Raw genomic sequence first — 144179 nt, 5'->3', positions numbered from 1 at the left:
TAACTAAGCCTGGGCGCCACAACTACTGAGCCTCGAACCACAACTACTGAAGCCCACGCACCTAGAGCCCATGCTCCACAACAAGAGAAGCCACTGCAATGAGAAGCCTGTGCACCTCAACCAAGAGTAGCCCCTGCTCGCCGCAACTATAGAAATCCTGTGCACAGCAATGAAGACCCGAGACAGCCAAAAATAAATAAATTTTAAAAAAATTAATGAAAAAGAAAAAAGAATCTATAGTAAGAGTGGGATTATGAGGTCAGGGTACAGAAAAACCAAAAAGCAAATCTTTGAGGCAAACTGGAAACCACTGCTATTGGTTAAATACGCCCACATTTTGAGTTAAATTTTCACTTTCCCCCAAAACATTATCTTGACAACAATATAGTCCCAGGAAGTATTAGGGAAAGCAGTAATGAAACTGTGGCAGATCTTGTACCTTTGTAATGTTTGCCTTGCTTGTGACCTTTGTGCATGAATGCTTCTGCCCACGTGGCCAGTCAAAAAATGATCTGGTTGAATTGTTTTTCTGAAAGACCTTTGTCCGAATCTTTGATGGACAAACAGAGAATCATGTTTTCAAGAAGGAACTACTTACAAATAAATTTCTATATTGTCATACTTTTAAAGTAAGACATGTGGACCAAAGTTGAGCAAACAAAAAGCAGTAGTGAGGGGCTGAGTTGAACTTTTAACTTTTAGAGGAGACTTACCCTATTAGAAACTTAACATTGAGTTACTTTTCTTTGAATTAATGTCATGAAAAGTTAGAATGCACTCATTCATTCAACATGTATTTATTGAGCACTTACCATAAGTGCCAAACACTGGTATCTTATTCTTTAATACATAACTACAAATGTTGAAGAGATAGAGAAGAAAAATGGAAGAGTGCTAAGAAAGCATGGAACACAGAGACCTAATTCAGGGTAGAGAGGGAAGGCTCTATGAGGAAGTAGTATCTTTAAGCAGAGACCTGAAGGATGAGTAAAAAATGGTCTGGTGAAAAAGACTGAGGGGAAGAGATTTCCAGGCAGGACAAGCAGCATGGGACAGAGTATATTTTGACTTTAATAAATTTCATATTGTGAAAAATCCAAAGTCCAAAATAGAAATTCAGCATCCCGTGACATGAGAAAATCTCATAACTTTACTTTAGACTGGCCAGAAATGTGTCAGGCAGAAAACTTCAAAGAGGTAGATTTCATCTCTCTGGCTGGTAAACAAAATGCTCAGAACACTTCCCCAGCACTTGAGGTCAGTTTGTAATTACTCTTTTCCATCATCCCAGATGAATTCCCAGACTTTAGTAACCTAGTAAAACTTTTTTTCTGCCTTTGTAAATAGAGACACCACTACGAAATCTGGCTCAAAAGATAAACCAAAGGGCAACTCAGGTCTTCAAAACATCATGTAAATATGACTTACTCCCAAACAGTCATTAAAAACAAAAAGAAAAAAATCAATTCACCAATGGCATGCTAGTGTGAGGTAGTAAAATGAAGCAACTCAGACCAGATGCTATAATTCACAAACAGGGCTGTCATCTGGGAGAAGGGTGAAGGGTGCAGTGGCCAAAGAAATTAACAAGCAGTCATGCTGTCTGTCCTTTCTTTTTCCATTTTTGCCCTATTCAACTAACTTTATCCATCTGGGTTATTTAGCTGTGGCTATAAATTATATATGTGTATATATACACCCATGATTGATGCCAAAGTCACCTGCTTAACAATACAAAGACTTCTTGCTAACCTGGGATTATGAATAGTCCTTTACTTTGCCAGACTTATGGAAAGGGTGTGTCCTCGAGCCCGTGGGGAGTGGGTAAGATGGTGACAGTGTCTGCATGTACTCACCTCACCCCACTGCTGCATCTCAAATCATGGGTCGCACTGCTGGTTAGTCAGCACGTTTTTGGAGATGGAAGAAAGCACACCTGTTCTTATTCAGAATCTCATCTTTAAAAGGGACCTCAGAGAACACCTAATCCAAATCCTTATCTAATGCAGTGCCGTATTCCCCTAAAGTGCATGTATAAATTGACTAAGTGTCATTCCCCACCTCCCTGCTATTCCAGCCCAGAATGGCAGTTCACTGTTTCATGAGGCAGCTAATTCCCTTTCTGACAGCTGCCATCTTTAAAGGTTCTTCCTAATATCAAGATAAAGGCCATTTTCCTTTAACTTCCACAAAGAGCAGTAATAATGCTATCTCTTGAGTACTTCTATGTAGAAGAACTGAACCAAGGAGCTTCACATGCATTGTTTCCAGGTCTCCCAACAATAGTGTCAGGAAGGGATCATCATGCACATTTTACAGGTGGGGAAACTGGTGCAAGGTCACACAGCTAAGAGGGGTGGATCCAGTCTGGCTAACTCCAACACCTAGGCTCCTTCCTCAACACCATGCATAAGTCTGTTTCATATTTGTGTGTTTTAAGGCATCTCAAACTCTTTTTCTTAGTTTCCTCATTCATATCTTATATGCATGCTCTCAGGATAAACTGTGACTGCATCTTTACAAAAGGTATAAATAGATCAAAAAAGTTATTGATCCCCAGAAAAATGCACACAGTACTCCAATAGAAATGTGAGCATTGCAAAGAGACTTCTTTGAGTCTTTTATTAGTGGAATTTATTTTTCAACAATAACAGTAGCATATTAGTTAAGGCATGGATTTAGGTATGTTTAACTCCTGGTTTTGACACTGATAAGCTGTTGGACTCTGGAAATTTTATTTCCCAAATTATTAGTTTTCTCACCTATAACATTGAGATTATGATAATGATGCTGCTGATGATAGTGCCCACTTTTTTTAGAATTGTTGTGAGAATTGATATAATACATGTAAAGAACTTAGCATGATGCCTATTACTATGTTCAGTAAATATTAGTATTATTATTTCTTTATTTGCAGTAAAGCAAAATCCCTATGACTGTTGTCAAGCCAGGCTTCCCCTGTACCATGATTGTAAATTTATATTATAGATACACATATATAATTTTATAAATTCATGTTAACTTTCATCTAGCCAATAGTTCCACCTAGAATCTTATTCCTGTCATTTGACATGTTAGTAATACTTCCTAGTTTTGTGTCACCTGAAAATTGGCAAACATATTTTCAGTATTTCCTCCAAGTTGTTGCTAAGAGGGATTGCACAATGAAATCTATGTTTGTTTCCATTTAGTTAACTTAAGCTGTTCTATATTTGTTCCCATTTACTTATCAATACACTGGTCTCGGGATTTTGTGCTTGTTCTACAGCTACATATGAAATTTTCTCTGTGCTTTTCTGTCTGTACCATATACTTACTTGTTCTATCCCTTAGTGATCCCTGAGTTTTAAGCTGCCTCTGACCTATGATGCTGTAGATCTCCTGATATTGACATAGCTGAATCTATTAACTAGGATGGAGACTGGGACACTTGGGGCCTAGCACTAGCCCCTCCCCATACATGTACTTCAAACTCTCTGTAGCTCCATCTGTATACTTGTCAAACTGAGAAAATATTTGCCCTTTCCTTCGTTTCAGTGCTATGATGAAGAAGAAATAAAAAATGATAAAAGAACATCGTGTCCTTTAAAAAATTGGGACCATACCATTTACAGAGAAATTCCTCATCTAGTTGCTATCAAATCAGCTAAACAAGTAAACATTAGCAAGATAAGTATCTGAGCAGCAATGTAGATGACACCAAGTCTGTGTTTATCACCTGAATTTTATTCATAGACCTATACACACTTATAGCCTCATTATACACATACATCTAATAAGCTTGTTTCTTTCATTTCCTAGTCCATAGCCAAGTAGAGGAGGCAAGTAAATTAAAAGTAGTGAAGTAGGTAAATTGAAAGTACCCAAAGGAGGCAAATTGAAAATAGTGAGAAAGAAATAATCATTTTAAAAGAAAAAGAGAGATAAAAGAATTATAAAAATTAGAACTCCCAGAAGTATAGAAGTCTGAGACCATTAAGTGAAGGGGAAAAGTAACCTTGAACAGATGACTAGGTCCCAAGAACATCACTGGATTATAAACTGGTACTATAATTGATGTTCAAAATGATCACTAATTCTTGTGTTGGACCTCTGTGTTTTCAGGTGTCCAGCTTTCATTCTGCTCTCTTTTGGAAGCAGCACTGTGAGTTTCCTTTGGAAAACTACCCTTCCCAAGTTGTATTCAGTTCCAGTGGAACCATCACTTAAAGTATCCTCTCCTCTCCTGGATAAGGTTGAGCATATCACCCAAGCCAGGTCAGTTGAGCTGTTTTCTTGCAGGAATATGGGTGTTGAGCAGAGTGACTCAAAGCTAGTGGAGCTGCTTTATCCTGGTGGTGGTACCCTGAAGAAATGCTTCATTCTTCCCTTCTACTTAGACCACAGCTTACTGCATGGTCCCTGATCTCTTTAAGGTTGGTCGTCCAGTTTTCCTTTAATTTGGGGTACTACTCTAAAACACCCCAATAAAATACTTTGCTTGTTTAAGGTAGCCAAAGGTATTTTTTGGCTGTTCACAATTTGTGATCTGCGATCGACTCAGATTCATTAAAGGAAAGGCTCAATTTTGTTCTGTATGCCACAGTATTTGTAATAAAAATTTTAAATATTTCCATTCAACTTTGTTAAAATAAAATTTAAACATTTTTAGCATTAAAGAGATATTTCCATTTTAAAGGATTTACTAATTTCCTAACCATGTCACATAAATGAATTGTTATTGCATACAAATCCAACAAATAATTACATTTTATGTTATTATTATTATTTTTTTTTTGTGGTACTCAGGCTTCTCACTGTTGTGGCCTCTCCTGCTGCGGAGCACAGGCTCCGGACGCACAGGCTCAGCAGCCATGGCTCACGGGCCCAGCCGCTCCGCGGCATGTGGGATCTTCCCAGACTGGGGCTCGAACCCGCGTCCCCTGCATCGGCAGGCAGACTCTCAACCACTGTGCCACCAGGGAAGCCCTACATTTTATTTTTATAGCTTGAGTGTATCTTGGTTAACCCCTTTTCTTAGCATGGCTCTGGTTAGCACCTTACTTAAATGATGACTGATGTCATAGAATGACTTTAGGACACATCTAAAATGGACACCTTTTTGTTGTGGTCAAAATACTTTGAGCACTCAGCAAATATCTGTATCTATTTTGTGTGCTGTGCTAAGTTCTGGGATAAAGCAGTGAACAAGGTGGACACAGTCCCAGCACTTGTGGAAGCTTCTGGTCTAATAGCCCAGCAGTGTATATGGAATGAAAGGAAGAGTGCCTTTGCTCATGATCAGCTCATTGCCCATGTCTTTGGCCTTGCATTTCTCCTGCCTAGAAAATCCAATATCTGACCTTTAACCACATCTTTTACCCATCCTTATCCCATTCTTTTTTCAAGGTCTGGGTCAAATAGCTTATTCTCCATTAAGCCTCATACACTAATAACAACAGTGATGGTAGCTAAACATTTATCGAGCAGGATGCCAACCTCTTCACTTGAATTACATCATTTATTTGTCACAGTGCACTATGAGGTATTTATGTATGACTCTTTAGAAAACTAATTGATGTGAATATTAGGAAGATTTAAATTATCTAACTCGATGCTTTGTGACAACCTAGAGGGATGGGATAGGGAGAGTGGGAGGGAGGCTCAAGAGGGAGGGGATATGGGGATATATGTATACATATAGCTGATTCACTTTGTTGTACAGCAGAAACTAACACAACATTGTAAAGCACTTATACTCCAATAAAGATGTGGGAAAAAAATAAAATATTGAATTCAGTATGCTCAGAATTACTGAGATCTTTATTTAGAATTACCTAAAATATAAAATATAGGGTGGGAAGGAAACAGTTTTATATCTGACTGTGCCATCAGAATTGCCTTGGGGGACCTTTTAAAAAATAGAGATTCCTGACATTCTCAAAAATTCCCGTTAATTAAAAACACACAAGCACACAGACGTAGAATACAGCACACAAAAAATAACCCCAAATCCCATCTTTTTAAGATAATCACAAAGAGCACTTGGTATGTTTCCATTAGGTTTTTGTTTTTTGTAGCTATAAACTTTTAAACATAACTTTAGGGTAAATGTTACCTTATCCTTGAGGTCTTCCCTGAGCACCTTATTTAAAACTATAACCTACTTCCATTCCCTTCCCCATTATGCTTAAGTTTTTTTCATAGACTTTCTTACCTGTTACTTATTAATGACATTTTAATTCATTTATTTTTCTCCCCCAGAGTATCTTATTTCCTCCTGCCCTTTCCACCCTTGCCACTAGAATGTCAGCTCCAAAAGGGCAGAGAGTTTTTGTCCTCTTTGTTCATTGCAGTATTTACAGCCTCTAGAAGAGTGCTTGGCACGGAAAGAGGGCTTAATACATCTTTGTCGAATGATGGATAAATGGATGAATGAAATTGCCAAATTGTTCTTCAGAAACGCTGCACTATTTCCACTCCTACAAGAAGTGTAAGACAGTGTCCACATTAGAGAAATAGTTTTGCTCGGTAGGACTCTGAGGCCTTGCTTGAATGCTTCCTAGGATCTCTGTGGAGGGCATCAGGAGTCAGGAGCCCTGTGGTACTAAAGCAGTGGGCGGTGCCCGGGGCCACTTGGCTGACAGCAGGGGCCACGCACGGGGCAATGCCATGCCGAAGATCACCCGCCCTCAAACGAGTTCAATAGGAATATTTTTAAAAACATGCCCAGCCAGTTATTGGTTTCAGCATTTGAGAACATAACTTGTCCACATTATAAATTTTGGGACTTGCTCAGGACTATGCCCTGGTTCCTTTAGTTCACTTCTTTCTACCACCCAGATTGACTAATTTTTGAACTTTGATGAGTAGAGCACTGCTTTCTGTGCTATTTAGTCATTTCCCACCACTCTCTGTCCCTTTAGAATAGCTTTTAAAGTCACTTGGGCCATTTCAGTAGAGTACATTGGATGACTATTTTTGTGCAACTAAATAAATGGAAGGCTTCTTGGTATTAGTAATGTTCAAAACATGCAACCCACACTCATATTATTCAACTGGAGGCTGTTTTGAAGGCATTCTTTAATTACAGAATTTCCAAATCAGGACCTATATCTGAAAATAGAAATTTGGAACTAATTACACAGAAAATCATGAAGGGCTTTTTTATAAAAATTAAGAGGGGTAGCAGAGTTTAGTGGAAAAGCAGCAGGGCTAGGACTCAGGAGATCTGAGTTCCACAGGCATCTCTGCCCATTATTCATCCTGCAAGTCCCCCCATTTGGTTGGGAAATGGGGCTGCTCATCCTAACTTGTGAGCTTTGTTGTGGGGAACTTTATAGTTCCCCATACATGTATTTATATATGTGAAACACAATGAAAGCTGTAAAATTATATTACATCTGAAAGGCTGTGCAAATTTTCTTAAACACTGGAGAATGATGGTAGGATGGTAGAAAGAGGAATTTTGAAGGGTGTTAGAGTTCATTTTCTCAAACTGCTTTGCATGGCACACTACTTTAGTGAGATGTGTTCAGTCAGTTTTGCTGACTGCCAGCCTCAATATCACAGTGGCTTATCCTCCATGCACATTTATTTTCATGCTTATGGTCGGCAGTTCAACAACAGTTAGGCTGATCTAGACTGGGCTCCATCGGGAGGCTCTACTTCAGAGTTCTGGTCACCAAGGCGTCATTCCAAGCTACTGACTGGTTGGGTTCTGATCTTCTCTGTGTATCTGTCATCATTCTGGACAAGTGGCTAACCAGGACAGGTTCTCAGGGCAAAGGGAGAAGTGCAAGGGAGAAACTGATCTATGCAAGAACCATCTAAGGTCTCTGTTCTAATCATATCCCTAACATTGTATTGACCAAAGCAAGTCACATTTCCAAGCCCAACATCAATGGGTTTGGAAAGTATACTTTAGCTACAGTAGATGCAGAGGGAGTGACTGTTTGCTAAATATTAATCCAAACTTTCACAGATGTCCTTTGAAAAAAAAATGGGAGCGTGTTTAAAAGAGCTTGGGAATTTCTTAAATATTCCCAGTATACAATGGCATATTAAGTTTCTGAGGATTCCTGGTCTAAATAAACTTGTTTGCTTTTGCTTTGCGTAGTACTTCCCAAATTTATGTGACCATAGTATCTTTCACCTGTACTTCACAAAGCCCATTTATATTTCATGGACTAGATGTTTGCTGAATCACTTTGGGAAATGCTTTCCCCAAGTATGCAATTAAACAATTATCAAGTAAGCTAACTTTGGATCAACTAGACCTTCCTTTGACTCCTGGCTCTGAAATTATTTCAAGTATCTGGAATTCTTGCAGTAGACAGTAGGTTGTAGTAGAGTTGAGGGGTTTGTTTTTGTTTTTGTTTTGGAGCAGAAAAGGTTTATTGCAGGGTTATGCAAGGAGAAAGGGTAGCTTGTGCTCAAAAATCCCCAAATGTGGGCTTCCCTGGTGGCACAGTGGTTGAGAGTCCGCCTGCTGATGCAGGGGACACGGGTTCGTGCCCCAGTCTGGGAAGATCCCACATGCCACGGAGCGGCTGGGCCCATGAGCCATGGCCACTGAGCCTGCACATCTGGAGCCTGTGCTCTGAAACGGGAGAGGCCACAACGGGAGAGGCCCGCGTACCGCAAAAAAAAAAAAAAAAAAAAAAAAAAATCCGCAAATGCTTTCAGTAAAACAATTTTAAAGGCAAGGTGAGGGAGTAGAATTGACTTTTGATTCTGGGAAGTGAAGATGGCTGTGTAACCTGTGCTAAAGCAATGGAAAAAAAAAGGAGCGAGCTCTGGTAGTTCAGACCAGTGTTCTCATGATAGGTTCTGCACAAACCTAGTAAAAAATACTCTGACACCATAGGGTTAGGTCCTGGCTTAGGTAATATGGAGGATAAAGCCTCATCTTGGTAGGAGAAATTATATATGTGTAATTTATAAGATTATTTTGACCTCTTTCCATTCCCAAATTTCTTTCACACATATTTACTGATGCCTGAGATTCCTTTGCCAGGAAGACAAAGCTCTAGATAGTATAGTGAATAAGAAAAATTTGATTTCATAGTACGACTAAAACATTCATACTATATACTAAAATATAATTAGTCAATGAATTAATTGGTACAGGAACTAGCTCAATTTGGAGAAGAAAGAGTAGTGAGATGATAAGGAAAAGGACCCAGGAATTTGAAATGGAAGGTGCTATGAGATAAATGTTTATGTGCCCTTGAAATTCATAAGTTGAAACCCTATGCCTCCAGTGTGATGGTATTATGGGGGCGGGACCTAGGTAGGTAATTAGGATTTGCTGAGATCACGAGGGTGGAAACCTCATGAATGGGTTCAGTGTCCTTATAAGAGTCAGGAGAGAGCTTGATTCCCCTCTCTGCTCTCCTCCATGTAAGGATACAAGGAGAAGTTGACAGTCTGTCATCCAGAAGAGGGCACTTAACCAGAACCTGACTGTGCTGGCACCTGATCTCATACTTCCAGCCTCCAGAACTGTGAGAAATAAATTTCTGTTGTTTAAAAGCCACCCAGTTTATGTTATCTTGTTATAGTGCCCCAAGCTGACTAAGACAGAGGGAAAGAACCTCAGAGAGGAGATAAGGAAGAAGTTGAAAAAGAAAGACATACTGCAAAAGCATCATATGTTTGATCAGGGCCACTTGAAGACAAATAGAACTTTGTATTAAAGTACTTGTCCCAGGCCCAGTTCTGCTTCGTGGGATTTAAAGACAAGTTTGTTGAATACAGACTTCTTATAAAGGATCTCCGTTCCCAGAGGATGCATGAAACTAAGCATTGCTATAGCTTCCACAGAATCTCAGTATGTCAGAGTAGGCAGGATTTTGAAGATTATGCATCCCAACACCATAATTTTACAAATGAGAAAATTAAGGCACAGAGATGAAAATAAAGCTCAAAATAATAAGGTACAAACTTCCATTTATAAGATAAACAAGTACTAGGGATGTAATGTGCAACCTGACAAATGTAAGTATAATAAAGTATAATAACTTTAGACACATCTTTCAGGTATTTACTGCTACAAAAATACCCAAACAAACAGAAGGAAATAAACTAACAAGAAAAAGGGGAATGTAAGCATTAGCAGGAAAGAGGGAAATTTTAATTATGAGGAATTTATAATTGGTACAGAATACAAATTCATTACTAAAATTGGCTACAAGTTTAGATAAGTTGTTGGATAAAAATTAATACACAGAAATCTGTTGTATTTCTGTACAATAGCAACAAAAACTTAGAAAAGGAGTTGAAATTAAAAGGTACGATTCTATTTGCAATAACAATTTTACACACAAACATATCCCTGGGAACTTTATTTTAAACAACAAAATGCTTACAACATTTAATTCCTTTCATAATATGTAAGAATTGATACAAGATTATTTGTGTCATAAAATGACCTGGGCTGCAAAAAATCACACTCACACACTGTTGTGGCAAATGTTGTGTGTTATATGTTATAGTAATGTGTAACTGCATGGGTATGCATGTATATAGTTCATACACACACATATATATATAGTTCATACATATATATGTTATGTTATAGTAATGTGTAACTGCGCTAGATATGTATGTATAGTTCATGCACACATATATGTAGTTCATACATATATATGTTATGTTATAGTAATGTGTAACTGAGCTAGATACATATGTATATAGTTCATACATATATATATAGTTCATACACATATATATAGTTCATACATATATATGCTATGATATGGTAATGTGTAACTGCGCTAGATATGTATGTATATAGTTCATACACACACATATATATAGTTCATACATATATATGCTATATTATAGTAATGTGTAACTGTGCTATATAGGTATGTATATAGTTCATACACACACATATATATAGTTCATACATATATATGTTATGTTACGGTAATGTGTAACTGCGCTATATATGTATGTAGATAGCTCATACACATACATATATATAGTTCATACATATATATCACATGTATTTGTGTGTGTGTATCAGGCAATCAATTACATAATTAGTATTCTGTATTTCTACAGATCAATGAGAGAAAGACAAAACCATGAAAATGTACTCAAACTCATTAGTAATCTTGGGAATACAAATTAAAACCACAATAAGATACTATTTCAAGCAGAAGCCTGGTGTTAAAGATGCCAGGCAGAGAGAATACGCTTGATGTGGAGCTGTATTCAGTAGTTAGAAACTAGTCGACTTTAGACTCCTGGTTTAAAACTTCTTGGGTTGAAATTCCAGTTCTGTCACTCCCCATCTGACTTTGAACAATTTACTGAACACCTCTAAGTCTCAATTTTCTTATCTCTAAAATAGAATAGAGCAATAAGAAAATGTAGGCAAAGCAGTCAGCACATTGCCCTGCACATAAAAAGAACACTCACTGCATGTTCACTATTATGTAAATTTTGTAACTAGAGTATGTTGAGTGCTTGCTATGGACCAGGCACTGCACTGGGCTAAGTGCCATAGATGTATTATTCTCTTTTAGTCATCTGTGATGTAATTATATCCATTCTACAGATGAGGAAACAGGCATAGAGTAGAGAAGAGGGAGCCAGGACTCAAACCCACATCTGGTGGCTCCGAAATTTGCATGTAAAAATCTTGGCTTTTTGTGCCTTCCACTGTTGCCATAGAGAGCATTGCATCTTAGGGGTTACAGATGATCTCCAAGGTTGCTTACGTAAATCCTTTATTACCATCACATGCACGCGCGTGCACACACACACAGCCTATTTCCCTTTCTGGTTAGAAGTTGTGTCATTTTTCAGTATTGTTCTAAAAACAGATTACTGACAATAGATCCTATAGTGCTTCTATTACCAATTTGTACAGTCAGCCTACAGCATTACTCATAAAAATGTTGTTTTGGAGCCACTGTGGGTCTCTTTGAGCATATCTGCAATGCCGTCTGTACAGAGAGTACATCTGAGAAGAATGAGGATAGGGAATAACATAATTAAGCCTGTTGGGAAGCCCTCTCTCTGAGGTAAACTGGAGGTTCAGATGTGGGTATTATGATTCTGAACTCCGTTCCCTGATGCTCCATTTTGGAATTTTAGAGTTATAAGGGACTTTAGCAAGTATCTTAGTTCAACTTTTCTCCTCTGCCAGAATCACTTTGACAATATTTCTGATAGTTATCACCACTTGTGATAGCTGGGGAGGGAGGTGCAATCTCATGGGATTTTTCATTTCATTTCTGGACTCCACTGATGGTTAGATAGTTCATTCTTCTATCTTCATTTTTATAACTCTCACTCTCTGATGAGTTTTGCCTTCTAAAGCAGCATAGAATAAATATGTATTTTATACATGACAAACCTTTAAAATTTGAAGACAGCAATCAGGTTTTGATCGTGAGGCAGGTTTCCTATGTGAGAAAGTTGGGTCTCATTTTGTGCTCCATTATAACCACAGCAACTAGAACAGTGTGGGAAATAAAGTAGGTAGGTACTCATGAAATTTCTTGATGAATGACTGAATGAGTTTTCTCTTTTCTACTCTAACAGCCTCAGAGTCTTGAACAATTCTTCATGAGATATGGCCTCTAAATTTCTCATGGACTTAGTGATTCATTTATGAACATGGTCTACTTTCTTGAAATCTATTTCTTTGAATGTGAAACATGAAATATGACCATTAATATATGTCATTAATATGACATAGAGCTCTTAAATGTGAGCTCTATGTGGTGAGGGAACAGGTGAATGAGTGGTTGAATGAATAAATGCTTAAGGGCTGTTCTAGGCAGTTATTGGATAACTTTTAACCCTGCCATGCTTGGCCACAACTGATTGAGATAATGGTAAATATCTAATTTTGTTTGGGCCAATTAGATTCCTTTCCTGGGAATTTGGAATAAAGACATATCTCTAAGGAGAGGACCTGAAAGGTCTAGCATTGAGGCTGAAGTAGAGACATGACTAGTTACAGCCTCATGGAGCAGAACCAAGAGCAACAGTGCAGTTCGACAGGGAGAAACACAGGAGAGACATAGCCCTATTGAGAAAAGACCACATAGCTGCCTACAGACCACGTGGCTCGCCAGTGCCTGGCTCCAGTTTCCATGAGGGTCAGCTCTCTCCACTTTGTGAGATCTCTGAACTCTTACAGTAATCACTGTCCCACTCTGACAGAGGGATACACACACACACACACACACACATACACACACACACAAACATACATTTATTAAAGGTTGCTTAGGTTAGTTCTATTCCTTCCAAACTATCATGGAACAGTTTATTCAACCTAATATAACATGAATTCTTTAAAAAAATTTTTTTACTGGAGTATAGTTGATTTACAATGTTGTGTTAGTTTCAGGTGTACAGCAAAGTGATTCAGTTATACATATACATATGTCCACTCTTTTTTAGATTCTTTTCCCATATAGCCCACTGCAGAGTATTGAGTAGAGTTCCCTGTGCTATACAGTAGGTCCTTATTAGTTATCTGTTTTACATATAGTTGTGTGTACATGTAAATCCCAATCTCCCAATTTATCTCTCCCCTTCCTTTCCCCCCTGGTAAACATAAGTTTGTACAACACTAATTCTTGATTCATATTCTGCACACAGATAACTAAAAGGCCCAGGTTTTATCACATGAATTGCTGCTAAAAAGATTGTGTATTTGATTTTTTGGGAAAGTTTGCTCATTCACCCATTCTTTCAGCAACAGTATATTAAGCTACTATTTACTATATGCGAATGTACTCTTTATAGTTTAGCTATTTGCCTGTCAATTGTCACTTTTTGCCGCTGACAAGGACTGTTGCCTCTAATAATCTTCCCTTTCTATTAACTTCTTATTGGCAGTGGAAAAACAAACAGGTTACCAAATACCGAGGTTGTGAGCAGTAACGAGTAGGATAAGAGCTCTTAGTGTGGGCGCGTGCAGGGATGACACAGTGCTCAAAGTACATGAAGTTTACTCTATTTATTTTGGGTGCTAAGAGAATATTTGGCCTACTTCCTGTTTTCCTTTTAGATTTTGGACTGTTGAAAGTGTAGTAAATCAATAGTGGATAACTGGAGTGTTATGTGAGATTTTATACATACATATATATATACACATATTTCATATAAATTTCTACCTAAATACATACACATAGTTAGGGAAAAACTGAGTAAGGTTTCTACCAGAATCCAACAGTGAGGAAGCTTCAATCACATTTAAATAAATTAAATTGGTTACATTTATGGACCAGCAGATGTACTTGGGACTTTTCCTCTTTGATTATGCATCTTGAATAAAACTGAAGATTAAACTTGGCCCTCCATACCATTCTTTACTTCAGTCGAATTAATCAACATTGAAACACCCATTTCCAAGCTGCTTTTCAGCAATTCCAATTTGTATGGGACCCTCCTGGCCCCCATCACTTGTAGGTTCAGTTTTAGGGGTGAGAGGGACATGAGGAAGAAGGCTTTTTTTTTTGTAGCCAAAATGGCAGTGCAGTAGTCAAGCTTGCACTTGGTCCATGCTTCATTTTCATAGCAATGAAAACAGTACCATGCTGGGATAAGAGATGAATCCTAGCTCTGCTACCTCTTAGCCAGACAACCCTTCTGCAGTTCTTTTAATTTCTTTGCATTTCAGTTTCTTTATATCTAAAATGAGGTTAACACTACCAACTTATAGGAATTGCTATGAGGGTTAAAAGACTTAATGTTTATAAAACACTTAACATACTGCCTGGCACCAGGAAGTGTTCAATAGATGGTGAGAGTCCGCTGTCAGTGCCCCCAAAGATAAATATAGAAAACACCATGTGAGGTAGAGGACTAAGAGAAGCATTTTATAAGAGGATAGTGCATTTTCTGATAGTTCTGATGTTAGTTTAGAAAATCTTAAAAACTTGTCAGTGGTAATACAATTTATTTAGAGGCCCGTCCTAGGGATAATATGAATTCTCTTACGAGGACTATCCCAGGCTTCTTCTTCTGTGAGAACAAATTCCCTTGTGCTTCTTAAATTTCTGTTTTTTAGTAGAGAGTCTGTTTTCCCTAATGCACCATGGGTTTTCTCAGTGTTTCTCTTTTCGATCTTAATAGTTTTCAGTCTGCACTGTGGCAAGAATGATATTTAGAGGAAAGAGAAGAAATAACAGTTCTTTACCATGAACACTGTCTTAAGACCCCACATCATTTTCTACTAATCTTTCATCCCTTCTTAGACATTTTGCAGAAAATGGCCTATCCTGTGTATTTTTAATCCTTGGATCTAAGAAAAAGTTCTTACCAGCTAATTGCTGTGCATTTCAAGGCTGAAGTGCTTGTATTTAGGTTTGCACCCTCTTGGATGACTTGTGGAAGTATCTTCCAACCTCCTGACCGAGTGAGTTTCCTCAGACTTAAACTAAGAATCAGAAAGGACTGTGATGATGTAGTTGATTTCAGAAGTGTAAATAATTGATCAAGTTCTTGGAATATTGGACCAAACTTGTAGGGGAGGCTGAGGAATCTGGATGTCCCTCGACTTTTAATAATAGGATGGAACACTATTTGGAACGCAGGGGATTGGATAGACCAGATGACTACAAAGTTACCACTCCAAGATAAAAACTGTTGGTTGAGCAATATACAATCACATATATGGGTGTATCATGTGCTTCTGTTCCCTTACTCCAAATAAGTCCTTGCTGCTGGCAGGGAGATCAGCCTGGTCATCAAAATTTGCTGCTGCTAGTTCAGATGTGAAATGGTTAATATTTGTTATGCACTTAAAATCTCTTTATGGTAAATGGTACAGGGAATTAATTTCCTATATACACAGAATGTATCAAGGAGATCAAAGAACTTCAGAAGAGGTCCTATATCCAGCTAACAGATCTGTATCTGTTTGTGCTTAGATTGTAAAACTTCAGAAAAACCTCAAATTTCTCATGTTACTCTGAAGCAAGAAATGTGATTTCTTGGTGAATATCTCACTAAGTAACTCACTTTTGCTAAATAACAGACTCTTAAGATAACCTTTACCTGTCCTTTAGTTTAAGACTTCAAAGAGAAGTGTCGTCAGATTTATCAATGTGATTCATTCTCTAACATTTTCTCTGCTAGGAGAGAGCCCCATTCTCCTCTGACTGACTGCCGAGGGGAATCTCTGGTATAAAGAGCAAACATCCTTTTTAGCAAATAGCCAGATATGACGGTACTGAGTATGTAGATCATCTTGCTTATTTTGTCATCCATCAGTGCAGAGATGGAAACATTGTGAGCTGGGAACGTTGAGTTTCGTTTTTACCGGTATTCTTGCCTTTTAGAAGGTATCTGTTAGGAGTAGTTAAAGTAAAATGGATTGCTTCTAAAATTGTGAGATGAGCTATAGGGCAGCATTTCTATTTAATTAGCTTTTTTTCTTTTTGTATTTTCTGCTGAGAAAAATGGAGTGGGACCTAAGCTATCTATTCATTGAAGCATCCAGGTTGCTTAGAATCCTTTTAGGTTAAAAGGTTAGGTTCTTAAGTCAGCTAGGAACACTGTTTATGGGCACTCTAAAAAGTGTAGCTAGACAATTTGTAAATTCAATTTCATGTCAATTATAATCTACTTTTATGCTTCTTTCTGTGCTGTAGGTATTTACCAAGCTCAACCAGAGTTTCTACCTCTAATGCGAAAGAATAGAGGTAAAAAAATTTTTCTACCCACAGGTGGGGATGGAAGACAGCATCTTTTCCCTTCCTTCTCAAAGCATTCAAGCTCCTGATTTTTTATTTATATTTATTTATTTATTTATTTATTTTTGGCTGCCTTGGGTCTTTGTTGCTGTGTACGAGCTTTCTTTAGTTGTGGTGAGCAGGGGTTACTCTTTGTTGCTCTGTCTTCTCATTGTGGTGGCTTCTCTTGTTGTGGAGCACGGACCTTAGGTGCACGGGCTTCAGTAGTTGTGTCACGTGGACTCAGTAGTTGTGGCTCGCGGGCTGTAGAGCACAGGCTCAGTAGTTGTGGCACACGGGTTTAGTTGCTCTGCGGCATGTGGGATCTTCCTGGACCAGGGTTCGAACCCATGTCCCCTGCACTGGCAGGCAGATTCTTAACCACTGCACCACCTGGGAAGTCCCCAGGCTCCTAATTTCAAAACCATATATTCTTTCTCTACTTCTAATCTAATATTAGATTACATTGATTTTGTCAATATTTTTTTCTATTTGTTCCCCACTTTCCATTGCTATTGTCATTATCTTAGCCCAAGCCCTCTTACTTCATTCATTAAATGTGTACGCTGCATTAATTTATTCATTCAACAAGTATTTATTATTTACATACTATGTACTAGGGATTAGCAGCTGGAAATAACAGCAATAATCAAGATGAAACCTCATATCAGGTACAATCTTCTTAACTGAGTCACTGCAAAATCCTTCAGATAGGTCTTTTATGTAGTCTCTCTCCCTACATTACATTAAAAACACTACTGCCAGTTTAATTTTGTGTAATGCTTCATTCTGGCTTGCAGGACCAAGAGTGTGTGCCCCTAGTCTTCTTTCCAGGGTTATCTCACATTATTCTCTTAATTTTCCTACATTTTGGGTAAATTCATCTGCTAGGTATGCCACCATAATCTGTGGCCTTTCCTGGTTTCAGCGGTTATGTTGTTCATTTTTTTTTTTTTTTTTTCGGTACACGGGCCTCTCACTGTTGTAGCCTTTCCCGTTGCGGAGCACAGGCTCTGGACGCGCAGGCTCAGCAGCCATGGCTCACGGGCCCAGCCGCTCTGCGGCATGTGGGATCTTCCCGGACTGGGGCACGAACCTGTGTCCCCTGCATCAGCAGGCAGACTCTCAACCACTACGCCACCAGGGAAGCCCGGTTATGTTGTTCTTTTCATATGGATTTCCCCTCCCACATCCCATATGACAAAATCCAACCACTTTTAAAGTTCACTTTAATGATCACTTTCTTCAGGAAGATTTTCCTGATCTCCCTCCTCCTTCCTCTTTGGCAGATCCTTGGGATTTGTTTTCCAGCATTGGTTTTTATTATCTAGCTACCTAAACTCTGTCCCGACACATTCTGAATTGCTTACGTAACAACCTAGAAAGGAAGCTAAACTAGCCCTAAGCAGTTGTCAGCAACTGCCCCAGCAGTTTTTCTCTTATTTCTGGAACACTCTTGTTCTCTGCCAGTTCTTCTCGGACTTTGCCAGTTCTTTGCCCATCTCTGCCCTCTTTTCTCTGCACCTCCACACCAAACCTGGTTTTGAGGTATTTCTACTTGTTCTCTAGGCATTTGATAGTTGATTCCCCATACTGGATTTTGAACTAGTTTGTGTGTCATTTTTTTCTTAAAGTGGATATTCTTGGGTAAGATCCTGCTTGTATTCCAATCTCTTCAAATTCCAATCTTCCTTGGAGCCAAACCAATCCAACTTTCCCCTCTGTATTCCCCCAAGGTGGGGAGGTGGTCAATCATCTTTTTATCACACTCTTTTCCCTTTTTTAAAATCAAAAAAATTAATTGTGGGAAAATGCATGTAACATAAAGTTTGCCATCTTTATCATTTTTAAGTGTACAGTTCAGCAGTGTTAAGTACACTAATATTGTTGTGCAACCAAGGTCCAGAACTCTTTTCATCTTGCAAACTTTCTTTGTATTTTTAAACAGCTATTTATTTGCTTGCTTTACCTCGCTTATTAGACTGGACATTTCTTGAGGACAAGGCTGTGTTACTGACTTTTGTATCCCTTATCAAACTGCCTGTTATAATCAATGAATAACTGCTTCATAAAGTTGAATTGACCCAAGCTTCCCCTGTGTTCTCATCTAATGTGCTCTCCACAGGAACGTTGCTTTGCTAACAGACCCAGATTCTGCCATCAGTGAAATAGAGTGCATCTTGAAAACATTTCCACTTATGTAAGAAAGGGAGATGAACGTCAACAGAGTTAGAAGTTGGCCTAAGCGGTATTGCCTCTGCTTATGAGGTTTTGCTTTTTGGCTTAACTGTTACATGGCGCTGTTGTGTTTGTTCTGGGAGATGGGAAAGCTGTTTTATTTATTTTAAGAAGGCAGAAAGCCAGGAACACATAATTGAAAGGAAGTTTCTGTGCTGACATATTATTATTGTAACTAAGATGGTTACAAATAAATTGAAACTTCCTTTTGTTTGAAGTGGTTGATGTGAACTGGAGTTTAATATTTTACACTCGTGAAGTTGCCAAGTGACAAATACTTTCATGATTCCTGTTTTTTAAAAAAGCCTCTAAATTTACACTCTACTAGTAATGTGTTTCTTTACATAACAGCCTCACAGAATTATACTGTACATGTCACCCCTGTTCTCCAGACTTAGGGGAAACTCATTATCTCCCTGCTCCCTGTCCATATTTTTGAAGGTACTCAGAGGGCTTATGTCTCATATAGTCACCTCTAGTTCCATATTCCTGCTTCTGGAATTCTTATTTTATTTATTTATTTTTATTTATTTTTGCTTGCATTGGGTCTTCGTTGTTGGATCTTCATTGCTGCGTGAGGGCTTTCTCTAGTTGCGGTGAGCGGGGGCTACTCTTGTTTTGTTTTGCGGTACGCGGGCCTCTCACCGCTACGGCCTCTCCTGCCGCGGAGCGCAGGCTCCGGACGCGCAGGCCCAGCGGCCATGGCTTACGGGCCCAGCCGCCCCGCAGCATGTGGGATCCCCCCGGACCAGGGCACGAACCCACGCCCCCGACACCGGCAGGTGGACTCCCAACCACTGCGCCACCAGGGAAGCCCAGGGGGCTACTCTTTGTTGCAGTGTGCGGGCTTCTCATTGCTTTGCCTTCTCTTGCTGCAGAGCTCGGGCTCTAGGTGCACAGGCTTCACTAGTTGTGGCACACGAACTCAGTAGTTGTGGCTCCTGGGCTTAGTTTCTCCACGGCATGTGGGATCTTCCCAGACCAGGGCTCGAACCCGTGTCCCCTGCATTGTCAGGTGGATTCTAAACTACTGTGCCACCAGGGAAGTCCCTGGAATTCTTTTTCTTGTCTGCATTTTGTCTCTTGTGGCTTTGTTCTCTTTCCTCTACCCAAAATGTGTCCCAAAGCATCCCATTTTCCTTGATTTCTCAAAAATACCAGGCAGCTGTCTAGAAGAGGTATTTAAATGGAGAAAGAGGTAGCACAGAGGTGGAGGTTACCTTACATAATAATGGTGCAAAACATTTTAAAATCAGATTTTAGGCACACTGTTCTTAAAATTCCTTAACCATTTTTACCACTGGAAATATTTTGGGGACTGACTTCACTCTTCAATTTCCAGGGTCTCTTGAAATATCACTGATTTCTTTCCACTTCCTTTTTTGCTCACCTCTGGGCCCCTAATCTCCTTCTGCAAGTTAGTTCTTGGAATATCACTCCCTCCAAATTTTGTCCTCTGTTTATCTTGCCCAAATTTCTATCTATCATGCCCTGGGACTATCATTCCATAATTATAATGTCAAATACTTTTTGTTTGTTTTTACTAAAAAGATAATTATCTTCCTGGAAGGAATTTAGTTTTAAAAAACTTTTGTTTTAGAACAGTTTTAGATCTAAAGAAAAATTGCAAAGATAGTACAGAGAGTTTCTGTGTACCTTGCACCCAGTTTCCCTTATTATTAAGATCTTACATTAATATGGTTCCTTTGTCACAATTGATGTGCTGCTATTGATACATGATTGTAACTTAAGTCCACACTTTATTCAGATTTCCTTAATATTTTCCTAATGTCCCCTTTCTGTTCCAGTGTGCCATCCAGGATACCACATTACATTTAATTGTCACATGTACTTAGACTCTTCACAGCTATGATAGTTTCTAAAACTTTATTTTTGATCACCTTGACAGTTTTGAGAAGTACTGGTCAAGTATTTTGTAGAATGTCCCTCAACTGAGATTGTGTGATGTTTTTCCTCATGATTACACTGGAGATATGTGTTTTTTGGGGGAAGACCACAAAGGTAAAATGTGATTTTCATTAACGTGACTTATCAGTATGGATGTTGACCTTGATTACTTGGCTGAGGTAGTGTTTATCGGGTTTCTCCACAGTAAATGTACTCTTTTTTCCCCCTTTTCATATTGTACTCTTTGGAAGGAAGTCACTATGTGTAGCCTACACTTAAGAAGTGGGGAATTATGTCCCACCTCTACATAAATTATTTAGAGTCCTTCTGCATGGTAGATTTGTCTCTTCTCCCTCATTAATTTATTTATTCATTCATTTATTTATATCATTTGGACTCATGGGTATTTATTTTATGCTCTGGGTTATAATCCAATGCTACTTTACTTATTTTGTTGGTTAAGTTGTTCCATTTTTAGCCATTGGGAGATTTTTCCATTGACTCCTGGGATCCTGGTTCTCTTTGACATGTTCCTATCATTGTGGGGTTTTAGGTATTTTTATTTGTTTTAGGACTTTCTTACTTTCTGGTATTATAAGATGTTCTGGTACATCTTGTACATTTCCTGCTCCAGCTACAGAATCATTCATTTCTCTAAGGATTCTTGGTTCCTTTTATTGGATAATAGTGTTAGAAACCTAGATCTAGGTGCTAGGTGAGTTCATTGCTACTGGGTTGTCATGGCTTCTAGGCCCTTTCAGCTGACAGAGCAAGGAAATATATGTGTGTATACTAATACTGGTGTATCCTTATATCTATAAATATTTATGTTTGTATCAACCTATATCTGTATTAAGCTAAACATGAGTTCATACTGATGTCTCCAGCTCTAATCCTTTACCACATGGATCATTCTAGTCTTCTCCTCCCACTCTGATGGTGAGAAACCTGGCTCTTGCCATCTGCTGTACATTTACTTAATTGTTCATGTATAGTAGTTTCAGAATTGTTAACCCGTTCTCCCATGGAATGCAACTTTATTAGCTAGAGTGCAATGTTTATGTTCAATTTCTTTTGCCTTTAGTATTAAGCCTCCTCTCACTTCCAAAGATACTTAAGGCTGCACCTTTCTCCCTAACTCCCTTCAGTGAGGTTGTTTCATATATTTGTAATATAGTTAGATTGTTTTTTCACATTCTGAATTCCTTTCTGAGATTCCCTAAATAATTTTCTAAAATTTGCACACATAAAAGTTCACTCATCATGCTTAAATTTCCATGGATTTTGACAAATGCATAATCCAAATGATATCCATAAGTACTATCAAAAAGGATAATTTTAATGTCCTAAAAAGGTCCTTGTGTTTCACCTATCCATTTCTTGTCCCCTGCCTCTGAACCCTAGGAACCACTGATTTTTTTACCATTTTATACTTTTGCCTTTTCCAGATGTCATATAATTGGTATATAGTATATAAAATTTTCAGACTGACTTTTTTTACTGAGAAATATACATTTGATATTAATCTATGTTTTTTTCATGACTTGATAACTCATTTCTTTTTACTGTTGAGTAGTATTCCATTGAATGAGTGTACGTGTATCATTTCCCTTTTCCCCTGAAGAACTTGTTATAATATTTCTTGCATCTCTAGTCCTGCTGGAGATGAATTCATTCAGTTTTGTCCATTTGAAGTCTTTATTTCTCCTTCACTTTTGAAGTATAATTCCACTGGATATAGAATTATAGGTTTTTGGTTTTTTTCTTTCAACACTGAAATATTTCATTCCACTTTTTTCTTGGTTGCATGATTTCTGATGAGAAGTCCTTTGTAATTCTTAACCTTGTTTCTCTATATAGGTATATTGTTTTTTCTCTTTTGGCTTTTTAAAGATTTTGTCTTTGTCTTTGCTTCTCTGTAGTTTGAATATGATATGCTTATTTTTTTAAAAAATGTTTTCTTCTTGATGCACTCTGAGCTTCCTATGTTTTGGTCTGATGACTTTCATTACTTTTGGAAAATTTTTATCCTTTAGTAATTTGTTCTGTTCCATTATCTCTTTCTTCTCTCTCTGCCATTACAATTTCACAAATATTACCCTTTTGAAATGTCCCATACATCTCAAATGTTCTGTTCTGGTTTTTCATTCTTTTTCCTCTTTGAATTTCAGTTTAGGGAGTTTCTATTGACCTGTATTCAAGCTCATTCTTTTCCTGGCTGTGTTAAGTCTGTTTATATGCCCTTTGAAGGCATTCTTCATTTCTATTACAGTGTTTTTGATTTCTAGACTTTAAAAAATTCTTTCTTAGAGTTTCCGTCTCTCTACTTATATTACCGACCTTTGCATGTTGTCTGCTTCTCTTTTTCCCATTATAGCTCTTAATATATTGTTCATAGTTGTTTTAAATTAATGGTCTGATAATTTTAACATTTGTGTCATATTTGAGTCTATTCCTGGTAATTGTTTTCTCTCTTTAGACTGTGTTTTTCTTGCTATTTGTCATGTCTTGTAATTTTTTGTCAAAAGCTGGACATGTCATATTGGGCAATAGGAACTGAAATAAATAGGTCTTCAGTGTGAGGATTTATATTAACCTGGCTAAGATTAGGGCTGTTTTTAATATTTGCCATAGCAACATGTACCAGAAACTTCGAATTCCTCTAGTATTCTTGTTTTTGTCTCCATACTTGATTTAGGGCTTCCCTAACTGCTGCTTCTCATAAAGAGTGTGTTGTGCAGCCATGCCTCTGGGAGACCAATCAGAGACTTGAAGGCAAGTTGATTATATTGTACTTCTTTCATCCTGGAAGGAGAGCAATTACATATTTACTGCAATTGACACATAGTCCAGGTATTGTTCTGTCTTTCCTACCTATAGTGTGTCAGCCAGCACCACTCCATGAGGGCTTAGAGAGTTTTTAATACACTGACATAGCAGCTAATAAAATACTGCATTGGATTAATGGACGCACTTTACAGCAAAGAAGAGGTGGCAGTGGGCACACGACCATGGGACCATTGGCTCTTTCATATTCTGTACCATTCAGAAGCTGCTGGCCTGATGGAGTGTTGCAATGACCTTTGAAGGGGCAGCTGTGGTGACAGCTTAGAGATGATACCTTGCAAAGATGGAGTGTTATCCTCCAGGATATCCTGTATATACTCCAAAGTTCACTGATACACACCCTGTACTAATTATTATTCTATAGTGTTGTACTCTCAGTCAGTAGAATACGTGAGAAGCAAGGGGTAGAAGTAGGAATTTCCCTGTTTACCATCACTCCCAGTAATCCATTTGGTAAATTTATGCTTTTACAGGGCTAGAGTTCCTGGAGGTCACACAGGGAACAATTTCTCAGCAAGTCCCTTTAAATGTTATGCTTCAGTTAACTCTGGCCGCTTTAGGTTTCTCATACCAGGAGACAAGCAGCAAAAAAGAGACACCATCCTGGTAGGGATGATTAACTCCTTGAAGTGGTAGGACTGTTAATGGTGACATCAGGGAAAAATAAATTTAGCATCCAGATAAACCAGTAGGTTTCCTCTTGATACTCTCCTGCCTAAGTTGATAGTAAATGTACAAGTGAAATAGCCATGGCCTGAGAAGGAGGTCGTGGTAATCAGTGGCTCAGACATATTAAGAATGCAAGTCTGGGTCACCCACGAGTTAAGCTACCTAGACTAACAGAGATGCTAGCTGAGTAGAGGGAATTTAGAATGAGAAGTAGAGAAGGGTAATGATAAGAATCAACTGTGGTCCAGAGACCACCTGCAGTAGTGGAAGCTAGAGTCTGTCTCACAACCCTTCATCTTGAAAGTTTTTCCAAGAGAAAAGACTAACCAGAATTCTGGAAGAGCTCTTCCCAGGTCAGGTAAATTTATTACATGAAGCAAATGGATTCAAGCAGCACAAGATGTGGATTGTAGCAGATGCTGTGTTATGTTGTGCAGATTATACCCTGAGCAACGAGACTCTCACCTCTCCAGCTGCCAGGGGTGCTGACATCACACAGCTGAGTCCAACCCTAAGACTAGCCATTAGAGAGAGAAAGCCAACCCACCCAAGATTACACCTCCATCTCAGGAGCAACCCGCATTCCATGGCTGATCAATGTAGACAGTATAAAGCCCTTTCCCCTCTCCTCTGTGAGGGACATCTCATATGGGTCACCCCAGCTTCAGAGTTCCTTGTGAAGTTGTCTCAGGCATCTGTGGCAGCTGAGTTGTGCTTCTTCTTTCCCAATTGTCCAATCCTGTTTTCCTTATTCCTTTGCAGGCAGTGTTCTGTGGATCACTCCCCAGTAAATCACCTGCATATCAATTCCCATCTCTGGGTCTGTTTCCCAGGAAACCCAATCTTTGACACACAACGAGGGGACCTGAGAACATATAAAGATATTTCAGCTTATCTTAATCTTTTCTTTAATGAATGAGCTTAAATATTATATGGTAGGAATGGTGGGTTGAAGGATAGAAAATAAAGATGATATAGGGAAATGACCAAAGTATTGGAACCTGTGGTAAGAATGAGACAAAATAAGAGGATATTAATCAAAAATGGGCCTAGTGGTACTGAGTCTAGAAAAACAGGTAAAATATGATGGAGATCATCCAGGGAATTATTGAAGGGATTGAAAAAGAATAATAGTGAGGTGCTGTACAGACCAGATTGTTGAAGAAAGAAATTTCTGGGTTAACTTTACCCCAAAACTGAACACACAAGTGGTATCAACCTTCAGTGTCTTCCCCTGAGGTCTGTCTGCCTATTTTTGCTGTATGAAGGATTCTAAAGGATCTAATGGGAAGTCTCTGTCCCATCTTACCAAGTGGGGGTGTGTGTGGAAAGGGTAGGTCAGCTGGTCGGGTAGTGAGTAGGTGGTGTTTTGAGAGTTTCTGTTTTGTTTGTAGACATTGGGGTGATTTAATCCTTGCTAATATCATACTTTCTTGGAGTGGGGTGAAAAGATGGCCTGTCAAAGTGTCAGGGTCATGCTGTCCATCCTAATAGAGCCAAAACTCCTTGGATAATTCAGCAGTGCTCTTCTCTGGCACTTGACACTTCAAATGAGGGATAGTTTTCCCCACCTTTTCAATTTCACTGTCATTGTCATCAGTTTCTCCTGATTATAGAGTCTTTGTCTGATAACTCAGTGGGCTAATAGAAAATGAGATTTATCACATGGGTTTGTTGTGTACTATTCAGCTCGACTGTAACATTTGGAGAGCAGGAATCATATCTGTTTTGTTCATTGCTGGTTGTTCAGCCCTATGCCAGACCTTGGCTATGAGTAAGTGCTCAATAAATTCATTGTAGGGCAGTGAATTTTGGGCAAGTCATTTAATGTCTAAGATCTTCTGTTTCCACATCTATTGGAGTGGGAAGAAAAGACTCATTTTACTTTCTTCATTGTCTATGTGAAGCATTTTAATATTTAAAAGAAACAACCACATGTAAAATCAATTCTTTTATAAAAAGCCCTGAATCAAACCATTTAGATTTGAAAGGGAACATGTAGCCCACTCTCACATGTGGTGCAGAAATACTTTCTGTTGTATTCCTGACAAATAGTTATTCAGCTTCTACATAATAAATTGTTCCAGTGACTGGCAACCCAGTCTGTCCTAATGAGCTCCACTGTCAGAGAATTCTAGAGCAGTGATACATGAGATGTGGTCCTAGGACCAGCAGCACCAACACAACCTGGGATGTCATTAGAAATGAAGAATCTTGGGCCCTACACCAGGCCTGAGTCAGAATCTGCATTTAACAGTATCACCTGGTGATTCATCTGCACATTAAAATTTGAAAAGTATTGCCCCAGAGTTTTTGTTTATAATATCGATCTGAAAGTTTATTCTTTATAGTCTCCACTCATTATTAGTCTCAATTTAGTTTCTCTTAACTTTATTTAAATTCAGTCTATTCCTTATTCCACATGACAGCTGTTCAAATATTTGAAGGCAGAATTCAAATTGTTCTTGGGCTGGACTCTTCTCAGATTGTAAAGGCTGGAACCCTTCCTGTCCTGAGCTTTCCCATAGTACCTTTGTCATGCAGGATTGTTTTAACAAGACTATCAGTCTGTAACTGAAGCATTTATGAAAGGAAAGGCAGGCTACCTCATCCCTTTGCCTTCAAGATTGGCGGAATGCAATGAACAAGAAAGAACATTTGAGCTGATTGTTTATACACTCAAGCTTCAGGGCATATAAACAGGATGAAACCACTTATCTCACCCTATCTCACTAGTACTGATCATTTCCTACAGATTGTGGCATTTTCCTAAATTTACTATCTTTTCAGGCACAGTTGTTCGAGTTCAGTCTTCTCTTTTCTAAACTAAAAACCCCCTGTTTATTTAACTACCTCTTGTATAGCAGGATTGGAATGGAAACTTTTTGAGAGAAGGGATAAAGTCTTACTCATATTTATATTTTAAATTTCAAGTTAGATCAGTGCACTTAGCACATAATATGCTATTAATAAATATTTTTTTGAATACACAAATGAATTAATGAATAGGGGAATAAATGTAGTTGTAGTCCTTTGTTACCATCTTTCAAAAACATGTTAGTGTGTTATGGCCGTGAAAAAATGTGGCAGCATAAACTGGGCAGAATACTCCAATGTGTTGCATGATTATTTTAAAGTAGTGGTATTATTAATTCCCCTAATTTAGACTTTATGCTTTGATGAACTCAGCCTAATAATGACAAAAGAGAATAGCTGAGTTTAGAAAGCCCTAATAGACCTCTACAAAGTTGATTTAGCTTATCAACAAGGTGAAATTTGCTTTAAAGGGCATTTTTAGAGTTTTTTCCTTTTGGATCTGAGGGGGCTTTCCAAGATTAGGAATGCTCTTCCGGCTAAAAAAACTGCTGAGATATTTCCCCTTACCTCCTTCTTTGCCTCCTGATTCCTCTGTCTGAAACCACTTGCTTCACCTGAGATCACTTCTTCACTAAGTATTAACTATGAAAAGAAACTGTGGGGAGAGTAGTAAGTGCAGAGCAGATGGGTAAACATAATGGTCCAAGAAAGGTGATGACGAAATATGACATTTTCTGGTGTTGGATATAATAAAGGGTAGAGACAGAGGAACGGGAAACAGACTGGCTCCTTTGCCATGGCAACAATAAGCGCATTTATTATATAAACAGAAGGAGGAAAGGCAATTATTTGGTCACTATGCTTTTCTTTCCTAATCCTGTGTTTCTCCAGTTTTCGGTTTAGTTTAGATTCTCAAAAGATGGCAGCCAGTTACCTTGCAATGACATTGATCATTTCCTTAAATGCCCAAGATGTGCAGGTATACACTTGACTTTAATATTTTACTATTAAAAATAAGTAAGGATTTCTTTAAAAGCTCACCAAAGAATAGCTTGTGTCCTATGTTGTCAAGCACAGCAGAGTACCCTCTTTAAAAGTTTGTATCTTTATTTTGATATAATAAACTTACAAGCAGGAATCAAGGTACCTTTTTCTTTCCAATTCAACATCATTAGAAAATTGTCTGATTCTTTCATGTATGTCTCAAGGTTAAATGGTCATCAGTGAGTGTGCGACAGAGAAACACTAAGTGATTCTAGTCTAAAAGGAAAACCAATGTGCATTGAGTAGCTGCACTTGATAGATAGTTCAAAAATGTACTTTCCTTTGCTATGTCAATATGCACCTGATGCTCTCTGGTACCAGTGGGAAAAGGAAAGCTATTAAATGTTTATGATAGTGAAACACTGTATTTTAGGAGATAGGATAAATGGTGGGGGCTGGGTGGTATACAGCAAACCAACTGCAATCCAAGAATACAGCATGTTTCCCAAAGAGAACTGGCATGTTTTCACAATATTCTTCCCTTCCTAGAAGGGGCTGTGCAAAATTGAAAAATGTAATAAGTTTTCTGAATCATCCAAAATCTGCAACATGAGCTGTAAGATAGATTGGGGTAAGTTTCTTACACAGCTAAATATAGTATTACCATATGATCCAGAAATTGATTCCTAGGGATTTACCCAGCTAATTTGAAAATTTATGTCCACACAGAAACCTGCCTGTGAAAGTTTATAGCAGTTCTACTCATAATCATCAAAACCTGGAAATAACCAAGATGTCCTCCAATAGGTAAATGGATAAACAAACTGGTATGTACATACAATGAGGTACTATTTGGCAATAAAAAGAATGAGCTATCAAGTCACACAAGATATGGATGAATGGTAACTGTATATTTCTAGGTGAAAGAAGCCAGTCTGAAAGGGCTACATACTCCATGACTTTATATTCTGGAAAGGCAAAACTATATAGACAATAAATAGATCAGTTATTACTGGAGTTTTGAGATGAGGGAAGGTTAAATAAGTGAAGTACAGAGAATAATGGTGGTGAAATCATTCTGTATGATACTGTAATTGCAGTACCTGACACAATGTATTTGTCAAAACTCATGGAATTCTACAGCACAAAGAGTGAGCCTTAATGTATGCAAATTTAAAAAAATATTTAGGAGGTCAAGGGATCTCAGGATGGAATACAGACCATGACAAAATAATCTAACTATGTTATAAAAGTATGAATAAAACCTCAGTGTAAGGGGGTTAGGGGAAAAGTTGGCTGACCTAAAAAACTTTGGAAAAGAGTGGAGTAAAAAAAACAATTGTGCATAAGCACTGTACTCCAGTTGATAAAGTCTTCCATGGGGGAATGGGTTGACAATTCTGAAACAACTATGGTTGTATAATGGAATTAAAAAATTAAGTAAATGGATGTCAGCTAGTAGGAGCCAGGTTTCTTACTGTTGGAGTGAGAGTTTATGGGCAAGCAAGGGGAGGAGGAAGGAATGATCCCTGTGAATATGGCTTAGATTTGGAGACATAAGTATGAATTCATGGTTACATTACCATAGATAAAGATGTTTACATATACATGTGGGGATTTTATATATATGGATTAGCTATATGCACATATATTTTATTTTTTTGTTCTGTCAGCTGAAAGGGCCTACAAGCAAGGTCACATGTATCACCCACATATTTGACTCTAATACTATTCTCCAATAAAAGGAACCAGGAATCCTTGGAGAAATGGCTGATTATAAGGAAATATACAAGATGAGCCAGAAGCATCTTAGAGTGCCAGAATGTGTAGACATGCCAACAAAAAAAATACCAATGGTAATGGGGCGTATCAAGGGAGACAAGAGCCAATGGAAGCAATTCCTAATGGCCAAAGATGGAACAATTTGAGTAATAAAATAAATTAAGTAGTATTGGATTATAATCCAGAATATTAAATAAATATCCACAAGTCCATGCTAATGTAAATAAATGATTAACTAAATAATTGTAAGAGAATAGATAAATCTCCCATGCAGAATTCCAAATAATTTGTATAGATCCTCTGTCCTTAAGGAGGTGGAACAAAGCTCCCTAGTTCTTAAGTGTGGGTTATACATATTGACTTCCTCCCTAAGAATGCAGTAGGGAAAGGGGGAAAAAGAGAAACTTTATAGTGGAGAAACCTGATCAACACTATGTCAACCAGGTGCTCAGGATGGTAATGTCATGTTGATAGTATGTACTCCTGATATGATATGATGAGAATAGCCCTTTACTTGTGATCTTCCCACATAACCTATAACCATGGTCTAAGCATGAGAAAAATATTAGACAGATCTAAGCATGAGAAAAACATTAAACAGAGGGATATTGTACAAAATAACTGACAAGTATTCCTCAGTACTGTCAAGGCCATCAAAAACAAGAAAATTTTGAGAATTTATCACAGCCAAGAGGAGCTTCCAGAGATGTGGTGACTAATTGTAATGTCGTACCCTGGGTGGAATCCTTGAACAAAAGAAGAACATGAATTAAATACTAATGAAATCTGAATAAAGTATGGACTTCAGTTAAAATTGTCTATCAATATTCATTCATTGATTGTGACAAATGCATCATACTAATGTAAGATGTTAATAACAGGGAAGTCTGAGTATGAGGTATATGGGAACTCTGCTATCTTTTACAACTTTTCTTTAAAATCTAAAACTGAAATAGAACATTTATTTAAAAATTCCTATTCCAAGTTTCACCCCATAGTGTTAAATCAGAATGTCTGGGGTGTGAGCTAGGCATCAGTATTTTATTTTTTAAGATCCCAGTGTTAACAGCGTGTAGCATAGTTTGGGAACCTCTAGGGTAGAAGTCTCTAAGGCATAGAGGCTGTATTTTGGCATTCCTTAATTTGCTCAAAATGTTCCAAACTAAATAAAAGTGTTGAGTGTTGCTTCTATTTTATACCTACATGAAATTGAATTTTTAATAATAAGTGTAGTAAAAATAAAGTACTGGAGCAAGTTGCCCATTTGAGCACCACTTGATGTCACACTATTGACTATGGAGCCACTAATAGACAAATGTATCAAGCATATAATTACAAACAATATTGTATCTTAAAATAAAATTTCTCTTGTAATTTTCCTGCAATTGAAGTGAAAAAAAAACTTCACATGTATACCCTTTCCTCTGTCTGGTCCCAGTCCCCCTCACCAGAGTATTATCATTATGTTCTAGTGGACCCATTTCCCACCCTTTTTTGACTTGTTCTGTGCTCCCTGAGGCTGACTCTATCAGTTGCAATATGCAGGGCCCCTTGCCCTCTGATTTCCAGTTGGGTTCATGCAGGATGGAGGAGACAGATAGGTTATTGTGAGCCCCACTCTTTCCCTTCTTCATCATGGTTCTGGCAGTGGCTGCGTTTGTCCTAAGTCCAGTTTCTGTCATCTCCAGCTCTCACTTGGCTCTGGAGACACTGTCTTCTTTCTTCAGCCCTTCAGGCCCCAAGGAAGTAATGGCTTCCTGCTGTGGCTAGTCTCTGGGTAACTCATCATCTTTTGTTGGCTTTTTAAAAATTTTTGCTTGCACCTCAGTAAATAGTCTCTTCACTGAAATATTTTTAGTTTAACCCTTAGAAGATGCCATCTGTTCCCTGTCAGAATGATGATGGAAACAGTGCATAGTTGCCTACTCTTTGTACTTGGAAATGATGACCACTGCCTCTTTTTTAAAAAAGTTGGTATAATGTCCTGCATACTACTTTGGCCTTAAAATGTCCTTTATTTTGTGAAGGGGTGCGAATAGGAGAGAACATTATTTTCCCTAAATCTTTACTTGGCAAAGAAAAAGTTGGCAAACCTATGTTGGTTCACCACACATTTTTGAAATTTCACTTTTGAAATCCAGAGTCTGGGAACCATTGATCTAAATGAGTATTTGACTTTGAAACATTCAGGGAATTCAGCTGTAACTCATCTTACCACAAGAATCTACAAATCTAGTGAAAGTTGCCAATGTGAAAGTTGTCATGGCAGGCACTCAAGTTACTGGGGTTCTGTTGTTTGCATATCTGATTGTCCCGCTCCTGATAAAGAGGGAAACAGTATTAGGGGAAAATAGAAGGGACTATAAAAATTGAAGTGGTTATCTTCTGCATCTTTCAGTATCGCATGTCATTGGATATCTGATTGGGGAAGGGATAGAGGAAGAATATATGTGTGCATCTGGAAGTTTTTGCAAGAAGTTGAAAATACTCTTCCATCAATTGTGGAGTTTTGGTGATAGTGACTTAGAACTTCTATCTTCACAGATCCAGAAACATTTGTCTTTTTATAGTTACAGAAGCTCATTTATAAACAACTCCATCACTAAGCAACACGCATTGGACATTTGTGTTTATTGGTGTTTCAAATGGAGTATGTTTCATGATGTCAAGTACAGCCAGTATATAACTGAAACACAATCTTTGAAGTGCCCTGTGCTTGGGCTAGGTAGAGGAACATAGGGTATATATTTATCACAGTTCAGTCTCCTTGACTTTAAAATTATTCTATGTTGGGAATGTGATATCCTTCTTTGTTGTATTTTATCACATTTTATTTGGACTGCAAAGGCATTACCATGTGATTGGGGTTTTGTTTGCTTGTTTGTTTTCATCCATTTAAAAACATTCTTTTGTTTTTATTCTCATTACTTTCTCTTTTTTTTTCATTTAACATAAGAAAAGACACAAAGCAACTTTTAAAATTCATTCTTCACTTTATATACTTTTTAAAAATATATCTTTATTGGAGTATAATTGCTTCACAATGCTGTGTTAGTTTCTATTGTACAACAAAGTGAATCAGCCATATACATACATATATCCCCAAATACATATATCCCCAAGAGGGAGGGGTCCCTCTTGAGCCTCCCACCCACCCTCCCTATCCCACCCCTCTAGGTCGTTGCAAAACACTGAGCTGATCTCCCTGTGCTATGCGGCTGCTTCCCACTGCTTTATATACTTTTAAAAGGGAGCTTTAGAAGGGCTTTGTCATAGAGAAGAATTTTTTTTTCCACATAGTTAAAATCCAAACACAAGCTATTGTTCACATAACATGAAAGAAGAATTGGTAAACTCAAGGATTTTCATTCTCTTTACATTTCTACCACTGAAACAAATGAATAGAAACTTTAAACCTTGATATATTTCCTCCTTTATCTGGTGGCAAATACCAATAGATGCAAAGCCTGGGAATGTCAGTAACTATGTTTCCTACCTTGTAGAGAGATTTAGTCAGTAAGAGGGAATGAAGCCCACCCCTGTTGGGAAGCAGAGATAAGACATAGAGAAATTACTAGTGGTTTTAGGGTTCTTGAAGACCAGCTACATGTCTGCTCCTTCTATTATTTGACTGTTCAATTCTACCTGATTCCATGAAATAAAAATTCCCCTTCTTGGCTAAGCTATTATGTTGGATTAGCTAATTTGGATTGAATTAGTATAAGTAAAGAGACTTAAGGAAAGATCCTGAGGAAGTTCACAGAATTAAAAGAAAAGTTGATCAGCGAGGCTTCAGGAAGACAGGAGCTGGCACTCATGGCGGGGACCCAGTGCCTAGGGCCAGGAGTTAGGTACCATCAAGACTCACTTTTCCCTCATGTGGCCTGTGTGGAGGAATAGTTTGATATATTACCTGCCATGTTTTTTCCCAGGTATTTACCCCTTAGCCCTCTTCCATTCATGGGCATTTTTGTGTCCATTGTCACAGAAGGAGATGTTATATCAGGCTGTGTTTGAGTCTCAGAAACACTGACCAGGAGCCAATTCAAGCTCTGAACATTAAGAGAGCTTTCCCAAGTTAGGGGGAAAAGAAGAACACCAAGAGGGAAGCAGGGAGAGCTAAGTCGGTGTACCCCTGAGAAAGAGGCCCTGCACCCAGTAGATGACTCCATCACTAAGCAACACACAATGACAATTTGTGTTTATTGGTTTTTTGTTTTTTTTTTTGAGGTACGCGGGCCTCTCACTGTTGTGGCCTCTCCCGTTGCAGAGCACAGGCTCTGGACGCGCAGGCTCAGCAGCCATGGCTCACGGGCCCAGGCGCTCCGCGGCATGTGGGATCTTCCCGGACCGGGGCACGAACCCGTGTCCCCTGCATCGGCAGGCAGACTCTCAACCACCGTGCCACCAGGGAAGCCCTGTTTATTGGTATTTTAAATCAAATATGTTTCATCATATCAAGTACGTCCAATCTATAATTGAAACAAAAATTTTGAAGTACCCTATGAAGTTTATATCAGAGGATTGAACCCTAAGGGAGAGCAGTAACAGACACTCCCAGTGAATCTAGGGGGACTCCAGGAACCAAGGAATCACAGAGTAGGAAGAGCCATTGCCCTTTAACCTAGATAGAGCTGGGGGTGGAGAGAAGGCCGCAGGGCTCTTGGCAACTTGGGGCAGCATGGGGTAGTACATAGGAATTGCTGTGTGATGAAGGCAGTCAAATCTAAAGCAGCCTTGTAGAGTTCCAACTTGACTCACTTAAGGTATAGAAGCAGTAGAATAATTCCTGAGAGTAGCATAGAGCATGGTTCTGGGCCTTGTAAAGCCTCACCAAGGTGCCAGAGTGGTATTTGGTGAACACCTCTTAGTGTACTTCAGAAAGCCTTCAGGGGCAAGCAAGGAGAGTCATTGATCCTGAAGTGACCTTTGGCATGGACCCATGTAGATCAACACCTGAAAAACAGACAGGATGACGATTCAACAGATGCCAAATTCAACAGATGACAAAGATCAGGACCTTTGCTTATTCTGGGTCCTGTTTTCCTTCCCCTCCAATTGTCCCCTGCTTAGAAGTTAAGAAAAGGAAATAGGACCCACAATTTTGGGGGTTTAGCTTCTATTAGTTGGTAAAACAGGACTTCATTGAAGAAATTGAGCTCACTGGCATAAAAATAATTGACACACTTTCTCAACACCTGCTTATGTGGCTTCAAATTCAAATTCTGTCTTCTACTGTAGACTGTGTTCAGTCATGTGGCAGAGAACCTGGCTGCTGGCAGCTGCAGCTCACAACCACACAGATTCACCATCTGAGGGGAAAAAGCTCTCGAACACCCCTTTGACTCCCACCCCCTGGAACCCCCATCCCAGCTCCTGTTGGCAAAGCCTTAGAGAACAACCTTGACTGGCCTTTCTCTAGTCATGTTCCCACACCACTGACCAATTACAGAGCCATGAGTGTAAGAGTCTATGATGGATCCAGCTCGGATGACATGCTACATAGCCTCTGAAGCCAGGATGCTATAACTGGCAGCCCCAACTAGATGCACGTGCCTGGAGTCGGGGAAGAGCAGTTCCTCTGCCAAAAGGAAATACTTTGACCAGAAGAAGAGAAGGGGAGCTTGCTGATAAAATAGTAAGTGTCCTCTATAATCTGTTTGTATTGGGTATCTCTCTGGTAGGACCAGGCTAATAAAGGTTTCCTTACTGTTACATTGATATGATCAAGGCAAGTAACTAAAATAATGAAGAGGATACTATGTCTTTAACAACTTAGTAGCTCAGAGCTAGAATCTGGGCTCTGAAAAAAACAAACAAAAAACCCCACAACACTTAGTCTTTTTCATTGTAAATTTGTAAACTTTGCAACAGCTTAACTATGAGACTTGGTTTATAGGCCAGCAAATACCCTGGTGCTGTTTGCTCTTAAATCCCATTATACTCCTGCAGAGGACAAAGTGCTTTGTGCTATGTGAAAATTGGCCTATAGAATGTGAGTACCAATCATCAGGATTACCACATATATTGATCATTTTCCTTTAAGGTCCATAGGGACTTAAACTGAAACACAATTCTATGAAAACGTCATTTAGCTGCATGATTCTGAAATGATTCTAGCCAACTGTTCATTCATAGAAGCCTCCCTCAGGCAACCGTCGAGGAGTAATTTCTCCACGTTTATTCTCTTAATTTTACTTCTTATTGTATTCTTTCAGATACAAGGAAATAAATACTTTAGCTTAAGCATAAAATTTGGAGAACTTTGTAATTTCTCTTACACCCTGATGCCCACTTCTGGTAAAGAGGTAAATAGATAATAAATATGAAGATATAGCATGAAATACTGAAAAAATGTAAAAGATAAATTCCTTGAGGAAAAGTCATATTTTAGTCCAGGTTCTGGTACTAATTTAAAGGTTGGAGTGAAATAAGTTTTATTCTTGGTAGTAAATTGTAAACAAATAATCCAATTGATTTGCCTTTCAACTCATAATAGCTTTTAGGTCGCAGTTTAAATAGCTGCTGTGAAACTATTGGATGTTTAGATAGGTGCAAGGAAGTATTGTACAGCACAAGGAATATAGCCAATATTTTGTAATAACTGTAAATGTAAAATAAATTTTAAAACTGTATAAAAATTAAAAAAATAAAAATAAATAGCTGCTGGGAGTTTCATTGGTGTTATATAGCTTTTTAGGCAGTTGGGGGTAATACAATTCTCCGTTATTTATGCTGGTAGCATTTTAAAGAGCAAAAAAAAAAAAAGATGTTCCAATAGATTAGGAGCCTAAAGGAGTTACAGATTTGGTCTGCTAGCCAGTGAACAGCACCTGACAGTAACTGGGCTACCCCAGGCCTTAAGGATCATCTGAATGGCTCTAGTTCTCAGGAATAGTTTTCAAAGAACACATGATTTTACAATTCCTCTGATCATATTATCCTTTTAGATAACTTGGAAAGGTACAAATAACTAAGAAAACAATCTCCTAAATTAGATAATCTAAAGATAGCCACTGGAAACATTTCAGTGTATTTCTTTTCTTTTTTCCTATGCATATATAATTTAAAATCCATTGAGATTATGTTATATATATAATTCCTATAATATATATGCTTTGGAAATTTAGAATAAAAATCCCCCTCTGGTATGTGACTTTTAAACAGTGCAATAAGTCAATAATCATTGTAAAGTACTTATAAAAAAACATTTTTGTTTTTGTTCCTTTTAATTATGCAAATGAAAAACTACAAGATTTGCTTCTTATACTTCAGTCCAATGCATATTAATTGAGCAATTTCTACATCCAAGATAATGTGAAAAACACTTTGGGAGATTAAAAACAGAACAAAACATTTATAAGACACAACTTTTGCCCTCAAGGCATTTTATATAGATATATGCACAACTAACCATTAGATGAATCAGAGAGTGTTTCTTTATAAAATAGAGACTAAATAAGTTGCCAAATGATCATAGGCCATAGATAGAAGAGCTCCAGTTTGGGAGATTACAAAGATGGGTCAGTTGAGTTGGATCTTGGTATATGGCTAGGATTTCAACCCACAGAGGGTGGTGATGGGTAATGGTTGAAGGAAGGGTGATGTGGAATGAAGGAAACACATTCAGGATGGAATAGCATGAACAAAAGCAAGAAGTGAAAAAAAATGAGTTGACCTCTGTAGTAGAAGAAAACACTGGTAAAGTGAATCTCAGATGATACACTAAAAACAAATTTGAATGCCAGACTGATTTTATATGTATGTTTTTTCTGTAGGCAGTGTAGAACCACAGATACTGAAAAGGGGCATACAATGATCAGGGCTATACCTTAAGAATATTATATGGGACATAAAATTCCTAGAAGGTATGATTGTCATTTGTGTGTAGGTTGGTGTTCGTATAATGGTTTTCTAAATACCCTTTTAGTTTTTTATTATAAATTGATATTTTTTTTCTTTCTATACCCCAAAAAACCTTTTTAAAACTACTTAAAAGAGCATAAGAATTGCCTAAAATATTTTAATGTCTAAACTTCCTTGTCATTAGTATTTGTTTTTTATAATTTGCAACTTAACAATGAAGTGTTCATTTTTTCTGTATATATTTATTCCCTTTGTGTCTCTTTCATGAAATGCTTCATTCGCTCAGAAAGCATTTATGGACAACTATATGAATAGAATATTGTGTTACATAATGAGTATTACAGGAACTATGTGCCCTGGATAATTTAGGATAAATTCTGGGCCTGAAGATAGCATTTTAGTAAGGGGAATTTTGAATATCATTCATTTAAGGAAAATGCTAGCACTTGAGATAACCAAACCTTATTAGTTGATACTAATTATCCTGGTTATTAAATATTTGGAAATTTAGATTTCTCTTACTTGTTCTTTAATTTCCTTTCTAAATTTTTAAAGTGTTTTCTTTCATTGCTTGTTAACCACTTATGATGCATACACATCATAAGCTGTCAAATTACTTAGTGGTTCTTTGAATGCTTAACTGAACTGGTTAAAGTCAAAGCCTGTGTATGTATGTTTAAACAATCTGCATCAATTAATTTTCTTGTTTTAGGTTTACTGATTTACACCAACTGGATTGAAAATAAGACAGATAGATAGTTAAATAGATAGACCTAGATACAATGAAGAACAGATGCTGGCAAAGTAAGTAAAGCAATCGTCACCTTTAGAGGGAAAAAAATTGTTTATGCTTTGTGATTCAACTGTACTGTGGGTGGTAGGTAACATTTAAATTATGTAACATCATTTATACACAAAAACTTCTACATATAAATACTCTGAAGTTGCAGCTCCAAATCATAGGTTATTCGGTGTGCTGGGGGCCTTAATTACCATCACTCTAGTCTAACCTCTTTCCCACCCAATGTTGTCTTACAATATTTCTGATGGACAGTCTTTTAGTCTCTATTTAAAAATATTTAGTGATGAAGGGCTTAATGTCTCACCAGGTTGAGGGACCACTAGGAGTTGGTGCCCAAGCCTCTCCTGTTTTCTCCCCAGGTGGCACTGGAACCTCTCCTTGCCCTCAGCCTGGGCCTTCCCCAGTGATGTTAAAGATAAGTATGATTCCTTTATCTTCAGGTCTTTTCAGAGGCATTCTGCCCACAGTGCCCAGTCCTCAAGGGGCTCTAGTCAGGTGGCCAAGATGATCACTCATGCAGTTCATGGGGAACCAAAAACCAGCACTAAAATAAAGCTGAATGGTGGAAAAAAATTTTTTTGAATGTTTGATATTTTTATCATTCCTTTCATTATCATCCTGTTAAGCACAGTTTACAACTGAAAAGAGAAAGATAAATATATATTATGCAGTTAACTTACTGAGCATTACCTACAGAATACATATGTACCTGTATCTCACATAAGAAAAATGTGATTTCTCAGTATTCATATGACAATTGTTCCAGGTAGGAATAATAGTCAACATAAGTACAACTCTATTTTCAGGCCAATCATGCATATTTAGATCAGAGCACTCATGGGACATTGCCTGTTAATCCCTAAGTTTGCAGTCAAAATGTTTTCAGAAATAAATATCATGAAATTGATAAGCTAAAATAAATTCTTAAGACAAATAGCTATGAAACCTGGACAGAAGTCTCCTTAGTTTCTCAGCTTCTATAAACAGCTTCACAAATCACTAGGAAACTCAGCCTAGAGATAAACATAATAAACCACATTTCCCATCCATTCTTGTAGTTGATCTTTCTTGAGATGTGATCAAACATTACCTCTTGTTGAAGACAGCAAGAAGGCCGAAACTTGATACTCAAGCTTTGATTCTGGATCAGTTTGTTGGCCTGGACTCACCAGGAAGCCCATTTCACTTCTAATGGGTGTGAGAGCTAGAAAGTTATTTCTTTGATTTGGTTTAAATTTAGCTACCTATGCTTTCTATTCACTGATTTTAGTTTGGTTTACAGGAGCTATATACAGAAAAAACTACCACATCTTTTGATGATTGTCTTTCCAGTGTTTGAGATAAACTGTAATTCTTGCTTGCTTCCAAAAGCAAATTTTCTCTAGTTTCATTTGGCGTGCCTATTAAAATACAGAGTTCTGGGAACTTCCCTAGTGGTCCAGTGTTAAGAATCTGCCTTCCAACGCAGGGGACACGGGTCGATCCCTGGTCGGGGAGCTAACATCCCACATGCTGCGGGGCAACTAAGCCCATGTGCCACAACTAGAGAGAGGCCTGGGCCACAGTGAAGATCCCACGTGCTGCAACTAAGACCCGACGCAGCCAAAAATAAATAAATAGATATTAAAAAAAAATACACAGTTCTGTTTCCCCATATCCGGAGGCTTTTATTCATTAAGTCTGTAGTGGGCTCCAGGATTTTTGTATGAGCTGTGTTTGCAACTGAGTAGTTTTATCAGCCTGTTTCCTGTATGTGGTAATTTGGAGGTCCAACAGCTTTCTTCCATTTTGTATGCTGTCTCTTTAATTCCAAGCTGGCAGTGTTTCTACTGGTATAAAATTGTCAAGAATCTATGAGGTCTCCTGCATATGTTAAAGGAATTCACTCCAGAAGAACAGAGGCTTGTCTATAGATGTTCCCCAGATAATCCCATCTCTATATTGGAGCTTTGAGGGGAACTATGAGTCAATCTCTCCAGAGAGATCTGTGGGACTGAATACTCTGACTTATTAATCTTTCTGACGTATTAGCCAAAGGTTGACCAGCCACATTCTTGGCTTTTTCTCTGCAGAATGCTTTCCTGGTAGTGAATCTCTTAATTTTTGTGTTTTTTTTTGAAACTGGATAAGCTGAGAATGTCTCAAATCAAGCCCTGGTTCCTTTTTGTTTGAGTTCTTTCCTCAAGTTGGACAGCCACATGTAAATCAATGAAGTTAGAACACACCCTCACACTATACACAAAAATAAACTCAAAATGGCTTAAAGACTTAAACATAAGACATGACACCATAAAACTCCTAGAAGAGATCACAGGCAAAACATTCTCTGGCATAAATTGTACCAATGATTTCTTAGGTCAGTCTCCCAAGGCAATAGAAATAAAAACAAAAATAAACAAACAGGACCTAATCAAACTTAAAAGCTTTTGCACAGCAAAGGAAACCATAAACAAAATGAAAAGACAACCTACAGACTGGGAGAAAATATTTGTAAGCGATGTGACTGACAAGGGCCTAATTTCCAAAATATACAAACAGCTCATACGACTCAACAACAAAAAGGAAAACAAACAACCCAATCAAAAAATGGGAAGAAGGCCTAAATAGACATTTCTCCAAAGAAGAAACACAAATGGCCAAGAGGCACATGAAAAGATGTCCCACATCACTAATTATTAGAGAAATGCAGATCAAAACTACAATGAGGTATCACCTCACACTGGTCAGAATGGCCATCATTAAAAACTCTACAAATAGCAAAAGCTGGAGAGGGTGTGGAGAAAAGGGGAACCTCCTACACTGTTGGTGGGAATGTAAGTTGGTGCAGCCATTATGGAAAACAGTAAGGAGGTTCCTCAGAAAACTAAAAATAGAATTATCATATGATCCAGAAATCCCACTCCTGGGCGTATATCCAGACAAAACTGTAATCCAAAAAGATACATGCACCCCTATATTCATAGCAACATTATTCACAATAGCCAAGACATGGAAACAATGTTAATGTCCATCGACAGATGAATGGATAAAGAAGATGTGGTACATATATACAACGGAATACTACCCAGCCATAAAAAAGAACAAAGTAATGCATTTGCAGCAACATGGATGCAGCTAGAGATTATCACACTAAGTGAAGTAAGTCAGAAAGAGAAAGACACATACCATGTGATATCATTTATATGTGGAACCTAAAATATGACACAAATGAACCTATTTACGAAACAGAAACAGACTCACGGACATAGAGAACATCCTTGTGGTTGCCAATGGGGAGGGGATTGGGGGAGGATGGAGTGGGAGGTTGGCGTTAGTAGATGTAAGCTAGTATATATGGAATGGATAAACAACAAGGTCCTGCTTTATAGCATAGAGAACTATATTCACTATCCTATGATAAACCATAATGGAAAAGAATATTAAAAAAGAATGTATATAAATGTATAACTGAATCACTTTGCTGTACAGCAGAAATTAACACATTATAAATCAACTATACTTCAATAAAATAAAAAAAGAGTTCTTTTCTCAATTCACCTCTTTCTTTCTGCAATTTACTATAGGCAGTAAGCAAAAGCCAGGATGCATATTCAACACTTTGCTTGGAAAGCTCCTCAGTTGTATGTCCAATTTCATTGTATACAAGTTCTATCTTCCACATAACTGCAGGACACAATTCTGCTAAGCTTTCAGCCACTGTATAAAAAGGATCCACCTTCTTCAAATTTCCAATTGCATGTTCCTCACTTCCTTCTTAGTCTTCACCAGCAGCCACTTTAACGTCCATATTTCTACCAACAGTCTATAAGTGATGATTTAGGCACTCTCTAAGGTGATATATGTTTTTTTCTGCCATTTTCCTCACTTCCTTTTGAGTCATTGCTAGCAGAGTTGTTAACATTCATGTTCCTACTAACAGCTTGTTTAAGGCAAGATAGGTTTTTTCCATCATATTCCTTGAAATTCCTCCAGTTTCTGCCCACTGCCCAATTCCAAAGCCATGTCTACATTTTCAGTCTTTTTAATAGCAGCACACTGCTTCCAGTTACCAAAATTTGTTAGGGTTCAGCTAGAGAAGCAGAACCAGTAGAAGATACATAGTAAGATATTTATTGCAAAGCTCATGTGATTGCAGGGCCTGGCCAGGCAAGTCCAAAATCCATAGAGCAGACTGCCAGGAACAGCAAGCTAGAACTCTTGGTCATGGTCTGAAACTTCTGTCCACAGGTGGAATTTTTTCTTCAAAAGGGAAGCCTCAGCTCTGCTTTTATGGCCTTTCAACTGACTGAACCAGGCCCATCTTGATTATTTAGGATAACCTGTCTTACTTAAAGTCAACTGATTATGGACTTTAAACATATCTACAAAATATCTTCGTAGCAACACCTAGATTAGAGTTTGATTGCATAACTGGGGACTGTAGCCTTGCCAAGTTGACACATAAAGAAACCATCACAGTATACTCTATTATGCTTCTTTCATTAACCCAGCTGCCTCCTCACATATACCCTAGTAATTTTCATTTGGATATTCAGACTTTAAAAGGATTTATTCTCAGAGATATTTTAAGGATCAAAATAAAATAATTCTACCTTATTAGCTTGCTGTACGTAATAGTTCTTCAATTAGCAGTTGTATAAGCTGCAAATTATTTCTCCATGAGGATTTAAAAGTTTGATGTCCATTACATATAAATTTCTTTTTGTTGTCAATGGCATTAGTGGTATTTAAGTAGTCTGTTGTCCTACTGGGGACTAGCAGCATTGACATCACCTGGAAGCTTATTAGAAATACAGACTCCAGGGTCTCACCCCAGCACTCCTGAAGTAGAATCTGTGTTTTAAATATCCCAAGATTGATTTGGTTGTACACTGAAGTTTGAGAAGCACTGGTCTACTGCAATGGCTTAGTTTCTTCACTGTTATCCCTAGCTCTAGGCTTATCTTCTACCTTTTCCACCATACTTAACACACCCGGGATGTGCTTTCCTTCCTACAAACCTGAAAATATAATTCCTAAGTCTAAAAGTTTTCAACATTTCATCATGCATAATGGTTAAAGTCCAGATGACCTTAAAAATCCACATGACCTTCAAAGTTCTTCCTATTAGACTTCTAAGTACTTTTCCAGGTATACTTTTCTGAACATACCCTGAGGTCTTAGTATACTGCTTGAATTTCCCTAAGGTACCATGCCTTTCCTCCTCTGTGCCTTTCTTTCCACCCTCTGTTCCCCTGAATGGAGTGCCCTACACCAACCTGGTTGAACTTTGGGAATCCTCACTTTACTCTTTTTGGGAATAAAGGACCCATGCTCTTTATCTTGGTAATTGTACCTGATACACAATAGATATTGATTATCTATTAAGGGAAAAATAAATTATCAGCATACAACAATGTACCAAAATGTTTTCCAGAGATGTTTGAAGACTAAATGAGATGAATATCAAGCAAGCATAATAGAGTACTAGGTAATAAGTACCATTCTAAAGGCATAGTGGCTATCTCATTACTTCTGATGACATTTCAGCGAGGTGGTTATTATCATCTCCATTTTACAAAAAAGGAAGCTGAGACAGAAAGAGGGTAAGGAACTTATTCAATGTTTCATAATATGTGTGCATAAAAACTTAGACAATCAGATTCCAGAGCCCACGTGCTTGAATATATGGCCTCCAATGCATATAAAAACATTTTTCAAAGTCCTTGTAAATGTAAAATTTTAAGATTTGTGTGGTAATCAGACACATAATCAATAGTCACAATTGTCATTTCTTTACAAATAACTTTCTATGAAACATTTAGAACACCATAAAAACGGTGAAGTGTCAACTGTTTCAATTAAAACTATGTTCAGTTCACAGCAAAACTTTTTGAGTGTCTACTGTAGTGGATATGTATCTGGGCTTTTTCGCCCACTGCTCCTTCAGTAAGATCAACCTAATTTTATTTTGAGGTACCACTTTTCCCCCACTGTAAGTTATTTGGTTAGAGTGAGATCAATTCTCTTCCCATTTCTTGTTTTCCAGGAGTGCACAGGTGACTCACACCTGTACGGTCATCATATTCGAAGTTATTGGCCACCATGACTGATTCAGAGATGGGCTCATGACCCAAGTAAGTCAATGAGTAGGACTCAGTTTAGTAGATAGTAACATATTGGTAGATGGTTTATAATTGTAAGAGTAGAAGAGCAAGGAGGAAACTCAAAGAGGAAAGACGTGAACCAGGAGAGAGTGGAGTCATTGAAATCATTGTTTGTAAAGAGTTTCAAGAAGTAACGCATCAATATAATGAAATTAATAGTTGAAACTATCAACCAAAATACTTGGACAAAATATTTTATTCACTTTCAGTAACCATAACTTCAGTTATGATTGATTGTTCCCAGCAGGATTTGTATCTGTGTAAATAGGCACATATTGATTTTTTTTAAAAAGAGAAGATAGGTGATCTCATTATTTTCTTTTTTAAATCAAAGGTTTCCTTTTAGGGATTTTTCCTTCACTCGGGAAAATACTGAATGAGTCACGGTGTTAATCTGTTTTGCTCTAATGAGTCTTATCTTCTTATTATGGAGATGTTTTTCAGTGTGGTGATAATTGCCTAGTTGATTGATAGTGATTTATTTGTACTCATCTCTTCATTCAACAACTCTTTATCAAGTTTCAGGTATGCATCAGACACTGTGCCAGAGGAAATGAGTTTCAAACGTGTCCCATAGCCTAGAATGTAAGCTGCATAGGAGCTCATGACTCAGAGCCTGGTGCCTAGCAGACATTCAGTATTAGATCACACTATCAGAAATCCATACATATGGATGTGGAGTGTATCTCTGTATTAATTTAACAATGGTAGATTCTGGCAAGCTATGCTTGGCCTTCAAATATTTCCTATGACTCAGACATGAATTAAAGGCTTGAGCCTCTGTACTTCTTTTCCTTATTACAGTTACTCCTCATAAGCCCAGGTTTAATGACACATTTTTAGCAGTTCACAATAAAATAATTAATTATGCTTAGTATCAGTACAATTTTGAATAGTGGTCCTGGAATGGCACCCTGATTCCACAGTAGGCAATGATTTTGGCCCCTATTAGTTTACTAGCTTTAGTGGGTTGAATGGTGGCTTCTCCCCAAAATATGTCCACATCCTAAACTCTAGAATCTGTGAATGTGACCTTATTTGGAAAAGGGGTCTTTGCAGATTTAATTAGTAAGGATTTCGAGCTGCGATCACCCTGGATTACCTGGATGGTTTCCAATTCCAATGACAAATGTCTTTAAAGGAGACAGAAGAGAAGAAGACACAGACACAGAGAGGAAGGCCATGTGAAGATAGAGGCAGAGGTTGGAGAGATTTAGCCATAAGCTGATGGAGTCCTGGAGCCGCCAGAAGCTGCATGAGGCAAGGAAAGATTCTCTCCTAGGCCTTGGGGAAGTCTATGGACCTGACGATATCTCCCCTTTGGACTTCTGGCCTCCAGAATAGTGAACAAATATATTTCTCTTGTACTAAGCGTTGAGCCTGTGGTCATTTGTTAAGGCAACCCTAGAAAACTAATACGCTAGTTCATAGCACCTATCTCATTAAGGATTCTCTTGGGTTGTTTTATTTCACAATAATTTGAGAAAGTCAGTATTTCTACTCCAATTCTTATTTTCATCCAGTGAAGACATTTGTCTCCATTAAAGTGATACTGACCCTGGGACGATATTCCTCTGGGGGAAAAGTTCCGTTTACAAAGCTCCACAGGTTGGCCAAGTGTCTGGGTCAGAGAGCAGGGAGACATTGCTTCTGGCTCTACCCATCTCTGGGCTAAGTTCTTTCTGTGTCTCTGATGCTTCTTCCTATGAGGATGTTAGGCAAGTTCCGTTGAAAATGAACCATCCACCCACTCCAGAGTGCTCTATTCCCCTTTATTCTTTCTTCCTCACTCTGTTGGTTTCTTTCATATCATCCATCACAACTGGTAATTATATGCATACTTGCTTGTCATAACTCCAAGTTCAAGGAACATAATAATTGCACCTAGCATATTGTGTGGCACTCAGTAGGGCCTCAACAAAAATGTATTAATGAATAAATCAATGAGTGAACATTTTGAGTGGAGAGCAAGAAAATGATTATTACTTTGGGGTCAGAATCAGACTGTTCAAGGACGGATTTTTTTTTTTTTTTTTTACTTACTACGTCAAACGCCATTGAATTTCAAGGTTGAAACGAATCATGCCTTCCTGACAAATATGACCAAAATGCTTGGCTGAAACATTCTCAGTGACAGGAAACTCACTACCTCACTACTTCTGGTCTTTTCCACTTCGCTTTCCTTTCCCACTCCTCCCGATTATTACAATCTCTACTGTAGCATTTTGCACACCTGATGCACAGAGGCCTGGAAGTCTGTAAGTGGGAGGGACAGAGGGAACCCCAGGGCCCAGTCCAGGGCCTGAGACCCCCGGGCTCAGAGTGGGCGCGCGGTAGCTGACAGTTGGGTAAGGTAGTGGCGCCACCTTTCTGCCGAGTTCGCCTCGAGTCTCGGCTTCCCTGCGGGCAGAGGGTCCTTCTCCCCAGACTCCTAGCTTTTCCTCCCCCAGGCCCGCCGCCACGCGCAGCCGCATCCCCGCCGCCGCCCCCGTCACCTGCGCCGCCGCCCTGGCGGCTCAGGGGCCACTCCTGCCGCCCCGGGAGCGGTGGCGGAGGGCGCGGGGCGCGCGAGCGGCGACCCGGCCTTTCCTCCCTTCTCTCCCCCAACTCCCGCCTCTCCCTCCGCTCCCTCTCAGCCCCTCCTTCCACACTCCGCTGCCTCCTCTCTCTTGACAGCTGCCCGGCACCTTCGGCAGGGAGTTTGGAGCCGCCCCACCGCAGAGCCTACAGCCGGCCGAGCCCCCGCGCCGCCGCCATCTCTGCTTCCGCCTGGGTGGGACCTGGGCCTCGAGGTGGGACCCAACTCTCTCTCTCCTCTACCCCCTTCTGCCACCTCTTCCCTCTCCCGGCCACGCGAGGAGCCGGGCGCTGGGGCGCGCGTGGCCGGCCGGAGCCCGCTGGCCACCTGGGGACCGGGAGGCCGGGGCGGGTCCGGCGGCGCCACCGGAGGGGCCCGCGCCAGGCGGGAGGGGCGGCGGGGGCTCTCGTTCCCCCGGAGCAAGGCGCGTCGGGGCGCGCGCCCGAGGGCAGCCAGCCCAGTCTGGGTGCGCACCTGCCGGGCGCCCCCGAAAGGAAGTGCCACCTGGCCAACTTCTTTTCCAGGTCTCCTTCCTACTTTGGAAACTGAAGGGACTGCGACGGAAACCAGTAAGCCCTGGGGCCCGGAGGAAGGATTTGTTGGTTTGGATGACGAAAGAAAAAAAAATGTGCTCTAGGGATGGTTTAGCCCGGAGCTTCTGTTTCCACCATCTCTGGCTCTCCCCAAGCAAATTAATAAAACAAAACAAAAACAAGAAAACCCAATCCCAACCAAAGCACTTATTTAAAGGGACTTGTAGGGATGTGAAAAAGAGACCCAACCGAGGAATCATTTTGGAAACCCCAGGTAGGATGAGGCCATTTGAGAAAGTGGGTATTTGGGGGTGTTATTTCTAGGACTTGGGTTTGCAAGCAGAAGAGGAGACTGGCTCTTGTAAGCCTGAGGGAGTTCCTTATATTGAGGGGCTGCCTGGAGTGTCCTCTGTTAACTTTCATTTCCTTAAGTATTAAAGTATGTTGAAACAAATAGCTCTTTCAGAGCTCTGGACTTGGAGTCAGGACATCTGGCTTTTGGTATGATTTGCCATTTATGGTGACAGCTATGGTTACTTTAGTTTATTTGGGCCTCAGTTTCCTCATCTGTCAAGTTCTGAGGGCCTTTTAATAATATCTAAGATGTTTCCCAACTTAACAATTTATAATTCTTTAACTTTTTAACATGTTACAAACATTGCTAGATTCGTAATTTCATGAAATTTTAAAAATGTATACTGATCTTGGCATGTTTGTTCCTATGCATTTATGAGTCATGATTTTAGTGTTTTCCAACCAAAACTTAAAGAGAAAAACACTTATAAAAGAGCTCAGAAATATGTAGTTTATATGTAAATATTTAGATCATCTCTGAGTCTAGCTTAAAGAATCATGTTCAACTTGAAGTTAATATTTGCAACACTGCAACAAAAACATGTGGCTTTAGTACAGTACTTATTCACTTTCAGTATTGTATATTTGGAGGAAATAAACATTGTTTTGGAGGAAAACAAAAATTGCACCTTTCCTATCAATTTCTGCTCTTGAACAGTGTTACTTTTTAGCATGAAGTTGTGTGCAGGATATTAAAAAAATGGTTTCAGACCACTTTAGAGCCTCTCTGAAATTAAGTTCAGTAGCAAAGGTGCCAATTTTAGTAATGCATTTTAGTTGTCTTGGGATGAATCCTAGGAAAATAGCAGAGTTAACTAAACAGATAAACCAGAAATTAGGAATTGACACACAGACACACACAAAGTTGTACAAGAAGTGTATACTATAAAGTGTCAGCGAGATTTTTATTTCCTTTTGATAAAAAACAACAAACAACTGTTGACTTGTTTTAGCAGACAGAATATTAGCATAGATTTTGTTGTTCCTTGTAATTCAAAATTATTTGAGACTTAGTCATCAGTATTTGGGATAGGTTTAGAAGTGTCTCTGGCTCTTTTTGGTGGCTTTGATCTAAAATAAAACACTGTGTTTGCACCTAGCATGTGCTTTGTATTCCATTTGGAAGAGTGGAGTAGATTTGAAGTACTCTTTTATGAACACATTTAAATTTATTTTCATTGCCTTTTCACCTTTGGACTGGAAGTGTCATCAGTTATTCAGTCATTTGTCTTCCATCATAGTCTCTGGTGATGTAGATGATCATCTCCTTTGAAAGAGATGCCCAGAATGTTAAAGAAACTGGTTGTTGAATGAACAGAGAGTAGTAGAACTCAAATATCCTGGCTTCTAGTCGCTTGTTGGAAAACAACTGAAAACAGTGGATGGATCTGCTCATGGTCCAACTCATTCATGGCTTGGGAGAGCCATCATGGTTGGCAGAAGCTCTATTCCTCTTTTGTAATGAATTAAAAAAAAAAACAGTGTGTCTTCACAGTTAGATCACTATTATATAACGAAAAGTTTTGTGTTTGTGAAGTGCAGTATCCCAAGGGGTCTTAGAAATAAAACTTAAAAAATATCCAGAAAAAGAAAAGAATTGCCTTGGCAGATATTGCACTGCATTTTTCCTACTGAGAGCCAAACACATACTAAAAAACATGTCCTGTGGAGTTAAAAATGAAGAAAAGGGCTTACAGTCTGCTCTAATTCTTTTAAGATTTTTATGTGATTTACAAATTCCACTTTTAATTAAAGCAGAAAGGCACAAGTGTTCGCCTCCTGGCCAGACCTAGTACATATAAACTTCTGGAGTTTCAGTTCAAATTTGGTCTGCTTATAATTTGAAATATTCCTCCTCAAATATTTTTTAAAACTTCTTTTAACTCTGTAGTGATATTACCTGTTGTCTTTTCATACACATGATCTTATTAATCTTTAAATTTTTTGAACTATGACATACACAGGGAGAAGAGTACATAAAACAAATGTACTGGTTGACAAATAATATAGCAAATCATTATAACAGATAATTACAAGGCAAATACCCATTATTTACCATACAAGTAAGAGAACATGCCAATACCCAGAAACCTCTTGCTTGTTCCTTCCTAATCACAATTTTCCTTTTACTTAAAAAAATTATATGAATATAGGAGGCACTCTTTCATAGATTCTTTTGCTTAATGTTATGCTTATGAGACTAAGCCATATCCCCTCCATTTGAAAGCATAAACTTTTAAAAAGAGATGTCTATATTCCCTGTCATTGATTCATTTCTTCACATTCTCTCTTAAACCTACTTCTATCACTCTTTTTTTTTTCAGTACTCTGCCAAAACTATTCCTGTCACTGTCACCGGTGACATCACCTCTCCCAAATCCAGTAGTCAGTTGTCACCTTTGATCTTACTTCACCTGTTGGTAGCATTGTCACAGTTATCACTCTCTGCTCCTTGTAATATTTCTTTGTTGACCTCCAGGACACCATGTACTCTTGATTTTTCCTCCTTCTTCACTAGCCATTGCTTTCTGTCCCCTTTGCTGATCTCTCTTCTGCTCTCAGAGGATTTAACCTTAGAATATCTTAAGCTGTAGTCCTTGGGAGCCCATTTTTTTCTACACTCTTTGATGATTTCATGCAATCTCTATATCTGTACACTGATGCCTCCAAAATGATAGCTCAAGCTTTGAGTTATCTCCTTGAACTTCAGACCTCTATGTCCACCTGCCTGCTCAACATTTCCATTTGGATGTCTAGTAGACATCTCCAGTTCAGCATGCTCCAAATGGAATCTTCATCTTGCCCAAGCCCACTCTATCTGCAGCCTTCCCTACCTTCATCCTTCACGTTGCTCATGCCCCAAAACATGGAGTCATCTTTGATATCTCCCATTCCCTCATACCTTAGATGTAATGTGTCAGGAAGTCCTCTTTGCTCTATCTTCAAAATAATTCCTGAATATAATTACTTTCATCACCTGCATGGCTGCCATCCTAGTCTGAGCTGACACCATCTTCCACGTGGATTATTGCAAGAACCTCCTAACTGGTCTCCCTGTTTTCATCCTTTTCCCTCCATAATCCAGTCCCAAAATTGCAATTAGAGCTCTTTTCTTGCAACATATTTCAGATCATGTCACTTTTTTCCTCCAAAATCTCCAGTGCCTTTCCAGTTCATACAGAGTAAAGTCTTAAAGGACCCAAATCCTTAGAATTACCTATAAAGGTGCTACCTGTTTTTTTTCTCTCCCATTTACCTATCTGATCTCAATTCTTGCTGTTTTTCTCATTCACTCAGTTCCAGCTACACTGGTCTCCTTGCTATTCTTTGAGTATATCAGGGACCATCTTTGCTCTGGCTGGAACGCTCTTCTCCCAGATACCACAGGACTTACTCTGTTACTTTCACTTCTTTTAAATCTTCGTTCAGTTGTCTCCTTTTCAATGAAGCCTACTCTGATTATCACATTTAAAATTGTACATCTTACCTTGCAAAACGCTTTCCCCTTTCCTTTGCTTTTCCGCATGTACTTACTACCTTTAAAAATACTGTATGACTTAATCATGTTTCCTGTCCCATTTTTCCTGTCTCATTTCTATTAGAATGCAAACTCCATGAGGGTGGATTTTTTTTTTTCCTGGTTTGCTCCACAATAGAGCCTGGTACCTGAAATAGAGCCCAGCATATAAGGGGAGCTCAGTAATTTTTTTTGATGATTGAATGCTGTTGCTGACAGTGGATGTTGTTTGTTTGTTTTCATTACTGGATATATTTTATTATGTGAATATAATACCTTTATTTTTTACTCATTCTGTTTAAGGATATTTGGGTCATTTCTGTCCTTCTCTCCTTCCCTCCCTCCCTTTTTCCCTTCTTCCTTCTTCCTCCCTCCCTCCCTCCCTCCTTCTGTCCCTTTCTTTCTTTCACTACCATAAATAAACCACCTACGATTCTTCTTCTACAAATGTCTTGGTGCTTAGATGCAGGAGTTTCTTTAGAGTATAAAACTGCTAGTCAAATTACTAGAACACAGGGCTTGCAGATATCAGCTCTATTAGATAATGTCACACTTTTCCAGCATGGTTCCACCAATTTATATTCCTACTTTCATTCCTCTAAATCCCCGCCAAAATTTAGTATTATCATGACCTTTAATTTTTGCCCATCTGATAGGTATGTATTGTATCATTACTGTTTGTTTCTTCAATTACTAGTGAGATCGAGCCTAGTATCTGTAAAAATAGGCTAGGTTATGCTGCGGTAACAGATTATCCCCAAATCTCATTGACTTAATGCAATAAAGGTTTATTCTTCATTCAAGAAAAGTTTCCTCTGGATTAAGGCAACTTTCCAGGGCAACTATTGTCAGGTCTAAATTCAGGGAACCTCTGTCATTCTGTAGCTGTACAATCTGGAACACAGGACTTTCCCAGTTGGTATGGTATGGGAAAAGAAAGTGTGGGTAATCATGAACTAGCTTTAAATGCCTCCATCTGGAAATGACATGAATGATTTACACTCATACTTTAGACGCAAAAGAAGTCATATGGTATGCCTAACTTCAAGGAGGTGGGGAAGGTTAACCTCTCCTCTAAAAGAAAAAATAAATCTGAGAATACTGGTGAGCAGCAATGTATTAGTTACCCATTTCTGTGTAACAAGTTACCCCCAAATTTAGTGGCTTAAAACAACAAGTACTTACTGTTTTCAAATATCAAGAGTTGATAATATGTGTGGGGCTGTTTTGGGACTCTGTATTTGTTCCTTTGACCTCTTTCTGTAATTACTACGGGTTTAAACTGTCTTGCTATCTGGTAGGTAGGGGAGTAAATCCTCCCACTTGGTGAAATTTTTTCAGGAGTGCTATAGCATTCCTTGGCCCTTTATCTTTCCATATACATTTTTTCAATCAGTTTGTCAAGTTCTAAAAAATTTGTTAGGAATTTAATGGAGATTCTATTGAGATTGTTTTGAGTCTATAAACAATTAAAAGGAAATTGATACCTTGTAAATATTCAGTTCTAGAATCCATGACTGTCTCTCAATATATTTAGGTCTTCTCTAACATGATAAATGTAAACATAGTCTAATTTTTCCCTTAGGAGTCCTTGAACATCTTCTTGTTTGATTTATTCACAGGAACTGCATATTTTTGAAGTTATTTTAAATGAATCTTTTCAAAAAATTCATTGTGTTTCTGTTACTGCCATATAGAGATAAACTTGACCTTTAAAAGTATTTTAAAAATAATAGCTTTATTGGACTGTAATTCACATATCATAAAATTCATCCTTTTATAGTGTACAAGTCACTGGTTTTCAGTACGTTAACAGAGTTATGTAACCGTCACCACTATCTAATTTTAGAGCATTTTTGTCACTCCCAAAAGAAACCCCACACCCCTTAGCATTCACTCCCCATGCCCCCTCCTCTGATCCCTGGAAACCACTGATGTACTTTCTGTGTCTATGGATTTGCCTATTCTGGACATTCTGGATGAATAAAATCATGGGGACTTTAGAGAACAGATTCTTTCACTTAGCATGTTTTTAAGGTTTATCCATGCTGTATCATGGATCAGTACTTCATTCTTTTTATGGCCAAATAATATTCCCTTATATGGATATATCACATTTTGTTCATTCATTCATCAGTTGATGGACATTTGGGTAGTTTTCACTTTTTGGCTATTATGAATAGTGCTGCTACTAATATTTGCATACAAGTTTTTGTGTGAATGTATGTTTTCATCTCTTTTGGGTATATACCTGGGAGTAGAATTGTTCAGTCATATGTAACGTTATGTTTAACATTTGAAAATCTGCCAAACTATTTTCCAAAGCAGTTTTCATCATTTTACATTCCCACCAGCAATGTACAAGGGTTCCAATTTCTCCGCCTCCTTGTCAACATTTGTCACAATTCAGAACCTTGATTAAGCTATCATAGTGGATGTGAAGTGATACTCATTATGGTTTTGATTTGCATTTTCTGATGACTGATGATGTTGAGCACCTTTTCATGTGCTTATTGACCATTATATATCTTTTTTATGAGAAGTGTTCTTTGCCTATTTTTTAATTGGATTGTTCGTCTTTTTATTGTTGTGTTGTGAGAGTTCTTTATATAGTGTACAATCGCTTTTAAGATATAGGATTTCAAATATTTTCTCCCATTCTGTGAGTTTTCTCACTTTTTTGATGGTATCCTTTGAAGCCCAAGGGTTTTAACTTTAAGTCTAGTTTATCTATTTTTATACTTAATTTCAGTCTAAGAAGCCATTACCTAATTCAAGGTTGCAGAGCTTCATTTCTGTGTTTTACTTATAAGAATATGAGAGTTTTAGCTTTTATGTTTAGGTTTTTGATTACTTTGAATATATGGAATGAAGGAAAGGACCAATTTCATTCTTTCACATTTGGGTATCTACTTGTCCCACCACCATTTGTTGAAAAGACCATTCTTTCCCCATATTTAAGTGTCTTGTCAAAAATCATTTTGCCAAAAATGTAAGGGTTTCCTTCTGGAATCTCAACTCTGTTCCATTGATCTATATTTCTATCTTTATACCAGGTACCACACTGTCTTGATTACTGTAGCTTTGAAGCAAGTTTTGAAATCAGAAGTGAATCCTCCAACTTTGTTCTTCTTTTTCAATATTGTTTTAGCTATTCCCTTGCATATATCAATACATATGAATTTTAGAATCAGCTTGTCAATATATATACAAAATGTAGCTATAAATTTGAAGGGATTGCATTGAATCAGTTTGGGAAGTATTTTAATAAAATTGTTTTTCAGTCTATGAACGTGGGATGTTTTACCATTTATTTAGGTATTCTTTAATTTCTTTCAGTGATGTTTTATAGCATTCAGTGTACAAATAATTGCACTTCTTTTGTTGAAAATATTCCTGAGTATTTTATTATTTCTGATGCTATAGGAAATGGAATTATGTTTTAATTGTATTTCAGATTGTTCATTGCTAATGCACAGAAGTAGAAATGATTCTTGTACATTGATCTTGTATTCTGCAGCCTTGCAGAACTTACTTATTAGGTGCAATATGGTTTTTGTGAATTCCTTATTATTTTCTACATACATCATCTGAGAATAGAGATAGTTTTACTTCTTTGTTTCTAATCTGGATGCCTTCTATTTCTTTTTCCTGCTCAATTGCCCTGGCTAAAACCTCTAGCTGAATAGAAAGTGCAGGTGAATAACTTTGTCTTGTTCCTGATCTTAGCAGGGAAGCAGCCAGTCTTTCACCATTAAGTATGATGTTAGCTATGGGTTATTCATATGCAGCTTTATCAAGTTGGAGAAGTTCTCTTCTATTCCTAGTTGAGTGTTTTTGTCATGAAATGGCATTGGAATTTGTCAAACCCTTTTTCTATGGACATATCATGTCTTTTATTCTATTATTATGATTGATATGTTGATTGATTTTCACATTTTAAATCAAACTTGCATTCCTGAGGTAAATCATATTTGGTCATAGTGTATAATCCTTTTTATACATTGCTGGATTTGGCTTGCTAGTCTTTTTGCATCTATATTCATAAAGGATTTTGGTCGGTAGTTTTCTTTTATTGTGATGTCTTTGTCTGGTTTTGGTATCAGAGTAATACTGGCTTCATATAATAAGTTGGGAAGGGTTTTAAATGCTTGGTTTTAGGTAGTTATATTTTCCACCAGCAATCTTGCTAAGTTTTGTAATTAAGTTAAACAGCTTACATATAGATACTTCGGGATTTTCCACTTTTCTTGTCATTCATGAATAATGAGTTTTGTTTAGTCCTTTATAATCCTTAAAACTTTTCCACTTCTCTTTCTGCCTTGCCTAGGACCTCAGGTATAATGTTGATCTGAAGTGCTCACAGGTGAAGTCATGTCACATTAAGAATGATGTTTCGGGCTTCCCTGGTGGCGCAGTGGTTGGGAGTCCGCCTGCCGATGCAGCGGACATGGGTTCGTGCCCCGGTCTGGGAGGATCCCGCATGCCGCGGAGTGGCTGGGCCCGTGAGCCGTGGCCGCTGGGCCTGCGTGTCCGGAGCCTGTGCTCCGCAACGGGAGAGGCCACGACAGTGAGAGGCCCGCATACCGCAAAAAAAAAAAAAAAAAAAAAAAAAAGAATGATGTTTCTTTCTGACTTTGAATTTCCTCTCAGTACTGCTTTATCTGCATGAAATAATTTAAGTTTTGAGATGCTTTTTTCACTATCATCAGTTTAAAATATATTATATCTTTTTTGCCCAGTGGCTTACTTTTTTTCTTAATGTCCTAATATATGGCATTTGTGTAGTTATATTTTTGCTATTTTTTTCTGTTTTAAAAACACCGTGGACAGAGAACGTGGTCTGTATGATTTTAGTCCTTTGGATTTGTTTGTAACTTGCCTTATGTCTTTGTACATGGTCAGTTTTTTGTAAATGCCCCATTGGTGATTAAAAATAATATGCAGTCGGGCTTCTCTGGTGGCGCAGTGGTTGAGAGTCCGCCTGCCGATGCAGGGGACACGGGTTCGTGCCCCGGTCCGGGAAGATCCCACAATGCCGCGGAGCGGCTGGGCCCGTGAGCCATGGCCACTGAGCCTGCGCATCTGGAGCCTGTGCTCTGCGACGCGAGAGGCCACAACAATGAGAGGCCCGTGTACCGGTAAAAAAAAAAAAAAAAAATAATAATAATATGCAGTCTACAGTTTGGGGGAGCAGAGTTCAATGTATGTCAAATTTGTTAATGTTTTTGTTCCATTATCATTTGTTAGTATTATTTCATTCTCATATATCCTCATGTATTTGTGTCTGCTGTTCTATTCATTCTTTAGGAGAGTGTATTAAAATTTTCTACCATATATGTGGATATCTGTCTTTTTCCTTGCGGTACTCTGAATTTTCACCATATACATTTCAAAGCTACATTATAATAAACATGTTATTTTGAGGTTATACTACATGTACACATTTAAAATTATTATATATTCCTGCTGAATGGATGCTTTCATTAATTTGGAGTGATTCTCTTGAGTTATATTTCTGTTTTTGTAGGGTTTTATTAAAGGGATACTACTTTAAAATATGTATTTATATGTTTAACAACCTTTTTCAGTAGTTCTGACTTATAATTATCCTCATGCTTCCTGTTGGCTTTAAAATGAAAACCAGAAATATCCACTCTTGTAACCCTTCAATCCACACTGCTGATGTGCCAAGCTTAAAGATGTGATTAATGCCATTGTAATATTTTTAAGTGAGATTTAGTAGATGTTTATAAGAAATATCAGACACAGAAATACTGGTTATGTAGTAAAAAAAATCCCTGTCAAATTTAAGTGCCATCAACTTGGAAGTTTAAAATCTTTTAAAAAAAATATTTACTTATTTATTTGGCTGCGTCAGGTCTTTGTTGTGGCATGCGGGATCTTCATTGCAGCATGCGGGATCTTTCGTTGCGGTGCGTGGACTTCTCTAGTTGCAGTGTGTGGGCTTCTCTCTAGTTGTGGTGCCCAGGCTCCAGAGCACTTGGGCTCAGTAGTTGCAGCGCACAGGCTTAGTTGCCCTGTGGCATGTGGGATCCTAGTTCCCCAACCAGGGATTGAACCTGCGTCCCCTGCACTGGAAGGCAGATCCTTAACCACTGGGCCACAAGGGAAGTCCCTAAAATCTTTTCTAGAATGTGAACACTGAATATGTCTAAGGTAGGCTATGTGAAATTTTTGTGGATATTGATTCTCACTGAATGAAAGTCAGCAAGTCACTTATTCTTCCATAGAAATGATAGGCCAGATTCTTCCCACTTATACAATTTTATCATACCAATAAAGTGTCCTCCAAAGTGAATACAGACCACTTTCAGTTTTGCCTGGCATTAGCATCTTTAAGTGGTCCAGTCGGCTGTGTTAAAGCTGTGGTTTTGCTGAGTGTGGCATGGAGACTCGCTGAGGAGAGACCAGAGCTGTGGGAACCATTGTCCATGGATGGTCTTAAAGGAGAGTCACGCATATGAGAACTATTTTAATGAAATTTTCTGGTACCCTGTGGACCTATTTAAATCAGACTAGAGTACTATGGACTAGCAAATAAAAATGACCCAAATGGAGACACCCTAAAGGGGCATTGTGACATTGATATTAATTTTTAAGTCCTTGCCAATTAGAGAGAAAATTCAGAAGCAATACAGACTTACAAATCTGTATATATATGTGTGTGTGTATAACAGTGAATGAGAAAGATAAAGAGAGAAGGAGGAAGGGAGGGAATGGGGGGAAGAGAGAAAGACAGATTGACAGACTGACTGACCGACTCTACTCTTGGGCTAATAATTTCTATAATGTTTATGGAAATGTATAAATGTTTTATCTACTTGTACTAGATAATAGCTAAAGATGTGATCCAAGTAAGGATTCTCAGCGGCGTCTATAATGGTATTATAATAGGCTTTAAAATGTGAACTCATGTTTAAGAACAGCTGTTACCAAAGAGCTGTTTAGTGAAGGCGTAGGACAACTTAGTTTTTCTCAGAATTATATTTTCTCATTTTACTTTAACTAGCACGTGTTATTTGGGTGTCTAAACCTATGAGATAATCAAATAATTAGACTTCTGTATGCACCAACAAAGTTTCTGAATCAAACTAGTCAGTGTGTAGGAAATGAAAGAGAAAATAAATTATACACACACATATAAGTGTGTGTGTGTATATGTGTTTATGCATAAACAGAGAGAAAACGTACTGGCACATACATAATAAGCACCTGATAATTGTAGTTGCTGTTATATTACGAAGATGTTATCTGTTAGGATCGTGACCTACCCAGGAGGTAGCTGAGTATTTCTCTAGTGACCTGGGTGTCTTGCAGTAACACTGCTGGTTACAGGTCTGATCTGAGAGAAGAAAAGGTTCTGTAAGAAAACGTTTTAAAATAATACTTATGATATGCTTCACATTCCTCCCCATTCTTCAAGAGGCAGTTAAATCCTCACTCCTCTCTGAAATCTGTTATGAGTTATCCAAATTAAAAGTAATCTCTGATTCCTTCTAGTTACCACTCTTTCTAGTTGTAATTCTTTAAATCGAAGACATTGTGGATTTTTAAGATACACCACTGCTTTTGCACTGCTAAGAAAGAAAAAGCTCTGCCTATTTACTTTACAATGCTTTCTCATTGTTTAAAATTTTTGTTTTATATCTACTGAAAGAGCTCTTTTAGAATTACTTAGGTAAAGATTTTGTTTAAATCATATCACTCTCATAAGGAAAGTAAAAGTCAAAGAAATCCATTAAGGAATTCTTTTTCTTATTCAGATTCTGGTTTTTCTGAATCATTTTTCAACTCAGTGTTGTTGATGTCAGTATTTTCCCAAATGGTATCATACTCTGGGTTATCAAGACTATTTGCTATACAGCACTTCAAAAAAGAATGCTTCACTATGGTTTCTGAGATTTTCTTTTTTTTTTTTTCATCTGTTCCCTTGGGAGAGGGGGACTGTGGCCAAGGGGAATGCTATTTGTGGACTCATTTTTTTTTTTTTGAATTTTGTTTTATTTATTTTTTATACAGCAGGTTCTTATTAGTCATCCATTTTATACACATCAGTCTATACATATCAATCCCAATATCCAAATTCATCCCACCCCCACCCCCACCCCCCGCCACTTTCCCCCCTTGGTGTCCATACGTTTGTGCTCTACATCTATGTCTCAATTTCTGCCCTAAAAACCGGTTCACCTGTACCATTTTTCTAGGTTCCATATATATGCATTAATATATGATATTTGTTTTTCTCTTTCTGACTTACTTCACTCTGTATGACAGTCTCTAGATCCATCCACGTCTCTACAAATGACCCAATTTCATTCCTTTTTATGGCTGAGTAATATTCCATTGTATATATATACCACATCTTCTTTATCCATTCATCTGTTGATGGACATTTAGGTTGCTTCCATGTCCTGGCGATTGTAAATAGTGCTGCACTGAACACTGTGGGACATGTCTCTTTTTGAATTATGGTTTTCTCAGGGTATATGTCCAGTAGTGGGATTGCTGGGTCATATGGTAGTTTTATTTTTAGTTTTTTAAGGAACCTCCATACTGTTCTCCATAGTGGCTGTATCAATTTGCATTCCCACCAACAGTGCAAAAGGGTTCCGTTTTCTCCACACCCTCTCCAGCATTTATTGTTTGTAGATTTTTTGATAATGGCCACTGACTAGTGTGAGGTGATACCTCATTGTAGTTTTGATTTGCATTTCTCTCATGATTAGTGATGCTGAGCATTCTTTCATGTGTTTTTTGGCTATCTGTATATCTTCTTTGGAGAAATGTCTATTTAGGTATTCTACCCATTTTTGGATTGGGTTGTTTGTTTTTTTTTTGATACTGAGTTGCATGAGCTGCTTGTAAATTTTGGAGATTAATCCTTTGTCCGTTGATTCATTTGCAAATATTTTCTCCCATTATGAGGGTTGTCTTTTCGTCTTGTTTATGGTTTCCTTTGCTGTGCAAAAGCTTTTAAATTTCATTAGGTCCCATTTGTTTATTTTTGTTTTTATTTCCATTACTCTAGGAGGTGGGTCAAGAAAGATCTTGCTGTGATTTATGTCAAAGCTTGTTCTTCCTGTTTTCCAATAAGAGTTTTATAGTGTCTGGTCTTACATTTAGGGCTCTAATCCATTTTGAATTTATTTTTGCGTATGGTGTTAGGGAGTGTTCTAATTTCATTCTTTTACATGTAGCTGTCCAGTTTTCCCAACACCACTTATTGAAGAGACTGTCTTTTTTCCATTGTGTATCCTTGCTTCCTTTGTCATAGACTAGTTGACCATAGGTGCGTGGGTTTATCTCTGGGCTTTCTATCTTGTTCCATTGATCTATATTTCTGTTTTTGTGCCAGTACCATATTTTCTTGGTGACTGTAGCTTTGTAGTATAGTGTGAAGTCAGGGAGTCTGATTGCTCCAGCTCCGTTTTTTTCACTCAAGACTGCTTTGGCTATTCGGGGTCTTTTGGGTCTCCATACAAATTTTAAGATTTTTTGTTCTAGTTCTGTAAAAAATGCCATTGGTAATTTGATGGGGATTGCATTGAATCTGTAGATTGCTTTGGGTAGTATAGTCATTTTCACAATGTTGATTCTTCCAGTCCAAGAACTTGGTATATCTCTCCATCTGTTGGTATCATCTTTAATTTCTTTCATCAGTGTCTTACAGTTTTCTGCATACAGGTCTTTTGTCTCCCTAGGTAGGTTTATTCCTAGGTATTTTATTTTTATTTGTTTATTTTTGTTGCAGTGGTAAATGAGAGTGTTTCCTTAATTTCTCTTTCAGATTTTTCATCGTTACTATGTAGGAATGCAAGAGATTTCTGTGCATTAATTTTGTATCCTGAAACTTTACCAAATTCATTGATTAGGTCTAGTAGTCTTATGGTGGCATCTTTAGGATTCTCTATGTATAGTATCATGTCATCTGCAAACAGTGACAGTTTTACCTCTTCTTTTCTAATTTGTATTCCTTTTATTTCTTTTTCTTCTCTGATTGCCATGGCTAGGACTTCCATTACTATATTGAATGATAGTGGTGAGTGGACATCCTTGTCTTGTTCCTGATCTTAGAGGAAATGCTTTCAGTTTTTCACCATTGAGAATGATGTTGGCTGTGGGTTTGTCATATATAGCCTTTGTTATGTTGAGGTAGGTTCCCTCTATGCCCACTTTCTGGAGAGTTTTTATCATAAATGGGTGTTGAATTTTGTCAAAAGTTTTTTTTGCATCTGTTGAGATGATCATATGGTTTTTCATCTTCAATTTGTTGATATGGTGTATCACATTGATTGATTTGCGTATATTGAAGAATTCTTGCATCCCTGGGTTAAGTCCCACTTGATCATGGTGTATGATCCTTTTAATATGTTGTTGGATTCTGTTTGCTAGTATTCTGTTGAGGATTTTTGCATCTATATTCATCAGTGATATTGGTCTGTAATTTTCTTTTTTTGTAGTATCTTTGCCTGGTTTTTGTATCAGGGTGATGGTGGCCTCATAGAATGAGTTTGGGAGTGTTCCTTCCTCTGCAATTTTTTGGAAGAGTTTGAGAAGGATGGATGTTAGCTCTTCTCTAAATGTTTGATAGAATTCACCTGTGAAGCCCTCTGTTCCTGGACTTTTGTTTGTTGGAAGATTTTTAATCACCGTTTCAATTTCATTACTTGTGATTGGTCTATTCATATTTTCTAATTCTTCCTGGTTCAGTCTTGGAAGGTTATACCTTTCTAAGAATTCATCCATTTCTTCCAGGTTGTCCAGTTTATTGGCATAGAGTTGCTTGTAGTAGTCTGTTGGGATGCTTTGTATTTCTGTGGTGTCCATTGTAACTTCTCCTTTTTTTTTTCACTTTTTTTTTTTTTTGCGGTACGCGGGCCTCTCACTGTTGTGGCCTCTCCCATCGAGGAGCACAGGCTCCAGACGCGCAGGCTCAGTGGCCACGTCTCACGGACCCAGCCACTCCGCAACATGTGGGATCTTCCCGGACCGGGGCACGAACCTGTGTCTCCTGCATCGGCAGGCGGACTCTCAACCACTGTGCCACCAGGGAAGCCCCATAACTTCTCCTTTTTTATTTCTAATTTTATTGATATGAGTCCTCTCCCTCTTTTTCTTGATGAGTCTGGCTAATGGTTTATCAATTTTTTTTATCTTCTCAAAGAAACTGTTTTTAGTTTTATTGATCTTTGCTATTGTTTTCTTTGTTTCTATTTCCTTTATTTCTGCTCTGATCTTTATGATTTCTTTCCTTCTGCTAACTTAGGGTTTTGTTTGTTCTTTCTCTAGTTCCTTTAGATGGAAGGTTAGATTGTTTATTTGAGAGATTTTTCTTGTTTCTTGAAGTAGGCTTGTATAGCTATAGAGTTCCCTCTTAGAATTGCTTTTGCTGCATCCCATAGGTTTTTGGATCACGTGTTTTCACTGTCATTTGTCTCTAGGTATTTTTTGATATCCTCTTTGATTTCTCCAGTGATCTCTTGGTTATTTAGTAACGTGTTGTTTAGCCTCCATGTGTTTGTGTTTTTTACATTTTTTCCCCTGTAATTCATTTCTAATCTCATAGCGTTGTGGTCAGGAAAGGTGCTTGATATGATTTCAATTTTCTTAAATTTGCTGAGGCTTGATTTGTGACCCAAGATGTGATGTATCCTGGAGAATGTTCCATGTGCACTTGAGAAGAAAGTGTAATCTGCTGTTTTTGGATGGAATGTCCTATAAATATCAATTAAATCTATCTGATCTGTTGTGTCATTTAAGGCTTGTGTTTCCTTATTAATTTTCTGTTGCATGATCTGTCCGTTGGTGTAAGTGAGATGTTAAATTCCCCCACTATTATTGTGTTAGTGTCGATTTCCTCTTTTATAGCTGTTAGCAGTTGCCTTATGTATTGAGGTGCTCCTATGCTGGGTGCATATATATTTATAATTGTTATATCTTCTTCTTGGATTGATCCCTTGATCATTATGTAGTGTCCTTCCTTGTCTCTTGTAATAGTCTTTGTTTTAAAGTCTATTTTGTCTGATATGAGAATTGCTACTCCAGCTTTCTTTTGACTTCCATTTGCATGGAATATCTTTTTCCATCCCCTCACTTTCAGTCTGTATGCGTCCCTAGGTCTGAAGTGGGTCTCTTGTCGACAGCATATATATGAGTCTTGTTTTTGTATCCATTCAGCAAGCCTGTGCCTTTTGGTTGGAGCATTTAATCCATTCACGTTTAGAGTAATTATCGATATGTATGTTCCTATGACCATTTTGTTAATTGTTATGGGTTTATTTTTGTAGGTCCTTTTCTTCTCTTGTGTTTCCCACTTAGAGAAGTCCCTTTAGCATTTGTTGTAGAGCTGGTTTGGTGGTGCTGAATTCTCTTAGCTTTTGCTTGTCTGTAAAGCTTTTGATTTCTTCATCGAATCTGAATGAGATCCTTGCCAGGTAGAGTAATCTTGGTTGTAGGTTCTTCCCTTTCATCACTTTAAGTATATCATGCCACTCCTTTCTGGCTTGTAGTGTTTCTGCTGAGAAATCAGCTGTTAACCTTGTGGGAGCTCCCTTGTATGTTATTTGTCATTTTTCCCTTGTTGCTTTCAATAATTTTTCTTTGGCTTTAATTTTTGCCAATTTGATTACTGTGTGTCTTGGCTTGTTTCTCCTTGGGTTTATCCTGTATGGGACTCTCTGCTCTTCCTAGACTTGGGTGGCTATTTCCTTTCCCATGTTAGGGAAGTTTTTGACTATAATCTCTTCAAATATTTTCTTGGGTCCTTTCGGGACCCATATAATGTGAATGTTGTTGCATTTAATGTTATCCCAGAGGTCTCTTAGACTGTCTTCATTTCTTTTCATTCCTTTTTCTTTATTCTGTTCCACAGCAGTGAATTCCACCATTCTGTCCTCCAGGTCACTTATCCATTCTTCTGCCTCAGTTATTCTGCTATTGATTCCTTCTAGTGTAGTTTTCATTTCAGATATTGTATTCTTCATCTCTGTTTATTTGTTCTTTAATTCTTCTAGTGTTTGTTAACATTTCTTTCATCTTCTCGAGCTTTGCCTCCATTCTATTTCTGAGGTCCTGGATCATCTTCACTATCATTATTCTGAATTCTTTTTCTGGAAGGTTGCCTGTCTCCACTTCATTTAGTTGTTTTTTTGGGGTTTTATCTTGTTCCTCCATCTGTTACATAGCCCTCTGCCTTTTCATCTTGTCTATCTTTCTCTGAATGTGGTTTTTGTTCCACAGGCTGCATGATTGTAGTTCTTCTTGCTTCTGCTCTCTGCCCTCTGGTGGATGAGGCTATTTACGGGGCTTGTGCAAGTTTCCTGATGGGAGGGACTGGTGCTGGGTAGAGCTGGCTGTTGCTCTGGTGAGCAGAGCTCAGTAAAACTTTAATCCACTTGACTGCTGATGGGTGGGGCTGGGTTCCCTCCCTGTTGGTTGTTTGGCCTGAGGCGACCCAACACTGGAGCCTACCCGGGCTCTTTGGTGGGGCTAATTGCTGATTCTGAGAGGGCTCATGCCAAGGAGTGCTTCCCAGATCTTCTGCTGCCAGTGTCCTTGTCCTCACGGTGAGACAGAGCCACCCCCCGCCTCTGCAGGAGACCTTCCAACACTAGCAGGTAGGTCTGGTTTGGTCTCCTATTGGGTCACTGCTCCTTCCCCTGGGTCCTGATGTGCACACTATTTTGTGTGTGCCCTCCAAGAGTGGAGTCTCTGTTTCCCGCAGTCCTTTCGAAGTCCTGCAATCAAATCCTGCTAGCCTTCAAAGTCTGATTCTCTTGGAATTCCTCCTCCCGTTGCCGGACCACCAGGTTCAGAAGCCTGACGTGAGGCTCAGATCCTTCACTCCAGTGGGTGTACTTCTGTGGTAATAGTGTTCTCTAGTTTGTGAATCACCCACCCAGCAGTTATGGGATTTGGTTTTATTGTGATTGTGCCCCTCCTACCATCTCATTGTGGCTTCTCCTTTGTCTTTGGATGTGGGGTATCTTTTTTGGTGAGTTCCAGTGTCTTCCTGTCGATGATTGTTCAGCAGTTAGTTGTGATTCTGGTGTTCTCACAGGAGGGAGTGAGAGCACATCCATCTACTCCGCCATCTTGAACCAATCTCCAAGATTTTCTTTTAAATTGGTCCATTTTGTAAATTTTATGCTGGCTCTATATTGATCTTCACAAAAGATTTCCACAGTAGGTTTTCAGATAGCACACAGGGCTCACATTCCTTCCTTCCTCAAATGGTCTTTAAATAGTTTGTTAACTGAAATATTGATGGATTAAAATTGTCCAGTCTGTCATTAGAAAAGCATCCCAGGTTTCTGTGTATGCAATCAATGACAACGAGATCACAGCTGCTACCAGGCCATCAGTGGTTTTAAGATGACATCGATTTTAACAAGGATCCTGGTGTCAGAGGTGTTAAAATATTGTGAATCTTAGAATAGAGGAAATACAATACTACTCTCTCCCTTTGTATTGTATTTCTTGGAGTTCAACTAATATGTCATTTCTGTGAACCTTTAGTTAGCTCCTAGGACTTTGTTAGTAGCTACTTTCTTTGAAATCCATTAACACTTAATTTAATTAAAAGGACAAGATAATAATTTTACATGAAAAGAATCCATGCACATGGTTACAAAAACCTACTGTAATAAAACACAGTGGTCCCTTGCCCCACTCCCTTCACTTTTTTATTCCTGACTTTGAGAACAACTAACTTTAATCATTTCTGGGTTTGTTTCCTCCATTGGCTACCTCTGTAGGGCTAAATAATATGCTTATATTGACTTTTTTTCCTTTTCTTTTCATTTATCAACTTTAAACAGGTACCATAATAGGAAAGAATTTAGCTTACTAATTTCACCTTCTTTCTCTAACCCTCCTCTACATATAATTATATTAATTTTCTGACCTCTTTTATTGGTTCCATTTATAATTCCATGACCATTTCTTGTTCCATTCACTACAGATGGTTTCTCTTGACTCCCTACTTTATGAGGTTGGGATATTTCACCCTTTGCCCTCTCACCTTTTATAATTATACCACTCCAATTTTGACAGCTGTACAGTGAGAATATTTTATGCTTAATATTTGCAATTAAATTTTTCATTTTTGTCTATTGGTTAGGCCAAAAAGTTTATTTATTTAGATCAGGATTTTTTAATAAAGCTTTTTCCAATTAGCTGAATTTTTTCTTATTGGGAAAAGATATGTGAGCCTTGTTCATTATGTCTTGAATTTTAAGTTTTTTACTCATTTCCTTTATGTTTTGGAATCCAGTTCGTTCTTCTTTTTGAAGCTTATTTAATGCATATTCTTATTTGGACTAGTGGCTTCAATTTTGAACTAAGGCTTCCTTTCTTCCCTCGTGTTATTCTGGTTTTTTGTTTGTTTTATTTTCAAATTTTTGCATCTTCAGAATCATATTATGCATTAAGTTGCCTTCTGTCCTCACCTTTTTCTTGGCCATTTCCTTTCAGCGGTCATCTGTACCCCATCTACTACTGGAGAGTTCATTCTCAAGTCTTCAGGGTCATCATCTGGGTTGTAGTCAAGCTTTCCTGTATCCTGAGTCCCTGAATCCCTCTTTCTTTGTTTATTCCTCATTTTGCTGGAATACGTCATAAAATTACCTCTGAGAAAGAGATTCATGGGATATAAATTTTCTAAACCATTGCATTATTGAAAATATATTTGTTCTGCTCTGATACTTGCTTGATTGGCTAATAGAATTTTAAATTATAAATAATTTTCCATCAGTCATTACTGGATTGTTTTCTAGAATTCAGTGTTTTGAGATGAAACATTTGTTTTAATTCTGTTTATCATTCCTTTAGTGATTTTTTTCTCTCTGGAAACTCTTCCTATGTTCTCCTTTGCTCTTCTGCAATTTCTTAATGATATGCTTAGGAATGGATTTTTTTTCCATTCCTCTTTCTTGGAACTTGGTAGAATTTTTTTTTTTCCAGTTTGAAGACTTATGTCTCTTATCAGCCCTGGGAAATTTTCTTATATTATTTCACTGATCATTTTCTCTTTATTCTTTTTTTCTGTAAATGCTATTGGTTAGATATGAATCACTTGACTTTATTCCCCTCCCCCCACCTTGGGGAGGAATTAATTATGCAAATGTGTTTTCTAACCTTTCCATTGGAAAAAATTTTTGCAACTCTTCCTTTTTTTTTCCCCAAAGCTCTTTCTTCCTCTGATATTCCTTTGTCAGAACAATCTTTGAGTTTATGGGTGCAAAGTCTTGACACGTCCTCTTTAACATTTGTTAAAGCTACTTTTTTTTCTCTGATTTATCTCTGTGTCCCCTGTGGTAGGTTTTCTTTTTACAAATTTTTTCCATTATGCTGAAGACTTTCTTCATGTCTTAGCTCATGTCTCCATTCAGGGTGGCTTTACATGAAGAAATAAGAAGAATGTGAATTCTGAGTGTATCGGCATTGTTTGCCATCTGACAGGCTTCATTTTAGGCACTTGAGTAAGGAGCTGCCATTTATGCTGAAGGCTTATCCCCTTAAGTGTCAGGATGTATAAGGTCTTTACCATGTTGGTGCCAAGCCTATACTAGAAGCCCAAGTTCTCCTCAGATAACTTGTATTCCCCCTGCCTTTATCATATAGGAGTATAAAGGACAATTATTTATTCTCTTTGGCCATTTGACACTTTTGAATACTTTGTTTGTCTTTGGGGAATTCCCCACATCATAGATCCATATTTTACCAAGTTTTCTGGCTGTCTGAAGGTAGATTGTGAATTAGGTTTTACCACTTAGAGGCATTCATGCCAGATTTTAGATGAGAAGTGTGGGACATGAAGGGACAGATGAGCTCAGAAGAACTCAGAGGTAGTAGGCACTATGGTTTCAGTCATAACATACAGTGTCCTGTTGTGGTGTCAGGGCTTTCTTTTCTAGAGCAATTCTACATTAGATATTGGGTATGGTTCTTGACTGTGTGCTTTACTGGCTGGATTCTCTGGTCCTCGCTGAGGTTCTGTGGGGTACCCAGTAATCTTTAGTAAGTTCCTTTTCTACTGTTGACTAAAAAAAATGCACAATGTGAGAGTTGTAAGTTAAGTTTTATTTGGGGCAAAATGAGCACTATAGCCCGGGAGAGAGTCTCTCAGACAGCTCTAAGAAACTGCTCTGAAGAGGTGTGTGTGGGGGCAGTATATATGTGATTTTGGTGAAGGGGGTACGTGCAATCAAGCACACATTTTGGCAGAGGGTAGCTGCTAGTCACTAGGATCAGATGTCTCCGTTAATGACTGTGCTTTTCTAGATGTGAGAAGATGCAAGAAATTGGGCTCATAAAGTCTTCTGAAAATATCTAACTATTTGGAGGCCTGTTCTGCCAGGTTTTCCCAGAGCACAGAGTGCCTCATTCCTAATCTCCACCCTGAACTCACTTCAGGGTGTGTTGAAGATCAGCGACTACAGTGGCTAATGACTTAATTCCAGATGGCAAGTGACAGTTTTCAGTTGGCACTACTTAAACTAGCCAGAGTTGATTTTTGTTGTTTGTAAACCACTCCACTGACAGTTACAGGGAGCTAGATTTTGCTGTTTATGAGGGGATAAAGAGGTCAAACATTACATATAGAGACCAAACTATCCAACATCCAGGGCTCCCCCAAGCAAGTTTGTTTCCTCATTGATGACAGAGCCTTACCCAAATGTCCTAGGTAGTTCCTTCCTTCATTCTACTTTGTTAGTCTTTGTTTCATCTTCCAGAAGTTTGTTTAAATCTCTTTTTTGTTGCTGGTCCCATCATTCTCTCTGTTCTAAGTGGATTGACTTTACTATAATTCTAAAGGCATCTCAGGAGAAAAAGAAGATCAATTTCTTTAGTTTGCCATCTTGAATCTGAAGTCCCATGGCACTTTATTCATACTGGAATTATAGTACTTTGACATGTAAAATAATAAAATAATGTCAGTATAAAATAAAAATTTAAAAATAATATTATTTCTTAAAGTAAATGATGATTTCTTCTTAATTTCTGTATTTGTAGCACCCCATGTAATAACTTACATTTTACCAAGTATTCAACTAATATTTAAATTAGTTGATTTATGTACAGATTTTAAGTTACTTTTCACATTGATAAGATGCCTATTTTGACTCAACTGTGTTGACTTTGGTACCTAGGTTAATAAATCATAGCTTATTACTCTAATTTCAAGGAATTAATTTGCAACAAGAACACACAGTTAGAGTCATATCAGGAATTAAAGAGCTCGAAATTATGTTTTCAAAGGGACAAATGCTTATACCAGGATGAAGGAAGAAATTTATTTTTTAATTAAAAAACTAATTTAAGTCTGTAACAGCTACTTAATGGGAATAACATGACCAATTTCCTTCCTAAGTGAAGAAATAAAAGTAAACATACTTAAAATAATGAGGTTACTAGAAATAGACCAGGCTATATTTGCTAAATTTTGACACTCTAAGAGTGGTTTTCATTTATATTTAAATAAAATGCTTAAATGTTGTTATTTAGGTGAAAGATACATGGCTGCTTCTCTAGCAGAAAGTAATAGCAAAAATTAGTGGCAGATGGAGCTCATTGAGTTTGTTCATCAAAACAACAGCATTGCCAGAATTGCTTTTCTTACTCGTAAAATTTTCTACAAATCTAGAGACTTTTTGACATCATTGGAGAAAGTTGTAGTTAATTTCTTTTCTGCCCAATGATTCATTCAAACACTAATTGAGACTATTCTGTTTATATGTAAGTAGAATTTGATACATAAAAATAACACAAAAATTCTCTACAATACATATTAAAGTCTGATAAAATAATTTATGTAGAATACAGATTTTAATTTTTCCTTTTGTTTTAAGTTCAGTAATAACTGAAGAGTTAGTGATATGTTTAATATGCTTTACTATGTTTGGTATATTATGCAAATTGAATTAGTGCCTGTACATCCAGATATAATGGATGTGTCGTTTAGATCAGACTATGGGTGAATCTTTGTATAATTTACTAAAGATTTCTTCAGATATTTCAGGTAAGACACATTACTCCTTTCAACTGTCAACATAGAATGATTACATTCCAGGAGAAATGCTAGGCCGTATTATCTCAAGCTCCTCATAACTTGATGTCTATCAATGACTCAATTCATGGAGCTATAATTATAGAGGGATGTGCACTTCATTTACCTACATTAGGAATTCTTAATCTGGGAGCTTTGGATAAATTTCAGAGAGTTTATTAACCCCTTGAAATTATAGCCCTAATTTTAGGTATATGTGCCTCCTCCTGCCAGTTGGTACATTGCTCTCACCAAATTCTCAACAAGGTCAATGATCCAAAAATAGTTAGGAATCACCATTCTGAAGTTCTCTCTGATATTACGACAGTTTCTCAAAGAGCTGTATCTGGATGATATTAGAATGCCTCTTTTAAAGATCGCTTTTATTCAATTTTGTCTTGGTGTGATCCACCAGCCTATTTCGAAGGATATTTCAAGAAAGAGTCTTATCTTGACACTCATTTATTCATTTCTTCACTCATTCATTCAGTTACTATATATGGAGCACCTTCTGTATGAGAGGCAGGCTTCTATGGGGGAAGGATATCATGAAAAGGACACAGTCAAAAAATCCCTTGGTCTAGAGGAGTTTACATTCTAGCAGGAAGAGTTAGAAAATAAGCAAGAAAAATAATGAACCATATTCATGTTAGATAGTGTTAAGTAGTAAGGAGAAGACAAGTAAACAGAACAGCAGATATGACATGACGGGGTGGGGAAGGTGTTGGAATCTTAAGTAGGCTGTTCAGGGAAGGCTCCTCTGAGAAGGTGACTCGAGCAAAGGGGAGAGCAGCAGTTGATGAGGTCAGAGGGGCACTAGAGATCCAGGACCTTGTAGTGTTGCACAGGACTGGGACTTTTACTCTGAGTGAAAAGGTGAGCCCTGCAGTGTTTTGGAAAAGAGACATGGGCTGACCCATATGTTAACAAGACCATTCTGGCTGCTGCACTGGAAACAGACTGAATTGGGGAGCAAGGGCTGCAGCCAGGAGACCAGTTAGGAGGCCCTTCTGATTGTCCAGGGAAGAGATGATCATGGCTTGGAGCAGGGTGTTGGCAGTGGAGGGAGTGAGAAATGATTGAATTTTGAAATTCCCATGAAACTCGGTGCTGTTAGGATACCTATGAGGATGTTACTTTTTATCTTATGAAGTTACTCAGGCAAAATTTCTTTCTATTCTTAGTGTTAGATTATTTTCCTAGATTATTCGTACTTTCCCCCTAAACTGTTGGTTTCACTTTACGTTCTCTGAATTAAAAAAAAGCTTAAAACAAATTAAAAGCTCATCTGTAGGAAATGAATTTCAATTAATGGCATTTTGTATATTATACTCATTTTGGTCGTCTTACCATTAATTTTTCCCTTTGCTTGATTTTTTTCCTCACAGTTTTAAGATACATCATTTTTTCCCTATTATTTACGTTTTTATAGACCTCCTTGTATATTCCTTTCTGGTACAATTTAGGGTGGATATAAATATTTCTTTCTTTGTGTCTATGTAAATATCACCTTTCACAGTCTCTTCAATGTTACGGCTATGCCCTCTTTACACTTGTGATTGTTACTCTGTTATAGAAGAGTGAAACCTGATTGCAAGAATTCAAACCTAAGAGTAGTTTGTGTTTCACCTGGAACATTAAATAAAAGAATGGTTTTCTTATGTAAGGAAGAACAATATGATGTATTGTTGATCCACTTGACTCAGTAGAACAGTTGAGTTAACAGTGAGTCAGATCAGTTGTTGGACTGAATTACTTAGTCACTAGTCAGTTCAGTCGAAACACTTAGTCTAGTGATGTGTTGCATTTATGACACATCCTGATTATGAAATTGACCTTGGGTTTGTTTTATGAGACAATGCTGTATCAGAAACAGATAGCATAAAAAAACTGGGAGGACTTTGCACACATTTAATACCATTAGATAATTAAGATTGCACACTGAACTGATTTCTAGAAACCCTAAAGATACATTCTGATGTCAAGTGTGTAAAGAGCCAAAATCCTGGTGAAAAACTCAGTGTGACAAACAAATTTACAAGACTACAAAATGGTCATACTCATCCATCTTTTTCCTAAGAGTCATGTAAGTTGTGAACTAAACAAACACGTTTTTCTATTTGCTCATCACATGCTACCAGTTCTCAAATATGACTTATGAGACATGTTTCTCACTCAATACTTTATAATATTCTTTGTGCTCAAGCTGTGATTACTGTTTTAAACCAAAGTCTCCCCAGAATCATAGGCAGCTCTGAAAGGGATTGTAGAGATCGTCCTTCAGTCTGATTTGAAGATGAGGAACCTGAGGTCTAGAGTGGTGATGTCCCAAGTCCTATAGCTGATTAGACAAAGAGCCTTGATTGGCACCCAACATTCTCGATGCTTAATTCAGGGCATTTTACCTCAGATTAATTTTCATACAGTGAACTGAATTCCAAATATGAGATAATGAAAAAGACTTGGACATCAAAAGCCTTTAGTGTTTCCTTACAAATCTAAGTCCAATATTTTAACATAGTAGTACAAATAGTCTTATTCATAATATATTCAAATTCAGTAGAACTCATGGGAAAGTTTGTCTCTGAAGTCATCCCTATCATCTGCATATATGAAGCCATCAGACTTTCCTTCAATTACTGATAACTTGCCAATGTGAATGAATATTACCTCATTTGCAAATGAATGGGGGTTTCCAAAAGCATATGGGAAAATTTCCTCGTCTTTATTGGAAATAAATGTGCAGTGCATTACCTATGCTATAATCATTTGGCTTTGTAGTATTATAGTGAAGATAAAGGCTTTAGGAAATAAGAGAAATTTAAGAACTGAGCACACACATAAAATGAAGAGTGTGATACTTATAATGTTAGATCAGCTGTACATATTAACATCGTGAGCACTTTTCTGTAGTTAAAAATTCAATCTCATCTGTGATACCTGTCCTGGCTTGTCATGTCATAAAGGAACATTGCCATTTTTTTGATTAAGCCATGTGTGAATGTATCGCTTATGTTTTAACTGTGTAAAATAGCATGTGCATAGGAATGAATCTATAACTTACAGTTTTACGTTAATGTTAAACACTGATACTGATCCAGAGTATAATAGAGGATTACAATTTAAAGAATTCTTAATTATAATCCTTTTCCTTTTATATTTTTCCACAGACAGCTTGTGTATATGTCAGTTTTTTTTTATGTGCATGTGTATTTGTTTTAGATTTACTGTTTTTCAGGCGCACTTCTCTGAAGTAAGATGAGTTGTCAGAAATTCTGTGTGGCTTTGTTACATTGGGGTAAGTTATTTGCTTTTTAAATATCCATATATGAGGTAGAGATTTTGCCCTTAGAGATGCTGTTTCCTTTAATGGCTAATCAAATTTCCCATTTCCAGTTAGGAATTCTCTTGCTCATGGTTAAAAATGCAAACCAAACAAACGTATAAGTGTGAAAATGAAAACTCTTCCCAACCTCCTGGAAACAATGTGATGTGTATCCTCCCAGGAACATAACACACACACACACACACACACACACATTCATATCTCTAGTTGCAAAAATAGAACTGGTCTATACATTCTGCATTTTTCTTTTTTCCACTTAACAGCTTTTCAATTTATCATCACAACTATTCTTGCCAGAGTTTACTGATTTACTTATTTGTCTAATGGTTGCATGACAACGAACTGTATGAATGTACCTTAAATTATAAATTTATTTGAACAATTCCCATTGATAGACATTTCTTTTTCCATAACAGATAATGCTACATTGAAATTCGTATACATATATCTTTGTGTATTTGGAAGAGTATTTCTATAGATTAATTCCTAAAGAGGAATTTCTGTGTTGAGTAGTAAGCACATGTTTGAATTTGATAGATACTGTGAAATCTTCTCCACAAAGCTCTGTGCCTTTTGCAGTCCCAACATGAGTATATGAGTGGTATTCCATTGTATTCCTGCCAAAGATGCATGTTATCATTCTTTTACCTTTTTGCCCTGTCAAAGCAAAATACAACATCTCACTTTAATTTTATTTATTTGGTTATTTGTGAGATTGAGTACTGTTTAGTGACCATTTCTATTTTTTTATGTGATTTTCTGATTCACATACTTTGACTATTTTGTTGTTGGATTTTATTTGTCTCAATTGATTTTTAGAAATTTCTAAAATGTAGATATTTAGCTCTGTATTAGTCAAGGTTCTCCAGAGAAGCAGGACCAATAGGATTTATGTATATCTAGGATGAGGTTTATTATAAGGAATTGGCTCACATGATTATGGAGGCTGAGAAGTCCCAAGATTTGCAGCTGGCAAGCTGGAGACCCAGGAGAGCTGATGGTGTAAGTTCCTGTCCAAACAATGGCAGGTTTGGGACCCAGGAAGAGTAAAGTTTCAGTTTGAGTCCAAAGGAAGGAAAAGACTGACGTCCCAGTTCAAGCCTGTCAAACAGGAGGAGTTCCCTCTTACCCAGTCATTTTTGTTCTATTTAGGTCTTCAATTGATTGGATGAGGCCCACCCACATCAGGGAGGGCATCTGCTTTACTCAGTCTACTGGTTCATCCAGGAACAGCCTCACAGACACACCCAGATTAACATTTGACCAAATGTCTGAGCACCCCGTGGGCCTAGTGAAGTTGACACATAGCATTAACCATCACAAGCCCTAAGAATTTATTATGTTTTGCAGATTTTTTCTCCTTGCCCATCATTTATTTTCTAACTTGGTTTTCTTTTACAGTTCAGAATATTTATACATACACATTAACACCCTTATACATACTTGGAAACAAGATATCATGACATTTAAATATTTTAACTTTATTTAGCAAATGTAGCATTATTAAATTATGAATGATAATATTTGGTGATAATATTTAAAATAAATGGCTACCATACAGAATAACGGATTTGTTCTAAAATGGAAAGGAAATGTCATTTTAAATGGTATTCCCCTTTATGACTCTGGTAAACAATGACAAGATAATGTTATAAGGGGATGTTATCAAGGGATGGTGTATACCTTGGGAATTCCCACCTTGACTATCACCAGAAGAATGCTTTCAAAAATTAAATGTATACTAGTCTTCCTCTTACCTATTCCTGTCTCTCAAATATCCTCGAGAGAAAGCTTAATAGACATTTTTTTAGAATCTTGTGTTTTAAATTTCTGTGAAGCATAGCAGGCTTCTGTTGGAAAGTAGTCACACAATGCCAGTGACTTTTGAGTATATAGTTGACCCTCGAAGAGCATGGGTTTTCGCAGGTCCACTTATACTCAGATTTTTTTCAATAGTAAGTACTGTAGTACTGCACAATCCAAGGTTAGTTGAATCTGCAGATGCAGAAGAACTGTGTATGCAGAGGAACCGTGTATAAGGAGGGCCAACTATAAGTTATATGCAAATTTTCCACTGCTCAGAGGGTCAGTGCCCTTAATCTCCGCACTGTACTATTCTCAGTTGTTTCTTACAGCATTCTAGAGATATTTTGATTTTTTTAAAACTCAAATCATCTATTTAGACTGTGTTCCAAGTTTTTGAAATTAAAGTCAAGCTATCTTTAACAAAATCTATTTTCTCTAGCAACCATTACCTGTGTGGCAGCTAGTTCTGGGCATCTTTTTGGCTACTCTAATTTTTTTTTTAAATTTTTATTTTACATTGGAATATAGTTGATTAACAATGATGTGTTAGTTTCAGGTGTACAGCAAAGAGATTCAGTTATACATATACATGTATCTATTCTTTTTCAAATTCTTTTTCCATTTAGATTATTTCAGAGTATTGAGCAGAGTTCCCTGTGCTGTACAGTAGGTCCTTGTTGGTTATCTGTTTTAAATACAGCAGTGTGTACATGTCAATCCCAAACTTCCAATCTTTAAAAGTGCTTGGAGCTTTCCTTGTTATATATACTGTTCTTTGTCATTTTAGCCATATATATATTTACTGAAAATATACAGGATAATTCCACTGTTACAGATCTCAGAAAAACTAGACCACAGGGGGCTATCAAAGAGTGGTAACATTCTCTCTTATATTCTCTATCTAATTTTTTTTTTTTTTTTTTTGCGGTACGCGGGCCTCTCCCTGTTGTGGCCTCTCCCGTTGCGGAGCACAGGCTCCAGATGCACAGGCTCAGCGGCCATGGCTCACGGGCCCAGCTGCTCTGTGGCATATGGGATCTTCCCGGACCGGGGCACGAACCCGTGTCTCCTGCATCGGCAGGCGGACTTTCAACCACTGCGCCACCAGGAAAGCCCCTCTATCTAATTTTTATTAGGCTCCATGCTAATGTTTCACATTGGCTTTCCAAAAGGTTTGTGGTTTGGTCAAGCTTTGTGAATTGGAAGAGGTCTGGGGCCTTGATATATAACATATGATAGGATGATAACAGATGTCATGTGATAACATGATAACATATGCCTTCAGATGAATATATATTTCCCTCTTTGGAGGGAAAGAAATATCATTTGCAAAGGAAGCATGTAAACAAAATAGAATCATCTTTTAATTAAACTGATTCAGTAGTTACTATGTCTAAGACATTCATTATTACATTTTAAGTTTTAAATACTTCTTAGAGGATTTTAGGCTAATTTCAGTTCAGCCAACCGAATCTTCCATGTGCAGCTAGGAAATATAATGCTTTTAATTAGTACCAATACATATTCATGGTTTTGTAAAATGAAAGAAATACCCAGTTCTCTTTTTAGTGAGTTCTAATTTCAGAAATAAATGTTAGAAGGATTGAAGTCCAAAGAACATAGTTGCAGTGAGGATTCACTTTTGGTGATGTTATAATACCTAATTGTTATCAGTGTGGGAAAAATAATACTAGTCATGTTAATAATTTTTACCTTAATTTTTGCATCTGATACATGTTTATATTAATTAACGTTAATAGAAAGTTCTAGAAACCAAATTGTTAACAGTCATCACTTGTGTATTTGAATATTTTTACATGTATTACTTTTGTAATTTAGAACAATACTTTTGTGAATTTTTAAAAAAATTTCTATTTTCTTACATTTTTACATTTACCATAATCCTTCAGAAGTCTCATTCTATACAAATCAATGAAAAATTCTTAGAATTTTCATTCTTCATTACTTTGTATATGAGGAAACACAGCTGTTGGATCGTTAGGGTAACTTATAAAAGAAAGAATTATGGAGAATTCATTATTTTATTATCAAACAACTACTCATTAAAACACAGGTATCACTTCTGAGGATTTTTGTGGGGGGTACAGGATTATAAAATTGTTCTTAATTTTATGTGTCTAAAAAGTGATAAATTATCTTTAATCAGCAGTGGACATTTCCTGTAAGAAGTCTGTCATTGTGCATCAATTATTGGAGAATGCATTAAGGACATGTCTTATATGATGTCATATATCTGGAGAACCATGGGCAGATTCAGGAAATCATCCAGCTGTCCTGATGTTGAAGACAAACCCTTTCTAAAAGCACTCAGTGAAAGTAGTGTTAACATTTTGGTGTTATTCTCATTAAGAAATATTAAAACAGCACGTTAATGTTTGCTTATATAATTGCACATCCAGATACTTAACATTTATGCTGGAAGTTCATTAGAATAATTTATTTTTTAGAAAAGGAAATTGGAATATTTAGCTATAATTTCCTATCATTAAAATATAAATATGAGATGTTAGATTAATGAGGAAAATGAAGTGTGAATTTCCAAAAAGGGGTGCTAAGAAGTGAAGTTACCTCTATAAATAAATTCACCCTCTTAAGTGTAACACTTTGTTCAGTGGAAGCACAGAGCTATGCATTAGGCACTGATTGAACACTTAGAAAGTTAAGTAATTACTATTGAGCACTACGTGGCTTAATCTTAGATACTTCCTATTTATGTCTAGTCAAAATGATTAATTGCTTTTCTGTGTGTCTTTTAAATGTCCTAACAGAATTTATTTATGTGATAACTGCATTTAACTTGGCGTATCCAATTACTCCGTGGAAATTTAAGTTGTCTTGCATGCCACCAAATACAACATATGACTTCCTCTTGCCTGCTGGAATCTCAAAGAACACTTCAAATTTGAGTGGACATTATGAGGCAGTTGTTGAAACTAAACTTAATTCAAGCGGTACCTACCTATCTAACGTATCATCCAAAACAACTTTCCACTGTTGCTTTTGGAGCGAGGAAGATAAAAACTGCTCTGTACATGCAGACAACACTGAAGGGAAGGCATTTGTTTCAACAGTAAATTCTTTAGTTTTTCAACAAATACGTGAGTATTTTAATGTTCCAAGCATTACCTCTTACTTAACTGTATTGAACAAAATGGTTCTATTCTCTGAAACCTGTGTGTGAAATAGATATCTTATGGATGTGATTCTGAGCACACATTATTATTTTCTATTAGTAATAAAATTAGGACCAAACTAATAAGTCCCCAATTATTTTCTATCCCCTAAAAAATAAAATAAAAATGTAATGAGGGAACTTTTAAACCTTAAAATACATTTCTTGTAGTCTTCTAAATTGGCTTTAAAAAAGAAAAAGAACAACTTATTTTTGTTAAGTAAATAAAATATCAAATGGCAGATAATACTGTTGAGTTAGTTAAAGCAAGCAAGGAATCTCTCCGTAACCAAGGAGAGATAAAAAAAACCAAATCAAGGTTTTTCTTGTTGTTTAAGTGTAATGCATACTAAATGTAGCTCATGTTGTTAATAATTCTGCATCTGGAAATCTAAACAACAAAATTATCTCCAAGCCTCTGGAAAAGCTAAATAGAGCAGAGACAATTGACATAGCACTGTAGAGACCTACAGTATGAAAATAAAGACGTACATAATATAACACTCCTATGTAGGGTTAGTCAGAATTTCTCAACCTCAAAATTATTGACATTGTGGGCCAGATAATTCTTGGTTATCGGGGACTGTTCTGTGCATTGTGGGATGTTCAAAGCATCCCTGCCTTCTGCCCACTTAATGTCTGTTAACACTCACTCCCCAGTTGTGACAATCAAAACATATCTCCAGACTTTGCCAGATGTCCCTTGGAGTGCCAAAGCACCACTGATTAGATGGAAGAAACACTCAGTTTGTTGAAATCAGGTTAGGAGTAAGGATAAAGCATAACTGCAATAAAGTCAGAGTTTTAAAACAAGTTAGAAATAATAACTCCCTGTGTCTCCAACTGACTATAAGCATTTAAGTTAATTTTAAATGACACACTTCTTTAATTTGTAAGGGAACTTAACTTAGCCATTCCAATGATTATTAAATATACTAAGAATGAACTTAAAATGTTAGGGTCCCTGTGATGAGCTGTGAAATGATCAAAAAATGTTAGCACTTTTTTCGATTATTAAGTGAAATGATTTTGATGCAGATTTTAATTTTACATATATATATAAAGGCTAATAATTCATTATTTTTAAATGAGTTTAAGTTTTTGTAACTAAAATTACTAGGTTAAGTGGTGGTTATTCAGGATTTCCATTTAATATTCTGCCATATGGGCTGTTTATTTCATAGGGCTCAACCTATGCAAAGTCCCTACTAGCTAGAAATCCTTCAAATGGGGAAATATGTTAGTGGTGCTTAAAGATAAGTATTAGTGTTGTCTTAAGTTAGTCATGATTTTCAACTATTACTATTCTTGCTCTCTAAATTACAAATCACTAATAGTTTATCATTGTCAGGTGAGTTTTTCAGTGTACAGTGAAATATACTCACATAAGTTGTATGTGGGGTCTATAATATTACAATAACAAGAATTTAAGATATGCATCTTAGTTCCAATGTGAATCACCATGCTTTATTGCTAAAGCAGACACTTAAATACTGCCCCAAATTTGCTTGTACCTTGATATTTCATGTTCTCTTGTCTCTTGGAAAGTGAGGATGAACTGAGCTAGGTGAGTTTTAGGGTCTTCTGTCCTACTTAAGTGGTTCAGGATTTTAAAAATGTTTGAGAAACAATAATTGAATTTAATTATCTTACTTTATGAAAAAGGAAACTGAAGGCCAAAGGGGCTAAATGGGCAAACATATATGATCAGTTAGAGCCTGTTCTTTTTCTTTCAGAATGGGCAGTGGAAGTTGTATCAGAACACCGGTAAATTTAATTTAGCTCTTCTCTTTCACTGAGTTGTTCAGAATGTTTTTCTCGGGTTTAATTTAGTTTATTTTTAATTCAGGTGCAAACTGGAACATACAGTGCTGGATGAAAGAGGACTTGAAATTATTCATCTGTTATATGGAGTCATTATTTAAGAGTCCTTTCAAGAATTATGACCTTAAGGTCCATCTTTTATATCTTCTGTAAGTACCAAATAAATAAATTTGGACATTTCCATGACACCAGTTTTTTGAAATGCAAGAGCTTCCATATACAGAAGTAGATTATGAAAGCTCTTCTATCTCTGCATTTCCTTTTATATCAATGTACATTTCTGTATTTTTTATACAACCTTCTTCTCCATTAGGTTTCCTCTTTTCTCCTCATGTTGGTTCAGGTAGCAAAGCATTGCAGATATGGATGGGCATATATTCTCAAAGAAGCGTGAACTCAATTCAGTAGTCTTAGATATTTGAGTGGAGAAAGGGAAATAGTTTATATTTCTTTTTCTGGTGGATTTTTCTCTCATATTTGATCTTTTTATTATCTTAAAAATGTAAGTGCTTTTTATTTATTTGTGCTAGGTAGAGAGCCACGATGGTGGTTTCAAACAGCCATACACTTACGATTCTAACAGCTAATATGTCATTCAAGTTTTCTAATAATTCCAGTGATAATACATACCATTTCTATTTGAATTTTAACTCTTTAAAATTCATTCTCATTTGTTCTTTTATTTGATGCTTAAGAAAAATGTCACTCACCTCCCTCAGTTCTGCAGTTATTGAGGTCATATAATTAAGGGGCAGTGTGCTAGAAACTGTCCATATAAAGATGAATAGAGACAGAAAGTAGAATGGTGGCTACCAGGGACTAGGGGAGGGGTAATGAAGAGTTCTTGTTTAAATGGGTTCAGAGTTTCAGTTTGGGGAGATGAAAAAAGTTCTGAAGTTGAATGGTAGGGATTGTTACCCAGCAATGTGAATGTACTTAATGTCATGAACTGTACACTTAAAATGGTAAATGTTACGTATATTTTACCACAGTAAAAAAATTTTAAAGAAACAAAGATGTCAAGAAAAAGATGTATTCATAGATTTTACTAAATGTGAATTTTTAAAATAAATTTATTTATTTATTTTTGGCTGTGTTGGGTCTTCGTTTCTGTGCGAGGACTTTCTCTAGTTGTGGTAAGTGGGGGCCACTCTTCATTGCGGTGCGCGGGCCTCTCACTGTCACGGCCTCTCTTGTTGCGGAGCACAGGCTCCAGACGCGCAGGCTCAGTAATTGTGGCTCACGGGCCCAGTTGCTCTGCGGCATGTGGGATCCTCCCAGACCAGGGCTCGAACCCATGTCCCCTGCATCGGCAGGCAGATTCTCAACCACTGCACCATCAGGGAAGCCCCACTAAATGTGTATTTTACCTCAACTTTTAAAAATAACTGCAATGGTTGATTTATGTATTTATTCTCACTGTTTTGCCATATGTTGTTCTATGTATTTTTAGACTATATTGTTGGGTGGATCTATGTTCTTGGTTGTTACATCTTCTTGATGTATTTTACTATTAACCTTTATACAACATTCTTCTTTGTTTTGTATCTTGCCTTTAGTTTTAAATATATATTTTGTCTTATATTTTTTTAAAAAAGAATAGTTATGATCTCTGTCCTTGAGCCATTCACAGGCTAGTGGTTGGGACAGATATGTACAAATATGTATCAAAATAGGGTTTCAGTTTTAGTGGTTACTGATGTGCACTTGGTAGGCACATGAAGATGTGGGAGCACAAGACTGGTGTGAGAGCCTTATGTGGGGATGTCTAGAGCACTGGTGGCAAAAGGAGTGAAGGTTTCCCAAGGAAGGAGATAGCTAAGTTGAAACTTCAGGAATGAATAAGAGCTAATAACAAAAATATGTGGGCAGGTAGCATTGAGAAGCATATCAACATGACCTGGAAATATTTTAGAAATTTAAATTTGATAACTCTGTCCCAGAACTAGAATCAGAAATTTTGGGGGTGAGGCCCATCAATCTGTATTTTATCAAGCCCTTTAGATGAATCTGATGGAACTAAAATTTGAAAATTTCTGGTGTAAAGGTAAATAAGACAAATTTTAGAAGAAAATTTGCATAGCTGCTACCATCCCCATTATGTACTGATTATCAGACTGTAGTTAATATTTATAACTTATGTTAGACTGCTGGACTAATTTTTTTTTGGCCTCGCTGCGAGGCTTGTGGAATCTTAGTTCCCCACCAAGGGATTGAACCCAGGCCCCCGGCAGTGAAAGTGCCAAGTCCTAACCATTGGACCTCCAGGGAATTCCCTGAACTAATTCTTAAAGTCACCCCACAGGAGTAGCCCAGATAAGGTGCCCCTGCTGTCACATCTGGACATTGAGTGTCTCTGTGATGATTACCACCTCTAATGCTGGTCACTAGATGAATCTAGAAGCCCCTGCTAGCCCCTGTTGCTTTAATGAGTACAATTCTCGTTAGGGCCAGTGTCTTGAATGGGAGTATCTGATTGGTGAGAATGTGCCGTAGCTGCTAGTGTTTCAGCCTAACAGAAGAGTAGATTTCCCAGGCAGATGCTGGGCAGCCAAGTGGATAAATGTCCACAACAGAATGACTGGGCTATAAATCTCTAGAGGCCCAAGAAGCCTCGCTGAAGTAGTAAAGTGGGAAGGTGGAGGAGTAATGGGCAATGCACAGCCAAAGGTGAACATGTAAAGGATGGGAAGGAATGAGCTTGTTTCTAGTCTATAGAAAATGACCCAGCAGGGAGAGAGAAATTGAAGATGTGGTAGAAGGGGACCCATTGAAGATACATGACAGAGAGTGAATGGTTGAATAGGCAAGTTCCAGAAAAAGAGCACAGATGAAGGGTTGGTCTTAAAACGTATTGAGAGAAGAAAGGAAGCACTGTGGTGGATGAGGATATATTTGAAGCCTGGGCAGAAAGTTTCCTGCTTTATTAACCAAGACAGATTTTAGCTCAGAGAAAAGAATTCCTTTGCAATGTAGTACATTTTTGTGATGACCTGAATACTTTGGGTGATGATTAAAATCTCACTAGGTGCCTATTCAAGAGAATTTCAAATAACATCAGTGGGCTAGGGTAATGTGCTCAGTTTTAAAGCTCTGTGACTGTGTGTAAGGATTTATATTTTATAATTTTTATAATGTATAGGTCATAGTTATGTCTGAGGTCTGCATTTTCTGAAAAAGATATTATATATGAATATGTCAGAACATTACAAAATTGCATAGTAAATTAGCTACAGCTGCAAATTTGAACTTCAGTCAGCTAAGTAGTCATTGGTCTGTTCATCTAAATGGTAAGACCCAGGAAAATGAGAAAATTATGATAAACTAAATAGATTTTTCAACTTGCTCATATGATGAATTTAGTAGATTCTTTTGACCTGCTTTTATTCAAACTCAGGTTTGTAAAAATATTAATACAGGAAAACCTAAGTGCATGCAATTTGAGAAGCATTTTCTTTTCTTTTCTTTTCTTTTTTCTTGCCATTTTCATTGTCCTCTCCATTGTATGATTTGGTTAGTTTTACCAATTGTCACATACTATTTCCACCTTGAATTCTATTTTTGTGTGCATCTTTGGGCAATATATATCCAGAAATTTAAACAAGACTCTTCAGATCAGGAGGAAGAGCTGACCAATATAACAAATGAAACCTCTGTGGAAGAGGAAATCCATAAGGATGGTTACTATAGAAAAGTTTTTCATCAAAATCACCTCCCCAAGACATTAGAGAATTCATGAGAGAAGTCTTTCAAATGCTTCCATGTAAATAAGTATGTATTTAAAAGGAACTAAAACCTAATGTTTATAAGGGATTTAAAGCCCTATAAATATGTCCCTTAAGGGAAAGCATTGTTTAAGGTCAGATATTAATGTTTGTCAGAGAAACTGAAGGAGAGATACCGTACAAATGTGTTATTTTTGAATTTTCTCTTAGACCTAGGAAGGAAATCCTCTTCTTCCTTTGTGAGGTGCCTATGTGTACATCAGACACTGAGCTGAGTGTAGGGAACAGTGTTAAACAACTCAGACTCAACCCTTGCCTTCTTGGAGCTGATAGTAAGACAAAGAACATAACAAAGTTTGAAAATGCTGTGATGTAATAAATATGGGGATTTTCAGAAACATATGCTAGAAGTATCTGCCTAGATTATAAGGGGGCAGAGAAGAGTGAGCCAGAGAGAGTGAAGAGCATTTGCAAAGGAACACAGTCACATATAGACATTTGAGGACTTGAAAAGTTCTGTGGTTGGGAAGCTGGGGAATGATGAGAAATCAAGGTGGATGAATAAGCAAGGGTCGTCCAGGGAGTTTGGACTTTTGTAACTGCTAATACCTAGTTTACTTTGTCTCTTCACTGTCACTCTTATCAGCATTCTTGATGATTTCAGCATCAACCTGGATGATCTTCAATTTCTTGAAAACTTTACTTTTACTCTTCTCTTTTTCATCCAACCTAGCTTACCCATTCCCATGGATCTTGTCATTGCTGATAAGCTTGCTCTTTCTCTAATCTCAGTTTCAAGGATTCCACTCTTTGACCATCTCTCCCCCTACCCGTCATGTCAGGCCTATTCCCTCTGTCACCTCAACCTCAGGAGTAAATCTTCATGCCCCTTGGCTCTGCTCTCTGGACACTTGGTTCTGCCCTCTGAGTCACCTTCCATTTTTTATGAAAAGTTACACATCTCTGCAGCTGAGTAGTTTTCTCAGCATGCTTCCGGTTGGCACAATTTTGGGAATCTAGTGGCTTTGTTTCATTTTGTACTCCTTCAGTCTAAGCTAGCAGTGTTTCTGCTATTGTAATTCTCTCACAAGATCACACAGCCTCCTGGGAATCTTTCTGGGGTTCACTCCATTAGATAAAAGCCCGCAGGTCTCTTAGAAATAAGCTCTTCTCTTCCTTCTCTTTGATCTTTGCTTAGAAGCCATTTCAAACATCCTTAGCCATCTGGAGAGGCTGGGAACTTTACAACTCTCAAGTACTAGTTCCTTTGTTTAACAGCCCTTTTGTCAATGAGTATCTCTCCTCTTGAAACAGTAAGGAACCAAGAGGCACTTTCAGCACTTGCTTGGAGATCTCCTGAAATAGATCACCAGATCAGTAGGCACATTCTACACTGTCCACAGAACTGCAGATGTGTTACTTAGCTTTCAACCACAATGTAAGAAAGATTCCCTTTCCTCCAGTTTCCAATATCATGTTCCTCACTTCCTTTTGTGTCCTCACTGGCAGTGTCCTCAAACTGTAGATTTCTACTAACGGTCTGTTCAAGGTGTTTTAGGCTTTCTCCATCATGCCTCTCCAAATACTTCCAGCCTCTGTCCATTACCTAGCTCCAAAGCCACACCCACATTTTTAGGTATTTGTTATGGCAGCATCCCACTTCCAGGTACCAGTATCTTCCTTGGCTATCTATGCTATATGATAAATTACCCAAAATTTAGTGGCTTAAAACAACAACCATTCATCATTTCACAGTTTCTGTGGGTCAGGAATCTAGGTGCAGCTTAGCTGGGACATCTGCCTTAAGGTCTTTCACAAGGTTGCAGTGCAGATGTCAGGTAGGAGTGCAGTTATTTCCAGATTCAACTTCTGGAGGATCTGTTTCCAAGCTCACTCCCTAGGCTTCCAAGTTCCTCATGGGCCACTAGACAGAAAGCCTTAGTTCATCCCAGGCTATGACTGGAGGCCTTCTTCAGTTCTTTGTCCTGTGTATTCTCCATAGAGCACCTTACAACATGGCAGCTGGCTTCCCTTAGAGAGAGCCAGAGAGACCCACTGATGACCTTGTTTTTGATTTTCACTGGGAAAGCAGGAGGTGGAGGGGGCGGGTTCAAGTTTTTGCTTTTCTCACCAAAATCTACCAGCCTGCTCATGTCAGTGCCTATGCAGTTTCCTTGTTTTCTTTAATTGCTGATGAATTCTCTGGGTTCCAATATAAAATGAACCCTTTCTTCTGTGTTTTGAGTCCCATCTCCTGTTGCCACTCAAGGACTTTGTTCTGGCAATTATTCCCTCTCTCTCCTGCATCATCAAGTTTTCCTCTCAGCCGATACACATGCTGCAGTAACTCCCATTTAAAACATAGATTTCCTTGATCACACATTTCCATCAAGTAATCACCCCATTTCACTACTCCCTTTAAAGAAAACCAAGTTTTGAACTATGTGAATATATATCTTCAGAAGTTAATATAAAAAGTCAGCAAAAGTGACTTCTGGCCATGAGGGAATAATAAGTTCTAGGATTACTCTTCTGTCATAAACAACTAGAAAAGTCGATAAAAGTAGAAAACATCTATTTTCAGATATTGGACAAAGGCAGAACAGAACGTGATTCCTGAGAGGAGGAAACAAAGTAAGTTCTATTTTACTCAGGTTTTCCGGGCTGGAGGCAATTTCCAGGACATGGCACAAGGCTGGGGAACTCAAGCAGAGCCCAGCAATATTGCTGGATTGAGGAGACAGAGAGAAGAGTTCAGAGGGTAAAAGGGGGCTTGATTCATAGGGCAGGGTACCTGAAGCAGGGAGGTACACAGGAATTAGCACTGGGGTCCCCTTGATTCTTTGGCTGAATACCCATCTGTCTATGATCTTGGGCAAGAAAACTTCTAGGAAGAGAACAACTACCAGGAGCTGTTATCTAAGCAATTCCCAGAGGTCACACAGGGCCAGGAATAATGAAAGTTTCCAACAGGGAGACTTGGAGAGACCTTGTTGAATATCACTGACATTCAGTAGAAACCCCATAATAGCCACACTTTAAAAGTGGGGCCAGATTAGCCCTAGAGTCAAGGTGATTCTATACTCCCCTCAAAAGAGCTTAAAAGAAGCTTAAAAGGTTCACACTTAAGTCACCCAAGTAACTTAGCTGATTGCCAGAACAAAATCCAACATTCTTTAAGGCAAAACAACATAATCCAACACTCAATTGTAATATTCACAATGTCTGGCATCCAGTAAAAAATGGTACATATATGAAGGAAGAGTAAAACATAACCCCAAAAGAAAAAATAGACAATAGAAGCAGACCCAGAAATGGCAGAGATAATAGAATTAGCAGACAGTTAGTTTTAGCATGCTCCACATGCTCAAGGATATGAAGGAAAACTTGAACATAATGAGGAGAGAAATTGACAATATAAAAAAGAACAACGAAATTTTTAGAGAAGAAAGATGCATTATTTGTAAACAAACGTGCTCAATGTTAATTGGGACATTTTAGGCATAGTGTTATTTAATTTAGAAACAGTGTGTGCAGGCCACAGTGCTAGGCTCTGTGAGAAGTACACTTTCCATTCTTTCTCTCTTACCTTTTTTCTTTCCTTCCCCCTCCTTTTTTCCTCCTCCCTCGCTCCCTCCCTTCCTTCCTTCCTTTCTTCCTTCCTATCAAGATGGACTCATGGATTATTATTTTATTTTGTGAGCTATATTTAGTTACTATCATTATTTATTTTATTGCTCACACTGTCCCATATTTGGCAGTGGGTGCTTATGTAAACTGGCCTCTGTGTCCTTTTGATGTGTTAGATCTTTTTTTTTTTTTTTTTTTTTTAAATAGGACTCCTTACTTTCTAGCACTACAAGATGTTTCAGGTTGATTTTATACTTTTCCTGCTCTGACACTGGAATCAGCCATTTTTCCAAGGAGTCCTGATTCTTTTCTGTTGGAGAATGATGTTTACAAAGTGGTATCAGGGGGCTAGATGCTCACTGTTACTTGGGTGGTATTGTTTCTAGGCCCTCTCACCTACAGAGTTAGTTATATGTACGCATACACACAGTACACACATAATGTGTATATATAATACTCACAAGTCTATATTTTTATATCTCTGTATATACACATATTAAAAGCATATTAAAATCCAAAGAATGTTGGATTTCGTTCTGGCAATACTAATGTCTCTTGTTCTAGTTCAAAACCACAGGATCTATCCTAGCCTTTCTTTTTTTTTTTGTAGCTCCTTTTTCTAGCAGTGAGAAATCTTGCTTCCCTTTCCAACAATATATTACCTAGTTGCTCAGTCCTAGAATACACACAAGTAGTTTTGGAATAGCTAAGCCATACCACCATAGAAAACAAATAGGGTAACTAGAGTGCAATGTTTGTTTAGACTCATTTTGCCTTTGCTAAAATTCTGTGCTCTGAAGTTAATTAGGATATCCCCTCCCCTTCTGCCTCAGGTGGTTGTATTGTTAACTTGATGTACATTTAGGTCTATTTGTTTTCACTTGCATTCCTTTTTTATTTTCTTTCTTCCTCCCTCTCATCCTTGTTGATTTTCCGTTTGTTTGGTGATATTGTACATCTGACGAGTACTTTGTGTTTTACAGAATACTTCTTAAATTTGTCTCCTTGATGAAATACATCTAAGTCAACTTCTCACCTGGGCCTAATTCATGAGGTCTGGGCTGGATTTGCATTTCTATCAATTTCCAGATGATGCTGATGTTACTGGCTTGGGGACCATACTTTGAGAACTGCTGGTCTATGACACTTATTAAAAACAGATTCCTTGGCCCCAGACCTACTGAATTCTCCATGGAGGGTCCAGGAGTCTATTATGATGAAACTAGTCTGGAACACTAACCTGTTCTTTGAAATTACTTGGGATTGGTAAACTAGATTTTGGGGAGTAACATTTGTATAGGTTACCAGTCTGAGATTTAAAATGTGAATTGATTAAATTATACACAAAGCGAATGCTAAATTTTCCAATTCATGCTTATTAGTTTGCCCACTATGTTTTGCTCTCAGTTTATGTCACAATCAAGAACACTCATTTGGTGTTATTCCTATAATAATTTAGTATAGATCTTTGCTTAGAGAAACATTAATATATTCATAGAAAAATTTTTGGGGAACAAGTAATTTGATCAAAGGTCAGATGATAGAGTGTGCTTTCTATAAGCCATTTGTGGCTAAAAGATGAAATTTCAGTACTAATTATATATCTAATTTTTGAGTAGAAATATTGCCCAAATTGTGAAATTTGCAAAGAAGCCAAATTTAAAATTTATTTGACCATTTTTTTCACTATTTTTACTTGCAAGTAAAGTTTACTCACATATAGAGAAATTAAATAAATAGTGACACTGTGTGTGTGTGTGTGTTGGCAACGCATAAAATATTTTGCTGCATAAACATTTTTCAAGAACTTCAGAAATTCTTAAGTTTTGGTTATTTTAAGCCAGTGTATCTCTTTCTTATTTTAAAAATTTGATCATCATTTTAACTTATACTATAAAATTTTGATGGTTTAAAAGTAGTATTATCAAAATTTTAAAGTATCATTTGATGTTCATAAATACTTAAAACTTTTTTTTTTTTTTTTTTTTTTTGCGGTACGCGGGCCTCTCACTGTTGTGGCCTCTCCTGTTGCGGAGCACAGGCTCTGGACGCGCAGGCTCAGCAGCCACGGCTCACGGGCCCAGCCGCTCCGCGGCATGTGGGATCTTCCCGGACCAGGGCACAAACCCGTGTCCCCTGCATCGGCAGGCAGACTCTCAACCACTGCGCCACCAGGGAAGTCCCTGATGTTCATAAATACTTAAAACTTTAAAAAATCTTTTGGAAGGTAATAGAAATTCTTATGCTGACTTTGGCAAGTAACAAGGCTGGTGTATTCCAGGTTTCACACAAAATTGGAAAAACTTCTGCTGTCATAAATATGAGAAATATCTAATGTTTTCCTCAAGGAAAAAAATAATTTGAAATAATTCTGTAATTCTCTAATATTCTGATTTATAGAAATATTAACATAATTCAGATTATAATTATTCTTTAGTTGTGGCCATTAAAGTCTTTATCAATCTCCTAAATAAAATGACAATGGTAAAAGTGAAACTTATCTTGTAATGATAAGACAGCTTGGGTGTAATGAAACGAGCACTGAACATGGAAGCATGAGACTTAAGATGAATTCCAGGTCTATGTTCTCTCTGAGCTCAGTTTTTTACTTGTAAAGTAGGTGATATTAGTTCCCTCATAAGGGAACTAATAAGGTGGTTTGAAAAATTGAATTAGTGATCCTCAAGGTGTTTCGTGTACATTGCAAATATGTTATGTAATGAAATTTGATGATATATTTAATGTGGTTTCCTTATTTTTGTGTCTTTTGCCCATCAAATACCCACCTGTAGGGAGTACAAAATGTTTTTGGCCTATAGTTGGGATTAAAAATTTTTTTCTTAAAAGTCTAGAGAGTAAATATTTTTAGACTTTGCCCACCATACTGTCTCTATCACAACCTTGTAGTCACAATTAATATGTAAATGAATAAGCATGACTGTGTTTATGGACACTGAAATTTGAATTTCATATAATTTACATGAATCATGGAATATTCTTCCTCTTTTCTTTGTATTGTTTTAAACCATTGGTTAGTGTAAGAAGTCCTTCTAAAAACGGGTGTTATTTGGGCTGCAGGTTTCTCACCCCTGTTTAGAGCATTTGAAAACTAGGTTTAGGTTCATTCTTAGACTTTCATGACGGGGTTATCTGTTGGAGTGGTTTGGGAAATTACTGAATGGAGTTTGTTTTCTTAAAAAAAACACAAATTATGAAATACTACAATATATGTTGTATATATACATACTATATAATATATAATCATTGTATATAGTCATTATTATGAATATATATTTGCATATATTTAAATTGTAAAGAAAATGAAAATAGATTGATTAAATAGAACACAACAGTGAAGTGGTAGAGAAACCACAGAGTTAATTTCATTGGTAATCATCCGTATTCTACAAATGTCCACTATATTTAGAAAAAGATGTCATTGGTGAGACCATGTAAAGTAAGACAGTGTAATTCTAACTTTTCTTTTTCTTTTAAAAAAGAAAAATATCACCAGAATTTCCTATCCTTTAAAAAATATTACTGGAGTATATGTGTCTTGTTTTCTGTTCAGTTCTATTTGTGACTTAAAATTGTGGGAGTTCTTCAGTCAAAACATAATACAAGCTGCAAGCATATTTCTGACATAAATACCACAATTCATTTAATTTGTTCCATACTCTTCTGATAAAAGCTTTTATTTTAATATTTGAAAAACACATAAAAGCCACGGCGTGATATTTTTAAAAATAACATTTCATTGGATTTGTTTAAAGATTTAGATAAAGTTGAAAGTGCTAAGTCATTCCACCTCCAATTCAAAATGGAATTTCATGGGTGTATAGCCCTTTAAAGTTTTTAAAAATACTTTTATGTAACTGTCTTTTATATTCACAACAACTTTATAAAGACAGATGGTTCAGGCATTTTCTCTGTTTTACTGTTTAAGGAGACCAAGGCTCACAAAGATGAACTTACTTGTCTATGGTCTTATGGTTCATAAGCAAACAGAAAAACCTGATTTAGGTGTCAATGTTAATTTAGTGTGCTTCTTACAATAACAATATCCCTTCCACAGTGCCCAGGATATTGCTTTGCACATTAAAATGTCTTGTACATGTTGTTTCCTGATTGATGTTTTTTTTTAGGACTAAAGGAATACTAAAGTCTAGCTCAGGAAACTTGAAAAATCTATCATAATTCAAAACACTTAATAGTTCATGGGGTGTGTATGGAAAGGTTAGGGTCCGTTTCTCTCATGTTGTGTTTACATATGAATACTCATGTATAGGCTAGTTAGCACGGTTTCTAAAGCAACGCTTTCTCGACATTGAATTTTTAGTTAGTATATTTATCTCTTACAGCTTTTTCCTCCAAAAGGACTGAGGTCTTTTCTGAAGGCAGTGATCACGCCTAAATATTAATGCTCTCTCCCTGTCCCCAGGTTCTTTAAAAAGCATGCAGTGGCTTGGATACGAGGCAGCAGGTGTTTATGGACAGAATGGGGGTAGCTCAAGCAAGACAGGGAATATGAGGCATGGATCAACCCCCGGCCCCTGCCATGAACTTCCACCCTAAAGTTTTCTCATTTATACCAAGGCTTAGACTCTCCATGGGATGAGGCAGATTAAAAAAACAAACACGAAAAAATCAGAAATAACAACTGTTTGTGTCTTGGTTGCATGCTGTTATTCTCTGTGCCTTGAGTTGGGTAACCCTATAAGATAATTACAGTTATTTTTTAAAGTTAACCCATTCATTTGTAGGTTTACAGTGATAGGCAAAGTATTGCTTAAAAACTTTTCCCTAGATTTCTTTTTTTTCCGTAAACAGCTTTTTTTTTGACATATAAGAATATAAAATAAACTGTACATATTTAGTGTAAACTTGATAAGTTTTGATATATGAAACCACTCATAAAGTCTTCACCATAATAAAGAAAATGAATCTATTGTCAATCACAAAATTTCTTCTTGCCCTTTGTAATCCCACCCTCTACTCCTACCTGTGGTACCCTACCACCAGCCCCGCCTCCCATCCCCCACTGTCCCCAGGCGATGATTGATCTGCCCCTGTCTGTAACCACAGGTTTCTTTGCATTTTCTAGAATTTTATATAAATACATTCCTACAGAACTTTTGTCTTGCTTTCACATGGCATGATTATTTTGAGATTCATTAATGCTGTGTGAACCTACTGGCAGTCCATTCCTTTTCATTGCTGAGTAGCATTCCATTATATGAATATACCACAGTTTGTTTGTCTACCCACCTATTGATAGATAAATGAGTTGTTTACAGGTTTTGGCTCTTACAAAGAAAGCTGCTACAATTCTCTGTACTTGTTTGTGTACAGATCTCTGTAAGGATATATGCTTTTATTTCTCCTGGATGAATACCTGGGAATGGAATATGGAAATTATATAGTAGGTGTATGTTTAACAACTTAAGAAATTGCAAAACTGTTTTCCAAAGTTGTATCATTTTACATTCCTACCAGCAGTGTATTAGAGTTCCAGTTCCTGCATACCTCTTCAATATGTGATATGATGATTGGGGCTTCCCTGGTGGCGCAGTGGTTGAGAGTCCACCTGCCGATGCAGGGGACATGGGTTCATGCCCCAATCTGGGAGGATCCCACATGCCGCGGAGCGGCTAGGCCCGTGAGCCATGGCTGCTGAGCCTGCGCGTTCGGAGCCTTTGCTCCGCAATGGGAGAGGCCACAACAGTGAGAGGCCTGTGTACCACAAAAAAAAAAAAAAAAAAAAATGTGATATGATGAATCTTTTCAATTTTGACCATTCTAATATGTGGATAGTAGTATTTCATTGGGGTTTTAATTTGCATTTCCTGAATAACTAGTGATTTGGGGCTTCTTTTCACATGCTTCTTTTCATTCTATATATTCTGTGGAGAAGTGACTATTGACATTTTGGCCTATTTTTAATTGGATTTTTTAATATTATTATTGAGTTATGAAAGTTCTTTATATCTTCTGGATTCAAGTCCTTTATTAGAGAGATGACTGGCAAATGTATTCTCTCAGTCTATGGCTTGTCTTTTGTTACTTTTTATCTTTCACAGTGTCTTTTGAAGAACAGAAGTTTTCAATCTTGATAGAAGTCCAATTATCAATTTGTTCTTTTTCTTTTTTAACATCTTTATTGGAGTATAATTGCTTTACAGTGGTGTGTCAGTTTCTACTTTATAACAATATCAATTTGTTCTTTTATGGATCATGCTTTTGTGTTGCATCTAAGAAATTCTTATCTAAACCAAGGCCACAAAAATTTTTTCCCATATTCTCTTCTAAAAGATTCATAGCTTTAGACTTGACATTTGGATTGATGATCCATTTTGAATTAATTTTTAGATCTGGTGGGAGGTATGGATTAAAGTTGCTTTTTGGGGTGGGGAGCATGTAGATATCCCACTGTTTCAGCACAATTTTTTGAAGAGATTACTTTTTCTCCACAGAACTGCTTGTACCTTTGTAGAAAATTGATTGTGCATATAGGTGCTGGCCCCTCTTCTGTTCCATTAATCTATTTTTCTATCTTTACACTCATACTCCAATGGCTGATTATTGTAGCTTATTAGTTGTAACTTCTTGTTTTATTACTTTAGTGGTGGCTTTAGGATTTAGAATATAGGTCTTTGACTTATTATAGTTGAACTGATATTATACCTCTAGCTGCTATTACACCACTTTGTGTATAGTAGAAGACCATTACAACTGTGTACTTACGGATCTCCCCCTTCCCCAAGTTTGGTACTAATGCCATACATTTTACTTCTACCTATGTTATAAACCCAACACTACACGGTTATTATTTTTGCCTTAATCAGTCAATAAATATCTACCCTTTTAGTTAAATTTCATTTCTTTGTGTGGAACCAGACTTCTATCCACTATCATTTTCTTTTTGCCTGAAGGACTTCCTTTAGCATTTCTTATAATGCAGGTCTGATGATAATGAGTTATTTCCATTTTGGCGTGTCTGAAAGAACCTTTATTGCATGTTTATTTTGAAAGATATTTTTACTGCATATAGGGTTTAGGATCACAATTTTTCTTTCCTTTCAGTTCTTCACTGTCTTCTTGTTTATATTATTTCTTTTTTATTTAATTTATTTTATTTTTTGTGGTACGCGGGCCTCTCACTGTTGTGGCCTCTCCTGCTGAGGAGCACAGGCTCAGGATGCACAGGCCCAGTGGCCATGGCTCACAGGCCCAGCTGCTCCGCGGCATGTGGGATCCTCCCGGACCGGGGCACGAACCCGTGTCCCCTGCATTGGCAGGCAGACTCTCAACAACTGTGCCACCAGGGAAGCCCATTGTTTATATTATTTCTGATGACTAACCTGCTTTAACCCTTGTCTTTGTATCCTTGTTATAATGTATCTTTTTTCCCCAGATGCTCTTTAAGCTGAGTGTGCAGAATAGCTGCCCTCAATTTGGATATTGTGTCCTACATTTTAAATATATCCAGTGCTTTCACATCTGTGTTAATATTTAGGTCCTCTTTTTCCATATAGGCTTGAAGTATTAGAAGAGTCGCCTCTGCTCCCCCAGAAAAGCAGTTTTCAGATTGTTCAGTGCAACTGCAGCATTCATGAAAGTTGTGAATGTCGTGTGCCCGTGCCAACAGTCAAAATCAATTACACCCTTCTTATGTATTTGAAAATCACATCTGGTGGAGTAATTTTTCACTCACCTCCAATGTCAGTTCAGCCCATTAATGTTGGTAAGTTGTGCATAAAAAAGATAATAGATATCAACATCAGTCATACAAACAGGTTGAAGATTGCTTACAAAATTTTTCACTAGCTTATCTTGCATTGACTAACACTCTAAAGATGGTAAGTGTAGTTCTAGGGAGTATTAAAAGCAGCTTCTGGAATGATTTAACAGCAGTATAGATATCTCTGCAATTGTAACTTAAATTCTTTTTGAAAACAGTTTGATTTCTTTAAATCCTGGATCTGTCTAATGGATATTTATTGCTTGGTTATTACTTTTTCACATCTCGGATAACTATTTCTGAAAATAATTGAAAGCTTGTTTTTACCTGAATTTATGCCTTCAGTAAGCATTTCTTAGAGGCTCATGGGTGTCAGCCACTGACCTAGGAGCTGGGAAAACAATGGTGAATGCCTCACAGAACAGGGGCAGACAGTAGTGGGCAGAGAGAAACAGTAAAAATGTAAACAAATAATTTGCTGTACAAATCTGACCTTAAGAAAAACTCAAATAATAGGCAAAGGCCCATATTTTCAGTGCAAAGATTCCCCCAATTTATTTGATCAACTGGAATGTATAATTACATATATTCAGTTATTCAGTGTGAATAATATAGGCGAATGTTAACAAACTATTTAATTTATTAAGTCAGCTTTGTATGTGTATGTTAAATTATATATTACATATGATACATAATTTAACGGTGTTACTATTTTACATTTACATTTCCTGAAACGATTGTATACAAACTCTTTATATGCATCTCTGCATCATTGTTTTTGACATCACTAGAGCCACTTTTCCAAGTATCTGACACACTTTCCCACACAGCTTTACCTTCACTTCTGTCTAAGTTACTGAGGAAATAGCACTTTTTGAATCTGCATATAACATCATATTTAACATTAGGACTTTAAAATAACTTGTCCTCTAGGGATATATTTGTGATCTCCACAACGTAATTACAATGATATCCAAGGAATTCAGTCATGACGTTATACCACAGGGAAAAATACAAAATCTATAAAGTATCATCATTTTCTCTTTTTAAAACCAGTTCTATCAGGTGATATTTAGAAATATTTAGAGCCAGCATTGAATTAAATTGTTTTTAAAAGTAAAGTAATTAAGAGCAGTTGCTGTGATAGACTTTATAAGAGCCTTAAAAATGATTTTGTCTTATTTCAGATAATTTTGGGGAAAAAATCTTTCCTCGTATTGGGGTATATGTGATAATATCTAAAAAAGTGCTATGAAAGAAATAAGAGAAGTTGTGTGATGGAGAATGTCAGGTGTAGGGGCTATTATTTCAGTTATAGATGTCCTCTTTTAGGAGATAGCATTTAAGCTGAAAGAAAAGAGATAGCCATGCAAAAACAAAAGGTGCTCCAAGCAGGAAGAATAGCACTCACAAAATTCCTGGGATGGAATGAGCTTGGAAGTTGGAAGAACCAAATACAAGACTCTTTTGCTTGGAGTGAATGAAGTAGGAGAATATTTAGAGATGTGATTAGAGAGTCATCTGGGTCCAGGTCATACCATAAACCAGGGTTACAACTTTTGGATTTTATTCTAATTGCAATGGAGGCTTTTGAACCAGGAGAGTGATATGATCAAGGGTGTGTGTGTGTGTGCATGTGTAAGCGTGCATATGTTTAAAATTTATGCTGCATGTGAAGAAAGAAATTGATGAGGAAGGAAGGAAGGATAGTTGCAAGAGTAGAAGCAGAGGAATCAGATAGGAAGCTGTTGGAATTGTCCCATTGGCTTAGGGTTGTTGCAGTGGAGAAGTAAAGAAATGATCAGGCTTGGCATCTATTTAGGAGATGGTGCTGATTGAACGTTCTAGTGGATTGGGTATGGAATGTGAAGGACAGAGAGGAATCAAGGATAATAGTTAGGCTTGGACCTGGGTGGTACCAGAATAGTGGTACCAGATGCTGAGATGGGGATATTAGAGAGGATTAGGTGTGTGACATATTATGTTTGAGATGCTTATTAGAAACTGAAGAGATGTTGAGTATGTAGTTGGATATATGAGCCTGGAGTTCAGGGGCGATATATATTTGGGAGTCTCTAGCATACAGATGTTTATGGGATTGTATGAGATCACATATTTAGAGTTCAGTGAGAGAAAGACTGAGGGATGATCAGAGAGAAAAGAGGAGTAAAGGAGTGTGGTGGCCTGGAAGCCAAGTGAAAAAAGTATTACAGCTACTCACGGAACAAGCAGTAGGAATGCTGCTGAGAGATGGAGTAAAATGAATCAGACAGTTGACATTGGATTTGGCAAAGTGTAGTGACCTTGGTAAGAGTATTTTCAGTGGACTAGCGAGAAGAAAGACCTGATCAGAATAGGTTGCTCAGGAAAATGGGATGCAAAGTGGAGAAAGTGAGTATGCCAGCTCTTTGGAGGAATTTTCCTCTGAAAGAAGCAGGTAGATGGGGTCTGGGACTGAGTACATAGGGGGTCCAGGGAAAGATTTATTTTTAGATTTCTAATATGAAGACATATGTGTGCAAATAGGAAATGTAAAATAGTTTATAATTTTATGATTTCACTTCTTTTGGTGTCTTTGTTTTCTGTCTTATTTGTCACAAGAACTCAGCGAATTTCACCTGTTGTTTCTGGACTTTAGAGTTTAGATATCCCTGCTTTAAAGTAACTACAATTTGTAATATGTCACAGAAAGTAAAAACTTCTTTAATTGTGACTCAAGGAAAGAAAAAAAAACTATGACTAAATTCATGAAAATATGGAATGTGTAAAGAATGTGCCATTTTATTTCTTGAAAATAAAAGTCAGTAAATATTTCAGTGTAATGGTGATTTCTGTGTTCATGAGTAATTCCTGTTAATCACAAAAATCTTGAAAGCATAGAGATGCACAAAGAATAAAAATTATTTTATTCATTTATTATCTATTATTTTGGCATTTATTTCTATTTTAATATGTATTTACAAATATCCTTTAATTTGTAAATTTTAATAAATCAGGAATCCAAGTATAGATGTTGTTTAATAAACTTTTAAAACTAACAGTATTAAACATTTTCAATATTCTTCTCTAATATGATTTTTAAAGGCTGTATAGATTTCCCTTAAAGGAATGAATCAATCCTTTATTGTTTGCGTTGTTTCTACAAATGATTTAAAGGTTATATTCTATGTTTAAAGCCACACACAAACAAATCTCCATGTATGAATATACACAAATGCATAGGCGTACATAAAAACACATATACACGTGAACTCAGAAATTATAAACTGAGTTAAATACCCCATTAGGATAAGAAACTCCATCCCCATTTCTGGTGTGACAAGCCAGGGCCTGCTAATGCTGTGTTTACTGCGTATAAACTGTGCATGGTTTGGGCTGTTTGAATGGGTATATCTGGATTTGTTGTATTTTAGAAGTAATAAATATACTGAATTTTGCGTGCATATTTACATGAATCTGCATGAATATGTGCATTGATTTTTGCATGCAAAATTTATATGCATTTTCCAAATAGTGCTCTGTAATATACTTTTTCCCCTTGTTGTTTGCTAAAACAGTGGGTTTTGTCAGGGGAGGCTTCAAATAAGCATGGCAAAAGCTAGGTTAAATAAAGTACGGCAGGCTTTTTTATAGCAGGAATTCACATTTATCAAAATAACATCATTTACTGATTTATAGTTTTTACCATGTAGGGAGAAGGAAATGAAGATACATGGATTGCTATAGTAAGGTACAGGAGTAGAACCAATATTTTGGTTCTGTAAGTAGCCTTTGAATAAAGACGCTTTAGTTGAAAGAATAGGATATGCTAAAAACTCATTTTGACTTCACTTTATGATTATCATGAAAATTACATGACTTAAAAGTGTTCTTTTTTTTTCTTAAGTGAAGCCTGATCCACCATTAGGTTTGTGTATGAAAATCACAGATACTGGTAATTTAAAGATTTCTTGGTCCAGCCCAACATTGGTACCATTTCAACTTCAATATCAAGTGAAATATTCAGAGAATTCTACAAAAAATATGAGAAAAGTAAGTATATTTTAGTAAATAAAATGAAAAATTGAGAAGCAATTAAGGAAAAGTGAGGCCCCCTCCAAATCCCATACAGAACACCTCTGCATATCAAATGTACATACTTCTTCTGGAGCAGAATCAGTCATAATTTAATATCATACCATTGGCTTTCATTCAAGAGCAGCATAAGAAATGAGCATATATACAGCATTTCTGCATCTTCTATAAAATGATTTTAGAAAAATTGTTTGATGTTACTCAATATGTCTTATATGTAGATCCATGTTATATTTTGAGGAGCATGACAAATTCCTCCCAGAATTTACTGCGAGGAAAAGTTTCTTTTCCAAAAGTTTATGTATATTAGATTAATTCTCTCTCTCTCTCTTCTCACCCTCCCTCTCACTCCTTCTCCCTCTCCCTCTCATTAACACCACACACACACACCACACACACACACGCACAACTAATGGCTACAAGAAGCCCAGATACAGAATTATTGAATTCATAATTATAATATTTTCACCTAAAGACCTTCTCTGGTTTCTGATTTTACATGTCATCCTTATTTTTCCTTATTGCTCAATGTATTTGTTTACATGCAGTACAAACATATATAGTGTGTCAAATCCTTTTTTCATTCTTTCAGTAAGTATTGAGCGCCTACTAGGTGCCAAGAACTCAGGATCCATTGTGTAGTAGAACAGGATGAGGGGAGCTTGGGAATGCTAGTGGGAGAGGGTGGGTTGAAATATTAAATGGAGGTAGGGGAAGCTCTCCTTGAGAAGGTGATATTTCAGCAGGGATTTGAAGGAAGTGGTGATGTAGATATCTGGGAGAATTGGAGTCTAAATAGGGAAAATAGCAATTCAGAGGCCCTAAGCTGGATGAGAAGCTGGAGGCCAGGGTGGTGAGTGAGGGCAATAGTATTAGTGGATGATCAAAGAGGGGGAGGGGAGGAGGAGGTCATAAAGAGCCTTGTGGGTCATGCAGAGACTTTGGTACTTTAATTTGTGAAACTAATTGTTATCGAATTTAGAGGTAAAAACCTGTCTTTTCAGATCTGGGCTAATTTTTTAAGACTTTATATTCATAAAGAGCAGAATGGGAATCTGGTGTCATGTATGGAAAAAGCAGTTGAGGCTTCTCTAGGCTTTAGCTTTCTCATCTGTAAAATGGAGATAATAGGATTTTAACTACAGGTGATCTGAAATTGTTTAATGCATTTCTGATGCTTTTTGCCATTTTTAGTCTGTGGTGCTCCACAGTCTAATGAGCAGGGAGTTCAATATCTTTGGAGTACATCATTGGTTGTTTCATGCAGTTAGGTCTCTTGGATATTTTGATTCACTATAGCTGATCATCGGCCTTGGGTCCTTAAAATTATTCATGCTCTCCTTCTGTGACACTTTGCTCTAGGATGCTTATAGTTCTCTGCCCACCCCCGTGCATCATCTTCTACTGTGTGTGTTACAGATGTCAGCAGAGGCTTGAAGCTTCCCACTGACTTTAGCTGTATCTCTCAAGTTTTGAGAGGTCAATATTCATTATCATTCAGTTAAATGCTGATTATCATTGTGAGTTTTTTCCTTGGACTTACAGGCTATTTAAAATTTTATTGACTATTGTCAGTCAAACATTTGCTATTGGGTTATTGATCTCTTTTAAATTCCACTGTGACCAGCTAAGTACTCTGTAAGATTTTAGTTCTTTGAGATTAGTTGAGACCTGCTTGCGATCAGTTTTGGTAAAGGTTTCACACCGACCTGATGCTCTGATATTTTCAAATAATATTTAACAGGCTGATGAGATTGTCTCAGCTACATCTCTGCTAGTAGACAGTGTGCTTCCTGGGTCTTCATATGAAGTTCAGGTGAGGAGCAAGAGACTGGATGGCCCAGGAATCTGGAGTGACTGGAGCACCCCCCTTACCTTTACCACACAAGGTAGGTTTTATAAGAGTCACTTCTACTGACAGGGGAATATGGTTCCTGAATTTGCCTTTGTCATATTATATGCATCTTAAATTTTGTGGCAGTAAACCTAAAGGAGGAACACCATATTAACTTTTAATTTAAATTTTGAACAATTAAAATTTTTAACCTGTTAATGAAAACTTGTGTGAGAGCTCCCACATTTATGTGCATCCATAGCAGTATCTTGCTGAATTACTCTTTCTTACCCAAACGATAAGAGTTAATATAATAGTTCCAAATTTACAAATTCAGAACACTACTTGTATTGACAGCTCCTGAATTTACACTTGAAAATCAGATATATTTATTTGGCATAGATTTTTAAATATTAAAATTTTATTTGAGTATTACATATTATATAATTAAGCAATTCTTTTCACTCCAGATGCTTGCTTTTCAGAGTTTTTACTTTCAATTTTCTTTTTCTTTCTTTTTTTTTTTTTTTTGTGGTATGCGGGCCTCTCACTGTTGTGGCCTCTCCCGTTGCGGAGCACAGGCTCCGGACGCGCAGGCTCAGCGGCCATGGCTCACGGGCCCATACGCCCGGCAGCATGTGGGATCTTCCCGGACCGGGGCACGAACCCATGTCCCCTACATCGGCAGGCGGACTCTCAACCACTGCACCACCAGGGAAGCCCCAATGACTGGGTTCTTAAATAAATGATTGGCAGCAAGGCTTTATCTGCTGCAATGTTATCTTACATATTTTATAATGTTGCTTATACCAGGTTAAAGAAAATATTTTATCCTTAAAGAAAGATAGGTAATCTGCTCCAAGAATTTTTTAAAAAGCTATTTTCTGGAGCTATGATAACACATTTAAAAATAACTTATCTAAAATGTTTTGATCCATAATTTATGTTCTTTTGAGTAATTCACTAATATTTATCAATAGAATTTCCTTTTTAAATAAAATTTATTAATGTAGATCCTGTAAAGGTATTGATACTTGGTCATGAGAAGAAAATCATTATTGTTTCCTTATTTTACAATAAATAAATAAAATTTTTCCTGTTTATGCTTGACTGTAGACATACAAGATGCAAATATCTTATATGAATTATAAATATAAAGGCATTGGAGTTTAGCATGCTATTACTGAAAAGAGAAAAATAATAAAAACGAATCAAGGTTTTTTTGGACTTGTTTTGAGGGTAATCCAAATATGTATGAAAACAGATATTCATATTCTATCAGCAGAAAATAGCTTACCTTAAATTGTACAAATGAAATACCCTGTTTTTGTAATACACTATGGCAGAAATAATTTCGTCCTATGTAAACATTCATTTATTTTTATTGTTTCTAATAAAACATAGAGACAAACTATGTTTCCAAAAATAGGAGACTGAAAGAGTAGTATGGAATAGTGTGTAGGCATTAAAAATGATATTTTAGAAAAATACTGATTCCCCTTGTCCTCAACCACAGGGTATCGGCACTAAATAACTTAAAATGATACTACAGAACAGTATTTACAGTTTTGCCACTTTGTTTACTGGGGCATCATTGATTTTACATTTCCTAACAAGTTTTCTTATTTAAAGCTTATTTCTCTACCTGCTTACTTGAAATTTTCATGTATCCAAATGAGACAGTGGCTATCACCATTTATTCTTCAAGATTTTGTTTTGCAGGGATTTGACTTAAGAACTTGCGCTAAGGTTCACTGATTCTGAAAGCAGAGTCTGATGGAAGACATACCATTGTAGAATTAGACTACATTTCATTTTCATTAATCTTTTGCCTATCAGTTAGCAAGTGACAATTACTCTCTAAAACATATTTTATAATGCATAAGTCTCTGTGTTTAGAAAATACTGAGGACATTTATGGAGGCTCAAGTCACTTGGGAATGGGAATGCTTGGGACACTTACTAATTGTGCATGAACAGGCAGCTACAGTTCTGCAGTCTCTCAGCACACTCATTTTATTTTGGGCAGTATAATCCTGAATGCCTTGTGAATCTTTTTTACATGGTATCAATTGCTTACATGATGTTTTCTGTCTTCATCTAACATCCTACCTTTTTTTCCCCATTACAGATGTCATATACTTTCCACCTAAAATTCTGACAACTGTTGGGTCTAACGTTTCTTTTCACTGCATCTATAAAAATGAAAACAAGATAGTTGCCTCAAAAAAGATTGTTTGGTGGATGAATTTAGCTGAGAAAGTTCCCCAAAGCCAGTATGATGTTGTGGGTGACCATGTTAGCAAAGTTACTTTTCCTAATTTGAATGCAACCAAACCCCGAGGAAAGTTCACCTATGACGCAGTGTACTGCTGCAATGAGCATGAATGCCACCATCGCTATGCTGAGTTATATGTGATTGGTAAGAATCCCGGGATTTTCTTCATTTTATTCCATGAGATACATTTTTATTATGGACTCTATCTTAGAGTCCCATTGAAGATGTTAAGGAAATTTAATTTTCATTAAAAATGTTTTGGTGTGTTTGCTTTATAGTAATATTTTAATGTGTTTTAAATAGATGTCAATATCAATATATCATGTGAAACTGATGGGTACTTAACTAAAATGACTTGCAGATGGTCACCCAGTGCAATCCAATCACTTGTGGGAAGCACTTTGCAGTTGAGGTATCAGAGGTATGTATATTTTTGCTGTTGTATTTTTCTGTGGATATGGTGAGATAAACATCTCATGTAAAATATCACCATAGCAGTAGTCTTGTAGATTTATTCCCAAAAGAGGAAGGTAGAATATTCTTAATTAGGAAATTTTTAGAGGGTTAAATAAATTGGTGATTCTTGAAAAAATTCACACACAAAAAGATTGTAATTTGTTTTTGCTTCAGATTATTTTTTTCTGATGATCAGTTAATTCTCCACAATTGTATTTTAGTTAATAAATGAAATCCAAAAAATTAATGTCTATACATTTTAATTTGACTTGGAGAATTGGCTAGAGGAGAATATCAAGGATTATAGAAGCCTCGTATCATTTGCTGAAGATTAATGTTTTAGAAAAAGGTTGGAGGTAGTGGTACAGATATTGTAAGAGATAATATGAATGGTCTTTAGAAATAGGTAAGATTATTATTAGTTTTTAATTGAAGTATAGATGATTTACAATGTTATGTTAGTTTCAGGTGTACAGCAAAGTGATTCAGTTATATATATATATATATATATATATATATATATATATATGTATCTATTCTTTTTCAGATTCTTTTCATTATAGGTTATTATCAGATACTGAATATAATTCTCTGTGTTATATAGTAAATCCTTGTTGTTTATCTATTTTATATATAATACTGTGTATTTGTTAATCCCAAACTCCTAAATTATCCCTCCCTCCCCGCCCTTTCCCCTTTGGTAACCATAACTTTGTTTACTTAATAAGGATTAAACAATTCTAGTAAAGAGTAATTTGTGTGGCTTTTTTTTTTTTACTGTTCTCTGATTTGAAAAGAATTCAAGTCATCGTCTTCCTCTAGTATTCTTCTCTCTACAGAGACCTTTATCTAAAATAATAACACTCTTGATCAGGACAATTTTTATAACATTCTTTAGTAGTTTTCAAGTGTGTGTACTACTCTTAAACACCCTATCTCAGTTTGTACTGGGACTTTCAATTTGTAGAGCTTGTGCTCATTTATTCTTAAAATCTAAAATTTCTGCTTGAAAAAAATCCATTTCCTCAAATACTGTGCTCGATTCCTATTCCTAATGCTACCAGTCTATTCTTAAGTAATATTAGAAAAAAATGAGGCAATTTCTTTGTTTCTCACGTGGGAATAATATCTGTCTTCATCTTACCTGATATGAGAACTTTAAAATCAATAGAATATTCATGGCATACCATTTTACTTTTGTAATCTGTCTTTACTTTCTTTCCATGGCGTTTTCACATTAAAAATGGTGTTTGTGGACAACTATTCCATAAGCATTTGGACTCATTTATCTTCCTAATATTTATAGAAGAACCATGAAACTAGCTGAATATACGTGTTCAAGTTTTTTTAACCTCTCTAAGGCCTCAATTTCCTTGTCTGTAAAATGGAATGAATAATAGGACTTGCAGGGTTTCTGTGAGAATTAATGACATTTTATTTAATTATATTTAAGTGATATGATTTCTGCTGGTAAACATTCAATAAATGGTTATATCTGTCGTGACGATAATTATGCTAACCTTTGGATTCCAAGTGGACTATTAGTGTGCTTCTGTACAAGGTCATGGTTCTTATTTTTTATGCACAAATGACTCTTCATCCTTCTTTCTCATCTAACCCCACCCACCACACTGATTCACACACACACACACACAAACAGTTGTAATTTTGAGGAAATAGGAAGAAAAAGGTGTCACAAAAAAATGGAAAATGAGAGACAGAAAAATATAGATTTTTCATTTTTTTGTAACCTTACTCCCATTCTTATGGAAACAGTAACTGCTACTTTAGCCACTTAAATACCATATTTAAAGCAAATAATGGCAGAAGGGCTATTGCAAAGAAGAGGAGAAATGCTTTGTATTCTCTGAGGTGGAGTGTTGATTGGGATGTAGTGATAAAAATATATTTTCCTAATTTTCTTCTCTGAGAAAATAAGTGATATACCTGACTATATGATCCATATAGAAGTCAATAATTGATATTATTATTATTATTATTATTATTTTTTTTGCGGTACGCGGGCCTCTCACTGTTGTGGCCTCTCCCGTTGCGGGGCACAGGCTCCGGACGCGCAGGCTCAGCGGCCATGGCCCACGGGCCCAGCCGCTCCGCGGCATATGGGATCCTCCCAGACCGGGGCATGAACCCGTATCCCCTGCATCGGCAGGCGGACTCTCAACCACTGCGCCACCAGGGAGGCCCTGATATTATTTTAATTATATTGCTTTGAACTAGAAAAGATTAGGACAATGTCAATTAAGCTACAATTTACTATCATTATGTTTTCAATTTGTTTTGTGGAATTTAAAGTGCAAGGAATTTATCTTCCTTTCCATCTCAGGAATTCCCCATTGCCACTTGTGATCTTTATTTTAAAAATTCGATCACTTCGCTTTAATATTAGCGTAGCTTCCAAAGTGTTGTAAGTTCTATCTCCAATTGGATCCCTACCGCCCTGTTAGAACATTGTCATTTATTTCATTTGCATACCCACTTACTGTCTAGTGAAATATTTAAGAAGGGTTATTTTCTATTTTCATGGAAAGATTGTGATATAGCTGAGAATTCAAAAATGCCTTTCTAATAAGAACAACTACTTTTAGATGGAGCAAAAACTGTCTATTTTAAACAACAAAGCAGAATTCTCAAATATTGCTTTCATCAGTGTTGTATATTTATTGATTGTTTTTGTATCTTTTAAGGAGCAGCCTTTACTGTTCTGATGTTCCATCTATTCATCCCATATCTGAACCCAAAGACTGCCACTTGCAGAGAGATGGTTTTTATGAATGCCTATTTCAGCCAATCTTTCTATTATCCGGCTATACAATGTGGATTAGAATTAATCACTCCTTGGGTTCACTGGACTCTCCACCAACATGTGTCATTCCTGATTCCGTGGGTATGTCAAAAACTATATGTATGTCTTCATTTTTATTAGCATATTTGGATTCAGGTTGGTTCAGGGTAACTGTTGAATTTTCTGATCACACTAGATTAAAAATTTTTTTTTCCTACTTACAGTGGAATTGAAAAGACAATTAGCTTTAGAAAGTTTTACACTTTTGGCTTTATTTTAAATCAATAATAGGAAGATTTTCAGCATATAATTTGATGAATTATATTGATCACTGGGTATAAATTTAGTAGTAATATTATTCTATTTTATGTTTTTTTCCCAATGTACTTATGAAAACATTTGATGCTTTTAATCTAAAAGTTTAATTTGGATATTCTGACAGTTTTTTTAATCTGAGTAGTCATAGCTCAAGGCTTTAATTTGTAAGGCTGGGTAGGAGCAAAGGATTCAAAATAACTCAAATGAAATAAAGAGAAAATAGACAAGGATGATGACATCCATTATAACATTTTAAACATTCTTTTAAAAGGATATTTTGATTTCAAAGGAATAAGAGACCCTTTGGAGATTTTGATATATTACTCTAAGTATCACTGTGAAATCTTTGGGAAATGATCCATTTATGATTTTGCAGCAAATGTAGAAGAGTATCTTTTGATGCTATATAATATTTTGTTAGGGAATTGTACCAAAAATTAACTTTTGATCCATTGTATTTTCAAATAATTAGTACACATCTGAATTCAAATCTATATTTTGTTAAATATAGCATAAAGTTGTCATAATTAAAAAAATTTTTTCAATATGAAGTCCCAGTTAATTGATCTGCCCTCTCACCACTCCTTCCAATTTAGTTTGGTTCCATTTTAAGTGAGTTTACTGTAAGCAATACTTCTCTGGTACTAAATATACTAAGATAGCAAGGAACTGTCCTACCTCCTTACCCTACAGACATGCACAGATATACCCTCACATGTATTATATGACAATTGCAACATGGATTCAGTTCGATACCTGAACAAGTTTTGATGTTATTCTTTTCAGTACTAACATAAGATATTTAAATTGTGCTTATATTGCCTACTGAGTACTAGAAAACAATGTGAAAATTCAACTTTGGAATCCAAATGCCAGCTCCACTTATTATTAGCTTTGTAAACTTGGGCTAGTCACTTAAGTGCTCCGTGACTATTTTGTCACCTATAGAATGTGGAAAGCTCCTTATACCTCCCTAATGTGGGTATTGTGGGTATCACATAAACCATTGTACTTCAAAGCATTCTTTCTATAAATTAGATATTCATGGAATATATACGTGTGATAGCCATATGATTCCATCAAGTGCAATCACAGCTTTAATGTGTCTCTTGAATGCTCATACTTCCTTTCCTGAAGAGGAATTATCTTTTTGAGAGATGAAATATATGTCATCTTACTAGTTGGTGAAGAACGTCTTCTTGGCATATGAGGAATTGAATAAGCATGAGATACTCTATAGTAATTAAAAAGTTTAGGTGTTTTGATCATCAACAGTCTAAAGAAGGATTGTTGATGAAGTCTGTAGCTTCAGAGCTTCACACTGTTGTGTTGAGCTGTGAGATGTTAGTTCCCAAATACGTTGAGTTTGCATGTTGCCTTTTATTATTTTTTAAAGCCCTTGCTGTTCTGTTCATCTTTGCCTCTATTTCTACCCTTTAAAAAGTTTATTTTCCTCAGATTGTAGAGAACCAAGGCTTTACTCTGCAAGACTTCCTCTGACCTTGACCTAGAAATACCTAACAACAGACAGTGGAAGATTTTGAAACACATGTGGAAATGAATGCGGTGTATAGTTTTTTGCTTTTAAGTAAAGCTCTATGTAGAACAGAGTTTGCTACTGATATTCCTCATGTGATCAGTATGGTATCTTTTGCATGCAGAGCCAATGGTTCCATTTCTAATCGGGTCTTACAATTAACGTGCAGAGTGACATGGACGATGAATTGATCTTTTTTCAATCAACCTCTCTATTTTCAAAATAGAGATAATCCCTTTCTTATGTATCACATAAAGTTGTAGGGGATCAAATGAGATAATGAAGGAGAAGGTTTTGAGAAAGAGATGTTACTTTATAAATAGAAGATATGGAAGATTATAACATCATAATAACATTTTAAAAATATTGTTACTGTTTAAATTACTGTTATATAATACTTAAAAAATTTTCTAGTGAAACCACTGCCTCCATCTAGTGTGAAAGCAGAAATTACTGTAAAAATTGGATTATTGAAAATATCCTGGGAGAAGCCAGTCTTTCCAGAGAATAATCTTCAGTTCCAGATTCGCTATGGTTTAAGTGGAAAAGAAGTACAATGGAAGGTACCTTTTACCTGGAAATTTCTTCAGCTTGCCTCACTAAGTATTATGTCTTATAACTGTTTAAGAATTTTATTGCATAAGGTTTATTTTATTGGCATAAAAGTACATCCTCCTGTATTCCATAGCTCTTTTTATTAAATAGATTGATCTAATTTAACCCTTTTAAGAAATGAACTTTCCTGCTATTTATCATTTCCCAAAATGTGTTTTATAGTACATTGATCCCATACAATGTTTCATGAGGAAAGGTCACATGGCTTAATAAAGTTTAAGGAACCCTGAATCACCATATGTCCCTAGTGTAGAATCATGGTATATTACACATTAAAGGTTTAGAGAAGTCCTGAATTTAAAAAACATTTGTGACTTTATTTCATCCTATGTTTCTCAAACTCATTTTACCAAGGAATCTTTTTTCCTTTAACAATGTTCTTTAGTACACACATGTTCAATGGGACACATTTTGGAAGAAGCTGCTTTTATCAAACAACCAGAATCATACCCATAGTGGCAAGTGTGCATGTGATGCCTTCCTATGTCAGTTTTCTGATGGCAGCCTGCAAAGACCTAGAAATAACAGGAACCCTAGAATAGAATTAGATCACAATGAGTTCAGCTGTAATAAATGTGACAGTTTACTTGCTTATTGAGGAGACTGAATATCAGAGATTCTCTACAGCAGGCCCTATCTAACCACTAGGTTAAAATTCTTAAACATCTTGGTGTATAGAGGATTAGTGGACAGAGATTAGTAATAGGCTAAAAGAGTGATTGGGAAGTGAGGTTGCAAGTGGGCCAGTCCAAATCTTGTCACAAGATGGAAATAACAAGATGACTGAGGCAATCCTTAACTTGAAGGAGCTCATGATTCAAGCCTAATAAGAGTATTTATAAAGCCAGAAAACACAAAGTCAGTTCTCTCTTAATTTTGGAATAGTGTTAGGGTTTAAAATAAAATGCACTTCAGGGCCCTTTAGCTACATATGTGTTAGTAATGATCAATCTAATAGTTTGACTTATTTTATAGGTATTTGAGGTGTATGATGCAAAATTAAAATCTGCCAGTTTCCCGGTGTCAGACCTGTGTGCAGTCTATGCTGTCCAGGTGCGCTGTAAGAGGCTAGATGGACTGGGATATTGGAGTAATTGGAGTACTCCAGCCTACACAATTGTCACGGATATAAAAGGTTTGCAAAGATTTTGTGAATGTGTCTTAAAAATGCATAAGTATGTGCTTCCAGTGTGACTGAAAAGTAATCCTTCCAAGAACACATGTACAACTTGGGCTCCTTGTTATTTTGCAGTTCCTATCAGAGGACCTGAATTTTGGAGAATAATTAATGAAGACAACACTAAAAAAGAGAGAAATGTCACTTTGCTTTGGAAGGTATTCCTGATTTTTGTGTTATTCTTAAATTTTACTTCTACACTCTTGAAAGATTTGCTTCATTGTAAAAAAGACTTCATTGTATAAAAGACTTACTTAATAATTCTATCATTTTTAGTCTCTGCAATCCCAAGTTTATTTCAATTTGGAGAAGTGATTACAGAGAACCAAGAATGGAGGGAGCACTGGCCTGGAGTTTGGAGACTTTAATCCTATTCTTGGCTTAACATAGTATAGTTAATCAGTGCTATTTTGACAAAGTCACTTAGACCCTTCAGCCTCAGTTTCCTCATCTGTGTCAATATAACATTGGACTGGATGATATCTAGTGCTCCTTCAAGTCCAAAAATTCCATTTGTATTTAATTCTAAACAGAGAGTAAACGTGGCCTTCCCTACATATCTCAAGGGCATTTAGATTATTCTTTTTGTATGATGGCAAATGCACAACGGATATTTCCAAAAACAATGATTATACAGCTTAGAAATTTTCAAAGCGTTCTCTCCCCCAAATGAATTGATTTCTATCCCTAGTGAATGTATTTCTTTTGGTCCGAATTTTAGGGAGACACAAACGTTCAGTCCATAGCAAACATCATTTGTCATTAGGGAAATACGTATTAGAACAACAATGAGATACCACTACACACTTATTAGAATGGTTAAAATCCAAAAAAACTGACAATAACTTGCTGGCTAGTATGCAAAGCAACAGGAACTTTTATTCTTTGCGGTGGGAATGGAAAACGGTACAGCCACTTTGGAATATAGTTTGGTAGCTTCTTACAAAAAACTTTGTTACTTTCATACAATGGAATATTATTCAGTGATAAAAAGAAACTGCTATAAGGCCACAAAAAGATATGGATGACTCTTAAATGAATGTTGTTAAGTGCTAGAAGGCTGCCTATAGGACTACATTATGATTCCATTTACAGGACATTCAAGAAAAGGCATAACTGTAGAGATGGCAAAAAGATCAATGGTTTCCAGGGATTTGGTTGATGGGGAAAGGTTTGAATGGGTGAAGAACAGGGGATTTTTTATGATGGTGAAACTATTCTGTATAATATTGTCCTGGTGAGTACATAGCATTATGCATTTGCCAAAACTCATAAAACCTTATACCACAAAGAAGAAACCTTAGTGTATACAAATTAAAGATAAATCGTTAGGAGGTTGGAGAATCCCAGGATGGAATCCAGACTGCAATAAGAGAAACTAACTGTATTACAAGTGTGTGGAACAGTCTTACTGAAGGAGTTGGGAGAAAAAGCTTCAGGCCTAGGTAACCTTGTTAATGAGTAGATTCTTAAGACTAAAGGCAAAAGAAACTGTACATAACCACTGTATTCTAGTTGATAAAGTCATCTCTCTCACGAGGTATGGGTTAACAATTCTTGTATCATTAGATATGCAAACTGGAATTGAACAATTAAGCATTGGATGATGGATGGTAGGAAGGACCCAGGTTTCTCACTGTTGAATTGGTTACAGACAAGCAAGGAGAAGATGGGAATGATCCATGTGGTAATGGATTAGGGTTGGAGACATCAGTATGAACTCATGTTTAGCTTAATATGGATACAGATGGATTCATTTAGAAATTTTCATAGATATGTGTGTATACAGACGTAGTATACACAGATGTATTTCCTTGATCTGTAAGCTGAGAAGTCCATATTCTGGTAGTAAGGAGTATTCCCACATTTGTTTCTAATACTATCCTCCAATAAAAGGAACTAGGGCTCTGTGAAAAAATGCTTGGTTATAGGGCTAGGGCAGGAAATAACACAAGATGAGCCTAGAGCAGCTTGTAGGACTAGAAAGTGAGGACTTTATCATCAATTTTACTTGATGGTTACAAAAGTAAATATTTGTATATGAAAACTGACATAGATTTTTTAAAAAAACAAAATGCAAAATTTGCATGATTTTTCAGACATTTATTTGTTGCAGAGGCTGCTAAAGTCTTACTCACTACCTACCCAGGTTCTTCCATGCCCTGCAGGGACATATTTATGTTTGTTTGTATTTATGTTTCTCAATTTCTGACTTAGAAGAATCTCAGTGACAAAAATTGAGAAGCACTGTTCTAGTCTATTGTGTTAAGCTTTCTAAGGGTTTACAAGGGATTGGTAGCACTTAAATCTTACCTGAAACAGATGAAGGTGATGGGGGAAGTGGGACATATTGTTATATTCTGTAGAATGGATGAATACAGTTGGACTAATTATATATTTTACACTGAATCATTAATGACCTTGTATGATTTTTTTTTAACTAAAGGCACAAATTCTGGGGTTCCATGTACACGGTCCTGATAGCCTCTGTTACTGGAAGGGGCAGCATATCAAGGGAAGAAAAAAAATGAGTGACCAGTCTCACCAGGATTAATATCTTTTCAACTGTCTCTAGTTGTTACTTTATGAAAACAGAGGGTTATTCCTTTTTTGCTTTTTAGATGAAGAAACTCTCAACTCTCTTTCAGTCTTTCTTTTCTCTAGAATTAGAGTGAAACTTCCAGGTAGAAAAGTGTCCTATTTGTATCCATACTTCATTATTTAGTCTTTGAGTCTTAAAAAAAAAAAAACCCCAAAGGAGGGAGATAAGTTTCCCATGCTCCATAGCCACCCAGACGGCTTCAGGGAGACTGTGGTCAGACCCCCATACCTCAGCCTTGAATTCAGCAGTGCTTGCTCTGGCCTGACCCCTGCTTACCAATGGGAAATGTTTAATAGGATTTCCGTGAGCTCAGTCAGTATAAAAAGCACTGTAGCCCTTGAGCTAATCAATTTTTATGTTTACCTCAGCCCCTGATGAAAAATGACTCATTGTGCAGTGTGAGAAGATACGTGGTGAAACATCATACTTCCCGCAATGGAACATGGTCAGAAGACGTAGGAAATCACACTAAATTCACTTTCCTTTGGACAGAGCAAGCACACTCTGTTACCGTTCTGGCCATCAATTCAATTGGTGCTTCTTCTGCAAATTTTAATTTAACATTCTCATGGCCCACGAGCAAAGGTAAGAAAAGTTACACCTCACTTTGCATTCACAGAGTCCAATAGATGAGACAAACATGAATCAAATAATCATGCAAGTTAGTGCCTATTTACAAACTGAGACGAGTGTTCCCAGGAAAGGAGTATAAGTTTATGAAAGAAAAGAAAATAAGAGCCTACCTGGTATTGAGGGTCAGAGAAGCTTTCTTGAGGATACAGTAGAGGAATTAAACTTCCCCAGAAGGTCGGGGGAAGCGCTCCCGCGAGAGGAAAAATCTGACCAAAAGTCCTGTGGTCCAGGAGAGGATATGAAGGAAGACCGGGTTGGCGCTGGTGCAAAAAAAGTCCAGAAAGGCTGACAGAGGCTCTGAGGCATGGCTCTCAGGGAATTGTAGGCATGATAGGAATTTTGTTCTCACATGCGGAAGTCTGGAGGCTTTTAAGTGGGACCCTGTGGAGAGGGTGTTAAAATGATCAGATTTGTTCTTTGAAAGCACGACTCCATCAGCGGGAGAGAAGATTTGGAGGGAATTAGAATGATTAATAGGCTTGTACAGTATTACAGTAGAGAACACCTTTTGACCATATCCAAAAATCTCCTTTTTGGATTTTAGGTAGAATCTTATTTCTCCTCATAGCATATATTCCCACACCTCTCTGCTTATATGACTCTTGTGATACAAAAATAATTGCCATGTGTAAATGTCTGCTTTATTTATTTGTATAAATGTCTGCTTTCTCTTCCTTCTCCCCTTTTCAGTAGGTTATATGTTCCTAAAGGCAATTAGGAGCTCTTCATTAATTTTGAATTTAAAAATAAATTTCCTTCTTTCCCCCACAGTAAATATCGTGCAGTCACTCAGTGCTTATCCTTTAAACAGCAGTTGTGTAATTCTTTCCTGGATGCTATCACCCAGTGATTACAGTCCGATGTATTTTATTCTTGAGTGGAAAATTCTTCATGAAGACAATGAAATGAAATGGCTTAGAATCCCTTCCTCTGTTAAGAAGTATTATGTCCACGGTAAGCTTACTGTACTTTAATTAAGTTTCTCCTATGGATTAGTATGATGCTACAGATTATTAATTCAAATAACATAGACAGTTAATGAAAACTTCAAAAATATAGATGATAGATCTTGCTGCCTAAATTGTCATCCTATTACAATTAATTCTATTTCATTTGATCCTTTTCCATTTAAATATTTTATATAGTTGTAATCATATCATCTACCACTTTTCTTATGGTTTGTTCCTTTGATATATCACAAGCATGTTTCTATTTTGTTCACAATCCTTATAACTATTTTTTAAATGATTGTATAGCATTTTATTTCAGAATCTACATAAACCATTTATTTATTTGAGAACATTTATGTTGCTTCCAGCTTAACCTTTTTTAAAAACCATTTTAATGGCTTTTGATATCTACTGACAAATTGTTTTCCCAAATTGTGTACCAACTTATGATGCCACTAACAATGAGTGGGAGGGCCAGGCTGAAGGTCTGAGGATCATAAGCCAGCATAATATTCCCAAAGTAGACCAGTTACCCCACAAGGTGATTAAAATGCAAAATATTAGTGCACAATACAGAGTCTCTGAGTCTGAGTAAGGTTTAAGCAGGGAAGCTAAGGATTGCCATGTTCTTGTTTACAACATCATCCCAAAGGCACCTACTTCTATTTCATTGCAAAGACCCTAGAATTTAGCATCAAGGTAAATAGAAACAAATTATTGATAGAGAACTAAATCCAGTTCATTACTATACTGTTGTCTAGGAGGTTACTCTCTGTGCTTCAAAGAGATTTATCTCTTGTGGAATAATATTTATATCTTATTAGCATTTGTAAAAATGATAGATCACTGATAGATCCATTTTGAGCTTTGCTATGAAGATGATCATCCTCCATAGATCTAGACACCTGGATATATAAGGTAATTCCTGGTCCCCACTCCCATCTTCTTTGCATGGGATTTCATGAGACTTTAGTCTCCCAGCTGCCTTGAATGGGGAGGCTAAATAAACTAAATTCTTATGAAAAGGGAATATTGCTGGCTTTGGTCTTAGGAGGTAGAGTGTATTGTCCTGGAAAGGGAAATAAAACAACTCCTACACCCTGAACTTGAACAAACCGGCTATCACTGGAACATGCCTTTAAAAATTGCAATCTTCTATCTTTGGGTAAGATTTTAAAACATTATTTGTGAAATTATTGTCATTACAGTAGAATTGGTAGTGCTTAGATTGTCTTTGAAACTCCCTAATTATCAGTTTCAATCCATAGGTAACAATCATCAGTTTTTAATCCATCAGTTTCAACCCATAAGTCATCAGTTTTACATCCATGGAAATATAAGAGAGAGTCACTTAACATTTTTTTTTACATAGATTTCACTCATTTATATTAATTCAGTGGGAATGACTCTTTAAAATATTTTTTCTCCTCAGATCATTTTATCCCCATTGAGAAGTATCAGTTCAGTCTTTACCCAATATTTATGGAGGGAGTGGGGAAACCGAAGATAATTGATAGTTTCACCCAAGGTAAAAATGTTTACTTTTAGTTTCTTTTTACACAGATGTGTGGTTTCCTCCTTAGCTAGCAGTAATGCTGCCATCTGATTATTTTCTTTCTGATGGAATCATGGAATAGCCCAGAGTCTTATGTAGATGCCTCATGGGTGACTGAAGTAAGGGTACATGGTTCCATGGTGGTGGTAAGAAAAATAATCAGGCGTGGTATTGTATTCTTGTATTGGTAAGTAAAAATTTCAGTCTAAAAGTTGATGGAAAATAAATAAAGGGAAGTATCCAGCTATACAATAAAATACATCATCATAAAGATTAATTGGAAAAATATTAATTTTCTGTACAATTAATATAAATATACCTACCCCAAACAATATGTTTTGACTCATATTTATGAGTTTTTAAATTTTAATCATCTTCTAAAGGAAATCTTTTTCTAAAAATAAAACTGTAGCAATAATTATAGAAAAAAGTCCACAGGGTGTCTTATATTTCTGATTCACCTTACTGTACTTGAAGTGGGAACATTTTGATTTTGCTATTACTTTTCAGATTGTCTTCAAATCCAAGCAACCCAATAATGAAATTTCAAGAGAGAAACATTTCACCTGGTTTTAGAATTAAAATAATTATAAAGCTTCATTCATGTATTGTTCAACAAATATACACTGAACACTGTTCTAAGCACTGGGGATTGAACAGTAAACATAAGTCTGTGCCCTAAATGGAGCTTAAACTCCAGTACTCTAATAAGAATGACAGATAATAAACAAATCATGTATAATATAATGTCAGATAGAAGTAAGTGCATGAAGCAAAATAAAATGAAGGGATAGAGTTAAAATGTGGTGCTTTAGTAAGGATGGCCAAAAATGGTCTTTTTCTCTGTGAAGGTGATATTTGGGTAAAGCCCTGCAAGAACAAAAGGGAAAAGCATTTCTGCAAGGGGATAGCAAGTGCAAAGGCCCTGAAGAGTGAGCATGCTTTGTGGTTCAAGAAACAGTAAGGAGGTCAATGTGTCTGGAGTGAGCAAGGTAGAGGTTGGTGGGTGTTGTAGGTTGCCTCCTCTAAAAGCAGATGCTGAAACAAAGAGTCATCATAACAACTTTTATTGACACTTGGACTCATATAACCTAAAAGTGACCAGATGGAGAGAGCTGGCAAATAAATACTTTTGAAAAAATGTTTTGCTAAATTACAAGAAGCATCATTCTGACCAAAATAATAATTTTATTAATGTGGTCAAAGCTATACTTTTATCTTCCTCTTTCTGATTTTTATATCTTTAAAGGTCATTCAGATTTATGTTGAAATCAGAAAAAAAGTCTATTATAATTTCTGATCCAGAAAGGTGTTATTTCCTCAAGCTTCAGTGTTGTGTGAATTTTTTTCTTTTTCAGATGATGAAAAACACCAGCATGATGCAGGTCTATATGTAATTGTGCCAATAATTATTTCCTCTTCCATCTTATTGCTTGGAACCTTGTTAATATCACACCAAAGGTATTGTACTTGGTGTTAAAATCTTGAACATATTTAAACCTTGATTTTAAATCCAAATCAGAAACACTAAAGTGTTCTAAATATTTTTATATATATTTGATGCCAATGAGATGGCATAAAAAGAAAAAGCCTGATTTCAGGAAACCACACTCCATTTTGCTAGTACACATAAGCCTCAGGGAAGAAATTAGATTTTGTGTTTTTTTTTTTACTGTATATACATTCATGAAATAACAAGCTTATAATAGGAAATCCTAGACAGTATGTTCTTAGAGATGAGAAGAATAGCTTTCAGAGTTGTACAATCAAGGTTGAGAACTTTTAGTGGTGAAGATTTATCTGAAGCCGTCAGTTCACTTATGGTCAGTAGGTATTCTGCTTTTTAAACGTCAGCGCCGAGTGGCTCCATTCTGTTTGGTTTGGCAAATGGCCTTGAATTTCTTGGATGGTTCTTCGGGTGCCCCATTACTCTGTGCTGAGAGGTCCAGACCATTGAGGTTATTTCACACATGCCAAATCTCTACAGAAAATTTTGTCTTCTAGCAGTGAAGAGGGAAAAGTGATTTTACAATCTGAATTTACCTTTCAGTCAAGTGAGCTGATTGGGCCACATCCAGTAGAATTGTTTCTGAAACTCAATTGATGGCCATATTTAATATTTAATTTTCTCTGAGAAAAACCTGTGCAAAGCATTTAGCACAGTGCCTGGCAAACAGTTTTCAATAAGAGTTGGCTATGTTTATTATAGTGATCATTAACTTTGGTCTAGACAGAAAGTTGGTAGAGATCTTCATGGTAGAGCATGTGAAAGTGAATCTTATCCTACTGAGGCATAAGCAGTCTGGTAGATAAATTTCTAGTTTGTACATTTATTAACTGTTAACATTTTCAATGTGAATGTTTTTCTTTACTTATAATGCCTTGTTTATCTTTTGTAGGATGAAAAAGCTGTTTTGGGAAGATGTTCCAAACCCCAAGAATTGTTCCTGGGCACAAGGACTTAATTTTCAGAAGGTCCCTTTTTCAGTTTTTTAAACCCCAGAATACATAAGATCACATTTTAGATGCTATATGCCTTCTAGAGCTTCAAACATTTTTAAGGTTTAAAACATTTTAAGGATAAGGTTTAAATCTTATTTTATTCAATTCATCTTAATATGAGTCTGTTATTTGTTTTCAAGAATAGCAAGATGCAGGGATTTGAAACCGGGACAAAAAAATTCAATAGGTAGTTTATCATCTGAGTTAACAAATACATATCTTTCTTCTGTGTCACAGTATATAATAAAATAAATATTAGAATATTAGAGTCAAATCTGGTGGAGAACAAATATTTGTATATACTTTTTTGGTATAAATTGATTGTCCTTAGGAAAAGGCTGGAATCAATATTTTTTAACCCTTGTAATTATCTCCATAATTACTTAAATCAATTAAAAGCTATATAAATAATCCTTTCCTCAAATACTGCAATCTGAAAAATGCAATTATCATAATAAAACTTACATTTATGAAGATAGTTCCTTTCAAGCTACTTTATGAGACAGTCAACTCTAATCAAATAATTTGCACTTTATAATAGAATTTCTCAGAAAACTCTAGAGTTTAACAAATGTATCATTAATTCCCATAATTTCCCTTGAAGCAAGGTTGGTTTTCCATCCTTAAAATTGGGAAAATAGAATTCAATTTTCATGGCAAAATATCTTCACGCTGTTTTGAACAATAATCATATGGAGGTTATTATGCAGTCTCAATAATTGTGTCATCATTAGTCACTGTTACAAGTCTTCAGTGGTTTTCTTTTAGTTACAAGATCAAGTACTCAGTGACTTCTCTCTACAATCTGTTGTCAACCTACAGATTTCATTGTTTCTGTCCGTGGGCCTTAGTCATGCCTATACTATTCTCCTCACCTCTACAGACCCTTCCACGTCAATGAAGACCTTGCTCTAAGCTCTTCTTTCCCCAAGCCTTTTGTGAACAAATGTAGTTCAGAAGAATTTCTGCCCCCTTTAAGTTCCTGGAGCATTTTATTTTTTATTGTGAAGAGTGTTCTGAGTTCAAGGGCTGTGTTTTACCAATCACAACTATTGTTGAGCTTCTCCTGCTAAAGGCAAAGTACTAGGGTCAGGATTTATTAATGACTTGCTGCTATCTTATAATAATGTCCATTTATTTATGTGCAAGTCACTGAGATACATATTCTTACACTCATTAAGATTTTTTACTTCAATTCTCAGTATCTCTGTTTCCTCTCCTGTAAAATGAGGTTTAATAGAACTTACCTCATTGGGTTGTTTGGGGGACTAAAGAAGATAGTACTTCTAACATAGTATTGTCTCAACAAATATTAGTTATCATTATTTTACATATTTACATGTTTTATGTTATTCTTTCAGTTACCCTGTGAGATAAGTATTATAATCTCCATTTTATAGAAGAAAAAACCTAAAGCTTATAATGGTTAAGTAACTTGTTTTAGAGTCTGGCTTAGTTTTCTAATTTGTCTGACTTTGGAGCCTGTTCTATTAGTAAGTGTTCTCTCTGGCTTTCAATTTTTTGTTTTTTTTTGACTATGACCCACAGTGAGAAAAATGCTTTACCTTGCAACCTAGTAAATGAGTAGATGTAGATAATGTGCAAAACTGAAACAAAAGATGCTCAAAACAGTTTTACTATTTGCAACACCCTCTGTTTTCAAAATTCTGTTTCATTTCAAAAATACTGGTTACAACCCTCTACATTCATTCACATACTAACGGATATGATTTGTGGTTAGAAAACACTGCTCTACAGTTTACTGATGAATGAATGAGTGAACAGATATGTAATAATGTGGGCAAAATAATGCAGACATTTAAATTGTAATCTTTCAGCGGAAGAGACAGTGCCATATCTTCAAACATGGTAGCAGTGTAGTTTTACATATGGTCATTCTTGTTATAGAAACTTCACTTAGCTTGAATCTAACCAGCCCCACACCCATACACTTCTCAGCTATGCCCTTACTCACTGTAAGACACGGAGTCTCCTTTCATTAAAGCAGAGCTGATGGTTTTTTCAATTAGTAAAGTATTTATTCCTCTTCTTTCTCTTCCGTTATGAATTCTTACAGTGATGTTTATTGTAGTGATAGTGATATTTCAGCCATATGTATGTGTTTGTCATTCATTCAGCAAGCACAAAATGAAAATAAGTATTTACATGTAAGTCTAGGATGTTGCTAGGCTCTGGGAAAACAATTTGTAAGAGATTCTCCTTACCATCTAAGACAGTGAGGTCATAGAGGAGTGACTTGGTTAAAAGCAGAATAGAAAGAACTTTTCTTTTCTCTCTCTAAAATGGTTTATTTATTTTAAAATTCATTAATTCATTCCATCCATTCATTCAAGAGGTATTTATTGAATAGTTATCCTATGCCAGTCACTATGCTAGGCCTTAGGGTTAAAATGGTCAGAAAACAGGAACTCTTGGAGCGTGCAGTTGATGGGGAAGATAAGCATTAATCAATTTATAACTGAAATAACAAATAATATACATAATATATGTTATATGTAATATATATTATGATAATATTACAGACACTAATAATGATAAACTATGTGTTGTGAAAGAAAGGGCCCAGTGTGCTGAGTGTCGTGTGTGGGACGGGGGTGAGCTGAGATCTGGAAGATGAGCAGTCATTAACTAGGATTTGTGGTGGAGGGTAGAGCCCAGCAAGTCCACTGGTGAATACAAAGCCCTGTGGTAGGAAGTACCTTAGCACATTTGCAAGCTGAAAGCAGGGAGATTAAAAGACAAAGAGTAAGGAGGAGATGATTTTTCTTAAATATTGGGTTTTTTTCTTCTTTTAGTGTGAGAGGAGTTTTGTCTAAAAAATCTAAATACCTATCTAAATAAAAACTTAAAAGCTTCACCATGTCAGTACATATAAATGCAGGGAATAACTGCATTATTACTGTTATAATAACTGCATTATTACTGCATTATTACAATCTTACTTTCTCTTTCAGAGAAGCTGAAACACTCTGTCTTCAATATGTTAAGCTCTGAAATCTCCTCTATGAACCACCAGGAAAATGGTTTCTAAGTGTTTACCAGGGCAGGGAAATGATTAGGCCCACCTCAGCAAAATGCAGTTTGAACCTGCACCAAATGGCTTTTCCCTTTTCCAGAAAATGCCCAACACAAAGGAACCACTTGGTGGATGTAGGTTCAGTCAGTGACTGTTTTTAGCCTATGCACTACCCCACTGAGCTCCCTGAGGAGGAGTGTAATGCCACAGCAGATCATCTGGCAGACATATACAATAGATGGAAATATCATCACATTTCCCCAGGTTCTGGTAAACTGAGGAAGTGTGAAGAATTTTTTAAGTACAGTAGGTGTGAATGTCTTTATTTGTAAGACTGATTTTTTTTTTTTTTTTTTACTTTTGCCAGTGTTAGCCTTCATAATCTTGTTAAGATATTCTTTAAGCATAACTAGCCCTCAAGATGCTTAGTTTATTACTAGGGTTTAACAGGTACACAATTAGGAATAAATCAGTTTTTGGAATATATCAGGAATATTTGAAGAGTAAAGAAGAATATAATTTCAAAAGTTTTACTAATGATAAAAATCTAATCTTCTAAAATTCAATAACTTCTTAAAATTTCATCTTCTACTTTAATCTCCTAAATAACTAAAATATATTTTTTAGGGAAAAGTAATATAGTATAATTCACATTATATTTCTAAAGAGGACAAGACAAATTTACTATCTGCTCCATACTTTCATATTCATATTATTTTATTTAATTCTCTCGTAGACCTAATAGCCTTATATTTTCTGATGACAAAACTGAGGCACAGAGTGGTTCAGTAGCTTGTCTTGATCATCCAGCCTGTAGGTGTGAAAATCTTGGTTAAACTCAGGTCCATCGGACTCACATTGATACCCTAGCCATCAATTCCATATTAACAATGTATTGCTTAATGTACTTAATGCCCCTAAATTATACACTTAAAAATAGTTGAAATGGTAAATTTTATGTTACGCATATCAACACGCAAAAAAATTGGCAAAGGAGCTGAATAGACATTTCTGCAAAGAAGATGTACCAATAGCCATAAGCACAAGTGAATATATATATGCTCAACATCATTAGCGATTAGGGGAATGCAAACCAAAAACACAAGATAGCACTTTACACTAACTAGGATGGCTATAATAAAAACGACAGATAATAAGTGTTGGTGAGAATGTGGAGAAATTGTAACTCTCCTACACTGCTGATGGGAATGTGAAAATGGTGCAGCGCTTTTGGAAAATAGTCTGACAGTTCTCCAACAGTTAAACATAGAATTACCATATGACCCAACAATCCACTTTGAGGTATATATCCAATGGAAATGAAGTCATATATCTACACAGAAGCTTGTATATGAATGTTCATAGCAACAGTGTTCATAATGGTCAAAACATGGAAACAACCCAAATATCCATCAAATGATGAAATGGATAAGCAAAATTTGAGATTTCCAATTCTAAAACAAAAGGAAACAAACAAAAAACCCACAACACATTGCAAAGCAAACAGACTATGGGAGCCCATTGTTTTTTAAAAACAATTCAAATACAGTATTGTTTAAAAGGAGGTAATAATTTTTGTATAAACTATTTCCCTTAATTTGTTCTTCAAATTCAGATCTTTTTGAACATTGATTTTTATCTATACCTGTAATTTCTAGACAATAAACCTGCTTTCTAAAATGTCCCCTAAAATTAATTAATTTCTTCCACTTTTTAAGCTGTCATTCTCCTTCCCTTTATAGTAAATCAAAATCCATACTAAACCTGTAAGTACTCAAATCAAAGATGAAAAAAGCCAGTATTCTGAGGTATTTCCCCAAAACCCCACATTTGTTTAAAACAACGTTAGTATAGGATGATACCATATGTGATGAAAATTCTCTCACATAATTTCCCCTTGAGTTTCTTTCTTTTGTATGTTCCATTTCCTTTTACCCTTTAAAATTATTTTAAGACAATATAAGTACATAAAATGGAGTAATATAAAAATGTCTGTGTACTAACACAATATCTTAAAATTTTCTCATATTTGCCTCATATATTTTTATTAATAAAAATTATAGATAAAAGTTTGTCCTCCTTGTTGCCCTTACTAGTTTTGGTCTCTCCTTCCCTTCCTAGGGCACCCACTTTCAAGAATATAGCATGTATTTGTCTAGTTCATGCTTTTATACAACACCTTTTTTCTTACACCTGCATGTATGTATCCATGACCAATGAACAATAATACATTTGGTTATTGTTAATACATCTCCCATATCATTCAAAAATTATTATTTTCTCAGCATTCTTTTCGAGATATCTTCATGTTGATATATTTCATTTAGTTTAATCATTTGATCCATAATATTTCATCCTATGAATACATACCACAATTCATATATCCATTCCCCTGCTGATAGAAAACTCTTTTCTATTTATTACAAACAATGCTACAGGACACATGGTTGTATATGTCTCTTTGTTCTCTGGGAGTATATGCCTTGATATGTCCCATTATTTAAAAAAAATAATTTTGCATTACGGTATGCCTAGTGTGCATGGTTTAATAGTGAAATAGTATGGAAAAACATTTATTGGACAGTATAGTCTCTTCTGCACCCTTCTCTACCTTTAGTCTTGTTTCCCAAGTGCCATTACTTTAAACTGGTTTGCTTTTAATTTTTCTGGCAGGTCACCTTTATATTTCTAAAAATAATATGCTTATGGCATTATGAAATGTAGACATTATTTACTAATTTCTGGCTATAATGAGGATTTACTTATACACATACTTTTTCTCCCCTTCTTTCCCCATGCTCCTACCATATATAGTTTGTCACTTTTTTCAATTCCTTCAGTAATCACTCTGCAATCTCAGAAGAATCTTCTTAAACTCCATTTCTTGATCAACGAAATAGAGACTGTTTCTTGGAGCTCCCCTTCCCCCATTTTTTCTTTTTAATAAAATAAAGACATTAGCACTCTTACCCTTCCCTCCATTTCTCCTTCCACTTCCCAATCTCTGTCAACTGTAACTTTACACTTTTACTTAAGTCAGGGTTGATAATATGTTCTGTGCTATAGTTTGTCTATGGGTTCATTTAAAAAAAAAAACCCAATAGACTGCATTTGCATTGTTATGAGTATGTAAATATTGTTCCTTGCAGAAGCAAGTAATATGTGATTATATTACCACAGTTTTTGGTGGTTCCAGGAGACAGGTCACAGGAGAATGTTTTTCAAAAAAATTTTAGAAACATTCCACCCTGTTGATTTAAATTGTGCCAAATTTTACTTGGCTTCATTTTTAGTTTTTATGTTTTGTTTTGTGTTTGTTTTGCTTTTTCTGGAGTTTCTAATTGCTTCTTAAAAAAATGTTTTTTTTAACCTTCTGTGTGCTGCTATTATATAAGCTTCTTCACTGAGACCTGTTCCCAGGGCACCCTGTCCAGGAAACCCTTTATCCTCCTACTGCAATCTGGATTAGGCCTTTTCTAAAATTGCTGCAAGCCATCACTCTGAATTTTCCCTTAACTGGTTTCTAATGGATACTGTTTTCTAGATATTTTTCCCTTCCTCCTTATTAATTAACTAATTCCTTATATGACCTGCCAGGAAATATTGTGTAAGTTGGAGTCTGTGCATGCCTGAAATTCTTTTTATTGTGCCTTCCTCGCTTGATAGTTTGGTGGAATATCAATTTCCAGGTCGACGAGCCTTTCCAATAAAACTTTGAGAAAATTCCTGCCTTATCATCTAGCATCAGTATCACTTCTGAGAAGTCAGATGCCATTCTGATTTTTACTCCTCACTGGTTACTTGCAGATTTCTGACTTTTAAAATATCCTCCCCATTATTGATGTTCTAAAATTTTAGAGATAGGTCTAAACCTATTTAAGGGGGTTCTTTTTCATGTAACTTTGTCCTCATTTGAAGACACTTTTGATTCCATGTCTCCTGGCAACTCTAAGCAATTATATTATTTCTTTGATAACTTCCTCTCCTCTTATTTTTTTGGATCTCTTTCTAGAATCTGTATTACATGGATGTTGAACCCTCTGCATAGATCTTCTATATTTCTTATCACTTCTCTAATATGTTTGTTTTGTGTTTGAGACCTTGCCATACCCTGTTTTCCTCGGTGCTTCTATTAGACATTTATTTGCTATTTATATTTTTAAATTTCCAAGTATTCATTTTCATTGTATTCTGTCCTGGTTTTATGCATGAAATATTTTCTTAAGTCTTACTAGAAATACCAATTTAGAGGATCACTGTTTGTTTTAGAAATTCTATTTTCTTCTATTCCCTGAATTCTCTGTTTCTGCTAGGATCCTGTTCTCCTCCTATTTATCTTGACTTTATTTTTTTTAATCTCACAATTTCCCCATATATCTAGAGGCCCTTTGTTTTTCTTTCATGTTTAAGAATGAAATAATAGAAAGGCTGACTGGGAGAGCATAATGCACATAAGCAGGGATTGTTGGCCTACATGGGTGGACAGGGCTCTGGCTAGATGAGGAGAGATATGGTCATAGACACCAGTACCTCACAGCTACTAGATTCCTCCCCAGATAATTTGCTTTTTTTTTTTGTATTTATTTATTTAACATCTTAATTGGAGTATAATTGCTTTAAAATGGTGTTCTAGTTTCTGCCTTACAACAAAGTGAATCAGCTATACATACACACACATCCCCATATCTCCCCCTTCCTGTGTCTCCCCAAAACGCTCCCTATCCCACCCCTCCAGGCAGTCACAAAGCACCGAGCTGATCTCCCTGTGCCATGCGGCCACCTCCCACTAGCTGTCTATTTTACATTTCGTAGTGTATATATGTCCATGCCAATCTCTGACTTCGTCCCAGCTTAGCCTTCCCCCCTCCCTGTGTCCTCAAGTCCATTCTCTACATCTGCGTCTTTATTCCTGTCCTGCCCCTAGGTTTTTCAGAACCTTATTTTTTTTTTTTTTACATTCCGTATATATGTGTTAGCATACGGTATTTGTTTCTCTCTTTCTGACTTACTTCACTGTATATGACAGACTCTAGGCCCATCCACTTCAATACAAATAACTCAGTTTTGTTTCTTTTTACGGCTGAGTAATATTCCATTGTATATATGTGCCACATCTTCTTTATCCATTCATCTGTCAATGGATACTTAGGTTGCTTCCATGTCCTGGCTATTGTGAATAGAGCTGCAATGAACATTGTGGTACATAACACTTTTTGAATTATGGTTTTCTCAGGGTATATGCCCAGTAGTGGAATTGCTGGTTCGTATGGTAGTTCTATTTGTAGTTTTTTAAGGAACCTCCATACTGTTCTCCATAGTGGCTGTACCAATTTACATTCCCACCAACAGTGCAGGAGGGTTCCCTTTTCTCCAAACCCTCTCCAGCATTTATTGTTTGTAGATTTTTTGATGTTGGCCATTCTGACTGGTGTGAGGTGATACCTCATGGCAGTTTTGATTTGCATTTCTCTCATGATTAGTGATATTGAGCATTCTTTCATGTGTTTGTTGGATTTCTGTATATCTTCTTTGGAGAAATGCCTATTTAGGTCTTCTGCCCATTTTTGGATTGGGTTGTGTGTTTTTTTGATATTGAGCTGCATGGGCTGCTTGTAAATTTTGGAGATTAATCATTTGTCAGTTGCTTCACTTGCAAATATTTTCTCCCATTCTGAGGGTTGTCTTTTCGTCTTGTTTATCATTTCCTTTGCTGTACAAAAGCTTTTAAGTTTCATTAGGTCCCATGTGTTTATTTTTGTTTTTATTTCCATTTCTCTAGGAGGTGGGTCAAAAAGGTTCTTGCTGTGATTTATGTCATAGAGTGTTCTGCCTATGCTTTCCGCTAAGAGTTTGATAGTGTCTGGCCTTATATTTAGGTCTTCAATCCATTTTGTGTTTATTTTTGTGTACGGTGTTAGGGAGTGTTCTAATTTCATTCTTTTACATGTAGCTGTCCAGTTTTCCCAGCACCACTTATAGAAGAGGCTGTCTTTTCTCCATTGTATATTCTTGTCTCCTTTATCAAAAATAAGGTGACCATATGTGCATGGGTTTACCTCTGAGCTTTCTATCCTGTTCCATTAATCTGTATTTCTGTTTTTGTGCCAGTACCATACTGTCTTGATTAGTGTAGCTTTGTAGTATAGTCTGAAGTCCAGGAGCCTGATTCCTCCAGCTCCATTTTTCTTTCTCAAGATTGCTTTGGCTATTCAGGGTCTTTTGTGTTTTCAAACAAATTGTGAAATTTTTTTGTTCTAGTTCATTGAAAAATGCCATTGGTGGTTTGATAGGGATTGCATTGAATCTTTAGATTGCTTTGGGTAGTATAGTCATTTCCACAATGTTGATTCTTCCAATCCAAGAACATGGTATACCTCTCCATCTGTTGGTATCATCTTTAATTTCTTTCATCAGTGTCTTATAGTTTTCTGCATACAGGTCTTTTGTCTCCTTAGGTAAGTTTATTCCTAGGTATTTTATTCTTTTTGTTGAAATGGTAAATGGGAGTGTTTCCTTAATTTCTCCTTCAGATTTTTCATAATTAGTGTATAGGAATGCAAGAGATTTCTGTGCATTAATTTTGTATCCTGCTACTTTACCAAATGCATTGATTAGCTCTAGTAGTTTTCTGGTAGCATCTTTAGGATTCTCTATGTATAGTATCATGTCATCTGCAAACAGTGACTGTCTTACTTCTTCTTTTCCGATTTGGATTCCTTTTACTTCTTTTTCTTCTCTGATTGCTGTAGCTAAAACTTCCAAAAGTATGTTGAATAATAGTGCTGAGAGTGGACAACCTTGTCTTGTTCCTGATCTTAGAGGAAATGTTTTCAGTTTCTCACCATTGAGAACAATGTTGGCTGTGGGTTTGTCATATATGGCCTTTATTATGTTGAGGTAAGTTCCCTGTATGCCTACTTTCTGGAGAGTTTTTATCATAAATGGGTGTTGAATTTTGCCAAAAGCTGTTCTGCCTCTATTGAGATGATCATATGGTTTTTCTCCTTCAATTTGTTAACATGGTTTATCACATTGATTGATTTGCGTATATTGTCGAATCCTTACATTCCTGGGATAAACCCCACTTGATCATGTTGTAGGATCCTTTTAATGTGCTGTTGGATTCTCTTTACTAGTATTTTGTTGAGGATTTTGCATCTATGTTCATCAGTGATATTGGCCTGTAGTTTTCTTTCTTTTTGACATCTTTGTCTTTTTTTGATATCAGGGTGATTGTGCCTCGTAGAATGAGTTTGGGCGTGTTCCTCCCTCTGCTATATTTTGAAAGAGTTTGAGAAGGATTAACATTAGCTCTTCTCTAAATGTTTGATAGAATTCGCCTGTGAAGCCATCTGGTTCTGGGCTTTTGTTTTGGGAAGATTTTTAATCACAGTTTCAATTTCAGTGCTTGTGATTGGTCTGTTTATGTTTTCTATTTCTTCCTGATTCAGTCTCAGAAGGTTGTGCTTTTCTAAGAATTTGTCCAGTTCTTACAGGTTATCCATTTTTTTGGCATATAGTTGCTTGTAGTAATCTCTCATAATCCTTCTTTGTGTTTCTGCAGTGTTGGTTGTTATTTCTCCTTTTTCATTTCTAATTCTGTTGATTTGAGTCTTCTCCCTTTTTCCCTTGATGCGTCTGGCTAATGGTTTATCAGTTTTGTTTATCTTCTCAAAGAACCAGCTTTTAGTTTCATTGATCTTTTCTATCGTTTCCTTCATTTCTTTTTCATTTATTTCAGATCTGATCTTAATGATTTCTTTCCTTCTGCTAACTTTGGGGTTTTTTTGTTCTTCTTTCTCTTAGGTGTAAGGTTAGGTTGTTTATTTGAGATGTTTGTTGTTTCTTGAGGTAGGATTGTATTGCTACAAACTTCCCTGTGAGAACTGTTTTTGCCGCATCTCATAGGTTTTGGGTCATCCTGTTTTCATTGTCATCTGTTTCTGGGTATTTTTTGATTTCCTCTTTGATTTCTTCAGTGACCTCTTGGTTATTTAGTAGTGTATTGTTTAGCCTCCATGTTTTTGTATTTTTAACGGATTTTTTTCCTGTAATTGATATCTAGTCTTATAGCATTGTGGTTGGAAAAGATACTTGATATGATTTCAATTTTCTTAAATTTACCAAGGCTTGATTTGTGACCCAAGATATCACCTATCCTGGAGATTGTTCCATGAGCACTTGAGAAAAAAGTGTATTCTGTTGTTTTTGGATGGAATGTCCTATAAATATCAATTAAGTCCATCTTGTTTAATGTATCATTTAAAGCTCGTGTTTCCTTATTTATTTTCACTTTGGATGATCTGTCCATGGTGAAAGTGGGGTGTTAAAGTCCCCTACTATGACTGTGTTACTGTCGATTTCCCCTTTTATGGCTGTTAGTATTTGCCTTATGTATTGAGGTCCTCCTATGTTGGGTGCATACATATTTACAATTTTTATATCTTCTTCTTGGATTGACACCTTGAGCGTTATGTAGTGTCCTTCCTTGTCTCTTGTAATAGTCTTTCTTTTAAAGCCTATTTTTTCTGATATGAGAATTGCTACTCCAGCTTTCTTTTGATTTCCATTTACATGGAATATCTTTTTCCATCCCCTCACTTTCAGTCTGTATGTGTCCCTAGGTCTGCAGTGGGTCTCTTTTAGACAGCATATATATGGGTCTTGTTTCTGTATCCATTCAGCCAGTCTATGTCTTTTGGTGGGAGCATTTAACCATTTACATTTAAGGTAATTATCAATATGTATGTTCCTATTACCATTTTCTTAATTGTTTGGGGTTTGTTTTTGTAAGTCTTTTCCTTCTCTTGTGTTTCCTGCCTTGAGAAGTTCCTTTAGCATTTGTTGTAAAGCTGGTTTGGTGGTGCTGAATTCTCTTAGCTTTTGCTTGTCTGTAAAGGTTTTAATTTCTCTGCTGTATCTGAATGAGATCCTTGCTGGGTAGACTAATCTTGGTTGTAGGTTTTTCCCCTTCATCACTTAATTTTTTTTATTATATTTTTTTTGCGGTACGCGGGCATCTCACTGTTGTGCCCTCTCCTGTTGCAGAGCAGAGGCTCCGGATGTGCAGGCTCAGTGGCCATGGCTCACGGGCCCAGCCGCTGCACGGCATGTGGGATCCTCCCGGACCGGGGCACAAACCTGTGTCCCCTGCATGGGCAGGCGGACTCTCAACCACTGCGCCACCAGGGAAGCCCTCTTTCATCACTTTAAATATGTCCTGCCACTCTCTTCTGGCTTGCAGAATTTCTGCTGAAAGTTCAGTTGTTAGCCTTATGTGGATTCCCTTGTATGTTATTTGTTGTTTTTCCCTTGTTGCTTTTAATATTTTTTTTTGTATTTAATTTTTGATAGTTTAATTAATATGTGTCTTGGTGTGTTTCTCCTTGCATTTATCCTGTATGGGACTGTCTATGCTTCCTGGACTGGATTAACTATTTCCTTTCCCATATTAGGGAAGTTTTCAACTATAATCTCTTCAAATATTTTCTCAGTCAGTTTCTTTTTCTCTTCTTCTGAGACCTCTATAATTTGAATATTGGTGCGTTTAATGTTGTCCCATAGGTCTCTAAGGCTGTCCTCAATTCTTTTCATTCTGTTTTCTTTATTCTGCTCTGCAGTAGTTATTTCCACTATTTTATCTTCCATGTCACTTATCCGTTCTTTTGCCTCAGTTTTTCTGCTATTGATTCCTTCTAGAGAATTTTTTCATTTATTGTGTTGTTCATCATTGTTTGTTTGCTCTTTAGTTCTTCTAGATCCTTGTTAAATGTTTCTTGTATTTTCTCTATTCTATTTCCAAGATTTTGGTTCATCTTTACTATCATTACTCTGAATACTCTGCCTATTTCCTCTACATTTGTTTGGTCTGGGGGGTTTTTATGTTGCTCCTTCATCTGCTGCATATTTCTCTGTCTTCTCATTTTGCTTAACTTACTGTGTTTGGCATCTCCTTTTTGCAGGCTGCAGGTTTGTAGTTCCTGGTGTTTTTGGTGTCTGCCCCCAGTGGGTTGTGTAGGCTTCCTGGTGGAGGGGAGTAGTGCCTGTGTTCTGGTGGATGAGGCTGGATCTTGTGTTTCTGGTGGGCAGGTCCGTGTCCAGTGGTGTGTTTTGGGCTGTCTGTGACCATATTATGATTTTAGGCAGCCTCTCTGCTAATGCGTGGGATTGTGTTCCTGTCTTGCTAGTTGTTTGGCATATGGTGTCCAGCACTGTAGCTTGCTGGTCATTGAGTGGGGCTGGGTCTTTATGTTGAGATGGAGATCTCTGGGAGAGCTTTTGCCATTTGATATTATGTTGAGCCAGGAGGTCTCTGGTGGACCAATGTCCTGAACTCGGCTCTCCCACCTCAGAGGCACAGGCCTGTCACCCGGCCAGAGCACCAAGACCCTATCAGCCCCATGGCTCAGAAGAAAAGGGAGAAAAAAAGAAAAAAAGAAAATAAATTTATCAAAATAAAAAATAATTATTAAAATAAAAAAATTAAAAAGTAATTTAAAAAAGAGAGAGAGAAAAAAGAGAGCAACCAAACCAAAAAACCAATCCACCAATGGTAACAAGTGCTAAAATCTATACTTAAAAAAACAAAAACAAAAACGGGCAGAACCCTAGGACAAATGGTAAAAGCAAAGATATACAGACAAAAATCACACAAAGAAGCATACACATACAGAGTCACAAACAGAGAAAAAGGAAAAAAAATATATAAACTATATACTAAAAAAAAGGAAGGAGAGAGCAACCAAATCAATAAAGAAATCTACCAATGATAATAAATTTGAAATACTACACTAAGTTAAATATAAAACCAGAAACAAATTAGATGCAGAAAGCAAACCCCAAGTCCACAGTTGCTCCCAAAATCCACTGCCTCAATTTTGGGGTGATTCATTGTCTATTTAGGTATTCCACAGATGCAGGGTACATCAAGTTGATTGTGGAGATTTAATCCGCTACTCCTGAGGCTGGGGAGAGATTTCTCTTTCTGTTTTTTGTTCACACAGCTCCTTGGGTTCAGCTTTGGATTTGGCTTCGCCTCTGCATGTAGGTCACCTGAGGGCGTGTATTCTTCACTCAGGATGGGGTTAAAGGAGTAGCTGATTCAGGGGCTCTGGCTCACTCAGGATGGGGTGAGGGAGAGGTACGGAATGTGGGGCAAGCCTGCAGCAGCAGAGACTGACATGACATTACCCTAGCCTGAGGTGTGCCGTGTGTTCTGCCAGGGAAGTTGTGACTGCATCACGGGACCCTGGCAGTAGCGGGCTGCACAGGCTCCCCAGAGGGGAGGTGTGGCAGTGACCTGTGCTCGCACACAGGCTTCTTGGTGGCTGCAGCAGCAGCCTTAGCGTCTCATGCCCATCTCTGGGGTCCGTGCTGATAGCTGTGGGTCGAACCCGTCTCTGGAGCTTGTTTAGACGGTCCTCTGAATCCCCTCTCCTCGTGTACCCTGAAACAATGGTCTCTTGTCTCTTAGGCAGTTCCAGACGTTTCCTGGACTTCCTCCCAGCTAGCTGTGGTGCATTAGCCCCCTTCAGGCTGTGTTCACACAGCCAACCCCAGTCCTCTCCCTGGGATCTGACTTCTGAAGCCCGAGCCTCACCTTCCAGTCCCCCATCCGCCCCGGCGGGTGAGCAGAAAAGCCTCTCGGGCTGGTGAGTGCCGGTCGGCACCGATCCTCTGTGCGGGAATCTCTCCGTTTTGCCCTCCACACCCCTGTTGCTGTGCTCTCCTCCGTGGCTCTGAAGCTTCCCCCTGCCACCCCCCATCTCCGCCTGCGAAGGGGCTTCCTAGTCTGTGGAAACCTTTCCTCCTTCACAGCTTCCTCCCAGAGGTGCAGGTCCCATCCTTATTCTTTTGTCTCTGTTTATTCTTTTTTCTTTTGCCCTACCCAGGTATGTGGGGAGTCTCTTGCCTATTGGGAAGTCTGAGGTCTTCTGCCAGCGTTCAGTAGGTGTTCTGTAGGAGTTGTTCCACATGTAGATGTATTTCTGATGTATTTGTGGGGAGGAAGGTGATCTCCACGTCTTACTCTTCCACCATCTTGAAGGTCTCCTTCCCAGATAATTTCTTAATTACTTTTGAGAATAAAACCTCAATTTGGGTGTGGGGAGTATGAAGGCTCTTCCATGTGCAGCAGAGTTAGAAGATCCCCATTCATATGCAGAGTTTCCAGTTTTCAGCCAGAGGTCTCGCTTCTTCCTGTGTTTTTACCTTCCATTTTTTCGCCCCCCATCACCCTTCCTCCCATCTCCACTGTATTCAACAGGGCAAACTTTCTTTTTTCAGCTATAGCCCACTCTGGAGATATTCTGGTCTGCAGCTTCCTTTGTTCATCTCCTTTGGTTTTCCATCTTTTAGAAATTCAAAATCTCATTCCCCCTTAACCTTCTCAGACTATCTTCTTTGTTGTGGGTATATATTTGATTTATTCATATACTTTCATCCTAACAGAGTCTCTACAGAGATAAGAGAGAAATATATATGCTCAAACTGCCATCTTGAACGAGAATACTTCTCTACACCATTTCTCATGATACTTTAGAAATCAGAATCTTTAACAACATTGTAAATTAATTATACTCCAATAAAATAAATGAAAAAAACCAGAATCTCTTAAAAAGTTTTTAGAGAGGATAAAAATAAAAATTTTAAACAAAGGTTGAATTCTTGTGGTAGGAAAATGTATTGCAGTGGGTCAATAACCTTGTTTTTCTTCTAATTCAAATTTCGCAGTGTTTAAAAGACTGTAGCCAGTTTGTTTTTGTTTTACCTTTTTCCTTAGCATTTTTGCCTAAAATATTACCTTCTTCCTCTAAATCCAAACCATCTATATTTGAGGTGGGAGGAGTCTAACCCTGCTCCTTTGTTGTCTACATTTATGACCATTTCCAGAAGAGTGTACTCCACTTAACACCCTACTTAAGAGTGTTAAATCTAAAAACAAATGGATTTTTTTCTTGTGGTTCAAAGACCATCCTAGATTCTTCAGCCTGTTCTAGCTCTCCAAATAAGAAGCTCAGCAACCCACAAGCTCCCAGAACACCATCCTCATGGATCTGAGGCAGAGCATCCCTGAAATTGCTAGAATGGCCATACAGAAGTGTAGAAGAGCTGGTACAGCTTTGAGTAAGAAGTTCTTTCTAGAAGGGCACATGACTGGGCTTAGAAGTATATATTTCACATCCCTAAAATATGACTTCAGTTTTCTCTATTTTCTTGTTCTTCTTAATATCTATATATATGTCCTTGGGTTATAAGGAACCAGAAGAGAGGATGAATTTAATCAGCTCAAATCTATGACAACAAATAGAAAAAGCAAAACAACATGTTCTCCTCCTTACTTGTGTTTGGAATATCTTTTCATCTTCCATTGTATTATAGAAAGCTTGTTGGAGTAGAAAAAAAGTCAGGGGTCTCACTCTGCTATAATTAGCTGTGCAACTTTAATGCTTGATTGCTTTGTCTATAAAAAGGGAGAAATGTGGACCAGATGATTTATTAGAACATTTTTCTAGATTAAAAAAAATCATGATAATGATTCTGTCGTTCTATTCTTCTTCACTATTTCAACTCTTCTTTCTTTTAATTTTTAAATATTTGTTTTCAGAGATACACTATTTTACTCTTTCTTGTTCCAAACTCTTTAATAGTGCTGTTCCTCTACTTCCTTTTTATTTTTCCAGCTCTTTGTTTTTCTCTCATTCTACTTATTCTGTTATTCCTCTACAGTTTTTCCTTTTCTGGGATCATTAAGAGTGTCCTTAGAGTGTGATATTTGGGCATGCATTAAGAAAATGTTAGAGGCCACCTTAAGTCAGAATTTTATCTTTTCCTAAAAACATGCATTACTGTAGTATAACGCAAGAATTTATAATCCAGAACTCATGCTTGACAGAACATCTTTTTGAAATCTTTTATCTTTTGCTTTCTGAGTGATTTTTTTTATTTTTCTTTCTTATTTTGTTTTATTTTATCTGAACAGAGAATGGACATTCTTTGAAGTCTAATCATGATCACTACAGATGAACCCAATCTACCAACTTCCCAACATTCTATAGAGTATTAGAAGATTTTTACATTTTGAAGAAGGGGAGACAATCTAAAAAATTTTGGTGGAACTATTGAGAACTAAAATATGGTGGATTATGTTGATGTAGAACTTAAAATAGATGGGTAAATTTGGGCTCAAGGTGTATGTCTGAGTCTAATTCAGTTTGGATGTATGATTACTTTTCAAGTCATCTAAAGTTTAAAAAGTAATATTTATGATATCTAGCTTTTGATTTGTCATTTGGTTATGAAATGTTAAAGAATTATGACTGTTGCTCTTACCACAGATTTATTAGACATCATCAAATATGTAGTAGACTATGCTGTGACTAGGTGAAAACTGCAACTTCTGACACATAGCTTTGCAAATACAATGGCTCTAAATATAGGATGCAGTCAAAATATTTAGTTCATATTTTTATGTCCAAAATTGTCCATTTTATATTCTTTTAGACACTTCAGCCTATAAACTGACCCATTTGGGTATTCTTTTGAATGTCTTATATTGATAGCTTTTATGTATATCTAACTTTGATCAATATAGGAATTTTCATTTTCAATAGCCTTAAAAATGGCTTAAGTGCTAACTTCCATTTCAGTTCAAAGAAAGACAGTTTGTTCTGGTCAAAGGCCAATAGAAGTTACAGTTTGTATCAGGATGACCTGACATATCCAGGTCAAATTGACCAGATCAGAAAACACATCAGCCTCCAATTCAACCTCCTCATGAAATTCTTTACTAAATTTAATTTATTTGCACTGAACCACCCAAAGCTTCTGGCAGTCAGGTAAGTGGGCAGTGATGCAAAAAAGGAGACTCTCTGGAGTTTTTAGAACTAGTTCAAGGCAAACATAGGACTTTTCTACCTGAAAAAAAGACCACCTGCTATTTCTATGAATTTAACTTGTGAGGTATATTGCTCACATTCAAAATAAACCAAAGCCTCTGTTTGATGAACCCAAATAATACTCAGATTTAGGCTACATATATATTACTTACATTTAGATTCCATTCATAGTTTGATTTGAATCTAAACCGCCCCCCCCCAAATCAGGAAGAATGTGTCCTTTCCCCTTTCACTAACTTTAAATAGACATTGTAATGTAAAATTGAAGTGTGAAAATATGAAAGGATATTCTTTAATTCTTACCAGCTGAATACATATTCAATATGCTTCCAGACTGTTCTAAAATCTTGAAAAATTAGATGCATATGGTGATTGAAATGATTTTTTAATAAACATACTTTTAATAAATGTTTGTGACCCATTTATAAAATATACTTTAATAATTTATGGATATGTGATTTCTTAATTATTAGTGAACTCTTTCATCAAATGCATTTGAAGACATGTAAGTTATTTGACATAATAATTAGTTACCAATTATGAAGTTTTAGAGGGCATGAAATATTCCAAACACGTCATTTGAAGAACAGCTGTGAGTTTGACTGTATGCTATGTGCTATTTGTATTTTTTGTTTTCATGTTGATAGCACGACATTCCTTTATTTGGAGATCTTAATTTCTAGGTTACTTTAAATTTTAAGAAATTCAGTACATATATAGTCATAACCTTAAGAAACACAAAATGAGCAAGAAAATATTTGAAGGAAATTATAAATCTAATATATTTCTGTCAGAAAGAAAATAGGCACAGGAACAGTTTTCTCTTCACATACTATGTTCATAGAATAAGAGAAAAGGTTGTGTTAATATAGTATTTGTTATTATGCAGTATTTTAATATCTGTATAAGTCTATTCCATTATAGTTGGTGTTTCATATATTTATTCCTTTTTGGCTATAATCACCAATATATTTCATTTAAGAGTTCAAAACTATGTTAAATGAATTGTGTTTTTATATGGAATATATTTGCCAGTATGAAGAATAGTCGGTTATATTGTTATTTCAAGCAATAAATCTGAACTCATTCTATTAGTTTAAAAATTGTAAAATTCAAAAGTTTAATTATATGTATAACAAAAAATTGAGCACATTTTCTATAGCACTTCATTTAGTTGTGTTAATTTTTTAATGTGATGTGTCTACAGTATTTTTTATTTTGCATTTATTTTTTCAACGTGTTTACATTGTATGTTGAGCTTTTTTTTGTGCACAGATTCTTGCTTGTAGCTGCTTGGCAGGATTTTTTGTTGTGATGTAACCACTGTTCTTATAAAAAATATGATGTACATTTGTTTTGCATCTTTGTCTTCATTCCACGTGTCCTATAGTTTGTATTTTTATATGAAGTTATTTTTAAGGAATGGTAATTTAAAAGTCTGTGATCATCTCTTTCACCTTCATTGTTTTCAACAAACAGATATTCTTAGTTCTTATTTTCTGATAGTCATAAACAGATTTTCAGTATGATGTAAGGCAGATAAGGCCACATATAGTTTACCTTCATATCATATATTATGTCATGGAGTACTTATTTTAGCTATCTTTGGACAAGTTGTTTTGCTCATTCAATTTTATATCAATTTATTTTTTAAACTTGGGTTAAATTTTTTGGTTCATGGATGTATAATTTGCTATAAAATATTAAGAATTCTTCTGAAGATAGCACTTTCTAATTACAGTAACCAATCTTTATTGAGAGCTAAGCACTTTCAGACACTATCTAATTTATTCCTTGCACAACACCATGAAGTAAATATTGAACACAATTTTACAGATGAGGAAACTGAAAGGCAGAGAGGTTGATGTGCTTATCCATGGTCATAGAAACAGAATGACTCATGTCTGTCTCATCCCACTTTTAAACACTATCTTATACTGCCTCTCCCTTATGATTTTTGATCTGTTTATTTCAGACCAAAACCAGTTAATTTGTGCTTGACTTATGTCCTTTGGTATTAACCTTTCACACTTCTATTTCTTCCATGATATCACAGTGAAGCAAAAAGAAAAAAAAATTAACACAATTGAGTATTAAAATGTGTCTTTTCTTTTAGCCAGAAACATTTGAGCATCTTTTTATCAAGCATACAGAATCAGTGACATTTGGTCCTCTTCTTTTGGAGCCTGAAACTATTTCAGAAGATATCAGTGTTGATACATCATGGAAAAATAAAGATGAGATGGTACCACCAACTACAGTCTCTCTACTTTTGGTTACTCGGGATCTTGAAAAGGGTTCTATTTGTATTAGTGACCAATGCAGCAATGCTCACTTCTCTGAGGTTGAGAGCACAGAGATAACCTGTGAGGAGGAAAGCAAGAGACAACCCTCTGTTAAATATGCCACCCTGCTCAGCAACTCTAAATCAGGTGAAACTGAGGAACAGCAAGGGCTTGTAAATAGCTCAGTCAGCAAATGCTTCTCTAACAACAATTCTCTACCTAAGGATTCTTTCTCTAATAACTCATGGGAGATAGAAACCCAGGCATTTTTTATATTATCAGATCAGCATCCCAATATAATTTCACCACACCTTCCATTCTCAGGAGGATTGGATGAACTTTTGAAACTCGAGGGAAATTTCCCTGAAGAAAATAATGACGAAAAATCTGTCTATTATTTAGGAGTCACTTCAATCAAAAAGAGAGACAGTGATGTGCTTTTGACTGATGAGTCAAGAGTGTTGTCCCCATTCCCATCCCACTGTTTATTCACCGACATCAGAATCCTCCAAGAAAGTTGCTCACACCTTGTAGAAAATAACTTCAATTTAGGAACTTCTGATCAGAAGACTTTTGTATCTTACATACCTCAATTTCAGACTTGTTCTACTCAGACTCAGAAAATAGTGGAAAACAAGATGTGTGACCTAACTGTCTAATTTCATTCCAGACACATCTCAGATTTATGATGCAATGAGTCATATGAAGGGTAATATATTCCACTATAGTGTTGGTTAGGGGAGAGAAAAGAAAACTGTCAGAGGCAAATTTGAAAATGATTGTTTCAAAACTAATGGTATCTGTTTGTCCTCATTCAGTAATATAGACAAAAAATGTGAGAAGGCCTTCAAGAGCCTAGCAGTGTAGACCGACTCTTCTAATGATTAATCAGCACCTTGGGAAGGTCTCCAGTGGCTTGTGTCTAGCTAGCCATAAACCCAACAATACTATTTTCTTTGAACATTGAACCCATGTGGAAAGAGCTAGTCATCTGAATTACACTCACATCTGAAAGAACACTTCACACTAACACTTGTGAAATGTAACTGTATTTTCAAGGGTGTGGTTATTTTACCTTGAGTTGTCTTTGCTGTGCACTAATTTACACATACACACAATTATACCTAATAGGCATCCTTGTGCATTTTAAAAGTGTGCAATGTATTTGTATTTTGTGCTACTAAACTGTGTGATTTGAAGATGTTTCTAGTTAACATACTTTCCCTGAGTGCTTACTCTGTGGTAGGCACTCAACTGAATGTTGCAGATAGATGATTTAGCCCTGGTCTAGGGGATATACTTGTGAAGATATACAGGAAACAAATGTTTATGTATCAAATCTAAGATCTGTACCATAGAGTGAAACTACATGTTAGAATGGTGATACCCACAACAAGTATTTTGATGAGAACACAAGCCCTTATGAAAACATAATGTCTACTTCACCTCTTCTCTATAAAAGATGTTGAAATGCTCACTTTCTGCTACAGTTAGATTGCTAAATGTTACTGTGTATCACTCTGGAATCATCTTCCCCATTCCCACTTGCATGTACACTGTTTTTTACCTCACTTACTGAGCATTCTTCCTGTATATAAATCAACCACTGTGCTAATATTTTCCATACTTTAGCTCAATTAATTATTGAAATAATTGTATGAGACATGTACTACTATTACATTCCTTTTAAAGATTAGAAGAATAAGTAATTTGCCCAAGGTCACAGAGTTAGTGGAATCCATATATAAACCCGGATCTTTTTAATGCTAGTGATTATGTTTTTAACCCATACCTTACATTATCATCCATTAAAAAAAACTGACTTGTAATCAAATAAAATTTATTAAGTAGAAATATAACACTGGATGAAAATTAAGTGAGAATTACACAGATGTTGTCTTTGCCTTTAAAGACTTTAATGTTTATTGTTTATTTCAGTTCTTGGTACTGCAAGAAAACCCAGACAGCATATTGAACAACAAACTAAATTAAGGAACCTGCAGAGATAGTTGCTCAATGGCAATAAGTAAGAATTTCAAGATTATCGGTATCATCAAAATAAATACTTCAGTCCTCAGAAATATTCCTATGAGTTGTTAAACATCACTAGTTTCATACTTAGACTGAGAGACGATTCCACTGATTTACTATTACCATAAATAAAATCCTCCCCCTGTCTCTATTCCAGTTGTGACCATATGAAATGAGCTGTTCAGACCCCAATTGATAGATATTTTTTCACACCTTTCATGATCATTTGCCAACTAGAAATCAATAAAGCTGTTTCATGCCATAAGTATTGTTGAGATATCTCAGGATCTCATACACTCAACCAGTGACTCTCTTACAAGAGAAAGGTAGAGGACCCACATCAACTCACTGAATAATTAGTTCTATACAAAGATAAAGAGAGAAAAAATTTTTTTTCAATGATTTTTCAGTGATTTATAGTTTCAGAAACAGAATTATTACATGTATGGAAACTTTAGTAAAATTGACCATTATTTTTAATACTGCTCACAGAATATACATAGATAGAAAATTACATTTTGCCCCAATTCTGCATATAATTAGAGATTAAACACTGAGCAAGTCCTCTGAGATATGACATCCTCCCATTCTCCTGTGGTGTGGGACCCAGAACAAGAGGGAAGAGAAACTGATAAATGTTCCAGTCAGCCCAAGGTTTTGCCATGCTGTGTGTACTCTGTAGTGAATTCAGACGTCCCAGGACCACCGTAGTGCTGCAGGTCTGAGTTAAAGGAATTTTTTGACATCACATTAAACCTGAGATCACTGATACCATTCTGGTGCAGCTTCAGTTCCCCAAACAAACAGGAACATTTCAGAAATTGAAATTCCAAGGGACTTTCTTTTCATAGAGCGGGTTGAAGTGGTGCAGTCTGGCCTATTGGTATATATAAATTTAGATCATATTTACTGTCAGTGTGCTAGGGCTCTGATTTTCACTTTCAAAAGTTCATTTCACTGTGTGTATTACTGTATATTATTGGGTCTTTATGAAAATTACCATTTAGATGAAAATTTAGAATGTTTTGTACTTCAGTTTGGTTAGATAATCTCCATTTCTTTGCAGAGATTCTGTAAAAAAATTTTAAGGGAGAGAGGAGCTGAAATATAGGTTTGGACTTTTAAACTTAGGATAAATCTGGAATTTTGAGTATTTCATTTAAAGGCCTAAAATTGCAACACAAGCTGTGAATCCATCTCTCTAAATCTGAGCTTCATGAAAATAAACTCAGAAATTAATAATTTGAGCTATGGCTTCAAGTTTAAACAGATTGTTTGAAGATAAATCATTTGTCAGGGTTAATGAGATTATAGATGTCCTAGGTTAAAGCCCCCAAGAACAAAGAAGGAGAAAGAAGATGAGATACACATCAGTATGAATAGGGGCCTCCTATTGGAGCCCTGTGTTTCCATTTAGAGATGAGCTACATAGTGACAAGAGGAATAGGAACAGATAGTCTTTTATTTTTAAACCTAGTCTCGAGTAGTAAAAAGACCTGGGTGAAAGTCCCAAACCAGTGGGTGATCCTGGTTTTATGACCCTAAGCATGACATTCTTCTACCTCCTCTCATCCATTTCCAATAAAACCAACTCCCTCTTTCCATATATCAAACATATGGTCATATTCTCTTAGGAATATCCATTTTAACTACTCAAAAGTTGAGAGAAAATAAACGTCCTCCACAAATTGATACCAGATTCCAAAGCTACTTTCGTTGGCACAATATAAAGATTAGGCTGTAAGAGTTGTGCCCACGGGTCTCCCGTGGGCTTGGACAACGTGCTAAATGAATCAAGACATACTGCAACCATATGTCACGTAGACTTGGCTGAAAAAAACCCTCTCTCTAAATTATTTCCTGTAGTTTTTAAAAGAAATGTGTTCTACGTCTCATCTTCCAAGGGTCATCTTGATAATTACAGACTCTTCTAAAGTATTTACTATTGAGAAAACACAGTCTCAAATTTTAAAACACAAAATTAAAATTGTCCACTCTATTATGATTAAAAGAAGCCACATTTGAGAAAAAAATTTAAACATAGTTACCAAAAATGTGAAGAACTGTTTATAAAAAGAAACTGGGTAAGTCAGTTGTTTTACTCCTTCTTGAACAATTGTTTAAAGCTGGAAAGTGTTCCTGTACCTCATCATGATGTTGGGAGAGCAGCTTAGAATACAATAGACTGCTTTAGAACTGAAATATTGCTACTTGCATTTGTATGAGCATCAAGAAATGGTTTCCATGGGTTTTTATATTGAATGAAATATTTTTATACAAAGTTTATCAATCAATATTTATTGTGGGAAGTTGTTGTCTATTTTTCAAAATCAATTATACATAAAATGTATGGCATCAAATTCAATTTTGTAAGGATCTTTGACAGGATATTTTAAATAACATGTCCATTCAAAAAGTCTGACTGAGAAAAAATTTGGAAGATATTTAATTTTGTAGTGAAATACTTATATTGTAGATATTGTACTTTTTAAGCTTATCATTAAGTACTTGGCAAGCAGATAA

The 144179-nt window shown here is 36.7% G+C and overlaps 1 protein-coding gene across 3 annotated transcripts; it reads left to right on the top strand.

The window, feature by feature from the left end:
• Positions 1–47253: 47253 nt before the first annotated feature.
• On the top strand, positions 47254–140284 carry LEPR (leptin receptor; the record flags this gene model as incomplete). 3 transcript variants are annotated; one of them, XM_081225605.1, is made up of 20 exons in its annotated part: positions 47254–47545; positions 47856–47900; positions 74046–74105; positions 78749–79078; positions 81002–81125; positions 95867–96075; positions 99959–100104; positions 101891–102035; positions 104112–104402; positions 104562–104679; positions 107420–107619; positions 109787–109935; positions 110963–111122; positions 111240–111322; positions 114135–114351; positions 115171–115353; positions 116782–116877; positions 118263–118365; positions 119304–119379; positions 136425–138690. In XM_081225605.1, the coding sequence occupies exons 3-20, from the start codon at positions 74066–74068 to the stop codon at positions 136440–136442; spliced, it is 2688 nt and encodes an 895-aa protein (XP_081081731.1). In that variant the 5' UTR covers positions 47254–47545; positions 47856–47900; positions 74046–74065. The 3 variants fall into 3 exon arrangements, with proteins under 3 accessions (XP_081081731.1, XP_081081732.1, XP_081081733.1); XM_081225606.1 differs by having other exon boundaries at positions 74030–74105; XM_081225607.1 differs by lacking the exons at positions 47254–47545; positions 47856–47900; positions 136425–138690 and adding an exon at positions 139457–140284 and having other exon boundaries at positions 70616–74105.
• Between the last annotated feature and the right edge of the window lie 3895 nt (positions 140285–144179).

The sequence above is a fragment of the Mesoplodon bidens genome (assembly GCF_964165515.1).
Source record: "Mesoplodon bidens genome assembly, chromosome: 2".
Classification (NCBI taxonomy): domain Eukaryota; kingdom Metazoa; phylum Chordata; class Mammalia; order Artiodactyla; family Ziphiidae; genus Mesoplodon; species Mesoplodon bidens.
Note: the sequence above shows the minus strand (reverse complement) of the source record. Positions and strands in the feature narration are given on the sequence as shown.